General features: G+C 40.1%; 6 protein-coding genes across 7 annotated transcripts; 4 read left to right on the top strand and 2 right to left on the bottom strand.

Annotated features, from left to right (window-relative positions):
- Positions 1-45,537: 45,537 nt before the first annotated feature.
- On the top strand, positions 45,538-47,660 carry LOC110926043 (homeobox-leucine zipper protein HAT5). Its single transcript, XM_022169804.2, has 3 exons — positions 45,538-46,035; positions 46,117-46,451; positions 46,914-47,660. Exons 1-3 carry the CDS (start codon positions 45,936-45,938, stop codon positions 47,319-47,321), a joined length of 843 nt encoding a protein of 280 aa, XP_022025496.1. The 5' UTR covers positions 45,538-45,935; the 3' UTR covers positions 47,322-47,660.
- A 4,162-nt stretch (positions 47,661-51,822) lies between these two features.
- Positions 51,823-56,035, bottom strand: LOC110923431. Its single transcript, XM_022167523.2, has 2 exons — positions 55,419-56,035; positions 51,823-52,420 (listed from the first exon to the last, which is right to left on the bottom strand). The coding sequence occupies exons 1-2, from the start codon at positions 55,997-55,999 to the stop codon at positions 52,000-52,002; spliced, it is 1,002 nt and encodes a 333-aa protein (XP_022023215.1). The 5' UTR covers positions 56,000-56,035; the 3' UTR covers positions 51,823-51,999.
- Positions 56,036-67,738: 11,703 nt separating this feature from the next.
- LOC110923964 (uncharacterized mitochondrial protein AtMg00810-like) lies at positions 67,739-68,653 on the bottom strand. Its single transcript, XM_022168015.1, has one exon. It carries the CDS (start codon positions 68,651-68,653, stop codon positions 67,739-67,741), a length of 915 nt encoding a protein of 304 aa, XP_022023707.1.
- A 7,228-nt stretch (positions 68,654-75,881) lies between these two features.
- Positions 75,882-97,111, top strand: LOC110923394. Its single transcript, XM_035986834.1, has 4 exons — positions 75,882-76,384; positions 76,460-76,814; positions 77,772-77,859; positions 95,773-97,111. Exon 4 carries the CDS (start codon positions 95,773-95,775, stop codon positions 96,913-96,915), a length of 1,143 nt encoding a protein of 380 aa, XP_035842727.1. The 5' UTR covers positions 75,882-76,384; positions 76,460-76,814; positions 77,772-77,859; the 3' UTR covers positions 96,916-97,111.
- A 35,830-nt stretch (positions 97,112-132,941) lies between these two features.
- On the top strand, positions 132,942-134,876 carry LOC110926162 (uncharacterized protein At1g27050). The gene is made up of 2 exons (XM_022169916.2): positions 132,942-133,344; positions 134,459-134,876. Exons 1-2 carry the CDS (start codon positions 132,997-132,999, stop codon positions 134,717-134,719), a joined length of 609 nt encoding a protein of 202 aa, XP_022025608.1. The 5' UTR covers positions 132,942-132,996; the 3' UTR covers positions 134,720-134,876.
- Positions 134,877-135,956: 1,080 nt separating this feature from the next.
- LOC110926161 (ultraviolet-B receptor UVR8) lies at positions 135,957-139,636 on the top strand. 2 transcript variants are annotated; one of them, XM_022169915.2, is made up of 9 exons: positions 135,957-136,110; positions 136,569-136,805; positions 137,186-137,338; positions 137,429-137,587; positions 137,742-137,909; positions 137,982-138,113; positions 138,283-138,360; positions 138,433-138,531; positions 138,947-139,636. In XM_022169915.2, the coding sequence occupies exons 2-9, from the start codon at positions 136,619-136,621 to the stop codon at positions 139,129-139,131; spliced, it is 1,161 nt and encodes a 386-aa protein (XP_022025607.1). In that variant the 5' UTR covers positions 135,957-136,110; positions 136,569-136,618; the 3' UTR covers positions 139,132-139,636. The 2 variants fall into 2 exon arrangements, with proteins under 2 accessions (XP_022025607.1, XP_035842725.1); XM_035986832.1 differs by having other exon boundaries at positions 135,967-136,110; positions 136,501-136,805.
- The last annotated feature ends 4,543 nt before the right edge of the window (positions 139,637-144,179 follow it).

Below are 144,179 nucleotides of genomic sequence, written 5' to 3'. Positions count from 1 at the left end.
TCTTGATAAAAGCTGGGCACAAGTTAATGGTTCGATTTTGTGATGGATCAGGTTTTGTAATTGTGACTAAATGGTTCCAATTGTAGTTGTAAATTCTGAATAATTATGAAAGGTTTACATTTATTTACAATGTGTTTATTTATAATGTGTGCCATTCTTGATATATACTAGATTCATGCACATGTGTTATCGTCACAGTATGACAACTTGTTAAGTTAATTATAATAGACACCGGGTGTTTGGACACTTAGGGAATTGCAAATCCTAATTGCATACATACTTACGTTTAACGTACAATAGGTCACACATAACGGACCTAACATTCATTCAACGCGTAAAGTCACGTTAACATTACCGAGCAAATCTAAGGTGAGTTCACTACTTTTGAGCATGTGTCCCGGTGGTTGGGACAGTCAGTGGGTATCCCGGGGAGGGATAAGTCTTTTGGGTAAAACTGAGATGTTGGATAATAATCTCACTCTATCACTCTTAAGTCCCATCTTTTGTTACCGAAGAGGTAGCAGGGTATTAGTTGGTAGCGCTACTTAGGTTTGGCACCCTCACCCCGTACCGGAGAGGACGGGTGTGAACTAATGACCCAGTCATGCCCAGTGCTTTGATAGGAGCACTGGGGAACGGGAAAAACATACATCAGGAGCAGTCTTGTTCAGTATCAAGATATTATCAACATTACTTTCAGATTTGTTAACAAACTGAATTAAACACTTGGTAATTAACGTTTTCATAAAACTGTGAACTCGCCAGCTTTGTCTGATACACTTGTTGCATGCTCGCAGGTCGTTAGATTTCTTGGATTTGGGACTTGCTGTTTGGAGTAGCTGGAGTGGTCATGAGTCGTGCTGATTTGATACACATGATGGGTTTATTGATTATACACATTTGCTTTGGAACAATTAGACTATTATTTACTTATTGCTTCCGCTGAACTTGTTGGGTTTTATTAAACTTATTGTTGGTACCTTTCATTAATAATTGGAAATTTCATTTTTAAACTTGTTATGAGTTCAACATGATTAGTGGCTCGTTATTGGTTTGTCACACGCCTAACGGGGTTTCCATGGGTGGTATTTTGGGGGTGTGACAGTTTGGTATCAGAGCCACTGGTTATAATGAACTTGGTTTTAAAACGTTTCCATAAAACCAGACTATAACCGAACAGATCCGAAATCGACCATGACACTCAGCTCCGGACTACAAGGTTTGTTTCTCGTTTACTATTGCATAGTATATCTAGTGTACACTTATGTATGACATTACACGTGAATGCACACTTGGCACTGCAGTATGAGTCTTTATGTTACCAACCCCTGTTTTGTGATCTGTTAGTATGACACTACCCTTCGACTATTGTGACTCTTAATCCTGTAATACTTTTCGTTTGCTAGTTGGATGTGGGGAACCTTTTAGCGCAAGTTAAGAGGCACTGAGATAAGCATGCAAATTGCCTTATTTTTATGGGTGCACACATAATAATAATGTGGGGTACATGCGAGTCCTAGTGAGATCTAATGAGTGTGAAAGGGATTCCGCTTTGTTGTCTGATGTGCTTTGTAATCTGTAGAAGTTGTTGTGAGTTTGACTCCTACCTTATCTCGAATCTTGACCTTTTCCCCTTCTCTTATATAGAATCATGAGCGGACGAGGTCATGGACGTGGTCACATTGCAATGACTCAAGCTGAGCTGACAAACTTGATTAACACTCGTGTGGCGGAGGCTTTGGCAGCCTATCAAGCTGGTACGATATGTGCCAATTACCCTTTACCCTTGTGTCATGTACATAACTATTACCCGTGTGTTGCATTTTCTTTCGTTCTTAGGTCAGCATGCTAATCCGAATCAGAACAATCCACCTGCTTGTACGTTCAAGACGTTCATGGATTGTAAGCCACAGACCTTCAGTGGGACTAAAGGGGCTGTAGGACTCCTGCGTTGGTTTGAGAAGGCAGAATCGGTGTTTGCGATGTGTAACTGTCCTACTAGGGACAGAGTGAAGTATGCTACAGGCACACTCGAGGATGGTGCCCTGACATGGTGGAATGCCCATGTTTAGATGTTGGGCATTGAGGTGGCAAATGACACTTCTTGGGACGATTTTAAGGAATTGATGAGGGAGGAGTATTGCCCTCGTGATGAGATTCAGAAACTGGAGAATGAGTACTACGATTTGCAGATGGAAGGATCCGAGATCGAGGCTTACACGAAACAATCTCATGAACTAGCAATTTTGTGCCCTAACCTGTCTCGACATCCACTTCGACGAATTGAGTTGTATCTCAAGGGCCTAGCATCAGCTGTAAAGGGTTATGTCACTGCCGCAAACCTTAACAACCTGCCTCAGATCATCCGTTTGGCACATAAGATTACTGACCAAGAGGTCGAGCGTGGTTCATTGTCGCCCCGTAAATCTGCTACTACCACTGCTGCTACAGCTACCGCACCTGCTAGTGATAACAAGCGTAAATGGAACGATGCTGATAAAGCGACCAGTGCAAGTCAATCTCAGAAAAGGCCTGACAACAATAATAACCGCAATTTCAGTCAGTCGTCCTCAGTTAATCAAAGCCAGGGCAACAGTTCGGGTCAGGGTTCTTATGCAGGAAAGCTACCAAAGTGCAATAAGTGCAACTATCACCATCGGGGACCGTGTACCCGAGTATGTCACAGGTGCAACAAAGTGGGGCATATGGCCAGGGATTGTAGGGTTTCACTTCCGAATCAGCAGCAGCAGCACACCCCGCAACAGCAACAGTCACAGCAGCAGGAAAAGCAACAACCCCAGCAAAACCGTGGAAATCGTAAGGGATGTTTTCAGTGCGGAGCCGAGGGTCACATCAGGCGAGACTGCCCTCAACTAAATCAGAATGCTGGTGGCAACAACAATAGGAACAATAACAACAGAAACAACAACAATGGGAATAACGGAGGGAATGGCGCTCACGGTAGGGCGTTCACTATTGGGGCAGGCGATGCAAGGAACGATGGTAACGTCGTGACCGGTACGTTCTCTGTTAATGGTATTATTGCTTATGTGTTATTCGACTCTGGTGCCAATTGGAGTTATGTGTCTTTGGGGTTTAGTCGTCAGTTAGGGTTGACTCCCACACCTCTTGTAAATAAGCATGTAGTAGAATTAGCTGATGGTAAATCGATAGAAGCTTCTAATGTTCTGTTTGGCTGTAAACTTGATCTCATGGGTCAATTGTTCGACATTGACCTACTCCCCGTTACCCTTGGAAGTTTTGGTGTGGTCGTTGGCATGGATTGGTTGTCTAAGCACCAAGCGGAAATTCTCTGTAAGGAGAAAATTGTGCGTATCCCTCTCCCCAGTGGGAAATCTTTATCGGTCCACGGTCATCGTACTAGTGCCATGGTCGGCATCATCTCAGCCATGAAAGCCCAGAAGTGTTTACGTAAGGGATACCCTGCTATTTTAGCTCTTGTTACTGATTCGCAATCTGACGAGAGAAGGATCGAGGACCTTCCAGTTGTTCGTGAGTTTCCTGGTGTATTTCCTGAAGAACTCCCTGGTTTACCTCCGCATCATCAGGTGGAATTTCAGATTGATCTCACGCTAGGAGCAGCTCCGATTGCTCGTGCTCCTTTCGTCTTTCGCCAGGAGAGTTGCAGGAGTTGTCAAACCAACTCCAAGAGCTGTTGGATAGAGGTTTTATCCGACCCAGCTCTTCACCTTGGGGAGCCCCAGTACTGTTTATGAAGAAGAAGGATGGGTCCTTTCGGATGTGTATAGATTATCGTGAACTCAACAAGGTAACAGGTAAGAACCGTTATCCTTTACCACGTATCGACGATCTGTTTGACCAGTTGCAAGGTTCAAGTTTTTATTCCAAGATCGACTTAAGGTCGGGCTATCATCAGGTACGAGTCCGAGAGGAGGATATTCCCAGAACGGATTTTCGAACGCGGTATGGCCATTATGAGTTTTTGGTTATGCCATTTAGGATGACTAACGCACCAGCGGTCTTCATGGACCTTATGAATCGTGTGTGTAAGCCGTATCTTGACGACTTTGTTATCGTGTTTATTGACGACATCTTGATCTACTCCAAGAGCAAGGAGGACCACGAGCGACACTTACGTCTAATCTTGGAGCTCCTGAGGAAGGAGCAACTCTACGCGAAACTTTCTTAGTGTGACTTCTGGATTCGAGAGTTACACTTCCTTGGCCACATTGTGAATGAATCGGGGATACACGTGGATCCTGCTAAGATTGATGCTATAAGAAATTGGGCAGCACCGAAGACTCCTTCAGAGGTGCGACAATTTATTGGTCTCGCTGGGTATTATCGAAGATTCATCAAGGATTTCTCGAAGATCGCTCAACCTCTTACCTCGTCGACACAGAAAGGTGTGGTGTATTCTTGGGGAACAAAGCAGGAGGATGCTTTCCAACTTTTGAAACAGAAACTCTGCAGAGCGTCGATTTTATCTCTTCCTGAGGGAACAGAAGATTTTGTGCTATATTGTGATGCTTCCATTCAGGGTCTCGGTTGCGTGTTGATGCAACGGGAGAAGGTGATAGCCTACGCCTCGCGACAATTGAAGGTTCACGAGAGGAATTATACGACACACGACTTAGAGTTGGGAGCCGTGGTGTTTGCACTCAAAATCTGGAGGCATTACCTGTACGGTACTAAATGCACTATTTATACCAACCACAGGAGCCTTCAGCATATTTACGACCAGAAGGATTTGAATATGCGACAGCGTCGCTGGGTAGAACTCTTAAACGACTATGATTGTGCAATCAAGTACCATCCGGGTAAGGCTAACGTTGTAGCTCATGCCCTTAGCCGAAAGGAATCGAAACCAAAGCGTGTGCGATCCTTACAGCTTACCATTCATTCAAACCTTCCTGATTAGATTCGTTTGCTCATATTGAAGCATTGAAGGAAGAGAACATTGAAGCTGAGTATTTACGAGGCATGGAGAAACGACTAGAGAATAGATCTGACGACATTTATTATTTTATGGAAAGGGTATGGATCCCTTTGTTTGGTAACCTTAGAGATCTTGTGATGGACGAAGCGCATAAGTCTTGATACTCTGTGCATTCGGGTTCAGATAAGATGTATCAGGACCTCAAAGTCATGTATTGGTGGCCGAAGATGAAAGCTCACATCGCGACGTATGTTAGTAATGCTTGACGTGTTCAAAAGTCAAGGTGGACTATCAGAAACCGTCTGGATTACTTCAGCAACCAGAAATACCCATGTGGAAATGGGAGCAGATAGCAATGGATTTTGTTTCAGGCTTGCCGAGAACTCAAAACGGGAACGATACCATCTGGGTGATCGTTGATCATCTCACAAAGTCAGCGCATTTTCTAGCGATCAAGGAAACAGATAAGTTCTCACAGCTTGCAGCGGTTTATCTTAAGGAAGTGGTTTCTAGGCACGGGGTGCCGACTTCTATCATCTCAGATCGAGATCCGCGTTTCATTTCTGATTTATGGCAGTCGATGCATAAAACGTTCACGTCTAGATATGAGTACTGCGTATCACCCACAGACGGATGGTCAGAGTGAGCGAACCATCCAGACACTTGAAGACATGTTGCATGCATATGTGATTGATTTTGGTAAGGGCTGGGAGAAACATTTGCCGTTGATCGAGTTCTCCTACAACAACAGTTGCCACACTAGCATCCACGCAGCTCCGTTTGAAGCGTTGTACGGTCAGAAATGTCGTTCCCCTCTCTGTTGGGCTGAGGTGGGTGACAGCCAAGTCACAGGCCTAGAACTTGTCCTTGAAACTTCTGAAAAGATTGCACAGTAATTCAAAAAGTCACAGGTCGAAGACTGGTCAAGATCAGATGATGTCATGCGGTATGGTGAACAGTAATTCAAAAAGTGAACGGTCGTGCACTTTATTGGCACGACCGTGCGATCGCAAAAAGTTATAAAAAACAGGCAGAAACATTTTGTTCGGAATTCTGGGTTTTTGGGAGCTCATCAGGCAATTTCACAGGCTCCGGAGGCTTTGCTTTTGACCCGGATTCAAGCCACATTGTGCCGATTAGCTCCATTTCTATCCGGATTCTCATTCTTATGCTTGTTTATGGTTTGAATTCTTAAGTCTTTCCATAATTTTGTTATGTTTCAAGCATTGAGATTGATTATTATGTATTAATGTAAGCCTTTGGGCAAAAACACTATATCCCTTGCTTCATTATAACCATTAGTATGTTGATTATGTTTGTAATGACACTTTGAAGCATTTTCTATGTTAATCTTTGATGATTAGTTTGCAACCTTGTTTATTGATGTTGATTTCTTGATTATAAGTAATTATGTTGGATGATTAGCATTTGGTTAGTTGAGATAGTTGAAAGATGAAGCTTAATTAATCATATGCTAGTAGACTTTGAACATGCGTAACTTGTTTACTTGTTTAAAATGTGTGCACCATGATACTAGAAATGGTTAGTGGTTTAATAAAATGTAATAATTGTTATTCAAGAAAGCTTTCCTACGCGTAAGGGCCTTAACGGGTTAAATGGTGTCCTTATGAATTCTTGTCATGAATTGTTAGCTTAGTTAGTAGTTTAGGCCAAAATTGCTATCTTGGTGAATTTATGTGCAAGATTTGAAAAATGAACTCGGTTGTTATTTAATCTAGTTTATGCTTGTCTCGGTGGTTGCATTGTGTTTTTCGGTGTCACTTTCCTTGATTATGTGAGGTTAGAAAACTCCTAACGGATGACTAACTTATTTTTAAGAGATTTTCATAGACATTTATCAATTGCACGTTAAAGAACAATCTTAGGTGGTTAAAGTGTGTTTATCGTTTTAGCTTTCCGGATGATTGTCATGTTAGGATTCCCGAATGGGATACAAATTCTCTTGAAAAGGAAGAATTGACCAAATTTTTCTAGTGACAAAACCGACATAGTTGACATGCTTTGGTTGTGTATAAAGCAAGGCTATATACTTATTTTCTTATTTGGAGTCTAATATGTTGTTTTACATCTTTGTTTATGCTTACTTTAGTTTTTAGAAAATGACACAAATTATCTTCCTACCGGTAATTTAATGATAAAGGTCTAGTATTATTTCTCCGCCCACTTCCTTGGATCGATACTTGGTTCGTACCGATGCTTTACTACATATATGACGGGGTACACTTGCCCTTTCGTGTGTGTTTTAATGTTGAAGTATAAATCACTTTTATAAATTTAAAACCGAATCGTGTGTTAGATTCATTGCAAAAACATGTATATACGCGCACACGTCAAGTTTTTGGCGCCGTTGCCGGGGAAGTGGCGAGCTTTAGGAACGACCCGAGTCATTATTTTATCGGTGTACATACTTGTTAATATTTGTGAATATTTTCGTGATTATTTATTTGTTGATTTATTTGTTAATATTTCTTGTTTTAATTTAATTTATTCGTTTTCAAGATTATTTTATACACTTGTGAATTTTTATTCCATTTATTTGTTCGAATTCGGACTATTTATTCATTTATTCTTTGAATCTTCGGATCCGAAAAATGGTTTTTGCACTAGCCGATTCGATTATTTTAGTTATTTTAATTTTTACAAAATTTTGGGCCCATTTTCGAATTTTTTTAAAATTTCTAGCCCATGTTTACAAATATTCTGTTTCTTTTCAGCAAAAAAAACAGCATTATTATATTAATAAAATATTCATTGTGTCATTTTTCGTTTGCAGGTTGATGTTTTCAACCCCCGCTCCAGAAGTTGTTGAGCCGTCAGACGAGCCTGAGCGTTATCTGAGGAGACGTCTTCGCGAAAGATCTCGTGCGGTTAGCCTGCTTCTCGCAGCTGATGAAACGGAACCGGTGGTACCCGCTGAGGCCGAGGGCCCAGCCGACGAAGGACACATCATCATGGCAGACGACGAGCGACCTTTGAATGAATCAAATCAGCCCGGAATTGAAGGCCTGCAGCCGAGTATTATTAGACTATAGATGCACCTACTTTTGAAATTAAATCTAGTATTATTAATATGGTGCAGAATTCGGTGCAGTTTGACGGACGTGAGCACGAGGATCCCGGACGACATGTCGCTTCTTTTCTCGAGGTTTGTTCGACATTCAAGATTCGAGATGTTTCGGAGGATGCTATTCGGTTGAGGTTGTTTCCTTTCTCATTGCGGGACAAAGCCAGAGCTTGGCTTATGTCACTTCCAGCTGGGTCCATCAGGACCTGGAATGAGCTGGTGGAGCTGTTCATGCAGAAATACTTCCCGCCTGAGAAAACAACCAAGTTGAGAAACAGGATTGCGACCTTTCGCCAAGAGGAGGGAGAGTCGTTGCACGCGGCTTGGGAGAGATTTAAAGACTTGTTAGTTGATGTTCCACATCATGGCTTCTCCAAAAGACAGCTGGTCTTGACGTTTTACCAAGGGCTTAGTTACGACACGCAAGAGCGATTAGATATGAATGCAGGAGGCGATCTAGGAACAAAGACGCCAAACGAAGCATGTGATATTATAGAAAAAGCTACGTTGAAGTCTGGCTCGCGTCAAGCAGGAGATAGAGGCCGGACATCATCATCATCATCTTGCCCAGGAGTGCATGCTGTGGACGACTACACAGCCATTACTGCACAAATCTCAGCTCTTTCAGCGAAATTCGACAAGTCCCAGATAGCTGCTCAAGCTAGTTCAGGGTGTGACCAGTGCGGAGTGTCACACGAGCCTGGTGCATGCTTTCAAGGAGTTGTATATGAGGGCCAAGAAGAAGTAGATTTCATGAGTAATCAAGTGAGGCTGCAGAACAATCCCTACAGCAACACATACAACCCCGGATGGAGAAATCACCCAAATTTTGGGTGGCGAGCGAATACGGGAAATCAAAACCCGTTAGGATTTGCCCAGCACGCTCCAGCGCCGCAGCAGGCTCAGTGTCAGCAATTCCAGCCTTATAATCAACCTTACCAGCCACGTCCATATTCGTACCAAAATCAGGGTGCCGGGAGTAGCTCCCAGCAGCAAGCCCCTCAATCAGGTTCTAAGCTGGAGGAAATGATGGCTCAGCTTCTTTCTAGCTCCACGAGTGCAAATCAGTTGGCTGAAAAACTGTACCAACAAAGCGAATATCGTTTTTTAGCTTATGAGGGAGAAATGAGGAGTCAGAAAGCCTCGATTCAAAATATCAAGAATCAGGTTGGTCAGTTGGCAAAAATGATGTCGGAGAGACCCCCAGGTGGTCTTCCGAGCAATACAGAGCCAAATCCGCGCGGGCATGTAAATACGGTTATGACCAGGAATGGCAAGATTACAGGACCTAACATATCGGACCCACCACCGATCACTGAAAAGGTCTCGACTGACACACCGGACGAGGTGCAAGATAGGCTGCGCCCAGCAAGTACAGCACAAGTCCAGGAGCCAGTCAAAGATTACACTCCTCCAGTACCATATCCGGGCCGGCTGCAGAAACAGAAGAACGAAGAACAATACGGTAAGTTCCTTGAAATGTTTAAGCAACTGCATATAAACATACCGTTTGTTGAAGCCTTGGCCCAGATGACGAAATATGCAAAGTTCTTGAAGGACATCCTCTCGAATAAGCAGAAGCTCGAGGATATGTCCTGTGTTGTGATGAACGAAAGCTGCTCTGCCATTCTTCAAAATCGACTACCCACAAAAATGGGAGATCCTGGCAGTTTCACGCTTCCTTGTTTGATTGGAAATATGTCTGTTAGCCATGCATTGGCTGACTTGGGAGCGAGTATCAACCTTATGCCCTATAAGGTTTTTACAAAGTTGGATCTAGGTGAGTCGTCGCCTACACGTATGAGCATTCGACTAGCAGATCGTTCTGTCAAGTATCCACGTGGATTTGTTGAAAATATGCTTGTTAAGATTGACAAGTTTGTGTTTCCAGTGGATTTTGTTATCCTGGATATGGATGAGGACTCTAGGGTGCCTTTGATTCTCGGACGTCCGTTCTTGAATACTGCTCGGACCATTGTAGATGTAGCTGCAGGGCAGATTACACTCCGAGTGAATGATGAGCATGTGACCTTTGACATTAAGAGGTCACTGCAGCACCCGCAGAGTCATGATGATGCGCTTTACTATATCGACATTGTTGACACGTATGTGAGCACACATTTCCAGGGCACGATTGAGGAGATTGATTCGAACACACATCTGTTGTGTGGGGACCTAGATGGCATTACGCGGGAGGGCCACGATTTCGAGCAGCCAGTCTATCAGATTGGTGATGATGGTTCCCAGAGTTCGGATCAGTTTACAGAGATCGATCGTGAGAATGAAGAAAAGTCGAAACCATCGGTTGAAGATCCACCGTCTTTGGAGCTTAAGGAGCTTCCGCCCCATTTGGAGTACGCATTTCTAGACGAGGAGCGCCGTTTGCCGGTTGTTATCTCATCATCCTTGACGGACGAGGAAAGGAGCAGACTGCTTAGTGTTTTGCGACTTCATAAGAAAGCATTAGCGTGGAAGATTATGGATATCAAAGGCATCAATCCTTCTTTTTGTACTCACAAGATTTTGATGGAAGACGAGTACAAGCCATGTGCACAGCCTCAGAGGCGGTTGAATCCAAACATGCAGGATGTGGTAAAGAAGGAGGTGATTAAGTTGTTGGATGCCGGATTGATTTATCCTATATCTGACTCTGTGTGGGTGAGTCCAGTGCAGGTAGTACCCAAGAAATGTGGTATTACAGTAGTCCCGAATGACAGGAATGAGCTGATTCCTACCCGTACCGTCACTAGGTGGCGAGTTTGCATTGACTACCACAAACTCAATGATGCTACTCGCAAGGATCACTTCCCGCTTCCTTTCATCGACCAGATGTTTGAACGTCTGTTGGGGAAGTCGTATTACTGTTTCTTGGACGGGTTTTCGGGGTACTTTCAAATTCCCATCGCTCCTGAGGATCAGGAGAAGACTACCTTTACTTGCCCTTTTGGCACGTTCGCCTACAGGCGTATGCCTTTTGGGTTATGCAATGCACCGGCGACCTTCCAGAGATGCATGGTTGTGATTTTTCATGATATGATCGAGGATTCTATGGAGGTTTTCATGGATGACTTTTCAGTGTTTGGAGATTCCTTAGATCAGTGTCTTGAAAATTTGAAGAGAATGTTGAAGAGGTGCGAGGAGACGAATCTTCTCCTAAACTGGGAGAAGTGCCACTTCATGGTACGAGAAGGTATAGTTTTGGGACACAAGATTTCGTGTGCTGGTATGGAGGTCGATCCAGCCAAAGTTGATATTATATCACGACTTCCACCGCCCACCTCTGTGAGAGCGATACGGAGCTTTCTTGGTCATGCGGGGTTCTATAAGCGATTCATCAAGGATTTTTCAAAGATTGCTCGGCCCATGACCTGTCTGTTGGAGAAAGACTGTAACACCCCGAAAACGGGTTTGGTAGTTAACCCACGTTAATACTAAAAGACGGGTAAAGTACCGTTAGTGGTAAAAGTAACCCGGTGAATATTAGGATTTTAAATAAATAAACTTAATATTAAATAAAAGTAGTATAAAAGCTTTTTATGAAATGAAATTTATAAGAGGCCGAGTAACGGGATTTAAAATAAACTTAGTCATAGATTCCCCGGACCCACTAATTTAACTAGGAATGTTTAACCTAGTTAATAAGTGGGGAATATTGTTAGAAATAAGTAGGTTGTGCCCTACTTAATTAACTAACCAAACATGAGGGGCCAAAATGGGATAACTTGAAAATGGTTTTTATTAAACTAAATAAAATAACACAACACACACACACAAGAGTGTGTGGTGCGTGTTCTGGTTCGACCAGGAAGGGGCTCCAAGGAGCAAGAACCCTAACTCAACCAAATCCATCAAATTGAAGGTCAAATCTAGCCCGAATCGGATGCATGAACACATATTAATGATCACCTAGTCGTGGGGATCACAAGGTATGTTGAATTGTATGATTTAGTGATACCTTGAGATTATGATGAACAATCATAATCGAAATTCTGAGATCAATGTTGAATCTATGAGTGTTATTATGATGAAATCTTCGTTTAGAAACAAACCCTAGTTGAAAAACTTGATGAATTGGTGTCAACACTAGGGATTTGATAATTACCCCATTATGTGCTAAGTGGGTTTCATGACAATATGATGAACACTCGGATTAGAGTGTTAAATTGATGGATATTGATTGTTATGATATAAGCTCTTGATGTAATTCATGAACACTAGATATAGATGTTTGATTTTGATGTAAATCTTGGTGAAAATAACTAGTTATGAACTAGTTAGTAAATAAGAAAAATTATGCACATTAGGTGTTTGTTAAAATGCCTAAATGAGAACTAAAGTGTTGAAATTTAGAGTGAAAACGCGTATTTGAATGAGATGGCAATTACGCGTGATGTGAAGTGATAAGGGTTCTAAATACTATGTTGATTTAGACTTAATGTTGTAAACCATGTGATTGAAAGTAGTTAACTTTAGATGAGTTAAGTTAACTAATCATGAAGTCGAATAGTAGCTTCGGCATAGAAATTAAGTGAGGTGGAATAGTCGTGATTTTTATGACTAATTTAACCGCCTTGTAAATGATTGAAAATAGTTTGACGCCTAACGAGCTATTTGGAGGCTTGGGAAAGGAAGCGGGTCAAACGAATCAAGAATAGTGGAAAAGCATAATTCGGATGCAAGGTAAGTATAGCTTACACTAGTCTTAAATTGTGGAATATTTTGTCATCATATAAAATTACGAATGAGATATCTAAACAATTGAAATATGATGTTCCATCGTGTAGTCGAATGGAACAAGACAATCAAAGATGAAAGAAACCGTAATAATGGTTAAAAAGAAGTAAATCGATAATTCGGTCATATTATGTCGAAAGTAATAAACGGTTTATATGTTAAAATGACCGTACGGTGTTAAACGGAACGAGTCATGTAGAGGAGATGATAATAAATATCATCTTGCAAAGATAAATGGTCAATTCGGCCAAACGGGTCAAAAGGTGTAGATAACACCTTTTGATTATATAGACTAATGATTCTTTGTCAAGTTATATGCTTACAGGAATAAATGTCCAATGGATATTCGCATCGTTCTTAATTAGCGAATATAAAGCAAGGTATTAAAACTGGGTTAATAAGTTGATCCGGGCCAGGTATGTATAATAGATCAACTCCTCATTTAGAACTTGGAGATCTTTGTGAATTAGGCAAAGTAAAATGGGATATTCGGTTACCTTAAAAGGTAAACTGAAGGATTTAAATTATAGACAGAGTGTTTTGAAAACAAGATTTGCTTAAAAATGAGATTTTGGGTGTGCTTGGCTTAAGCAAGCCCTTCGTCGTAAAAGAAGTGTTAAAAGTGACCAAAATGCCCTTGTAAGTAAAATTAAGCAAACAACCCTTAGAAGTCGCTTGAAAACGAGTTTTATAATCAAGTCAATACTTAGAATAAGTATAGAAACTGAAAGAGGTATTTTATTAGTCATATGGCACTAATTGAGTTTTTGCCGTAAAATAAATATTCGAAAGGTAAAATTTGGTTTTTATAGATTACCACATTAAACCCACCATAAATACAGTTGTGGTGGGAGATTATAGGATAAGAAATGTGGTGATGGAATGTTAGAAGCAATCGAATGCAATTTTAGGCTCGAAAGTGCTTAATTACCCTTAACGGGTCAAAATAGAAGTATTAGTGAAACGGGTTAAGAATGTGTAATAACCCGTGATTTGAACCTTGTGCAATAGGAAATAATCATGGTAATTTGTTTACAAAAGAAACAAGGGCCACAAACAAGTATGTTAAATGAAATCACGAACGGGTCAAAATTTGGTAAAAAAGGTAATAAGCCGGAGATTTAAAAGTCTTAAATTTTGTTATTCCAGATGTTGGATTTTAACTCCATTTGATGGGGGATTAAATTACAAACACGTAGAAAGAAACGGTAGGTCAAACGGAAAGGCGGATTGAAAGATACGAAAGTTTTCGTGTCAATAAGTGGAAAATTGGAGAAGCTGAATGCAGGGGCCACCATAAATTACGGTGTCCACCGTAATTTACGGTGGAGTTGAAAAATGCTACAGTGGATCTCTTCTGATTTACGGTGGAAGGATAAAGTTTCAGGGGCTACCGTAAATTACGGTACCCACCGTAATTTACGGTGGGCCCTGTATAAAAATGTATTTTTTTAGCAAGTTTCGCTTCCCGAACTCGTTTAGACACATTTTAATCTCCATATGACTAAAGCATTTCATGTTTATGAAATGTAGGTACATTTTGGATGCCGAAAGACGATCAAGCTCAACGAAGAACCGAACACGATATAGATACACGCTTCCGCACTTTGCCACGTTGTAAATTTTAAACAACGAATTCAATCACGTGATGTAGAATAACTTATAATTTGTAAAAGTTTTAGTAAACCCGTATTTATGTAGTATGTGTAGTCTTAACTACACATCTATTGATATTACATATAAAATCGTTAATTAGTAACTAGGGTGTTACAAAGACGCTCCGTTTATCTTTGGGGATGATTGCTTGAGGGCTTTTGACTTTCTCAAGCAAAAGTTAATTGAGGCCCCTATTTTAGTCGCACCTGACTGGAGTCTACCGTTCGAAATTATGTGCGACGCGAGCGATTTCGCTATAGGGGCCGTGTTAGGACAAAATAAATAAAAGCACTTTCACCCGATCTATTATGCGAGAAAGACTCTTCACGACGCTCAGGAGCATTATACAACGACAGAAAAAGAGCTCTTGGCCGTCGTATTCGCATTTGACAAATTTAGATCGTACTTGGTGCTTTCGAAAACCATTGCGTATACTGATCACGCAGCCATCAGATATCTTTTCAGCAAGCAGTACGTTAAACCGCATCTCATTAGATGGATACTATTGCTGCAAGAATTTGATATCGAAATTCAAGACAAAAAGGGTGCATTGAATGTAGCGGCTAACCATCTATCTCGGTTAGAGCATGGAGACATCAAGGACACGCGTTGGGATTCCATAAATGACAATTTCCCACACGAGTCGTTGATGAGTGTTGAGATATGCGATGAGTCGCCATGGTTCGCCGACTTTGCGAACTACCTTGCTTGCGGGATTCTGATTAAAGGGTTGACTCACCAGCAAGAGAGGAAATTCTTTTGGGACGTCAAGCACTACATTTGGGATGACCCTTACTTGTTTCGGGTTGGTGCTGATCAGGTGATTAGGAGGTATGTTTCAGGAAAAGAGGCGACCGACATTCTGCGCCACTGCCACGAGGGACCTACCGGAGGCCACCATGGAGCCAATTTCACTGCCAAGAAGGTGTTAGATTCCGGGTTTTATTGGCCGACTATATTTCGTGATGCGCAGAGTTGGGTTAGAGCGTGCGATGCCTGCCAGAGGGCAGTAAACATATCCGCACGTGATGAAATGCCTCAGAACTGGATTCAAGTTTGTGAAGTCTTCGACATTTGGGGGATAGACTTCATGGGACCATTTCCCCCCTCACGAGGAAATAAGTACATCCTGGTCGCGGTTGATTATGTATCAAAGTGGGCGGAGGCACAGGCCTTACCCACCAATGATGCCAGGGTGGTCGTGAGATTTTTGAAAAGCTTGTTTGCCCGGTTTGGCGCACCGAAGGCGCTTATCAATGACAGAGGGACGCATTTCTGCAATACTCAGTTCGAGAGAGCTTTGTCCCGTTACGGTGTCCATCACCGTCTATCCACGCCCTATCATCCACAGACAAGCGGGCAGGCGGAAGTCACGAACCGGGGGCTGAAGAGAATCCTTGAGCGGTCAGTAGGTGCAAACCGCAAGGATTGGTCGGATAAGCTGGATGAAGCGTTGTGGGCTTTCCATACGGCTTACAAGACCCCTATCGGGACTACTCCCTTTAGGCTCGTGTACGGAAAAGCATGCCATTTGCCGGTGGAATTGGAGCATAAGGCGATGTGGGCTCTAAAAACCGCAAATCTGGATTTAAAAACCGGAGGTGAAGCCCGGTTTCTTCAGATTCATGAATTGGAAGAGCTACGACAACAAGCCTATGAGAACTCCGTGTTGTACAAAGAGCGCACAAAGAGATTGCACGACAAACGCTTGAAGGACCACAAAGAAATTCCAAGCGGGCGATCTTGTTCTTCTTTACAACTCGAGCTTGCGTCTATTTCCCGGGAAGTTACATTCACGGTAAAAGAAGTATTTCCTTATGGAACTGTTGCAATAGAGAACGTGGACGACGTTATTTTCAAGGTGAATGGGCACCGTTTGAAGCTATACGTGGCCGGGCCGATCGAGTCGGCGGTGGAGGTTGTTGAGCTCCACACCCCACATACAGCTTAAGTGTGGGGAGGAGAGAGTCTACGCTACTGACTCGAAGACTAAAAATGTAGCAAGAGCGTCTTTGGCGCTTTAGGGGTATAATCGTCATTTTTTATGTTTTTGTAGTTTTAGCGTAATTTAAGTGCGTTTTGTAGTTTGCGTTAGTTTGTACAGTTTTTATACGTGCCGAGCGAAGGTTCTGTGTTGGGATAATGTTAGAACAGCTTGCGGATGGTAAAAATGGCGAAAAACGGCCGAAACAGGTGCTGAAAATGCATTCTGCAGAAAATCCTGATCTGCAGATATGGCACGGTCGTGCCATGGGTTGCATGACCGTGCGTTTGCGGCTAGGCCGACACCTCGAGTAGCACCCCCGGTGCAGTTCCGAGATCAGCGTGCAGGGTTTGAACGTTTTCGGTGACGCACGACCGTGCGAGCTGTCGCACGCCCGTGCGAAAGGCAGGGGCAGTTTTGTCATTTGTACAATATAAAAAACCCCCATCTGCTGCCATTTCTCACAAGTCGCGAAAACCCTAACCTGCTGCAGCCGTTCCAGAGCGATTTTGCCTCAAATCGCATGGTTTCACACATCTCTTCGCACGGTATGTTCTTTTCCTTCGATTTTCGGTTTTATCCATGTTCTAGGTTAGATCTGTTCGATTTCTTCAAGGATTCTTAGGGTTCTCTTCATAAACAAATCGAAACCCTAACCCTTGCATGAATCATATGTCTTGTGAACAACCGGTTGATTCTCTGCCCCCTGTTTGCATAAAAACTTGTTGATTTTGGAAAAATCTGGCTGTTTTAAAACAGGGGTTGAAAAACTGCAGAAAACGGGTCGCACGGACGTTCCTCGGGTGGAAGGGGCGTGCAGTTCCGGCTGTTCACGATGGATTGTTGTGGTCTCGGTGTTGCACGGTGGTGCCGTTGGTCCCACGCCGTGCAGATGCGACTATTGCCGACCACCCTTGCTGCATCTCGGGCACGCACGACCGTGCGGTTGGTCGCACGCCCGTGCCAAATGCCTAGTTCAACGGGACAGAATCTTCATAACAGTGTGTTCGGCTGCTCCGAATGAAATTTTTCCTGTTTCTCCTGTTCTTACTGTTATTTCTCGTTGCAGATGGATCATCCCTTCTTACAATTCAATGAAGACAACGAGCGGGAAAGCCTTTGTATCCCAAAACGTAACGAATTGTGGAATAGGCGGGGCCAGTTTGGCATCCCGAGAAGACTAGACTGGGATGTTATGCGTGATTTAAATCAGCGTGAACGACTCGAGAACATGCTTACTATCCCGCTTTCGCGCTTAGTATCTATCAACCGCCCGATCTATCGTGAGCTCACGATAGAATTCTTTGCCACCTATTCCTACAACAAGCCCAAAGCGTATTAAAGGCCAAACTTCCGATACAAAGAAAGAATAACTTTCAGATTGGGTGGACGCTGGCATAGTTGGTCGGTGGGTAGATTGGGTCGGAGACTCGGAATCTACACAAATGAAGGCATGGATTCAGAGTTTTTCACAGATGAGTTCACCTTCCCGAGTGATGAAGCGCGGGCCGCGTTTTGGGCCCAAAATGCAGTTGGTGACCCATACGATCCTAGAGTGTCGAAAGCTTCGAGGCTACGAGACCCTCTACATCGAGTGATGCATCATATATTCAGCCATACCGTCTGCGGGCGCATGGACAGAGGCAACTGTCCAACACCAGATCTGATATTTCTTTATGCGCTGGTTAAGGGGGTACACATCAACCTAGCTGCGAGGATGGCGGAGTTTACCTTTGTTTACCCAACATAATCACCCACTTAGCCAAATTTAGCCTTTTTATGTTTTAAACCTTTTAGTGTTGAAACTCGGTCAAAATAATCGTTTAACTAGCGCTTGCTATAGTTTATTGTTCTTTGTACAAATCCATTAGTAAAAATAATAATAATAATAATAAAAACAGAAAATAAAACACCCTAAAATAGGGTGATGTCGACAAAATTCGAGCAATTTTGAATGCTAAAACGATGAAACTTCGTTGATAAGCTCGATTTCGCAAAAGTCGCCCTTTTAAGGCGTTAGTATGTATAGTAGTATTATTTTACGCTAGTTAAACGCTATAACCGAGTTTTAACCATTTCGTCACTTTAAATATCCCTTTCCATACCCTTCACCTTAGCCTAAGGTTACAACCCCGTAAAGTCCTCTTGATTTGCACTTTTTCGCATGTTAGTTGGTGGAGACGAGATCTTATGACAAGCTTATGATATTACACATTTCATTGACATGGCATTGAGTGTTTGCACATACACATTTTATGTATGTTTCACAAATAAAACCGAGTGTGTGTAAACATTGTGAGTTGTGTGAAAATTAGCATGCTAAGTCAAGCGGAGCGAAATCACTTAATGTTGCGTTTCGAAAAACCGGCTAACCGTATGTTTGTTTAATTAGTAGGTATTTTGTAAATACTTGTTCCCGTTAGGATCTATCTTTTATTGCACTTTAGTTTTAGCTTGCTTGAGGACAAGCAAGGTTCAAGTGTGGGGAGGTTTGATATTCACCAAATTATACATACTTTATTCCCCCATTCTACCCCCATTTTATGCGTTTTCGGTCGTAAAACCGTCAATCGGATACTTAATCAGGTATACTTTTGTTTACAGGCCTAAAACAGCATGCTGAACAAGAAGATGATGAAAACGAGGACTTTCCGGACGAAACGACAAAGCTGCGAACATTCTGTGAAGATTCTGACCTGGGCGTTTGGCATGGCCGTGCAATGGATGGCACGACCGTGCGGTTCCGGCAACAAAACTCATCCCGACAGTGCACGCCAGTGCAATCCGGGGTGCAACAAGATCTCGGAGATGCACGATCATGCGATTGGAAGAACGACCGTGCGGATCCGATGTTCAAGCCAAGACCGCAACTGCACCACCAGTGCAGTTGGTCGTGCAACCCTAGCCCGGACATGCACGCTCGTGCGGCCTGTGGAACGGTCATGCGAGATCGAAGACTGGTCAAGATCAGATGATGTTATGCGGTATGGTGAACAGTAATTCAAAAAGTGAACGGTCGTGCACTTTATTGGCACGACCGTGCGATCGTAAAAAGTTATAAAAAAACAGGCAGAAACATTCTGTTCGGAATTCTGGGTTTTTGGGAGCTCATCAGGCGATTTCACAGGCTCCGGAGGCTTTGCTTTTGACCCGGATTCAAGCTACATTGTGCCGATTAGCTCCATTTCTATCCAGATTCTCATTCTTATGCTTGTTTATGGTTTGAATTCTTAATTCTTTCCATAATTTTGTTATGTTTCAAGCATTGAGATTGATTATTATGTATTAATGTAAGCCTTTGGGCAAAAACACTATATCCCTTGCTTCATTATAACCATTAGTATGTTGATTATGTTTGTAATGACACTTTGAAGCATTTTCTATGTTAATCTTTGATGATTAGTTTGCAACCTTGTTTATTGATGTTGATTTCTTGATTATAAGTAATTATGTTGAATGATTAGCATTTGGTTAGTTGAGATAGTTGAAAGACAAAGCTTAATTAATCATATGCTAGTAGACTTTGAACATGCTTAACTTGTTTAACTTGTTTAAAATGTGTGCACCATGATACTAGAAATGGTTAGTGGTTTAATAAAATGTAATTATTGTTAATCAAGAAAGCTTTCCTACGCGTAAGGGCCTTAATGGGTTAAATGGTGTCGTTATGAATTCTTGTCATGAATTGTTAGCTTAGTTAGTAGTTTAGGCCAAAATTGCTATCTTGGTGAATTTATGTGCAAGATTTGTAAAATGAACTCGGTTGTGATTTAATCTAGTTTATGCTTGTCTCGGTGGTTGCATTGTGTTTATCGGTGTCACTTTCCTTGATTATGTGAGGTTAGTAGAAAACTCCTAACGGATGACTAACTTATTTTTAAGAGATTTTCATAGACATTTATCAATTGCATGATAAAGAACAATCTTAGGTGGTTAAAGTGTGTTTATCGTTTTAGCTTTCCGAATGATTGTCATGTTAGGATTCCCGAAAGGGATACTAATTGTCTTGAAAAGGAAGAATTGACCAAATGTTTCTAGTGACAAAACCGACATAGTTGACATGCTTTGGTTGTGTATAAAGCAAGGCTATATACTTATTTTCTTATTTGGAGTCTAATATGTTGTTTTACATCTTTGTTTATGCTTACTTTAGTTTTTAGAAAATCACACAAATTATCTTCCTACCGGTAATTTAATGATAAAGGTCTAGTATTATTTCTCCGCCCATTTCCTTGGATTGATACTTGATTCTTACCGATGCTTTACTACATATATGACGGGGTACACTTGCCCTTTCGTGTGTGTTTTAATGTTGAAGTATAAATCACTTTTATAAATTTAAAACCGAATCGTGTGTTAGATTCATTGCAAAAAAATGTATATACGCGCACACGTCATGTTATGTTGAAGGTCTCACCCTGGAAGGGTGTGGTGCGTTTTCAAAAACGCGGCAAGCTTAACCCTCGTTATGTTGGGCCATTTAAAATTCTAAAGCGAATTGGTAAAGTGGCCTACAAGTTGGAGTTACCTGCTGAGTTAGGTAACGTCCATGATGTGTTCCATGTGTCGCAATTAAAGAAGTGTCTGTCTGATGAAACACTGATTGTGCCGTTTCAAGAGCTCAACATTGACGACAAGTTACAGCTTGTCGAAGAACCTATCGAGATCATGGACCGGGAGGTCAAGGTGCGTAAACATAGTCGTATCCCGATTGTGAGAGTTCGTTGGAACTCAAGACGTGGACCAGAGTTCACGTGGGAGCGTGAGGATCAGATGAAGATCAAATATCCCCAACTTTTTCCTGATGACCAATCTAATTCTGGTAACACTGGCGAATTTTGGGACGAAATTCCTCTTCAAGTTGGGGATGATGTGGCACCTGGGGAAAACCTGCAACAATCTTGATTTCACACTTCGCTCCTCTGTGCTTATTTGTCAAATTTCAGGACGAAATTTCTTTCAAGTTGGGGATGATGTGACAACCCGAACTTCCAAGGTTAGTCTTGTAATTCCGATCCTCATTATTCTTCATTCATAAGTGTGACTGTGTCAACCGTTGTTATATTAGGCGCTATTATAATCATGTTAAACCAAACACGCATTACAACCCCGTTGTGCTAAATGTTTTATATTTGGGCCACGTATGTGTTAGACTTTATGTATTGGGTCAGCCCAAACAATTGAAGCCCGAAGCAAACATAACTAAATTATAGGTCCAAACCCGCCCCCGCCCTTTGATCATGTTAATTGGCTGCTTTGCCAATAAGTTTCGGCAGCCCATTTACTTGGGCTTAAGCCCATTATCTCGGCCAAAGGTGAACCACCTAATTTAATGCAATAAAGAACTTGGTGCGGTTTGATATTAAGGGCCGATGATCATTACATGTAATAGGGGTTGTATGGTGAGATTTGTGATTACATGTATCGCTTAGCTCTTGGATTAGGGGTTTACTGTTGACGAGTAAATGTTGAGTGTTATCGTAATGATGAATACGGGAACCCTTATGTTGCGATTCTCTGGTCGAAACCATATGTTAATATATCAAGAACCTCATGAAGTTGTTGTTTATGACTACTGATTACGTGATATGTGTTAGGTGATGATTAATAAGTGTGTGACAAATGATGAACAATACGTTATGATAAACAAAACTCTTGGAATATGCATGGCAATTTGATAACTAATGTATAAAAATTCATGGGATGATAAATCGGATTAAAACACTTTGGTGGGTAGTTGTTGTTAAATTGGGCTGAACACAAGTGGGTCGCACACCTCATGTTAATGTCCGTTTGGACCGAGATTTAACACATGTGGTTCAGGCTTTTAGTAATAAGTCCTGAACATTTTAATGAGCATTACATGGTCTAGACTTCTTGATAAAAGTTGGGCACAAGTTAATGGTTCGATTTTGTGATGGATCAGGTTTTGTAATTGTGACTAAATGGTTCCAATTGTAGTTGTAAATTCTGAATAATTATGAAAGTTTTACATTTATTTACGATGTGTTTATTTACAATGTGTGCCATTCTTGATATATACTAGATTCATGCACATGTGTTATCGTCACAGTATGACAACTTGTTAAGTTAATTACAATAGACACTAGGTGTTTGGACACTTAGGGAATTGCAAATCCTAATTGCATACATACTTACGTTTAACGTGCATTAGGTCACACATAACGGACCTAACATTCATTCAACGCGTAAAGTCACGTTAACATTACCGAGCAAATCTAAGGTGATTTCACTACTCTTGAGCATGCGTCCCGGTGGTTGGGACAATCAGTTGGTATCACGAGGAGGGATAAGTCTTTTGGGTAAAACTGGGATGTTGGATAATAATCTCACTCTGTCACTCTTAAGCACCATCTTTTGTTACCGGAGAGGTAGCGGGGTATTAGTTGGTAGTGCTACATAGGTTTGGCACCCTCACCCCGTACCGGAGAGGACAGGTGTGAACTAATGACCCAGTCATGCCCAGTGCTTTGATAGGAGCACTAGGGAACGGGCAAAACATACATCAGGAGCCGTCTTGTTCAGTATCGAGATATTATCAACATTACTTTCGGATTTGTTAACAAACTGGATTAAACACTTGGTAATTAACGTTTTCGTAAAACTGTGAACTCGCCAGCTTTGTCTGATACACTTGTTGCATGCTCGCAGGTCGTTAGATTTCTTGGATTTGGGACTTGCTGTTTGGAGTAGCTGGAGTGGTCATGGGTCGTGCTGATTTGATACACATAATAGGTTTATTGATTATACACATTTGCTTTGGAACAGTTATACTATTATTTACTTATTGCTTCCGCTGAACTTGTTGGGTTTTATTAAACTTATTGTTGATACCTTTCATTAATAATTGGAAATTTCATTTTTAAACTTGTTATGAGTTCAACATGATTAGTGGCTCGTTATTGGTTTGTCACACGCCTAGCGGGGTTTCCATGGGTGGTATTTTGGGGTGTGACACTATCATCTCTTCATGTTTCGTTGATTCACTCATTCATGTCTTTACGGTCTATATAAAGCGCGTTAACTGCCTGGAAGGGGGTTGGAAGGGTGGTTTGGGTAAAGTTCTTGTCTCGTTCAGTGTATAGATCCTACGAGGACTTGATTCAAGCTTATTAGGACTTCCTTTGAGACAGATAGCATCAAATCGGGGGAAATAAGAATGGCTTGAATCCCTTATAAATAAACTATTATTAAAACTTTAAATCGGCCTTGCGGGACTGTATCCCTGCTGACTTAGACCAGTATGGCCGAGGGTAGTGTTGCCTTCCAAAGAGGGACATGCCACATTTTGCATTAATAACTTACTTAATTATCTTTCAATAATCCGGCCTTGCGGGACTGTATCCCTGCTGACTCAGACCAATATGGTTGAGCGTAGCGTTGCCTCCAAAAGAGGGACATGCCACTATAACTAAGATAATCTCTTAAAAAACCCAAAGTGCGGAAATCATCAAAGGATACATAAATGACGAGTCGGAACCAAGTGATTCTATCTTGTATATTTGTTCTTTTATTTATTTGTTTAGTTTCTTTTATTTACTTATTACAAATCTTTACTCAAAAATTTGGTTAGATTAGACGTAGACGATATTTCGGTATTAAAATCTCTTGTGTCCTTGGATGACCTCGGTATCTTACCATCACTATACTACGCCAACGATGGGTGCACTTGCCCTAGCGTGTTGTAGAGAGTGATAGTAATTATATCGTGTTTTATAAATTTAAAACTTGATAATAGAGTAAAAGTGGTACTTAAAATTTAGTAAAATTCGTACACACTCGCAAACACGTCAACCACGTTTCATTACCACTTTCTTCGATGGTCCCAACAGAGCTTCGGGATAGGGGGTATTAACCTCCACACCCTTTTCCTTAGCTTTTGTGACGGGGACGGTCACAATGGGAGTGTTTTTGTCATTTTTAGAAACATTTTTATTTTGAACCGGTTGACCGTCATCAACCTCCTCATCACTAACATCTTCCACCACCCCTTCAACAAATTGAGGTGGTGGTGACTCGACACCAGTATCAATGACCCGATCACTACGTAAAGAAATTTTATTAATTGGTACCTCACATGTGTTCCTCTAGTTGGACCCTTGATGTTTAGGGTTCATGGTGGTGTCACTTGGAAGTCTTCCTCCACTTCCTCGCATTTGGGCCATTTCTTCCGCAAGTTGACTCACTTGCTTTTCCAACACCTTATGTGACTTGTCTCGTACCTCAAACTCTTTCTTCATCTCCGTCTTGATCTATTGGTTTGAATCTTTAATGGCATTCATGATTGTGTCAAGCTTGGAATTTAACGGGTCATCACCACCCGTTTGAGAGTTTGAGTTACCACCCCTATTACCGCCTTGGTTGTAGCCTCGTTGGTAATTATTTTCACGGTTTTGATACCCTTTACAACTTACTTGGTTATAACTCCTCTGGTAACCCCTACTAGCCATACCCACCAGTTGACCCAAATGAACGTTATCAGAGATAGGGCTAGGTATGTTTATTGTTGTTGTATAGTATTTCTAGTTATTTTCTGTTCTTTTACTTTTAGTTTTCTTTTATTTGTTTCATTTTTGCATTTTGTTTACTAGTTAAATGAAATTTGTGGGTGTGTTCCCTATATAACCCTCACCAGACCTAATCGTCCTCCCGAGCTATCGGGAGGTTTAAAGGGCTTGCGTGCATATGCTAAATGTCGCCGTGATTCCTACGAAAGTGAGTTAGGACTTTTGTTGTTGTAAAATATTTTTCCACAAAAATTAAAGTGAATTAACAAATGACTTGATAAATGCTTTATAAAAAGGGTTAAAATGAATTAGCTAACGGGTGTTGATTTTTGTGAGAATCTTGCTTCTACACAAGTGTTGAGACTTGTAGATAATTTCACGTTCGTTGAGGATGACCATTTGCATTAAGGATCGAGGAGCACACGAGTAACGAGTGAAAAGCTAGGTGCATGTGTGTCTTTTTAGCTTTGATTTTTAGTTAGTTTAATAAGTGGATTGTATTGTGTACATTATTGGCCGGGGTGAAATTTGGGAGGTTGGTCGTGTCACATCCCTTGTGCATTTTTAAAAGTTCTCATTCCTACGCATTAAGGATAATGTTGACCTCAAGTGTGGGGATGGGGAGAATGTCACACCACAATCGGTGGCGGAAATGTAACACCCCGTGTTTTCGAATGTCAAAGTCAAAGTCAAAGTCCAAGTCAACTTTGACTTCTTTGACTATTAATGTTTCTTTTGCTTCTGTATTATGTGGAGTAAGTGTTGTCTAAATGAAATGATCGAATGTTTAACCAAAGCGACTGATTTACGACTGTGAATAGTAGGAAGTAACAATGCGATAAAGTTAACTAATCAGTAAACAAACCGATCTAACTATCATCGAACTCGAAACTCGAATTACGCGAATTTTGGTATGGTTATACGTGTGTGTGTGTGCCTTATGTGTTACCTGTGCGTGCTTACTTTATGATTTGTGTGGTGATCAATCGAAACTCGAATCGAAACTCGAAAAGCAATCAAACTCAATCGAAACCGACATCGAAACGCGAATTACAGATGATTGTATGTTAGATATAGTAGTGGGACTGAAAGTAATTTGACTAATATCGTATTCGTATCATTGTCCATCGAAATCGAAATATCGAAAACCGTCGCGAAACACTCGAAAAGGGTTGCTGACCGAACAGGAAGCACCCTGATCGAACAGGCCAGCCGATCGAACAGGTTGTTCGATCGAGCAGGCCATTCGATCGGAGGTCCTGGCCGATCGGTTGACACCTTCCTCTTTTGGAGCCTATAAATAGCCCTGTCATTGTCACTCTTTCTACTTTTGGAAAGCTCTGCCCGAACCAGCCCTTGTTCTTCACCTTTTCTCAGATTTCTCTCAACTCCGGTAAGTTTTCACTCTAATTCTTGTACGTTTTTTATCATTACACGATTCTACACCTTTCTATCTTTCAAAACTTGAATTCTAACCGTGAAATCACCAAGATCTAAGTGTTCTTGGATGATGTCATCATGGTGTTCTTGAAGAACATCAAACTTTGGCCTCATTCAACCATGAATAGCTTATATCTAACCGATTTCCACATAAACAAACTAAGATTTGCAAGAATCTTAACATTTTCGGGTTAAACATCAAACTACCGTTCTGAACAATTCACCGGCCGGACTTGGGTGATTCATGTCCGAACCGGTAAAGCAAGTAAGAACCCACGTTCCATGGTTTAACTCTCTATCAAAATACCTTGAAATCATATCAAAACAATCAAAACAGCCAAGTGGTAGACGAAAGGCCGACAAGGTCAGAATTGCTGGCCAAACGGCTAGGCTGTACGAACGAACAGCCCAGCCGATCGGACATACCAGCCGATCGACCGGGCCAACCGATCGGCTAGCACATGGTCCCACACTTTCAAACTTCATGAAGTATGCTATTGACGAGGTGATGTTCGATCGAATATGCTACTCGATTGGTAAACATTACTCTTCGGATCATGAGATACTATGCTTCAACACTTAATCGATTTTACAACTCGTTCGTAGTATGGAGTACCACCCGATCGAGCATGCTGTTCGATCGAGTGACATCCTGTTGAGGATCACTTCTGAAGTTCCTAACCGATCGGTTAAGCCGGCCGATCGAAAAGACCGTTCGATCGATCGACCTGAAAGGTAAGAACACTTCAGTGTTCTCAAATGCTACAACAAAAACTTCAAAAGTTCAAACCATCATACACAAACACATCCTTCTCAGAGGAAGAAACAATCCACTAGAATGGTCCAGCCGATCGATCCTACCGGCCGATCGAACAGGACTGTTCAAACGGACTTTCAAACCGAACGAACAGCCCGTTCGATCGAACCGCAAACGAACAGCCCGTTCGATCGAACCTGCTATTCGATCGACCAGGCTGTTCGATCCGCGCTACTTATCGTTATGTTGTCGAACTATTCAGGCTAACCCTACTCTCAGTGCTCCCTTCAATCCATAATCAATCACTGTGAGTATACTCGAATCCCTTTTTGCTTTAGCACTTTTGGGTGTTACATACGTTACTTATCAAAATCACAATCGAACACACTATTCAAACTATTTGAACGCTAACCGATTGCATGTATTGCGTGACTAAATGAATGCTTGTTGTTATGTTTACACGTGGAATGCTGTCTACCTGCCTTAACAACATAGTACTATAGTTTGGACTCAGCACCCGTTCTCACGGGGGTTGTTAAGGACAATTACTTGCATGGATTACGGTGGTAATCATGTATTGCGAACTGTCTCGGACAGTCAACCCGCAGTCGTTGGTATCGATAGATCCATGTCGATAATTAACATGCATCATTTCCCCCTGTGTACGTGCTGGTTATGCGTAAACTATTCGAACTCTATATGCTATTTTTAAACTTGTATGCTCACCTTTACATTTTATGTATTGACTTTATTTTAACGTATGTGACAGATGCTTAATATATTTGCTTGTTAGGGAAGTGAAGCTAGAATAAAGCTTTAGAGGCCCCCAACAAATAGTTGTCTGTCAGGAACAAGCAACTAGGGCATAGTTGTCTGTAGATCTTGTCAGGCTAGGTCTTAGAAGCATTGAACAATAATTATTTGTGTTAAATCTGAGTTGTCGGAACAGAATTTCTTGTTTGGATGTTATCTGTAATAATGTATTTGTTTATTCAGGATACGGTATGGGACGTATCTATAACTGGATTTTATGAATAGTTGTTGTGGAAACTTCTGAACAATCTATTTCGCTTAGTGCCATGCCCCGATGATTCCGCCATCGGTTGGGGTGTGACAGGAAACGTCAGAGTGAGACGTAAACGAGATTTCAAGAGACTTCATATCACTAAATGTGTCAAGTATTTAATAAACAATATTTCATTTCATTGCTAACATCAAGTACATTGTTCGAAACAGAATTACAAGAAGTTTGAAACAAAACAAATTAGAACAAGTATCGAATGACTAAACTAATAAACACGAATTAAAGTTTGGTACGTTTCTAGGCATCTCACTAGATTTTGTTCATCATCGTCATCAAATTCCTGCAACACCTATTAAAGTATAGTTCAATACAAAAAGTATTGGTGAGTATAAAAGTTTGAGTACTAGCATATGTATAAAAGTTTGAACAAATCCACATGGCAAAATTGTTATCAAGAATTAACGTATAACTGGCATGCAACTATAAATGTCAACCCAAAGTTTACCGCTAGCGTAATCTTATCGTAGCAATGAAGAGACCGTTCTGTGTTTAACTTAAAATGACCTCAAGAATACGGGCGGTGCGTTACTCCTACAGCGCTATACATGTTAAGGGAGGCTTGTACGAAGTTAATGACAAGTATAAAGCATAAGAATAGTCCAGCATATACGAACTCAAGCATAACGTATTAAGCATGTATGTTAGATTGTTTGTTTCTGATTGAGCATAAAATATGTGATTTCGTGTGTTTAATAGTATAAAATGTATTGCACCCAAAAGTGTGAAAAGGTAAAAAGGGGTCATGTATACTCACGCTTTTGCAAAGCTTTCCGATTATCCGCGAATTGATAAGTTGTTGAGAATGGGGAAACGAAGGTGTATGGTCATTCGGAGTTTATGGAGTGGTTGGATTCGGATTTAGAATTCAAGTACAAAAGTATGTATACACGAAAATATATCTCGTCCAAGTACTCGTTTTGACACTAGGTTTTTATGTGATTTCATGGGTCCTAACTTGCCCATTAGAATCGTAAACGAGAAACTTAGAACAAAGATAAAATAACCTAAGTTCGTAACACCTAACCACAAACCGGTTAGCATCATGAATTCAGATATATATATTATAGTGTAGTATATCTTATAATAAGTCTATCATGAATGTCACAGATTACATGTAAGTCAAGCATGTAGGTATGAACACCTCATTGTATGATTCACCAAAGCACTAAGTTTACCAACTTAGTTGGTAAACCCGGTTGGTCATGAATGAAAGTAAAGTACAACTATCTTATTAACATACTAAGTAGCCAAATAAGAACAACCCGGGCATGTCATACCCAACAAGGCAAATATTGGAGGCGAGGCGGGGTTAACTTACTTTAGGACTAGAAAACTACTTAGTGAATATGAATAAAAACACAAGTGAGGTGGTGAAACAAGTTAGGATAGCCAAGGTTCACACCTTTACCAAGACACAAGTCTTGCCATATGAACTATGGTAAACTTAGATGGTTTCAACACTTGTGTGTTGTCTAAACCCTTTCAAAACAGAAGTGTAGAGGGTGCTTGCACCTCTAGACTCATAAGAATCAACTATACACAAGCTCTCAAACTATGGACTTGATTAGAGGCAAGGTAGGTACAAGATTGTAACATGTTCAGAAAGATTAAATAAATGTTTTTCCAAAACAGAAAGTTTGGACCTCAAAATGGTGATGTTCCATCTTAGTTTACCTTGCTAAATTAGTGGAAATGCTCCTAGAGGTGTTCCAAGCTTTGTAGTGGAAGAAAGAATGAAGAAAAGATGAAAAAAGGTGAGTGTGACTCACTTTTAGCACTTAGATAATTATGCCAAGAGATTGGAATTTATGGATGATTTGGGAGTGTCTTGGGAGTGATTAAGTGTTTAGAAAGTGAAAATGAGGTGTAGGAGGCTCATATTTATAATAGGATTGATTAGGTTAGAGTTAAATGAGTTAGAAGGTGATTGGAGGTGAAAAAGGTGACCAAAATGGACCAACCTGTGAGCTGGCAACGTGCTGTTGCAGATTGATCCCTCCGGAGCGTCGCGGGGGAAGACCAGGATCCTCCCGCGTGTCGCCTGGGGGTCCTGTCAGCAAATTTCCATTTTTGGCCCCTGAACTTTGTAATTAGGTTATTTTATGCCATAAATTTGCATTTTAACCCGTTTTTAGGTATTCAAAGTGTAATAAAGTATAGTATGAGTGTATGCAAGTATAGTTTGAGTGTTGTGAATGTATGTATGAGTATTAGTACGTGTTACAAGTGTCGGTTTGCAAGTAAACATGTATTTAAATGGTTGACGTAAGTATGACATGTATGTATAAAATAAGAATTTCATTATGATCGAGATCTCGAATTACAAAGTTGGAAATGATATATGAACATGACCTAACAATAATGACTTAGACCTAACAATAATCTCGCACCTCTCAGCTATTGAGAATTAGTAGAATACTTAATTTATTTAATTACCGAATATTACTTCTAAGGTATATTGCGCAATTAACCCTAAATATTAAAGATTTATTATGTGATATATACACTCACCAAAATCTAAAACCTAGCACGACTCTATTATGTGATAAAGACTGTCACCAAGATTCATGTGAAGCAATAAACAGTTTTCAAACAACTTTAAGCATGCATATACATCTAATCAATAATCAAATCGACTACAATTCATAAACAATCCATAAATATTAATTATCCCTTACAAAAATCAAAACTTTAGCAAATCATTCATCCAAGTCTAGGTAGTTAAAAGAATTTAGCTAAGAACCATAGCCACTAAAAAGAAACAAGTCTGAAATAATAAACAATCTATAGTATCAAGTTTGAAAAAACACAAAGTTATTAAAAACCGAACACTAATAAATTGCAAATCTGGACGTAAATCTAGATCGCGGCTTGAACCCTTGAACCAATTTTGTTCTTTTTTATCTTGAAAGCACCTTTTTTCTCTGTCTTCTTTCTGTTCGTCGAAGATCACTCCCAAAAGAATAATAACCTTGCGTCCAGAATGATATATGTAATGTTATTCCTTTGCGTCCAAGTATGTCTTTAAAAGCCACCTCCGACTTGAATTTTATATTTGCCCCTCATATATATACAATCTCCTCCACTCCTATAATATATGAAATTCCTTTTTTATTCCCTTCAAATCTCTTCAAAGGAAAATAATGGCCGCAACCTTATCTTTTTTCTAATTCGTCCTCCATAACAATAATAATAGTGAAGATTCTTTTTTTTTTCTTTGTAGTCGTCTTTGATAATAATAATAATAATAATAATAATAATAATAATAATAATAATAATAATAATAATAATAATAATAATAATAATAATAATAATAATAATAATAATATGGCAGCTTCTAACTTATAAAATACAGATAGTGGCCTCGGCCCACTCATAGAAAAATAACGGCAATTTTACTTCGGTAACTAGCGGTCTACTCTACTCAACTGGCTGGTTATCTCCTTTTTACTCATTTTCGCTCCATTTGCACCAGGACCTGCCAAAAGACAATATAATATAATATAATACTAAAACTAATAAAAACAAATAAAACTTATACAAAAAAATATACAATTTACACGGGACAAATATGTGTATTTTACCCCACATCAGGGATGAAAATGTAGGTATGTAAAAGTAGTTCGTTTGACTAAGGTGATTTGAGGCATCAATCGTAAGTATGAGTAAAACGTGAATGTGTGTGTATAGGCAAAGTGAGTTTGACTAAGCTTGAATAACTCGATGGATGGAGTGTTTTAAGAAGAGTATGACATAAGAAGAAAAGTTTTAGTGTAAAATAGAATGTATTTTGATGCAATGTGCGACCCGCACCGTAGATTGTAAGAAAAGTTTTTTTTATCGGTTTCAAATCGTATTAGTAAAATTACACGTTTGTAGAAAAATGTTTATCGATGAGTAACTAGGATGGTAAATATTTACGGTTTCAAAAGGTTTTTGCGGTATTGGGCCGACTAGTTAAAGTTTGTGTGTAATAAAGGATGAAAGGTAGTTTTAAAGGAAAGACATATTTTGACTGAACAGAGCTAGCGTGAATGTTTGTTAAAAATGGATAGGACATTTAGGCCGACTAACTACAACAAGGTTTGGGGGAAGCGTTAAGGAAATAATTGGGAATAATTGTGGCATGAGAGTGAATAAACGATTCGGTAGATGTATCCGAGGGGCAAGAATGGTATGGTTATCAGATAAAAAGCGGATATGAAGCGTTCGAGAGATGCTAGTGATAGTTGTAGCAGTTACGGCTAACGATTTTGAAGATGGGCCGATTGGTCATGAATGAGAGTAAGAATACAACTAATCTACTAAGATACTAAGTAGCCAAACAAGAATAACCCGGACGTGTCATACCCAACATGACAAATGTTGGAGACGAGGCTGGGTTAACTTACTTTGGGTCTAGGAAACTACTTAGTTGAACATGAACAAAACACCAAGTGAAGTGGTGGAAAAAATTTGGAAAGCCAAGACTTCCATGGTTCACACCTTTACAAAAACATAAGTCTCACCATATTAAAGATGATGAGCTTAGATGGTTTCATCACTTGTAGGTCATCTAATTAATTTACCTTTTAGTTTAAATCAAATCTCCAATGAACCTTTTACGTTTAATCTTATATTCAAACAAAAGTCTAATACTAATCATATCTTTTCATAGATATAATATCCTACTTATCCTATTTATCTAGGTTATTTAGAGTTTTACATAACATAACAACAATCGTTTTTGTTTTGTTTATTTTCAAATTTCAAGTGGCAACACGTTTTTATTTGTTTAGGAATTTCATTCATATGATATCATCTAAATATTTGTTTAGGAATTTCATTCATATGATATCATCTAAAGTCTAAAGAAAAGGTTTATAGCCATTAAAAAATAAGAATTAACAGGTTTATAACTTGGTGAACGTTGTATTAAAGTTACAACTCTTATAAAGTTACATTTGTTAAAGTATGTACCTATTATAATCGTCCATTGTATGGTCTCAGCTACATGCCACGGTTGACATATTAAAAGCTATACGATATTATTAGTGGCGGACACAGAAATTATTTGTTGTAGGTGTGGATGAGGTGTTCAATCATATATTCAAAGGGTTCGGTCGGGTTTTTTTTTCCTTAAAATATACACTAATTTTTTTTTTTAAAAAGATGAGTCCGCCCGAAATATAAATATTGACAACTTGCATCTACTTGTTTAAAATATCTATACACTAGTTAAATCATGTCACTTCATGATTTTAATATATAAAGTACCCAGTATTTGCTAAATAATTGTACAAACTATAGTTACGTTGATGAGAGAGCTAAGAAAATAAATAAAATATCACTTACTTTATTTTTTAATGTGTCTCTTTCTAGGGTGTTAATAATATTATATTGGTACCTTAACGAATAGAAAGGATGCCCACTGAAACTGAATTCCCTCCTAATCGGGAGTCTTATTACTACATAATTTATAAAAGGGTAAATTACACTTTTCGTCTTTTATGTTTGTATTGAATTGCAATAGATAGCCTTTAACATCAATAATTACAGTCATAATCCTATATTTGGAAAACTCGTTACATGTTTCGTCCTTTGACTGTAACCTGATTAAAATTTTCAGTTAAGTATAGCATGTGCAAGGCACATGAGCGTAAGTTAGTAATTTTACTACTTCTCTTTTCAACCAATCCCTACCACCACCAAATCCAGCCACCACCACCACCAAATCTGACTACCACTATTGTATTTGAAATTACACTACGATTAACCCTAATTCCCAAATCAGCATGAACACAACAACCCTAGATTACAAATCAAACGAATTATCAGAGATTAAGCCTCTGATCATATAAATTGATATAGGGCTTTAGATCTCGCTGCAACAAAACATTGAAACAAGAATTAAGGGTACAATTGCGAAGAAGGAGAAGTGCAATGAGATTGGCCGGAGTTTGTGGTTTCCGGTGACAATTTCGACGAATCTTGGATCGAGCACAGGAGTACAATAGATCAAATTGGAAGTGTGAGGAAGTTTGTAAAAGGCTCGACAATGATTTTGTGTGTTCTATTTATACAGTTCGATGAAGAACAGTTTGAAGTAGAAGTCAACACCATACGACAACCACCACCCCATAGAATTTACTGGTGGCTTGATCGCCGGTTCTTGAAACCTCTCAGCCGCCAAGACGGTCGTTGGGAGGATGGATCCTTACTGTTGTTCTATAACCACTGCCATCTTCTAGATCCAACACCGCCAGGGTTTGAACACAACCTCGGTATGTGGTGGTAGTAGTTTTATGCAACCATCATTCGACCGATTCAGATTGCAACAGAGACAATGTTGGTGGTGCAGCGATGGAGGTGTTGTAGGGACTGCAGCGGTGGCGGTGGTGTAGGGACTGCAACGATGGTTGTTGTAGGGGCAGGTGGTTGTGGTGACAGGTGGTTGGTTTGGTGGACGGTAGTGGTGGGGCTTGGTGGACGAATTTGGTGGTGGGGGTTACTTCTAGGATACAGTTGTGGTGGTGGGACTTGGATAGTAGTTGAACCCTAATTTTGGAAGATGGTGAAAGAGTAGGGGTGCAAACGAGCCAAGCTACTCGGGCTCGGCTCGAAAAAAAAGCTCGAACGAGCTGAGCTTAAACGAGCTCGAGCTCGATTCTAAAAACAAGCTCGTTTAGTAAACGAGCCCGAGCTTCTCTTATCGAGCTCGAGCTGGCTCGCGAGCCTAAACGAGCTTTCTGTATATATATTTTTTATTAATATATTAAATATATATTTATATATTAATAATTACCATTTGTATAAATATAAAAACATAACTAAATTATATGTATAATAATAATTATAATTAATATAAATTAATTAATAAATACTAAACGAGCCGAGCCCGAGCCGAGCTCGAGCTTGAAAAATTACCTTCGAGCCGAGCTCGAGCTTTAAAAATAAAGCTCGAATCGAGCCGAGCTCGAATCGAGCTTTCATATGTTAAACGAGCTCGAGCTCGAGCCTGGTCGAGCTCAGACTCAGCTCGGCTCGTTTGCACCCCTATGAAAGAGAGGTTTATAAAGTGGGATGAATCAAGGGTAAAAGGACATATATGTCCTCACATGGAAATCGTGTGATGTAATTTAACGTTTAATTTTAACCTGGTTAGTGTTAAAGGACGAAACGTGTAATGGGTTTTCCAAATAAAAGATTGTGACTATAATTATTGAAGTTAAAGACTATCCATTGCAATTCGGTACAAACATAAACAGGGCCGGCTTTGAGCCCGGCAAACCCGTGCCGACGCCCGAGGTCCAAAATTTTCAAAGGGCCCGAAAAGTCTTTATAAGCTTTTATATATTTATGAAATTATATATTTATTATATTTATCCGTTTATTATGCATAAAAGTATTGGTGGTGTATTGATAAAAACCATCTCAAAATGATGTAAAGGTCTCAAGTTCAAGTCTTTGTTCCATCACTAAGTTTTTATTTTTGTAATTCATTTACTTTTAACCATAATTTTGGGCCCAATACTTTTCGTCGCCCGAGGCCTAATTTTTTTCAAGAGTTTTCGGAGACGGCTCTGAACATAAAGGACGAAAAGTGTAATTTACCTTTTATAAAAATTAGAGAAAGAAAAACCACAAGCCCATCACGTAACCTTCCATGTACCACTCTGCCAATCGAAACTGACCAGCCCAACCCATATCCATGATCCTACTGCTCTTACGAATAATTGGGCCTTTTAAAAATTCCATTGGTCAAGGTTGGGCTATCTGTGTCACCCAAGTGTGGAAAAATACCCTTCCAAATTTGAGCCCATATTTCAATTTCCAATTTTAGAAATTGAATTTCTGGTGACCCAAGATATAAATAGTATATGGCAAACGGTTTGTCTTTGTATGCAGGGGCACCGCTTAAGAGGGGCCGCCGAGGGGGGGGGACTTTTCGCTCAGTAGTGTTATATATGTAGTTTTCGTATAGAAGTTTTTGGGTATATACGTTTCGACCCCTCGATTCTACAGAAATTTTTGGGTATATACATTTTCGACCCCCCCCCCCTCCCCCGGTCTTCATTGTCAAACTTCGCCACTATTTGCATGAAGCTGTTATAGCGTTGTTTCCTTGTTTCTTTGATCATTTTATAGACTTTAACTTAATAAGTATTTGCTATTATGTTAAAATAGAGTAACGTGACCAAAATGTCTTCTTGCAGCCATATTTCCATAATCAAAATATATTTCATAATAAAAGCAATCCATAAATGTAAATTTAACTTTAATTCATATCTTATCAAAATGATTTATGTTAGGATAAGATGATGAGAATGTGAATATGGCTTTAAGCCTAAGATTCATTTCAAGTTCCTAAGTTGGAGTTTCGGAAAGAGATTAGAAAAAAAAAAGATTAGGGGATATCTTTTACAGAAGGAATTTTACGGACGGTAATATTAGTGGATTAAGAATCGTACGGATTTTTTATTTTCAACATGAATATTTACAAAAAATCATATATTTTTTTATTTACCGTCATAACCGCATCAACATTTAAATCTTTTGCTTTAAACTATATAATACATATGATATGATGATCATATAACCACATGTCACACTCTCTTTTACTTTCTCATTTTTTTTAAGACATTAAATCACTATGTATAAACGTATTATATGATTCTTAAAATTATTTACTTAATAGATGGCCATCCTCGTAATGGCTTAAGTTATATACTTTGTTTATTTTTCATATAAAAAAAGATAATAAAAGCTATATTATACAATTTATTTAGTAATGACCAAACGTTTGATGAGACGGTTCCAATACCTCTTGAATGAGTTCAATCATAGTCTCTTTGATATATTTTTTATGACTTCTTATTTTTAGAAAACTTTGTAACTGATCCTAATCCATTAATTTATAATTCATTATTTCCATTTTCCAATACCGCTTGAATGAGTTCAATAGTCATTCAATAGTCGTTTAACTCTACAAAAGTATTTTGATGAAATCGTGACCATTTTATTTTGGTTGTTGTCTCTATGATTCGAATATCCTTGATTATCTTTCAAAATTAATCCTTTATTATATTTTATCACAATCAATTAATTCGAAGATCTTCCATTATCATCCATATCTGTGATTCTTCCACTCTCGAATATTATTTTTTATTCATAGTACTAGTTATTATATATTGTTGAGTTTTTTCAACTCTTTACTCATATATCGTCTATCTCTGATCTCAAATCTACATATATTTTCACAATAACCCTATTTCATTTCAAATCCATTAATTACATATTTGAAGAACGCAAAACTTTAACATTAGATATGGATGCATATGTATAACCTTGTTTTATTGGTTATATAAATGTGTAAATAAACTATATGGGTTAACTTTGTACAATAGTAAACAAGTTTCGAGAGTGTTCTAATTAGGTCACTCATAATTTTTTTTGTTCCAATTAGGTCATTCATGTTTCATTTGATGTTTCAATCCTAGATATTTTACCTAAATAGAAGGTCATCCATCCTACATGGCATTTATTTAGGTTTTTTATTTAAAAAAAATTGTTGACATGGCACATTAATGGCAAATGGATTAGAAAAAAATGCCGAATAGGTTTAATTTTTTTTTTAAATTGTAGAAAAGTTAAAAAAATGCGAAAAAAAATTAAAAAATGTGATTTTTTTTTTCAAAATATCTAAAAAAGTTATAAATGAAGATAAACAACTAAGGATATAATTTCAACGATTTGTAATATTTGATCCTTTTGGGTTTTGATTTTGTTTTGATTTATTATATTTCTTTTTTTTATTCCATGTCATCATGTTTTTTTTTTTAAAAGTTAAATAAGTGTCAAGTAGGACTATGATCTGCTATTCAGGTAAAATCTCTAGCATTAGAACACCAAAATAAAGTAGAATGATCTAATTGGAACAATAAATTTTATCAGTGACCTAATTGGAACACTCCTAAAACTTCATTACTATTCTGTGACATATTCCCTTTAGATATATGTGAAAGTTTTACATAGGTGTAAACAAATTATTTACATACATGTAAATGTACCATATACCTATTTACGTAACTGAAACTACTACTATGAAAAAACGATTACACATATGTAGAAACAACAATATGGAAATTATGAAACAAGAAACCAAAAATGGAAGAAGTGTATAATCGAATGCAATATTATGAACTTGAAAATCAGATGAAGTCATGGAACCGATTGTAACACTCGTCTTCGAAGTAATTATGAAGCTGATTGCAATGTGTGTTCGAGTGAGATTGCTAATGATTATAAATTTTTATTTTATTTTCATCGTATCCAAATGACCCGGGTTCAAGCAAACACCTCTAGTGCATCATCTAACCCATCTACGGGTATATGGACACCAAGACTAACTAAAGGAACAAATTTACCTGTAAATTGGCTGAAAACAAAGGAGGAAATATTATACGGGTATGGTCCCAAAAAGTCGCGCAGACCAATCAGGTCGCGTACGAGACCATACTCCTAATACATCAATCTAACAAACCTACAGACCCCGCGCCGACTAAATAGGTAAAATCTAAGTCGCGCGCGAGGCCTAAGCAAGGTAAAGGGTCAGATCCTACACTTAGCGTCCTGGATGAAAACCCTCACTCCCTAGACCTTGCGCCGGCTGTATCGATACGCTTCCAACAGGTTGTATCATATCGTGCTCCACGGTCAACAATCGTGCAGGAGACAAGAAGGTACACAAGGACGCCTACATGGCACCAGTCAGGGGGCGGCGACACCTGCCCCATGATCTCCACTCACCTGCTGATGTCAGGGAGACAACCAGGACGACAACCTGGACACGTGGATCCACTCAAGGTGCGCCAGCTCCGGTGACCTTCTAGAAACACTAACGGTCATCATAGAAGAGACAAAAAGGATATTCCTTATTGTCAACACCAGTCCCAAGGCCCATAAGCTCATCTCCTTCTACACTACTCCGGCTATAAATAGGGACCTTCATGTACATGTTTATTAATTCTGTTCTCTGTTCTCTCACCATTAACACACACGTATTTCCTCAAAACAAATACTTATTCTCATGCCGAAGAGTGGTTAAGAGGGAAACCCCCATATTCCCCTCTTAACGAGCTTAACGGGGTGTTGATTGTTTTGCAGAAAGATCAAGGCTTTAGCTCAGGAAGGATTAAGAAGATTAACCTCCATGGTCGAAACATAAACCAAACTAATAAACCTACAATTAGTTCCGTGTTTCTTCACTAAAAAAAATAATAAACAATGTACATTTTTTTTTGTATGATATGATACGAGTATATATTTTTTTTTACAATATGATTTGAGAACTTGTATACATGTGGGTCTGCGTGTTCATTCTCTTTTTTTTTTTTTTTTTTTTTTTTTTTTTTGTGTGTGTTTTTTTTTTTTTTTTTTTTTGACAATTTGTACTTATCAATTGTTGATCTTGTATTTTCAATTTCACTCTCACTCTTGGGCTTCATTTGGATAACGGAACTCATTAGAATCCGAGTTGGAAAATAGTTCAGTAAAAAATGTGTTTATTTGGTAGGAGGTAGAACTGAAATTGGAAAACTTTCTTCCGAATTCCATAACCTCCATTTTCCTCCTATAAAAGAATACCAAAATACCTTCTTATACCATCAAAACCGAGGCCAAAAGATTATTATAAGAGTCTGAACCATTTAACAACCAAACGCAACCATAAACATTATAAACCGTTGATACTAAAACATAAATCGCAGCCGAAAGCGATCATGATGATTGAGAAACCTTAATTTGAAGTATGAAATCTACATTGAATTTCAGTCAAAGTTCTCAATGGAATAAGTTAATACCTTTTATAAATTTATCAACCACACACGTTACCATTTTTCAATTGAATTAGTTCACTTCATGTACTTTAAATTAGAATTCTTGTCAAACATTCAGATTCCAAATAAAATATTGTGTTAACCAAACCTTTTATTTCTAGTATACAAATATTGTAGTCAACAAAATTTATATAGAAGTTAATTTTATCGGTATGTCTTTTTGTATATATCCCGATATTTCTAAATTTAATATTCTGTTTGAGTACTTATTTTAGTAAAAGCAAAAAAGCAGGTGAGGCTATAGAAAAGGAAAATGCATCCAATTTGGTCACCTTGCAAGGATAACGTTAGCACTTCGAGAAATATATTTTAATTTTATATTTATAATGAATATTTTTTATTTCCATTTGGTGATCATAAACAGTATTCACATAGACGACACGACATTGAATAAAAGTAGCTTTGAAAGAGGGATACGACACTGTAGCTGTATTTGAAATTTTAGGTTTAAAATATGGTTGTAAGTTATGTACATATCATTATATGGATCTTATATTAGTTGTAATAAAAGAGATGTTGATGTTAAAACTATATAAATATAAACCATTAGTTTAATAGCATGATATCTAATAGGTAAAACCGTAAAAGTCTTGATTATATATCTTTTTTTTTTTGAACTGCAAATTTGGATCACTGACGGATCAGTGTAGTATTATCGTGCCACCAGCGGAACCACCCGATCATATCCATCTCCACTAGGCATAATGCCTATACACCAATTCAGGAGGAAACTCAATAAATATGGGAAAACCCACCCCTTGTGGGAATCGAACTCAGGACCTATTGATCCCAAAGCTTTATCCCACCCCCAAGATGTCACTAAGCTATAAAGTCATGGGCTTGACTATATATCTATAGGTTTTTCCGGCGTGTTTTTTCAATTAACCCTATATATTGAGTCATATAAAGCTTGTATGTCTTATTTCCCGTCGCAAGGATCTTTACCATTAAAAATGACTTTCGAAAAGATAATGTCGTCCGAGAGTGAAAAGTGTTGGAGCTTTGTCAAAAGGCACTTGCCTTGAGGAATGTTGTCTCACGAGTTGTAACGTCTTAACTGAAAAAAACCGAAAGGGAAAATATATCGATCATCAGAACAACTTTCACTGAATTTTTGATGTTGGTTATTACAATCACACATGTAATGTTCCAAATGGACCTTATGCTTTCACATTTTTGTAACTCTATTTGATGCAACTTCGTGATGCCACGTGACGCCATTTGATTGACCTAGAACACACACTCATCGTCATCTTTTGCGAATGACAATAAATGGATCTATATATGAAAGTGATCGATGCCAAATTAATCTTCATCTTGAAGACTTATTTACTTTAGAACCTAATCTTTTGACACTTTAACTTATCTAACTCTATAAGTTAGTATCTTCATCGTATAAGTCATTTAACGTGTTTCTTCCATTTTTTTAGTTTTATAAAAAACGCTTTTGATCCTTATCCACAATCATTATGATTGTAAAAAGTTAAGTCCCATATTTTAAATGATTGTACGCCTTTGTTGGATAATTATCATATTTAATTGGTCGAACATAATTAATTATCTTGATCTTCATATCAGGTTAAGTTAGGATGTGAATCGTGTTGGGTTGACGGGTTAAAATGTGTAACCCGTATCTAAACACGAGCCACAGAAATTTGAGTCAACCCGAATACGACTTGTTTAACTCATATTTTCAAACGAGTCAAACATGCATGTTGACAAGTTATAAGTACCTAAGAGGGTTGTTGGGTTGTAAATCAGTTTGCGTTAACGTGTTTAATGAGTGAGTATAAGTGTGACAAGTATATAATACGATATTACGATTTGGTTAAACTAGCATTATCAAACCATGTGTAGTCATAAAACCCTTTTGGGGGCGTTATGCGATAAGTGGCACGCCACTTCATAGAGAGGTTTTATGGGACGTTATATCACTAAATGGTGTAGTCATAAAGCCCCTACCTCATCGTTACTCAATTATTAATTTTCATTTTTTATAATTAATTTCTGACTTTATAAAGTTAAAAACCATTTCAATAAAATAAAATAAAAACTCAGATTATATTTTTTTCGATTCGCTCCTTTTGTGCCAACGTCATCTTCAACGCTTTTCCGGTTAGGTGGTTGTGCGGTTTCGAGTAGAATTCAAAGTCATGAGCCCATTGTCTATCCCCGTATAATCTCGGTCACTTCCCGGTTCTCTTCCATACGTTTAGTCCCTAGTTCGTGTATGTCTTGAAGGCGTCGGTTTATCTCCGAAAATGCATTAGTCATTTCGGATCCCATCGACAATGACTCGGGCCTTTTCGATCTTGCACCGCTTCTTCTTCCGGCGCGTCGTGGTAGTTCTTCCGCCGGCTCTTCCTCCGGAATATCATTGTTTACGTCGGGTTTCGAGCGTTGGAGGTTGGCGTTTCGGGTTCACCCGACTCATTGGTTTTCGATCTCTTTGACGGCCTTCTATTTGTCGACCGACCGGAAGGAGTTCCTACTGTAGGGACGTCGGCCCATTTGGGGCTATTCCGAAGAATTTGCCAACACTTCAAGTACGGGAAATTACGTATCCGGAACGACCTCGGGCTCGCGTAGTTGTGAGCTGAATGCTTGTGCCAATCCGAATGCTTGAGACGACCTCATTCGGCCCATGTTTTGATTCGGGTTCCAACCGTATAGATTTGGGTCCTATGAGAGTGGTTGGTTCAATAGGTTCATGAACCCGGATTGATGTTGATTAAAATCGATAAAACCAGATCCGTATGGGGTGGGTCGAGTGGGAACCGAAGAAATGGGACGGCTAGGATTGCTAGTTTGGTTCGTGTCCGCACTCGAACGCAGAGGAATAAAAGCACGGTTGAAGGGATGCATTGTATAAAAATTTTAGATTTTTATAAAAAAAAGGTAGAGATAAGAGGGTTTAAGAGTGTGTTTAGTGTGATAAATTTAAAAAAATAGGAGAGATGGGGAATATTTATAGATATTAAAAATGAATTAATTTTTTTTTTATTTTTGATCGTTGCCAAAGGTCGATTTTTCAAAATCAAACAAACATCACGCCGCTATTGTCATCGCGGCTTCACCCTTTTTCACCCCATGGCGCCGCCCGCAGCGGTGTTCCGCAGCACTATGGGGCGCTATGCTGGAATCTCCCGTAATATGCCGCCCCATTACACAATACCTCATGACTAACAATATAAAAGATTTTTCTTAAAACAAAATGGAAATAATTTAGAGTAAGTATATTAAATTAGAAATCCGAAGAATTTTTCTGAAAGTACGGAAAATTTTGGAAATAGATTGGCAATTGCAGGTTTATCTTCAATAGCGGCGCAGCTTGTTGCTCGCCTACCTGCCATTAGTTTGTAATTGTATTTAACTTGTTCCTAGTGTTTATTTAATAAAAAAAAAGTATAAAAGCTTTATTTTTTAAAATACTTAAACTGGTAACAGTTCAACCCAAATTGAACATGTTTTTAAAACAAGTTAACCTGAATCCGACTTGTTTTTCAAACAGGTCGAGTTAGTCGACCGAAAGCTTATTTTTTTTCCGCCCCTAGTTAGGGTGTTGGACGGTGGTATGAAGCCAAATGAGCCAGTTGGAGCCGGAGGTTTGGGGGGCAGCGCGCTGGCTGGCTCTGCGAAACTAACATGGCTTAAAATAGAAAACAAAATCGAATAATAGGTGGTGACTCATCCTCTTTCTCGAAAATGACTGATTTGACCTCTATGTTTTTATATTCCTCCTACTATGCTCATCCTATTTTATATTGATTTTTTTAATTTAAAATTTTAGACAAGATTTGTATTTCACAAAACTATTTTAATTGTTGATTTGATATCTAAGTCTAAACCTCGATAGAAAATGAACTTACACCCTTATTAATAAGAGTGTAAATTAGGAGCAGCTCGTAACCTATTAAAAATTGAGACGAGTTTAAACGTTAATTGAAGAAGCTTGTTTGATAAAGAAGTCTAAACCGAAGCTTTAAAGTTTATATATTGAGTTTTATTAGGCTATGAGTCTAAACAAGATTATTATGTATTTAAATTTGTAATTATTTTATAAAATAAATATATAGTACTTAACAAATATTATTATGTATATAGGTAAATAAACAAGTGAGACCAACATCAAGCTTAAGATTGAGATTGAGAATGAGATGGAGCTTGATTATGAGCCTGGCATACGACAACTTGATTCGGCTCATTTATATCCCTATTTGTGAAGTAAAATGTATTATATAGTTTGAGGCAATAATTATTAACTTGAACTTTTTAGAAATTCTTATCAATTTTTTATAGCGAACAAGTGTTACATTTTTCAGAAAGGTTGGTCACTATCCTCACTTTCTCTCGTGTATAACTTTTTTTTTCTTTACTCATATTTACGTATCCTTTATAAAGATTCAAAATATTGGAAATTCAGAAACTAAAAATGAACCCATTAAAAGAGATATTATTTTTTTATGCTTTTCAAAGAAAATGTTTTTTTTTTTGTGAATTGTGACTTTCGGTTTCAATTTTTTATTCTCTTAATTTTAGGACCACACAAGTCAATCTTTAAGCTTATAAATATTTTCTTGCCCATACCTTCGATTTATTCATTTAATTCCCTTTACTACACAACTTCATATCATTCCTTCAAAATAAAAAGAACAAATAAAACAGATTAAAAATCTACATTGCGTACTAATATACTAATATGGTTATTTCAAGTTTTTTTTTTAAATGAAGAGATCAGATCTCATTTAATATTGCAAATTAATACATCAAAATAGACGGCAAACGAAGAATAAGTTATATCATTATCCTTTTTGAATGACCAAAAAAACGTATATAATTATCGCTGTTATCCTCTTTGAATGACCAAAAAAAAAGTACATAATTATCATCAATTTATCATGTTCACCCGTAACATTGAAACTCGCTACCCCGTCAACCCGTTATAATTGTCACTCAGTAATTCAAGCTTGTTTCATATAAAATTAAATTAAATATACAAAAATAACTTTAACACTGTCGATTTAAGGTGAACATCTGAACTGAGTCGTGAACCGAATCAATCAATGGGATGTAATCGGTTTGTATACTATTTCATTGAAATCCGTTAAAATTGAACCGAACTGAACAAAACCCAGTTTCAAAACAAACTAAGGGGTTGTTTGGTTCGATCAGAGCAGGTCTGACTGGACCTCTTACCCGGTCATATTTGTGTTGAAGTCTGACTGAGTCAGACTCATTTTGTCTATTTTTGCTCCATTCAGATGTGAACCAAACAGGCTGAGGTCTAACCGAATCAGATCCTCACCTCTTAATTGACCCAGTCAGATGCAAACAAACAACCCCTAATTCGTCTCTCCTCAAAAACTAGTTTAAACCGAACCAATTTAGGCAAAAGCTTAAGTTGACCAAAATCGAACCAGTTTGGACCAAAACCGGGTTTATATACCATACAATATACATGTTTATTAATTTGATCATCAACAAATGTCAAATAATCTCCCGGTGTAAAAAAACCTCTTTTCCTGGCCCATTCCTTGATGTTCTTATAAACCCCATCAAGCCCTTCTCCTCCCCCACACAATATTCTCTCTCTCCATCTCTCTCTCTCTCTCTCACACACACACACTCACACACAGAGACTCAAACACTCTTTTCCTCTCACACTAAAACAAACATTTTTACATGTTTTTCATAACCCAAATCAGCTTGTGATTCATGGGTGTGATCTCTCTCCACCATCACATGCTTGTAATTCTAATCACTTGCTTTTTTAGACACAAGCCCCATCTCCCACTCATCCTCTAACTTTGACCCATTTTATAAAAAAGTCAAACTAGAAATTTCAAAAAAAAAAAAAAAAACATAAACCAATGGAGGGTGGAATCATGTTTGAAACTTTGCTCCAAAACCAACGACTTAACTTTTCTTCTGATGAGTTTAACTCCCCATGGGTTCCCAACTCATTTCAAGGTAAATATAATTCTATATAATTAATAATATTTAGTTGAAAAAAAGTATATGTTACTAATATGTTCTTTTTATATGTGACAGGAGACAAAACAAATACAAAAGAGTACAACTCTGATGAGGACTATGAAAACTGTTTTAGGCAGCCGGAGAAGAAAAGAAGGTTGACCGTTGACCAAGTTAAGTGTCTTGAAAAGAGTTTTAAAGAGGAAAATAAGCTTGAGCCAGAGAGGAAAAATAAGCTAGCTAAAGAGCTTGATTTGCAGCCTAGACAAGTTGCAATTTGGTTTCAGAATCGTCGAGCACGGTGCAAGACGAAACAACTTGAAAAAGATTATGAGATTTTAAACACAAGTTATGATAAACTTAAATTGGAATATGATTGCCTCCAGAAACACAATGACAAGTTGAAACAAGAGGTATGGATTATGATGGTAGTAGTATATGCATTTATACGTTTATACTTTATAGTTATAGTGTTAGGATCATATACAAACAGTTTGTTCGGTGCGAATCCTATGAAGAAAAAAAAAACATGCGGTGACATTTTTGTAAACAGTGTAATTACAGTGCTAAAATAGAAGTAGAGTAATTATTATTACGCTACAAAACTGCATCATAATGATAGTTACTCTACTTTTAAATTGAGTGATAATCACTCTAGTGTTTTTTTTTTAATTTAAAATATATATTACTTTTATTAACATTCAAACTTGCCAAGTTACATCAAAACAAAAGGTAGACGGGCAACAAGCTGCGCCGTCACCCCTTTCTGAATTGCAAACCCTGATCTAGTGTTTTACACCAAAATCTATTTGTACTAGATTTCACCCAAATTATGTGTTTATATGTTTCTTAATCATTTTTTTTGTCACTTATAGGTACAAATGCTCAAAGAAAAATTACAACAAAAGGAGAAAGGGGAAAAAGATTTAATCCCAAATGAATTTCCCTCAAGAGAATTGGATTCAAATGTTCAAGAAAGAAATCCAATTCAAACTTGGAGTAATGAACCAAAAATGGTGATATGCAAGCAAGAATATGCGAATTCGGTTTCAACGAAAAGCGACATAATCGATTCGTATAGCCCCGATGGGAACCATTCTTCATTTCTAGAGCCGTGTGATTCGTCGAATGTATTTGAAAACCAATCTGATTTTTCGCAAGACGAGGAAGATAATCTGACTATTCTTAGGTGTCCGAAGATCGAATACGAGTCGTATATTGACCCTAATGAGGGTTCTTTAGGATACCCAATTAACGATCAACCCTTTTGGCTTTGGCCTTAAACGTGTCTATTTTGATGGGTGTTTGATCAAGATTCTAAGTTGAGGGGTGTTTAGGGTAACCCTTTTGGTTTTAGCCTCAAAATTTCCATTTAGTAAAAGGCTTATGATCAAGATTCTATGTTGAGTGTTCATTGGAGCAAAGGGTACCCTATTAAAAACCTTTAGGTTGTTTCCTTAAAATAATGCATGTGATCAAAATCCCATTAAATTTCTAGGCATTGATCAATATTTATGTAGGAACCTTCTCTTGTACTTAGAGATAGATGCCAATAATATTGTCCTTTTTTAATATTTAACCATACATATTATATAAGATGTTTTCCTTGTGTTGTGATTTTATTTTCGTTTGTTTTGAATGCTAAATTATATGTCTACAAACGTCTAAAAATAAGTCTAGTAATAAAAATGAAGCACATATCGTTAAACCTGTGTACAATCACTCTTTTCTTGTTTTTTTTATTACATTTATTGGTTTTTTTTAAGTCCTCACACCTAAAAGAGTTGTTTGGTGTTGTCTTTTGTGTCGGCATATCTTAGTTCTTGTTTGAACCGAAAAAATGTAACAAACCAAATTAGCCAATTTAGTTATATAATGTTTTCCAGTCATGATTATAAAAATATTATAGTGGCATTAGCCTTTATATGTAATGAATTTGAATACACCTTTTTATATCAAATCGAATATTCTTGCACTATGGTCATCTTATCTACTATAATATTTGAAGTTTATACATATACATAGAACGTTTCATTTTCAGTATCAAAAAAGAGATCATTTAAATTTGTTTATATTGTTATTATAAAGGTTTTGACTTGAAATGTAATTATCATATAAATTAAACAAAGTAAATTACTTTACATGTATACTTAACACTAAGAATTTATGCATGGATCACCCATTGAACTCATCGGTTCCATTTGAAATTCTTATAATATTATTTACAAAACTATTCCACAAGATATAAAAAATATGCTTCATAAGTTTATTACTGTTAAAATTATTATAATATGTATTTACAATTTATTCCAACTTTATCATGACATTAAAAAATTATATAAAAAACAACGGTTGGAAAATAGACTATTATATATTTTGTCTATTTATTTAATGGTATATGACAACATAGTTTTGAAATCTAGCGCAAAAAAAAAGGCTGTGAAGAAAATGAGGGCTCCTTCCCTTTGAAAGGTCAAGTTCTATGAATGCTTCACTTGAATATATATTATTTTTCTAACAAAGAAAATGACATTTTGCCTACTAACCCTGTTCATTGTGTTGACGTTTTTGTTTTCAGTGAGTATTTAAATTAGTTTTTGAAATGTTTATTGAAAAAAAATCTTGGCCGATGATCTAGTTTTCTTTTTTAAATCAGATTATATTTTTATTTCCTGCAAAAATTAAAATGGTTTTGGTTTAGGAATAAAAAGATGCTAAAACTTATGGTGAAGGTGTATTTTTTATATTTTGTTATATCGTTGCTACAACTATGGTTTAACTGTCGGACGATGAGCCTATAAACAATGTTAAAGGGTTCTCCCGGTTACTTAAAGAAGAGAATCGTTGGTTTGACTAATAAACTACATGAGAAAATCGACCTTTGGTCTTTTCGGAAATCATTTAATAAATGTAACAATTTCAATCACTTAATTTTCAGAAAACTTCTAATGAGGCCCGACACCAAAGGCGCAAGTCCTCACACTTGAAGAGGTTGCCCAAGACGGGGGACGATAATATCTTCCCTTAGTAACGTGTATTGCATGAGTTAGTGAGTGAGTAATACATAACTATCATGTAATGTTGTGTAATACTTATCAATCTATTATAGTTGTGTAATACATAACTATCATGTAATGTTGGCTATGATAATTATGTAAAACCCTACAAATGCACTATATGTTCTGACTTGGGTTGGGTCATCAACATCGTTTATGTTCGCAGACGTAGATGATTTTTTGCCATTAAATTTATCCGGGTCTTCGAGCTTTTGTTGCTCTTTAAAAAACATTTGTTAGACTATCTCCAATGCTAAGGCCGTCCTTAGGCGCCCTTAACTGGCTAGTCAGTTGTCACATCATATCCTTACAAATCCTTAAAATCCTTACGCATTCAAACATCCTTATATATCCTTATATTTTCCATATCACTACCTATTTTTTCTTTAAATTTTATAACTTAGTAATAAATTTTATTACTTAATAAATTATCAAAATGCATTTTAATGATTAAATAATTAATATAAGTAAATAACTAACATTAACTATATCTTAAAGAGAAAGGTCGGTGAGACCTTTCTCTTTAAACCTTCACCTTTTAATACATATACATACTAACCCTCAATCTTTAACAACTTTTCTTTTTTAACCTTCAATATATGACAACCTTCATATATTGTGATAATACTGAAGCCAAATAATAATCATTAATATTCTCATAATGATTTATATGAAGCGTAATAATAATCATTTACATTCTCATAATCTTTTGTTTAGAAAAATAAAACAAACGTTAATCAAAATACTTTACAACCATTACGAAACTAGAGCAATTCTTACATTTTTGTCATAACAGTTCTTACATATCTTTTTATTTATTTATAACCAAGTTATTGTTACTAATGCAATATGTATAACAAAGTAAAAAACGTGTCACATCACGTGTGAGCATCACACGTTAATGTCATCATCGTATCCCATATAACGAAGTTACTGACGTGACGTTGCCGCCGCAACGCGCGGCACCGGCTAAAATCTAGTTTAAACGAAAAGCAAAGTAGATTTTAAAAAATATAAAACATATAAATTACACACACATGCAATGGATTTTTTATGTTGTTTTTTAGTTTGGATTATTTAAAATTTAAATCAAACCTTGAGGGTTAATATGTAGTTTACTTAAAAAAGGGTAAATATAAAACTTTTAATAATAAAACAAAAAAACTCTCTCTTCTTTTTTCACCACAATAACCTTCTCCATTGAACCTTCATGAGGCTTTCCAAATCAATCTAAGCCTGAACTAAAAATTACGGTTGAGAAATAAAAATAAAAAGCAAAAGGAAATGGCTTAAAAACCCAGACATATCAAGCTCTTGTAGTTGGATTTTTCTTTCGAATCTGTACAAAATCGGATATGCACCATTGAGCCTAAAAACTTGGATTTATTCCACGTCACTCAGGCGGGATTACGGATTTCCCGTTGGAGACATTCTTACTTTGTCGTAAAAAAAAGCATATTCTTTGTACATTTTTACGTGTCATAATGATATTGGTACACTATATTTATTGTTGTTTTTATTGGGACTCGAACTCGTAGTTAGATGATGAAAAATGGGTAAGTGCAGCAACTTTTACAGAAAGTTGGCACCGTACACGTGTCAATCAAGATAGCCACATCCTACAATCAATCTCTCTTTCGTGTTCCGAGTGACAAGCATATCATACAACGTACACCACACCACATCTGTAACAATCCTCTGACCCACCACAACAGCCGTTGATTAGATCGCATCATCCACGTGGCATCTCATTACAGCTCTTACTTTCTGGACTTGTCAAGTTTTTGGGTTAGATAGGACCCACCTACTACTGTTGATGGGACCATTGATATATATTTTACTTCCCCTTAAAGTTTACAAACACGTGTCTTGCGGGACCTAACTCCCACACCCATTGGTCGGGCCGGGTTCCGTATATTCTATTGGTTCGGTTGAGTGTTTATGAACCCTTTTTATCTTGGCCGATCGAATTTGAAAGGTAACGAGTTGAATCGGGTTCAGCGGTTGGAATGAAAACAGACATAAGATCGGTTCATCTAATCTAGTTCCTTAGGCGCTCCCTAGTCGGAATTAAGAGTACTCGAAAAGTACTTGGTCTAGGCGGAGGGTACTCGGGGAGTACTTGGCTTAGACGAAGTACTCGGGCCTCAACAGAATAACTGGGGTATCTAGACGAATAGGCACGCAAGAAGGAGGTGGAGCGACGCTGCTAGGAGGTCGAACGGTGATGAAGTGTCGAAGTTAAAAAGAATGACTTTACTTAAATTTTATATGATGGAAACTGGTTTATTAAAGTTGGTCCACGGTTCGACTAGTGAAACGGTAGAATGGCCGATTCAATGAAATATCTATTTTTACGGCGCATGATATTTTGATATTGTTAATTCATATGTAAACACTAGGTGATGAATTAACCATGTCATCCATGTGTTATTAACAATGACACTTTCCGCTTTCAATTTCTTAGCACCAAACAATACCTCAAAACTTCAGGATATAAAACACATATAAAGAAAAATTTCGTCATGTCTAGAAGAGTTGGTAGGAGGCAGCGTTTCGGTGGGGTGGTGGCGGTGAGTTTGGGTGTAGGGGTGACGGAGAACCTAATCCGGATGAATAGGGAGGCTTGACCTTAACAGTCGAGGCCATATGCGTAGTTTGTTAAAAGAGATATTCAAAGGTCAAATATAACATTGACCCATATTTTTTGTCTAGCTTCTTGCTAGCCTTGGTTTTTAATTAATCTCCTTGCCGTTAAAAAAATACATTACATTGATCATCCGTGTAATTTCATCGATGAATTGTACAATATACACGATGGTTTACCACCATCCAACTAATAAAAAAAAAAAAATTAAACTAGCGTCAAGTTTATTTAGTTGTAATAAATCAGTACATTTCGGAATCAACCTGAAGACGAAGAGCTAAAACGTTGTTTCAGAGCACGAAGCACGCTCCACATGCACCCTGATGCAATAAACATCACAATACAAGCAACGATAGCATACTTGAGCCCGATGTTGACCAACATGTTGACCAAAAGCCCGGCTAACACGACCCCAAAGAAATTCGCAGATACACCAGACCAAAAAGGGATATCTAGGATTGAAGCTATAAAGGCTCCAGTCCATGCACCGGTTCCTGGGAATGGTATTGCTACAAACAGCATTAGACCGAGCCATTGGAACTCTTCAACTGGACCCGCTTTTCGCTTTGCTTTCTCGAACAATAGGTCTAGGAACTGAGCCGCTGGCTTGTTGGTTCCAGCCAGAAATGTTGCTAGTGGTTTCAAGTAGAGTATGATCAAAGGCACGGGTACCATGTTCCTGCCAAAAAAAATTTTAGATCTTTTTATTATTTTTATTGTCCTTTTGATTATAAGTTTTTAATCATACAGATAATTTATGAAATAATTGTAAAGAAGTTGTGCTTTTGATCAGCAGACCATGCTACCTTATGCAATACCAATAATAATAAAGTATAAATACTATAAGTCTATAACTTAATATTCTTTTGCTGGAATTGCAGCCATGCACACATATATGCAACTATGAGGATGTTGCAGCATCAATAAGAACGGTTATAGGTGAATCCGTATATTTTATATTGGCAATTCAGTTAGTGTTAAAATCTTTGGAGGGGTTCAGTTAGGAATATTTTCGAAAGGACAAAAACAAATGTGTAGCTTTTGGGTTGAGTCTTAGGCAAAATAGAAAAGAGAAACACATGTTTGGTTGGCACCAATTTGGTTGGTACAAAGACTCAACGGTCCTGTGGTAAGATTCAAGGTAGCGATGGTTAGGGGGGTTCGCGTTGCTTGGTTCCATATGATGCAGTGGTACGGGTTAGTCGCACCTATTGAAGTTTGTGGTTGCCAAAAGGGCGATGATTCAAAAGGGTCATGACTAGGACTGGCAAACGGGTCGGGTCAGAACGGGTTAGGGTCGGAACGGGTTAGGGTCGAAATGGGTCAAATTAAAAAAGGGTTGTTTTGGGTCGGGTCAGAATGGGCACGGGTTGGAACGGATTCGGGTCCAAACGGGTTCGGGTCAGATCGGGTCCCGTTCGGAATGGGTTTTGGGTCAAAATAGGTTGGGTTTATTTTTTCGCATTTCTAAAAACATGATTTCATAATAAATATACCTTATGTTCAAGTCGGTACAGAAACCGAAACTGGCCAAAACGATTAAAAAATGAAAAAGTCGATGCCGAACCAAAACGAAACCGAAAAAACTAAACAAAAAAACCGAAACTAAAACCGACCAAAACAAAACAAAAAAAAAACTGAAACCAAACCGAACTAACCAAAACAAAACAAAACAACAAACTTGAAAAAACCGATACCGAACCGAAAAAAGCAACCAAATCGAAACTAAAAATCCGAAACCGAACCGAAACAAAAAACTGAAAAGTTCGAATCCGACAAAAATGAAACCGAAAAAACAATCAAAACGAAACAGAATACCGAAACCGAAAAAAACAAACCGAACCATATAACAGTATGTCAACAACTCAACATTAGTGCACAGAGACAAACCAACCAAAATCACTACTGATAATGAACATTGAACAACCATAAACAGAAATATCCAAAAAAAAATCGTTTCAAAGAAGTAGAATTTGTTTTCGTAATGTGTATACATAAATCAAATTAAGATAATCAAATGGATGCATAGTCTGGTAACAGAATTCAGAATCAACAACAACGACAAAAACGGAACCGACCAAAACGAAACAAAAAAACTGAAACAGAACCTAAACCGACCAAAACGAAACAAAAACCTGAAAAAATCAAAGAAAAAAGCAACCAAAACGAAACAAAAAACCCGAAACTGAACCGAAACAAAACAAAAAAAGTGAAAAAAATCAAACGAAAAAAACAACAAAAACGAAACAAAAAACCGAAAACTGAACTAAACCGAAACGAAACAACCAAAACGAAACAAAAAAACTGAGAAGATCGAAACCGGTCCGGAAAAACCGATCAAAACGAAACAAAAAACCGAATCGAAACCGGCCAAAACGAAACAAAAAACCAAAAAAAATCGAAACCAAACCGAAAAAAGCGACCAAAACGAAACAAAAAACTCAACCGAAACCGAAAATAATCGACCCAAACAAAACAAAAAAAAAACGAACTGAAACCCGTCTCGTGCTAAAATCCGTCCCGACTCGAAACTCGTCCCGTGCGAAAACTCATGTCAGCCCGAAACCCGTCCCATGCGGAAACCCGTGCCGACCCGAAATCCGATCCGAACCAACTACGTTCCGATCTGAAACCCGTTCCGGCCGCCTGAAACTCAATCCAAACCGAACCCGTTCCGATCCGAAACTTGTCCCGTTTCTTTAAGACACCAACCCACATTGATCCATTTCTTTGAAGTTGTCGACCCGTTTTGACCCGAAAATATATGAGATGGAATTTTAATTGACCCATTTTGACCCATTGAGTGAAAATATCTTACCCAAACCAACCCATATAATCTAAAAAGCAACCCGAAGTGACCCACTTGGAAGGCTTTGGGTCAAGATTGCCCCGCCCCCCTCTACTCATGACCTTTTAGTTGGCGGTTGTCAACGAACCATTGTGATACAAAGCTGATCCAAGAGTTAGCAAACTCATCATATTTGGACCACCTAGACATTATACAGGTGGGCCCGAAAGGGGCCCAACTTATAACGCGCATAACTTCAGCTACAATTAGAGGTGCATGCCCATTAATGCATTAATTTACACAAACATACCAAAATTTTGTTTCTCTTATACCGTATTACTACTTAAATTTCGTTCAAGTCAGGACCAATTTTCGTTGAATTTTATAATCGGTTTAGCCATCATATTGTGACAAACAAACAACAAAAAACAGAAAATTATTATCAATGAATAAAACAATATAAAGAATATTTTTTTTTGAACGGCCAATTTAAAGAATATTGCTATATTAAGTGAAATGAACAACTCACAAAAGTATATTCCTTGAAATCGATATACGAATCAATTCCAAATGTTACAGAGTGATGATGAACGATGATGATAATTAGAAGAACTTGCAAGTTATCAAGATTTGGTTAAATAACAATGATGCGAATTAAAGAACAAACGATGACAAAGATTTAAGTAAACAAATAATGTAACAAATTTTAATGTGTTCTAAGTTTCATAACAACTCACAAGCAAGATTAATAACCAAACCGATTTCAACAAGAAACATTATAAAAATAACCCAAAAAATTAACCACAGACCAAACATGTGAACATTCATAACAAGATATAAAGAATCATGAACAATTTAAATAAAAATAATATTGAGAAAGTGGACTAACCCAAGAACAGCCAAAGCAGTGAGAACAACAGGGTTGAGTTTAAACCAATACCCAACAGGAATAGCTCCACGAAGCTCAATCACAGGCAGTGTGGCTAAAGCAAACACCACAGCCTCGCCGGGCCAACCCGACCCACTTAAGAAATTAGCCACTTTTAGCCCAAAGCTTGAAGCTTTAATGGACTGCACAACAGCAGCCTGTGCTTGTTGGGCCTTTGCATCCCCACAACCAAATGCAAATAAAGCTAAATAAACAGATGCCCACAAAAACACCAAAAATAGTGATTTCACTGGTGAGTGTTGTTCAACTAATAAAGTTTCATTCTTTTTAAGATTTTCAAGATTCCCATTTGATGATAATAATAATGATGATGATGATGATGATGATGATGATGATGAAGATTTTGGGGGAAAATGGAGATGAAATGAGGTTTTGTTTGTAAATTTTGGGTTTGAAATGAAATGGGCTGAAGTGTTTTGAAAGAATGAAAGTGTGATTTGGTTGTTTGAGGGTGTGGAATGAGGTTTTATGTTGTTAAGGGTTTTCAAGATTGTTGATGGGTTTAGGAGATAGGAAGCCATTGATGATGTACAAGACTGAAGTTGTTCGACAGAAACAAGGGTTTTTATATAGTTGAAAAGGTTTGGTTGTTAATGTTCGGTACAAGGAAACGTCAAAAGTTTAAAATACAATCAATTAATAAAATAATAAAAATAAGTTGGCTTTAATTTTTTTTTTTTTTTTTTTGTTACTAAGACTAGAGGGTTGTTTGGTAGTCTCTGAACGGTTATTAAGAGGCTACCTCTTAATGGAACCATTAAGAATTTTACCAATGAGAAGGTAGAAGAATGTGACATGTGATGATTTACCATTCAGAGGTTACCTCTTAACCATTCAGACTTGAGGTTACCTCTTATTCATTCAGAGTTTTTAAACCATTAAGAGGTAGCATCTGAATGGTCATTAATAGGCTACCAAACAACCCCTAGGTGTTGTAGGTTAACTAGCAAAGTCCTTAACATGTCACTTTAGCAGTTAACTAAGGGAACACCACGCTGGGGGTTAATGAGGCTTGTTAATGGGTCTGTTAATAGGGATAGTTAGTGGGTTAACATTGGTGGTGGGGCCCATGGATGTTCCAACCAATCTTTCGTTATTTTTAAAGTTATTGGGTATTTAGTGTTTAGTTAATCCACACTACATTGTTAACGAGTATTTAAGTAAGGCCCCCCTTATTCCCACACCCCCTAGATCTTATTTTCACATCCCTAGTGTATACGGGCCGTATACAAAATATACGGCCCGTATAGAATGTTTTTGATTAGGAAAATGCGCAGAGAATGTTTTTTTTTGTTTTATTATATACGGCCCGTATATAGTTATACGAGCCGTATACAAGTGTATACGATTTATAAAAAGTATACGGCTCAATGGATTTATTTATGAGGTTTTTGATGTTTAGCAAATGTATACGGGCCGTATAATTGTATACGGGCCGTATAGATTGATGTTTTTCAATTATCACGTTTTTTCCCGTAAAAGCACCATCATTCTAGGGTTTCTAAACTCTTCATCACCTTTAAACAACGTTGATCGGAACACGCCGCTTAAATCGGAGCACAAGTAGAGTAACGTTACCGATCAGTCCGTTGATCAAGTAACTAGCAGAAGAACCCGACACAAACAAGTTCTCCACAGTTTGTTATTCAGATCTTTGTTCGGTCATCTTTCCAAACTACAACACACGATAACTTTAAACTTTATAGTGTGTGATTTGACCAGGAAATGATTGGAGGTGATTGCTACTTTTAATAAGCTGTCATAGTTGTCAAATTCGATTTCAACAAATCTTTTCCTTTTCCTTCAATTTGTAGAACATTCTCCGTAACATGAAGACGTGTCGGGTTCTTCTACTAGTGGTATTTTAATGAAGTATTGAAGATTGAATGTGCAAACCCAACCGTTTTTTACTACGGAAACGGTGGCTATGCGAAATACAAACCGCAACCGATTTTTACTACGGAAATGGTGGCTATGCGAAATACAAACCGCAATCTTTTGTGACTATGGGAAACACAAGTTTTCTTTTTGAGCTTGATGGATGTCCGTTATCTCAGTTGAGGCGGGCATTGTTTAAATCTGAATATAAGTAGATGTTACGTGTAACTTCATTAAACCAAGAACAAAGCCTATTTCGAAACACATATGTTCGTATCAGCGTTGTTTATCACCCTGTGTGAGCATTGGAAACCCGACAAACAGTCTTGACAACTGTGACAGCTTATCTATCTGTGTGTGTCACATGCATCCTGTTATAGCATTCGATATGATTAGTTTTACAGATTTTTTTCTAATTAGCGTTGTTAACTACCAAAAGAATGCATACACAAATAATTCTAGTGGACGAAGCAAATAGACCGTTGTTATTGTGTCTATCTCGGTTGTTCAGTACTTTCATGATAATAAAACAAGCAGACATTGATATTGCCAAGATTGAAGGAAAGAATCTGGCCATAAGCGTTGTGGATTCTCAGCGTTATTCGAATGTAAGTGGATCGGGTTCTGCTAGTTATTCGGAATGTTTCGAATCATCACAGAAGACGTGTCGGGTTCAACTCTCCTATATCAACATACTCTTCTCCAGACGCTTAGTTGTTTCGAATGACAACTTGAGGGGTCTAGTTAACTTTCAGATTCAGATTCAATTCAGGAAGCAGATGATTGGAGCGCAGGAATCAATGCAAAACCCTCACCCTCAAAATCAACCAGAAACCAAAGGAAAAAGGGCAGATAATGGCTGATGGTTCTTCGTTGAGGAAACCAAACGTAGACGGAAATGATAGGTCTGGTAACCGGAAGAGAAAAAACCCTAGTGCATATTCAATCTTCATTGCTGCATTAAAATTACAACACACGATAAAATGCTTAGAACTCACCTAATAACAAATAATCAGTTCAAACTTTCAACAATCGACATCTGGTCCTTGTTTTTCCACGTCAATATGTCACTTTGTGTGTTGACGAAGCTGACAAACACATTGGTATTTTCTCAAAATGTGCAAACTTGAAGAATCTCACATTAAAGGAGTTTGCAACAACGGGATCAGATGGTTTGAGTATCTTTCATCCTCGTTTGGCTAATCTCACACAATGATGAACAGATGATGTCAGATAATACTTCATTTGTCGAGAAACCATACTGTCAAGAAACTAACATCTTTTAATACTTCATTGCGTATGTGCTTGTGCTGTAGAAACCGGTGATGAATTTGTGTATCTAAATCAGGTTCTCTGCCTTAGATCGGTCATTCCTTGTGATACATGAACGTTGTATTCTTGTATTTCAGAAGAGTTTGTATTGAACCAAGAATACTTATACTCTTCTAGCAGAACCCGACACGTCTTCTATCATGTGACGGACACAGGTGCAAGAGAATGGCGAGTTATTTTCAGTTATTTCTGTTGATCCACAAATTCCATTGTTTAAATCAGAATCAGGTTCTCAAAACAAGGATCGTTCTAATAGATTAAAGAGAATAAACCATTTTTTACCATTTTTTACCCATAGTATACGGGCCGTATAACAATATACGACCCGTATACATCGTTCGTATACATGGTATACGATCGGTAAAAAAATTTTTTACCGAGAGTATACGGCCGTATAAACCGTATACGGCCCGTATACATATGGTAAAAACCTTTGTAATCTTTATATAGTGTGTGATTTGACCGTTTGTATTAAGTTATCTCTGTTGAATTTGATTTCAACAAATCTTTTCCTTTTCCTTCAATTTCTAGAACATTCTCCGTAACATGAAGAGAAATCAATTGTATTTTTTTAGTTGCTTCTCTTGTTAAGTTTCTGAACCAACCGAAATCCACAAATTCCAACAGTTACTTCGTTTTTACCGTCCGGTTTCCAAACTCTTTCACTCAAAGTTAATATTCACTGTGGTGGATGCAAGCATAAAGTTAGAAAAATACTCAAGAAGATTGAAGAGTACACAACTGAAGGTTCAGTGCACGAAAAGTTTCTTACGAACGATATGTATCAGGAAGCTCAGTATCAACAACTTGTGAGTGGGAATATGGCTATGAAGAATAGTATGGATAGACAATCACCGGTACGGATTTTGGTGTTTTGGTAGGTTGAAAGAGGTGAATGGTCCTTGTTTTTCCATGTATCAACAATCACCGGACGTGTCAGGTTCTTCTGCTTGTGTATGTGCTTGTGCTGTAGAAACCGGTGATGAACTTGTGCTGTAGAAACCGATGATGAACTTGTGTTGTAGAAACCGGTGATGAACTTGTGCTGTAGAAACCGGTGATGAACTTGTGTTGTAGAAACCGGTGATGAACTTGTGCTGTAGAAACCGGTGATAAACTTGTGTTGTAGAAACCGATGATGAACTTGTGCTGTAGAAACCAGTGATGAACTTGTGCTGTAGAAACCGGTGATGAACTTGTGTTGTAGAAACCGGTGATGAACTTGTGCTGTAGAAACCGGTGATGAACTTGTGCTGTAGAAACCGGTGATGAACTTGTGCTGTAGAAACCGGTGATGAACTTGTGCTGTAGAAACCGGTGATGAACTTGTGTTGTAGAAACCGGTGATGAACTTGTGTTGTAGAAACCGATGATGAACTTGTGTTGCTTCATTAAAATTACAACACACGATAAAATGCTTGTAAAATTGCATCAACTCTCCTATATCAACATACTCTTCTCCAGACGCTTAGTTGTTATGAATGACAACTTGTGTTGTAGACGGAGATGATAGGCCTGGTAACCGGAAGAGAAAAAACGGCAGTGATTCGGAATGTTTTGAATCATCACAGAAGACGTGTCGGGTTCTTCTGCTAGTGATTCGGAACTTAAATCCACAATCAACGTATACAGATGCAAGAGAATGGCGAGTTATTTTCAGTTATTTCTGTTGATCCACAAATTCCATTGTTTAAATTAGAATCAGGTTCTCAAGACAAGGATCGTTCTAATGGATTAAAGAGAATAAACAATTTTTTTTACCATTTTTACCCATAGTATACGGGCCGTATAACAATATACGACCCGTATACAATCATCGTATACATAGTATACGATCGGTAAAAACATTTTTTACCATTCGTATACGGCCGTATAAACAGTATACGACCCGTATACACATGGTAAAAAATGGTAATAAGTTGTGGTTCAGCCAAAATGACATCTAGCATTACTAACGATTCAAGTAAGTATCTAACAAATATTTCACTCCAGTAGCTGAAACCAGACGTAGACGGAGATGATAGGCCTGGTAACCGGAAGAGAAAAAACAGCAGTGATTCGGAATGTTTCGAATCATCACAGAAGACGTGTCGGGTTCTTCTGCTAGTGATTTGGAATGTTTTGAATCATCACAGAAGACGTGTCGGGTTCTTCTGCTAGTAGTATGAGTCTGAGTCCATTATGGTTCGTGAATGTTTCGAATCATCACAGAAGACGTGTCGGGTTCTTCTGCTAGTAGTATGAGTCTGAGTCCATGGCGAGTTATCTAAAATTTTGAAAATTCAGGTTTACCTTGTTAGTTTCTCAAAACACTAATAAACATCTGCTTCCTGAATCTGAATCAGAATGTTAACTCTTTCACTCATAAACATCTGCTTCCTGAATCTGAATCAGAATGTTAACTCTTTCACTCATCAACATCGAGAGTTGTATCGGAATCAGGCGTTGGAAGGATTGTAGTAGTAGGACATTGGTACCACTGTGAAAGTTGCATCAGGAAGCTCAACTTTAACGGACCGGTTATTCGACCGAGTAATCAATTGTATTTTTTTAGTTGATTCTCTTGTTAAGTTTTTCTGATCCAACCGAAATCCACAAATCCAAGTCAAGGATCGTTCTAATAGATTAATGAGAATAAACCCTCGTTTCTTCATCTTCATCTTCATCTTCAAGAACAATGATCAACAGATGATGTTGGGAATTAAACGCATGTACGTGACAATGATCTACACAAACTCTTCTACATCTTTTAACCAATTGTCCATCACTTAAGACCTTGAAAGATTTGTTGAAATCGAAGAAAAGAGTAACTAGCAGAAGACGTGTAGGGTTCTTCCAACAAACAGTGTATGTGCTTGTGCTGTAGAAACCGGTGATGAATTTGTGTATCTAAATCAGGTTCCCTGCCTTAGATCGGTCATTCCTTGTGATACATGAACGTTGTATTCTTGTCTTTCAGAAGAGTTGGTATTGAACCAATTCAAGTCAAGGATCGTTCTAATAGATTAATGAGAATAAACCCTCGTTTCTTCATCTACATCTTCATCTTCAAGAACAATGATGAACAGATGATGTTGGGAATTAAACGCATGTACGTGACAAAACAAGGATCGTTCTAACAGATTAAAGAGAATAAAGCAAGGACAGATAATACTTCATTTGTCGAGAAACCATATTGTCAAGAAACTAACATCTTTTACTCATAAACCCTTGAATCCCAACGCTTCTCTAAAAGAGCCTGTATTAGAAACCATCCTATGTCTTTTACCAACCGAAGAGGCAGCAATGACAGATAATACTTCATTTGTCGAGAAACCATATTGTCAAGAAACTAACATCTTTTAATACTTCATTTGTAACCGTAAGGATGATGCAAATTTGTACGTAAAGATCTCTACACAACTCTTCTACATCTTTTAACCAATTGTCCATCACTTAAGACCTTGAAAGATTTGTTGAAATCGAAGAAAAGAGTAACTAGCAGAAGACGTGTAGGGTTCTTCCAACAAACTGTGTATGTGCTTGTGCTGTAGAAACCGGTGATGAATTTGTGTATCTAAATCAGGTTTCCTGCCTTAGATCGGTCATTACTTGTGATACATGAACGTTGTATTCTTGTCTTCCAGAAGAGTTGGAAACAAACCAACAAAATCCTTATACTCTTCTAGCAGAACCCGACACGTCTTCTATGATGATTCGGAACATTCACAAACCACAATGGACTCAGACTAATACTACTCACCCTCCCCTGAGGAAAAGTTTTCCCGACGACTCAAGACAAAGCAGTTGGTTTGGGTTCATATCAGCGTTGTTTATCACCCTGTGTAAGCATTGGAAGCCCGACCACTAGCAGAATCATTGCATTACATCCCCGTTGAAAACAAGTGGTTAAAATGCTTCTCCTTACAACTCTCATCAAATGCCTCACCCTTCCTTTTTATTACAGTCACACGACACGTTTTTTTGTTTTTCAATCTTTGTTACTTGTTAAAGTTTTATTTTTTTCTACTTTTAGAAAGATTTGACCACCTAACGACTGTAAAATGTCTAGTGTGATTGACACCTTAAATCCATTAAATACTTTGGGTAAAATCTAATTTTCTTTTCATACGGGCCGTATATAGTTATACGGCCCGTATACATTGTTCGTATCCATTGTATACGACCAGCCAAATTCTTTACACATGTTGTATACGGGCCGTATACAGTTATACGGCCCGTATGGAATGAAAAAAAACTGACGTGTTAGTTTTATTTTATTATATACGGGTCGTATAACTGTATACGGCCCGTATACACCATGTGTAAATAAGGATTTACCATGTGTTAATATTAGGACCCTTAATTAATGGTCAAGTTCTTATGTGACAGTGGGTTTAGTTAACACACAACACATAGTCTAAGACTACACTATGTGGAGGGGTGCCCTTTGGCGCCTGGACTCTTACTTTGTGCCACTCTCATTAGTCCAACTCACACACATATTAGAAGATGTTATTAGCGCTTGTTATTGCACTCATATGGGTGTCGTTGGCGCCTCCGAAGCGGTGTTTGGGGTATTAAAGAGCTGATGTGGTTGGGATGCCAAACCACACTATTCAGCCTAATAGCTAATGAACACCTAATATAGTTACAAGACATTTATGTAACCATAAAAAATCTTTTAACTGATATGTATATAAACTTGTTTTAATACAAATGTATTTATGATTATATATGTACCTTGTTTGAAATTGTTTTCTTATCACACACGACTCTATGTGTATTTCCAATCTAAAACTTTTGGCTGTTAATGATTTTCCAAATAAATACTTCCTTTTACAAAATATATTAAAGAGTGAATTGCAAATTTTGTCCTTTATTTTTATACCTAATTGCAGGCGGTGTCCTTTATCTTTAAAATTGACGAGTTTTGTACTTTACGTTTCAGATTGTTGCACGGTTTGTCCTTTAGCCCTAACTGAGTTTGTTTTTAACGTTAAATAAGATCATGTGCAAGTCACATGAGGGTACTTTTGTAATTTTAAGCATTTAATTAAAAATATATTAATTAAAATATATATAAACCCAAATTCCCTATGGTTTCTTTTAGGATTCAAAGTTCATCTCTAAATTCACATCTGGTACATCATAAATCAATCATCATCCCTGTAAATTTTCATGTCCCTCATCCTCCATTTCATCTTTAAAACTATTTAAAAACCTGCAAAACCTTAAGTCAATTTACAACTGTTCTATCTGTTCCTCATAGCTTCATGTGGGGTCTCTTTAGAATCCCCAATTTCAACCTCCAAACGTCTTCTCTCTGTACCATCGCAGAACAGATTTCTAGAGAGAGAAATGGTGGAAAGAGAGAGAGAGTGGAAGAGTGATGTTTAGTCTAATCCATTCCGATCCAGATCCGGATCTCTGGCTGTGGGTGTGGTGTTTGTAGTGTAGGGTTTAGACACAAGTAACGGTCATCCCCTTCACTTCCACCTACAATGGCAGAACCTGCACTTCTACCAGTCGACAAATACACACACTCCGACATCGTCAATGAAGCCGAGTGTAACGCTACGACGACAACAAGTAACGGGGTGAATCGATATGCAAGGGCGCTCGGGTAATCGAGTTGCGATTCTTGCTACCAAGGATTCCGATGGGCAGATCCGGCTCAATCTGTGTTCTACAAAAGAACAAGTAATCCCAGATGCATGTGTTTTGTCTTTTCCTATGTTTAACAAGTGAGAACCAGAAATCAAGTGTTTGAAAATGATTTGTTCTTTTGAAGGTGTTCAAGGGTTTCAAGAGGTTGTAGCGGTGGCCGGATTTGTTGTTTTCATTATGGTTGTGGCCAGATCTTGGAAACCATCTCTCTCCTTTATGACAGATTGATATTATGCAATTTTAGAGAGAGATGAGAAAGAAAAATGGTAGGAGAGAGAGTGAAATTTTGATTTTTAATTGTAAAAAAACAAATTAAATTAGGTAGATTGACAAAATTACCCTCATGTGCAAGGCATGTGAGCAGATTTAACGAAAAAAATTAACTGGGTTAGGCCTAAAGGATATAACGTGCAGGACTTTAAAACATAAAGTACAAAACTCGTCAATTTTAAAGATAAAGGACACCGCCTGCAATCAGGTATAAAGATAAAGGACAAAATCTGCAATTCACTCTATATTAAAATAGAAGGTTAAGAAAACACGAAGTAACTTTGGAAAGGAATCGGTTGACCACATTTTTACAACTTATTATTTTGCATTGGTTTTCTGGCATCGGGTCAGCTCGTGGTGTAAGGAGCTAAGCATTTTTACCTTTTCTTTCAGAGACTTTCTTGAATTAGCACGAGTCACCTCGAGGTGTAAGGAGCTAAGCATTTTTGCCTTTCCTTTCAGGGACCTTCTTGAATTGGCATCCTCCTTGAGGATCTCGGATCAAGCGAAGGAGGCTATTCAGGGAATCATTGTTGTTGGGTGCTTGTCGCAACCCCCGACCCCTGCCTCGGGAGGCGGGCGGCCGCGACCTACTCAGAGATAGTGGTACCGGTGTTTATCATAATTGGCAGCGGAAATTTCATCAGGACCATAGTTAGGAAATATTTTATCAGAGTAAAACACCACATTTTCATAATATTAAACATATGGGAAATTCCCAAGTTTTAATTACAAACATGTTTATAGGAATAAACCCTATTTTATTGAATAAAAACATCCTCTTTATTTTTGGTAACTTTTATAGCCACTTTTCCAAACCTTCAGTGTTGTTCAGCTGGCTTCTATTTGGCTTTCACATTTTGTTACCTGAAATGCGTTTAAAAACATTTTGTCAGTGGGAAATACTAGTGAGTGAATCTCAATTTAATCAAGACAGGTTTTATCAGTTTATAGTTATTGAGTGCGATCTCGCAATTACATTTGTTTATTTTTCTACTTTAATTACCACTCACGGTACTGTCAACCCGACTTGTGGTCATGTTACTACTCACAGTGTAGTAACAAATTTTGTATACAAAACCCCAACATACCGACGATAATTGTAGAATTACAAATACTCAATCACTGTCAATTATAATGTAAAAACAATTAAGGTTTTGTAAAAACAGTTTGTAAAAAGGTTTACAAAAAAAAGGAGATTACTCACATTGCAACTTTAGGGTTTTCCTTTTAATTTTCCTGGCTATTATCTATTAATTAAACAATGCACACACGTTAGTATAATAACCCAATATTTACATTAATTATACCATCCCCGAGACAGAACTCCAACGACTACGTCGGGTAGAGCCTCGACAGCCGTTACGGAGCGCTAGATCAATCGGGCAGTGTATCTAATACGTAACCGGGGGCTATGATACTTATAACGAGGCAAAGCTTTGCTAATTTGAGGGGTATTATGCCCGAGTATAATAATTGCTATGTAGAATTGAGAGAGAAAGTCGAGTGTTGAACGAATTCAAAATGAGAGCCGATGGCCTCTATTTATAGTTCTGTTCGTCCACCTTGTCGTGCCCCGCGTAAGCCGAAGGCAAAGCCTTCGCGGCCCGTGACGTAGGGTGTGTAGGGTTTAGCTTGGTCTGGTCACAAGTGTAGAGCTGACACGATGCTGCCACGTGGCAGCTCAGGGTGTCGCCTTGATCTAGAGCTGTCGCGCCCCGCGTAACCCGACGACAAGGTCTTCGCGGCCCGCGAGCGCCCTAATTTCTTGTTTTTATTTTATTTTTGCAAAATTAAAGGTATTTAGGGCCATTTTACGTATACGGGGTATATTTTAAGGCATATAGGGGTGTTCTAAATATTTTAGGGGTGTCGGAAATATTTTGGGAGGGTTGTGATTGTGCTGGATGTTATGGAGGGCCTGGAACGACTTCAAATTCTCAAACAAACCGATTAGAATAGAGTCAATATGCAACGAGGTGAAGGCTTTGAGTTACTTGAGGGTTTCTATTAGATCGAAACACAAAGATGTTTCGTGGGAAACGTGGTGTAAATTTGTGTCTATGTAATTGTTTGTTGTAGTTTGGCAACCCGTTTTGGGCTGGCGTCACATTTCTAATGAAGTTTACTGTTAAAAAAACACACGAAGTAAAAGCTCATAAAAACCAATCAGTAAAAGATATAAAGTTGTTTTATTTAATGAACATTCAATATGTTGCTATAAAAAAAATTTCTTGATGGTATCAATGACTTTGGAAATAGAAATACTTAAACATATATTTCTAAATAAAATTTACAAGAATGTTGTAGTTTTCACTTTATACTATAATACAAAACTTGTTTCAACGTGACAATGCAACACAACAAATTATCCAAGTAGATATCCTTTTCTAAACTTTGTCTTGTTTTAAGACATCTTTATTTATTATTATACTTATCTTTAAATTCAGTGGGTGAGTATTAAATAAATAGAGTTGATCATAACTTATGGACAAAAAGGGCATACACTAACAAGGTAGAGGGGGATAAATCAATGCCATCTTTGATTACTATATTAGATTTGTTGACTATGTCTATTTTCTTAGATTCTATATTCTGTTTGAGGGTTCGGGGACCTAACAACATCTTTGATGCACATCCTTGAAAATGTAGTGATGTGGCATTGAGTTAGACAAAAACATAAAAAAAATTTATATCAGAGACAAAAAGCCTTTTGTAAGGACCTCTACGAACCAAATATGAAAGAGAGGAAGAAGATAAAAATGGAAGGAGGTTCGTGAGGAGGAGTTTTGATAGGAGAAATCCACTATGGAAGTTCGTGAGGTCGGATGCATTGCTAATGATCTAAAGATTTGGTGTTTGCTTTCTGTGTTATAATATCTTCTAAAACCAGACTAAAAACAAACTAACTATTATTTTTGAAAATGTATGGTTTTCGATGATCTCATTCCTCTCAATGTGTTGACTTATATACATGAGTTTCCTATTCTAAGTATGGAAAAAGATAATCATACAATCAATGTGATACAAAAATTCTTCAATCAATCTGTGATTACAATCTTCAATCAAACCGAAATCTTGGGATTCTTCCGAAAATACCATGAGGTAGTTATGCAGTGATTTATGCCTTGCTAATATACCCCCGCAGTCGAAACGTGGAGTGGCTGAACGTTAAGACTGGCTCGAAAATCTTTGAAAAGAATCCGTGGGAGACCCTTTGTAAAAATATCGGCTACTTGATACCTGGATGGCACGTGAAGAACCCGAACTTGACCGCGTGCAACTTTTTCCCGTACGAAATGGATGTCCATTTCGATGTGTTTCGTGCGTTGGTGTTGAACCGGATTCTCCGAGAGATAAATTGCACTAACGTTGTCACAATAGACTAGAGTTGCATGTGTTGGCGGTTTGTGTAATTCTAACAATAAGTTTCGAAGCCAACACACTTCGGAGACCACATTTGCAACTCCGCGGTACTCGGCCTCGGCGCTTGAACGGGACAAAATTGGTTGGCGCTTCGACGACCATGAAACTAAGTTGTCACCCATGTAAACACAGTATCCGGATGTGGAGCGGCGAGTATCGGGACAACCGCCCCAATCTGCGTCTGTGTAGGAAATAGGTGACGAGGACTTTGTTGGTGAAATGGTTAGCCCAACATGTATTGTTACTTTGATGTAGCACAAAATCCTCTTGAGAGCATGCATGTGAGACGTGCGTGGTGCTTGCATGTTCATGCATACTTGTTGGACCGCGTAGGTGATGTCGGGTCGGGTGAACGTAAGGTATTGAAGCGCTCCCACAAGTTGCCGGTATTCGGTGCCATCGACAAGTAGATCTCCATCCGAAGCGCTTAGCTTTTGCTTGGTATCCACAGGTGTGATTGTTGGATTGTACGTTTGCATTTTGGCCCTTTTTAGTATGTCCTGTGCATAAGTTTCTTGTGATAAGAAAAGAGAAGTCCCATTTTTGTTTACTGCAATTCCGAGAAAGTAGCTTAAAGGACCTAAGTCCTTCATGGCAAACTCTTTTGACAACGATGTCATGAAGTGAGCCCGAATACGATCTGTTGAAGTGACCAAAATTATATCATCGACGTACAATAAAAGGTAGGCGATGTCGCGACCCCTTTTATATAGATGAAAAGAGAGTGATCCGAGCAACTGTGGTAAAAAGCCATACGAGATACATGAACGGTAAAACGTTGGTACCATGCTCGCGTGGCTTGTTTGAGGCCGTATAACGATTTCTTTAGTAAGCAAACGTGACCCGGAATTCTTTTGTCCCGAAATCCTAATGGTTGGTGCATGTATACCATTTCTTGTAAATGACCTTGTAGAAAAGCGTTTTTCACATCGAGTTGGTGAATCGGACATTTGTTTGAGACTGCTAATGTTAAAACAGTTCGGATTGTTGCCGGTTTGACAACCGGGCTGAATGTTTCACCGCAATCGATACCTACTTGTTGTGAGCGTCCATCACAAACGAGTCTTGTTTTATATCGTTCCAAGTGTCCATTGGAGTTCTTTTTATGACGGAAGATCCACATGCTACGTACAATATTCATGTTGGGATGCCGGGGAACCAAAACCCAAGTCTTATTTTTAATAAGGGCACGGTATTCGTCGTGCATGGCCTCATTCCAATCCTTGTTATTAAGGGCATCAATAGGGTTTCGGGGAAGAGGTGAAATGGTTGTTGAACAATTAAGATTGAATATTTGTTTTGGTTTGGAAATACCAGACATACTTCGGGTGTGTATAGTACGTGTAGGTTGTGTATGTTGATCGGTGGTAGAAATATTTTGGGAAGTGGAGGTCACGGCTGGTGGGATGTCATCCGTTGAAGGAGAAGCATGAGGAGAGGGTTCGGGATGCGGAGAAGGGTGGTGAGATTCTGAAGTTTTTTGATTTGGTTGAGGAGAAGATGGTGGAGTTGAGTGAGGAGTCGATGGAGAGGAAGAGTGAGATGGTTGGGCTGGAGGAAATTGGGCCGTAGGTGAAGGAGATTGGTGAGGAGACGTTTGGGCCGAAGGTTGTGTTTGAGTCTGTTGAGGTTGGGCTGGGTTGGGAACCCAAAATGAGGGGTGTGGATCTGTTGAAAGAAAGTGGTAGGTTTGTGGAGTGGGTTTGTGGGTTTTGGAGAAAGGGAAGGAATTCTCATCGAATATGACATGACGGGATATAGAGATTGTACGGGTTGAGGGATTGTAACATTTGTATCCATGATGATTTGTTGGATAACCTAGAAAGATGCAAGGAGCGGAGCGTTGTTGTAACTTGTGAATGGTTGTTGATGGGAAAAGAGGAAAGCAAAGGCATCCGAAAACTCGTAGGTGGGAGTATGTGGGTGTGCGATGAAATAGAATAGAGGTGGGTGTTTTGTTTTGTAGAAGTTTAGAAGGAGTGATATTGTGAAGATATGTAGCATGTTGTAGGGCATGATGCGAGAGGTTGTTAGGAGTGGAGGAGTGTACTAGAAGAGTTCGCATAAGGTTATTAACAGATCGAATTTTTCTTTCCGTTTTTCCATTTTGAGAGGACGTGTGGGGACAAGAGAAACGAAAAGTAATGCCATGATTATTGCAAAAATGGTGAAAATTATTGTTGTCATATTCTTTTCCATTATCGCATTGTATAGATTTAACGGTGTAATTAAATTGGGTTTTGACAAAGATGTAGAATTGTCGAAAAATTTCAAATACTTGTTGTCACACCCCCAAAATACCACCTAGGGAGTGTCCCTGCTGGGCGTGTGACAAACCAATAACGAGCCACCAATCATATTGAACTCATGATAAGTTTGTAAATAAATACCAATTATTAAAGAATTATACCAATAATAAGTTTAGTAAATCCCAGTAAGTTCAGCGGAAGCAAAATAGAAAACTAAAGTCAAACAGTATCAATAAGCCAAGTTATAATATCAAGAACATCTCATGAATCTCTTCAGTCGACCCATGACCACTCCAGCTTCCTCAGACAGCAAGTTCCTCAATCCAGAATACCTAACGACCTGCGAGCATGCAACAAGTGTATCAGACAAAGCTGGCGAGTTCACAGTTTTAATAAAACGTTAGTTACCAAGTAGTTAATCCAGTCTGTTTAACAAATACGAAAGCAATGTTGATAATATCTCGATACTGAACAAGACGGCTCCTGATGTATGTTTTGCCCGTTCCCCAGTGCTCCTATCAAAGCACTGGGCCCGACTGGGTCATTAGTTCACACCCGCCCTCTCTCAGGAACAGGGTGTGGGTGCCAAACCTAAGTAGCGCTACCAACTAATACCCCGCTACTACCCACGATAGCAAAAGATGGGACTTAAGAGATAGAGAGTGAGAATATTATCCAACATCCCAGTTTTACCCAAAAGATTTATCCCTCCCCGGGATACCCACTGACTGTCCCAACCACCGGGACACATGCTCAAAGTAGTGAACTCACCTTTGATTGCTCGGTAGATTATGTTACTTGTTTAACAGTTGATTAAATACGTCCTATCATGGTTTACCAGTAACAATCAGTTTAGTATTCACGTCTAAACACGTATTTCGTCACAAGTTGCACACATGAAATATATACACTTAACGTCATGCAACAAGCAATAAGTGATCATGTAACACATTTAACCATAGCATACATCGCAACTTGTTACATGTACTAACATTTAGTTCTCACCATCCACCTATCACCCGGCCTAGTTAATACAACCCACTAAACATAACAATTACAATAATAACATAACATGTGAACCTGCTTAATACCTGATGTGTGTAAAAAGCAACATATAAATTACATCAAATGAGGCATAAAACAAACCCTTTTTAAGTACTAATGTTGGAAAAAGAGTGTTTTTGTCTTCCTTTTGTATTTTCAGGATGAAATGAGCTCAAATACACAAAAGAAGCAAAAAGACAGCTAATTCTAGCATAAATACAAGAAAAGGAACAAAAGTAGATTGCCCGAACCCTCAACGGCATCCTCCCAAGCAAAGAAGAGAAAACAGAAGACTGAACACGCCCCGTGCTCAGCCAGCACGGGGCCGTGCCCAAGAAGCAGCAGAAAAGACAAACCTATAGAAGCTTCTATTGCCCACCACGGGGCCGTGTCCAGTGAGCACGGGGGCGTGGCGAAAGTACAGCAGGCGCATTAATTGTAATTGCGAATTACAATTAATGAAGAGAGAGTGTCAGACGGGCACGGGGGCGTGTCCAGCGGACACGGGGCCGTGCCCAGCCTTCTGTTCAGCCTATAAATAGGAGTGCTTGGTTTCATTCCAACTCATCCCTTGGCACACCACCTCTCTCACACTTCATCCACCACCCACCACCACCATAACACCATCATCCACCACCATCATCCATTGTCCATCGTAGAGTGTGTGAGTCGTCTCGGGATCCAAGATTGATAGTAAGAGTTCTTGACAATCAAGGCCATGTTTGCCTAAGTCTCTTACATCACTTGGTGAAGACAAGTGTTTAGTATAATACTTTTTATTTTTAATCTTTTGCAATTTTTATTCGGTTTTGTATTAATGACTTTAATAACTAGTTACTTATGTTGAAGGTGATCTTTCCTTATCGTTTGTCCGTGGTGTCTTGGCATTATTTTACTGTCTATATAAAATAAAAGATTTTCACCATTCATATCTCCACGGTCTATATGGAGGTGTGTTGGCTACCTGGTCGGGGGTTAAGGGAACGGTTTGGTAAGGGTCTTGCCCTTGTTCAGCGTTTAGAGGTCCTACAAGGGACCTGGGTCAAATTTAGTAGGATCTCCTTCAATGCCCATAGGTATTGGATGGCGGGGATCCAAACTCTTTGACCCCCTCATAAGTTAACTACTATTAATACTATAACCCGGCTATTTAGGACTGTATCCCTGCTGACTCAGACTACTTAGCCGAGGGTAACGTCACCGCCAAAAGCGGGGCCTACCATAATTTGCATTAATAACTTAATTCATTATCTTCCAATAATCCAACCCTTTAGGATTGTATCCTTGCTGACTCAAACTACTGGATTGAGGGTAACGTCGCCTTCAAAAGAGGGGCCTACTACAATAACTAAGATAATCTCTTAAACAAGTGCAAAAGTGCGAAAATAATCAAAGGTTATACTAATACACGAGTCGGATCCAAGTGATTCATCTTGTCTATCTGTTTTTATTTTATTTTTCAGCATTTAGTTAGTTTTTATTTTTCTAGTTTAAAACCTTTTTCTAACTTTTTGATTTGATTAGACGTTGAGGATAAACCGGTACTAAAAGCTCTTGTGTCCTTGGACGACCTCGGTATCTTACCAACACTATACTACGTCCACGATGGGTGCACTTGCCCATATGTGTGTCTAGTGTTAGTAAATATCGTGTTTTATAAATTTAAAACTTGGCTAAAAAGTGTAAAAGGGCTTAAAATATACATAAAAAATATATAACACCTCGCACACATCAAGTTTTTGGCGCCGTTGCCGGGGACACAAGGATTTTAAGAAAGCTTAAAATCAACAGCCTAATCAGTTTTTCAAAACCTTTTCAAAACGCGCGCATATTTTTCTGCATTTTAGATTAGTTTGCATTCACAGTAGCCTGAACACGGGGCCGTGCTCACTGAACACGCCCCCGTGCTGCATATTTTTAGTTAGATACCCAGATACAGAGTCTGAACACGGAGTCGTGCTCACTGAACACGCCCCCGTGTCCAACGTGACCAGTAACTTTAATTAAAACGCCCAGATACAGACCCTGAACACGGGGCCGTGTTCACCCAACACGGGGCCGTGTCCAGCTTCTGTTTCCGTCTTTGTTTTTGTTTTCTGGTCCCGAGACTCAGTTGTGGTCTGCTGAGTGATTCTTATGGATCAATACTCAGGAGGTTACAACTACACCTATGATGAGGATGATTATAGGGGTAATTATTGCACTAATTGTCGTAACACACGCTCGGTTCAATATAGTAACTCATATCAACCATCCAATTCATACAACCATTATGAGGAGCCCAGGTACGAGCCATCAACTTCATACACATCCTATGAAGACCAAAGGTATGAACCTCCTCCCTCATACTCATATTTTGATGAACCAAGGTATGAGCCTTCATACTCATACTTTGAAGACTCAAGATATGAGCCACCACCTTCATACTCTTATTATGAGGAACCATGGCGTGAACAACCCACCTCATATGAGTACTATGAAGAACAAAGTTTCGACCCTTATCCATCATATACTCACAATGAAGAACAATGGTGTGAACCATCTACTTCATATGAGTACTATGAGGAACCAAGGATCGAACAACCGGATTCAAGCTTTGAGGATCCAAATTCTTTTTCTCTCACCGAAGTAACCAATAGGATATTAGAACACATTAAAACTATCGAACGTTACATGAAAGAATCTCGCGCAAGGGAAGAGGAGTCCCGCGCAAGAGAAGAATTAAATTGTAATAATAACGTAGAGATAGTTGAAAATGTAAAAATGGAAGAACAAGAAAGTGAAAAACCGACACATGAGTTAAACAACGAAAAAGGTGAGTCCGATAATGTTAAATTACAAGAAGAGTCTAATTTTGAAGAAATTAATCTCTTGTCACCTACTTTCGAAAATCATTGTTTAGTAACCCCTCATGCCAAGTTTTTAAAAGAGTTAAACACTAGTGCTAAAATCAAAGAAATAGTAAGTGTTAAGTTAACTAATGATCAAACCTCGCTAATAAAAGAAGATCCTTTTGAAATTAACATTACACCGGTTCCATGTTTCTTTCAAAATTCATTTATTAGTAATATCACCATTGATAAAGATCTTTGTGTTAACATAATGCCTAACTACATTTTTGAAAAATTAAGTATTAGTGACTTTACTCCATTTCAAATACCCATTTTTCTATCCGATCGAAAAGTGATAAAATCAATCGGTGTAGTTGAAGATGTTTTGGTTCAAACAAATCAAATGGTAATCCCAACCGACTTTGTCATCCTCGATGACGCTCCTTTAGTCTTGGGAAAACCTTTTGCACAAACTCATAAAGCTTTGAAAAACCGGAAATTCAACAATCTACCTCTTCAGTTAGGGGCATTCAAAAGGAGCATAGATCTTGAGCGTTCAATGAAATATCCTTTTGGTAATAATGACCCCCTAATTGAAGATGAAGCTGAACCACCCGATACAACTAAAGAAGAAGACCACTTTGTTGAAGAAGAAATCGCCATAGAACAAACCTTTAAGGTTCTTGATCTAGATGAGCCACAAAATAAGGTGTCATCTAAAGACCCACCCATTGAGCTCAAAGAACTTCCTAAAGGTTTGGAATATGCTTTTCTAGACAAAGATGGTAGTTTACCTGTAATTATTTCTTCTAAATTAAGTAACATAGAAAAAAAGAAATTAGTTAATCTTCTTAAAAAACACAAAAACGCGATCGCTTGGAAGCTTGTGGATATTAAAGGAATAAGTCATTCCATGTGCACGCACAAAATTTTAATGAATGATGACTACAAAACAGTAATTCAACCACAATGAAGAGTGAATCCCAATGTGTGACAACCGGTAATTAAGGGCTTTTAATTACGCAATTAACAAGTGTTTAAGGTGATAATAAATAGTGTTTAAGGCACGTATTAACTTAATTAGGCCCTTGTTATGCCTAGGAACGCTTATCGGACGTCACAGTGCGCGTATGAGGATTTTTGAGAAATCTGCTGGATATTAAGCGATAACAAACTGACACCGTACAAACTACTGACAACGCCGACAAATACGAAGTTTATACGTATAATTTAAACTTATGGATTTCGTTTTGCGAAATAATCACGCTTCTAAACATCATAATACGCAAACGTGAACGAAAAACGCTACTGTAGGAATGCACCGACAACGAAACGGAAACATCGGACACGCGTATTACCTACAAACCGAAGTTTTGTGATATATTTAGCTTCGTTTTCAAATTTTATTATCCGTAGTTGAAAACGGACCGCAAAATGGACACGAAACGACGAACGACGCGTTTTACGCAACTTAACGCACCAACAACTTACGCGATTAATATTGACTACCGACATCCTTTTTACGAAGTTTTTGACGTAATCTTAGTGTTTCGACTCAAAAATAATGTTATACGACCTTTTACGACGACCGGGACTCGAAAACGGGTCTCATAGACACGATTGGGCCGCTTGAAAACAAAGGATACGCGCTAATGGGCTTTTGGGCCCAACCCACTACATAAAACCCTAAGTATAAGAGCTCCCCTTATCCTCCTGATCTTCATTTTCACCCTATCCCTAAAACCACGCACACAACTACAACATTTTTCCTCTGCTCCCCTCTCGTGACCGAGCACCGGCGACCGGAGAGCTCCGACCGGCCACTGGTTATCTCCGGCGAACCACCACGACTCCCCTCTCACACCACTCTCATACGCACACCATCCTGTAACTCAGAGAAAGAGAGGCGCTGTACACGGCGGCGACGCGACGTCAAGATCAGAAGAGACGGAGTGAGAGAAAGAAGAGAGAGGGAGAGAGACGTCAGAGGGGGAAAGAGAATGACGACATCGACGGCAGACGGGCAGCTGCGGCGGCGGTGGTGGATCTCGACGGCAGCTGGTCGTGATGACACGGCTGCGCCGCTACTCACGGTGGAGGTGGCGATGGATTTCGACACCCCCCCTAAATCGAGTTCCCTGAATGTGATTCCGGCTTCTGATCATTCCGATTTGGTAACGATGGTGGCTGTACTGGTTGACGACAGCCGCACTTCGTGACTTCTCAGGTAAGCGCCTAAAAAAAAACGCACCTTCTCATTCTTTTGGATCAGTTCAGTTCTCAGTCAAATGTGATGTTTCAGGTGGGGTGTGGTTGTTCCGGTTTGAATTTTAGCTTCGGTTCAAGTCAGATTTGATTTGGTTTAACTCGGGTTGACTAGGTCAAACCGAGTCAACTCATTGTTCGGGTTAGCGACAGTGGAGCCGGAAAACGGCAGTGATGTCGGCTGGATTGGTGGTGGATATCCTCGGATTGGGTTTCGATTCACATTCGGTGTAAGTTTGGTTCAACTCGGTTAACAAAGTCAAACCAGTCAACACGTCAGGTTGACTGGTCAACGCTGGTCAACAGGAGTCAAGGGCAGTCAACAACAGTCAACGGATTGGTTTCGGGTCAACAGCGGTCAAACAGGTCAAGCGAGGTCAACTCAGGACCCGGTAACGACTTAAACATAGCGAGATTTATTGATTTCGTTGTTTTTTTTAGTCTACGCGAACCGAGCTTGAACCGCCGTACTCTAGTTTATTTATTTTAGTGTTCGTTATATTTTGCGAAAGATATATATAAATGTGATTGGTTTATTGTTGAGTTTTGACAAAATACGACGACTCTTATTGCCGGGCTTTTCGAAAAACAGAGGAAACTCTGCCCGATTTTTGTTAAAAACCCGTAATACAAAGCTTATTTATATGTATAAACGACACTTTATAACTCATAAATAGCTTTTATAACCTTTCGAAAAAAAAAGGATTACAAGTCAACGAAAAGACATTGAAACTCTAACACTTCTATAAAATAAATATAATTAGTTATATTTATTTCGAACGTCGAAAATTATATTTTATATAATAAATATAATGTCTTATATTTATTCCTAACGTCAACGACTCGGAAATCGTATTTCAAAAGGCTAGTATTCGGAAAATATATAACATAAATATAATTATTTATATTTATTTCGAGTGTCGAGACTTCGAATACTCTTATAAGACTATTCGTTTCAAACATCTAACCGAACACGACACGTATCGCACAATTATAACAACTTACTAACCGAGTTCGTTGATAACAAGTGTATATATTATATATACTTACACCTTACGAAAACTACGACTAGTCGTATTACTATTTCATATACGCCTTCTATTCGCGACTACTAGCACGACTTCGTAAGTATTTATATTTATATATATAAATATATATCCTACATCTTTCGAAAAACTAAGTCGTTTATTATCCCGACTATAAACGGGATCAAATAAACATAGATTGGTTATTCTAAGTCACAACACCACCTTTATAGAATCGTTTAGTTAACGATTCGGTAGAGCTCGGACACGTAGTTTAGCTATGTCAATTTAGTTAGAAACTTATAATTATTCCTTTATTATTAGGAATGCTTTAGTTGCACGCTAGCGAGTTCACATTCGTGGGATGACACTACGGAATCACACTAAGCTAGCTTTGCACAGGAATATCTAGGTGAGTTCATAACCCCCACTTTTTACGGTTTTACATTTTTATAAATGTTTTCGGGGGTGGAAAGACATGCAAGTTTTTGCAAAAGAAAACACTATTTCGATGAACGAAAACACATCTTTATAAACCATGTTGCAAATGAATTTCAACGAACTCGAAAGGTTTACGAAAGGTTTACACTAAACATACCGGTTTTACATGACAAACACGTATTTTTGCAAACGTGCATGATTTTCATGACTAGTGACGGGAATGTCCTAGTTACTACAACGGGACTGGGTTGGTCTGCGTAAGAACAACGAGACAACCCAATGGGTTTATGTCCCCCTTTTTCTTTTGAAATACATATTAACTAGGGTATGATTAAGCTATGGAATGAACTCTTGGATCACGTGCGAATAGGCGCTAACTTAGGCACCATTAATCCTTTTAAGGACCACGGAACAGGGGGTAGATCTATCGGGTACGGGCGAGCCCCACTCACGGTCCTTGTGCGGCCACTTAGAGTGCTTTTGTGTCCCTGTCGAAGTGAATCGACACTTAAATCGTCTACCGGGTTGAGTGCTTCCTATGTCGGCACACATATTAATGTCTTAGCTACACATTAATGATCAACATGTTCATAGACGCATCACATACCTACTTATAAACTGAACTTTCAAATGTTTTTAAGATTCATTTGATGTAAACTCACAAATACATGGATTTACAAACTTTGGTAATGTTTTTCAAATTATACCTAAGTAAGAGGACGCGCTGATCCTGCTTACAAAGGTTCGTTTGGGCTCGGCCCACTCTCTCTCGTGCAATGCACAAAGACTATTGTGGGCTAGACTCACAGTTTTTCATATATCATGCCAAGAAAATAATTTTACTATATTTTCTCAACAACTTTAAAACCGGTTATCAAAAAGATTTATTTTAAATCTTTTCAAAACAAACTATGAACTTGCTCAACTTTATGTTGACTTTTTCGCAAGTTCTTTCTCAGGTGGAAATTTTCAAAATACGGAACGGTTGGAATAGGAGAACCCACGGGATTTCGAGTGCTTAGCGGGCGTTCATTTTCTAGAAGTCTTAGCTTAATTGCTTCCGCTGTGCAATGAAGATACCGGTCCAGTCACGCCAGCTCTGATATTTCGGGGTGTGACACAATGTACAAGAAGTGGTTAAAAATGAAGTCATCAAGCTACTTGACGCCGGACTAATCTACCCTATCTCCGATAGTCCGTGGGTAAGTCCCGTCCAAGTAGTCCCAAAGAAAGGAGGTATGACGGTAATAACTAATGAGAAAAATGAATTAATACCAACAAGAACCGTCACAGGATGGAGAGTTTGTATAGACTGTAGACGATTAAATGAAGCAACAAGGAAAGACCACTTTCCTTTACCCTTCTGAAGGGGTATGGTCCCAGATCTCGCGTCAGCATCGACCGCGAGTGACCATTACCCTTATCAAAACCCCCACTAGCTAACAACCCACTTGTGCCCATGCGGTAACGCATCAACACAAGGGTTGAATCCAATCTATCTAGTAGCAAAGGAGGACTTACATGGAACAGGAGAACGGTAGAGTGATGCGACATAGCATCACATCTGGTGTACGAAAACGGAAGTATTCACAGCGACGCGGCATCGCACCGCGTCCAGTGAACACTTCTATCAATACAGGAAAGCCTTACCTTAGGCATAGAAGAAGATGAACGTAGTGGTACGGCTGACACCGCACCATACGGGCATTTTCGTCACGACAAGGGATGCAGGCAAGACGACGATGCGGCTAGCACCGCATCTCGCGTATTCCTTGATCACAAGTAGGAGACGCGGTAACTTCAGATGTTACCGCACGTAGCGATGCGGCTTGCACCGCATCCTATGTACTCAAGCAAGTGGTACTGACACCACAGTGCAAGTGGCACCAATGACAATTACCTGTCAGAGCTACGTAAGCAATGGACTGACGTGGCGTAACCTCCATAACCGACGAGCCTGACACACCTGAAAAGGGGCAGCACGTCGTCAGTCCATCCATCATCATCCTCCTCCACTCCTCGGCTATAAATACCAACCCCAAACCAGGTTTGAGGTATCTTCTCACAACTCTCTCACTACTACTACTATCTTACTTTGCTTCCCAAGCAAACTACTGATTCTCACGCCGGAGAGTGGTAACAAGGAGCACCCCCCACCCCATCCTCCTTGTTACGAGTCACGGCTTGTTTCCTTGTGCAGGAGATCAACCACCGGTGATCCAGCCAGCGATCCTCGAGAGGAAGGGATTAACCCTTCTTGACGAGACCAGTGAGTTAACCCTGCCCGGTTAACCATTGTTTCATCATTGGCGCCCACCGCTACTCTTAGCATTTTCTAATCCATCCCTTTTTCCTCTCTCACGATCATGACTGATCACCAAAACAATACTGCGGATAACCAAAATCCTCCAATCCCAAACCCGGTAGGGGTCAATGCCTCGACCTCCCAACCCGGACACATTGGCACGTCCACACAAAGGAGCCCCTCCTTTATGTTCGGACATGACTTATCACAGTTCCCATCTGTGATCCCACCAGGCACGACCATTCATGCCTGGTACGAGCAGCAGGCAGCTACGCTGACTGCAGCATACAACCGCGCTTGTACTGAAGCGAATATACGAGCTGGGCTTCCCCCAGCACCGCACACCCCTGTTGAGCGTATTTTACAATACGACGGCAGGATCCATTCACGCCCGGCTTCAAGAAGCCGGCGTGAAGAAAGGGGATCGTCTTACTGTTCGGTCCACACCCTCAACGAGGATGATTCCTCATACGGGTCCCACACCAGAGGACCGGTACATACCCGCCTTGGCCCCCATGGCGAGGACAGGAGGCGATCAACCTCCAGACGCGGCCCCGGCATTCAGAGCCGATTGGGCCCACAACCATACACCGAAGGGTACGGTCATACCGACCCTGACGACCATAGCTACCGCGGTGATTCACATGACACCAGTAGCAGACCGGGAGGACGCAACTATGTTCCTCCCAGTCACCCCCGCAACACATACCTTAGGGCGGCAAAGCGCCCCGCAAACGAACCATACAGGCCAAAGGCAGCGGCCGAAAATTCCAAGTTCGGCACGCGGATTGCCAACGCCCAGGTCACCACGACAAAGTTCCCATTCAACGTTGGGAAATACAATGGTTCGACCGACCCGGACGACCACATGAACGTCTTCATAGGCGCGGGCATCAACGGCCAGTGGGACGAACCCACTTGGTGCAATTTTTTCCCCCAGACCCTCACGGGCCTGGCCAGGGCATGGTTCGATTCTTTGCCAGTGGGATCACTGGATTCATTCGAGGACTTGCGTACCAAGTTCCTCGCACATTTTTGCCAGCAGCGACGCCACGAACGAGATTCGTGTGACGTCATGAACATCTGGCGAAGGAACGACGAATCGCTCGAAGCATTCGTCGTCCGTTATAATAAAGAGTGCCTGGAGATAGGTAACGTGGCAGACCAGATGGCACGAAACCACTTCATCCGGGCCGTCAAAGACAGAGAGATGATCATGACCATCTCTGGCAAGGAGGGCTTGCCCAAAAAATGGGAAGATGTCATGACTGCGGTCAAGAAATACGCCCAGACACAGCGGTCACTCGAACCGCATGTGGCAAAGGCAAAACCCCAAGCCGAAACATCCCAACAAGGGTCCAAGCGTAACAATAAACGCAACCGGGACGTTGGAAATCGCGATATTTCCAAACCATACTTCCCGCAAACCAACACGTTCGACCCAAAGAACTACAACCCCGCCCGAGACAATCGGGCGTCCAAGAAAGAATCTCGGGACCGCAACTGGACCGAGATCACCATGTCGCCAAGTGAGGTCCTCCTTGCGGACCCACAGTTCTTGCGACCGGCCCAACCAATGAAGTCCAAGAAAAATCAGGACCTCACACTCTACTGTGAGTACCACAAGGACTCGGGCCACACCACCAACAGCTGCATCAGTCTCCGACTGGAGATTGAGCGCGCCTTAAAGGAGGGGAAACTGCAACATCTTTTGCCAGGTGGGCAAAAACCCACCAAGCGCATTACCCCTCACGGCGAAGGTACCTCCTCCGGGAAGCGAACCATGCATGTGGCTTCCACCCACATGATCCACGGAGGCAAGGGTAGGCCGCGGAAAGCGGCAAGAAGGCCGGAATGTGACTGGAAGGACGAGCAAGTCGTCTTTCCAAAAGTCCGAGGCGGACCGCGCGATAGGCGCGCCGTCGTCATTTCAGGCCAACTGGCACACTACTGCACCGAGCGTCTATTCATCGACCCGGGCAGTACATCTGATATAATCTACGAACAATGCTTCAACCAGTTCGACCAGGAGGACAAAGATCGGTTGCAAGCAGTAGATTACCCGTTAACCGGGTTCGCAGGGGAAACGGTCTTTCCCCTAGGCCAGATTACTTTTCCTGTGCGTCTTTCCAGCGGAAACCGCACACGGACAGAGGAGGTAAACTTCATGGTTTTACCTCACACCTCCAGATATGACGTACTCCTCGGGAGAGAATCCCAAGGAGATTTCAATATGATTACGTCGGTCCCCCACTCTGCGGTTGGTTTCCCAACCGAATCGGGGGTCGCGATAATCTATGCCCGCAGGGACGTCATGATGTCGGACGAAGTACGTCCGACCAAGGTCGCAAGGCCCACCCCCAATGACCAACCAGAAAAATGGGTTCTCAACGCGAGATACCCAGAACAAAAGGTCACATTGGGTCACGCCTTATCCCCGACCACCAAAGCGCAATTGAAGCAGCTCCTCTTTAGGAACCAAGACATCTTCGCGTGGACACCCGCGGACATGACCGGGGTCCCACGTGATATTGCGCAACATCACTTGAATACCATGCCAGGTATCAAGCCAGTGATCCAAGGCCAACGCCACCTTGGGTCAGCTAAAAATCAGGCGATGCAAGAGCAGATCGAAGAACTGCTCTCCGCAGGCATCCTGCGGGAAGTTAAATACCAGACTTGGTTGTCCAACCCAGTCATGGTAGAAAAACCATCCGGGGGCTGGCGCATGTGCGTCGATTACAAAGACCTTAACAAAGCCTGCCCCAAGGATTGTTACGCGCTTCCAGAAATCGACGAAAAGGTCGACAACCTCGCACCATTCAGGTGGAAGTGTTTCCTCGATTGCTACAAAGGATACCATCAAGTACAAATGGCAATCGAGGATGAAGACAAAACGGCATTCCGGACTCCCACCGGAAATTACTGCTATACAAAAATGCCGTTTGGGTTGCGCAACGCGGGCTCAACCTACCAAAAGTTGATGAACGACACTTTCCGCGGCCAAATAAGCAAAAGTGTCGAAATCTACATGGACGACCTGGTCGTCATGAGCATGGAAGAAGATACCATGCTCACAGATATCGAAAGAACATTCCAAACTCTGCGAAGCGTTAACATAAAGCTCAATCCAGGAAAATGCTCGTTTGGAATGGAAGAAGGCAAATTCCTTGGGTTCATCGTGACTAAAGATGGATTCAAGGTAAACCCGGAGAAGGTCCAGGCGATCGAGCGCATGCCATCGCCTTCATCGATGAAGGATATGCAACGGCTAGCCGGCAGGCTAGCGGCACTAAACAGATTCTTAGCCAACCACGCAGCTAAGTCTTATCCGTTCATCAAGACCCTGCGGAGCTGTTCAAAGAAAGAACAATTCCAGTGGACCGCAGAGGCTGAACAGGCCTTCCGGGAAATGAAGGAGTGTTTGATACAACTCCCAACTTTAACCGCACCACGCAAGGATGAGCCACTCATACTATACCTATCCGCCGCGGACAACGCGGTGGGTGCGGTACTAATTGTGGAGCGAAAGGGGGTTCAAACACCCATCTACTACATCAGCAAGATGCTCAACGACCCAGAGACGAGGTACTCAATAATGGAGAAATTGGTGCTAGCATTAGTGCACGCTTCAAGACGGTTGCGACGCTACTTCGTAAACCACGTCATCACAGTGCTAACCAATTACAGGATCGGCCCGATCCTCTCCAAACCCGACATCTCTGGGCGATTAGCGAAATGGGCCATCGAGCTGGGCGCGCACACGATACATTATAAACCGCGCCCCGCAATTAAAGGCCAGATCTTAGCTGATTTCGCCGCCGAAGTACCGGTGAATCGCATCCAAGAATGCGAAGAAGCACAAACTCCTGCACCACCGCCACCCTCTTCAGAAACGTGGGCACTCTTCACAGATGGTGCCTCCAACGATGAAGGAGCGGGTGCAGGTCTGCGACTCGTCAGCCCCGACGGCCAAGAACTCACATATGCAATCCGCCTCGAATTCAAAAGCACAAACAACGAGGCAGAATATGAGGCTCTGTTAGCGGGGCTACGTTTAGCAGTCAAAATCGGCGTGCAACATCTGGAAGCCCACGTCGACTCTTTGTTAGTTGCAGGCCAAGTACGCGGCGACTATGCCGCAAAGGAGGATATCATGATCCTCTACCTCGAGCAAGTACTGCAATTAAAATCCAAATTCGCTTCATTCAATATTCGCCATATTAATCGAAGCGAAAACAAGTCCGCAGATGCACTATCAAAACTTGCATCTACCAGCTTCCAACACTTGGCAAAGGAGATACGCATCGAAATCCTGCAAAATCCTTCGGTACCCCTGCGCCAAGTCAACGTCATTCAATACGGTTCAACATCATGGATGACACCTATTATCGCATATCTACAATCCGGTGTGACTCCCGAAAGCAAATCAGAAGCACGCAAACTACAATACAAAGCGTGCCATTATCAGATGGGAGACGGTATCTTATACCGCAAGTCATACCTCGGGCCACTACTACGATGCGTCAACCCCCAGGACGCCACATACCTCATTCGAGAGATACACGAGGGCATATGTGGCATACACGCTGGACCACGCATGGTAGTGGCCAAAATCATGAATGCCGGGTATTACTGGCCCGGCATGCACCTGGACGCCGTCAAAGAGTTGCGCAAGTGCATCGACTGTCAACGTCATGCCCCAAAAACCTTGCGGCCAAAAAACAACTTAGTCCCCGTTACAACCGCATGGCCTTTTCAGAAATGGGCAATTGACGTTGTGGGACCTTTCCCTGACGCTCCAGGTGCGGTTAAATTTATCATAGTGGCGGTTGATTACTTCACCAAATGGGTAGAAGCAAAACCACTCGCCTCAACCACTGCTATGATAACAAGGAAATTCATTTGGGAACACATCATCTGCCGTTTCGGATTACCAATGTGCATTGTCACCGATAACGGCACCAACTTCGCTGCCGACGAATTTCAAAAATGGCTAGAGGAACTACACATTGAGCACATATTCTCCTCAGTCGCACACCCGCAAGGGAACGGCCAAGTCGAGAGTATCAATAAAAGCCTAGTCGAAGGGATCAAGGCACGGTTGGGAACGGCCAGGCGTGGCTGGGTCGACGAACTCCCAAGTATCTTATGGGCTCACCGCACAAGCCCAAAAACAAGCAATGGGGAAACACCCTTCAGCCTAGTCTACGGTTCAGAAGCGGTGATCCCCGCAGAAGTCGGTCTCCCCTCTCCTAGAATGTTGGCTATTGAAAAACTAGACAACAACATGGAACGCAGGATCGATTTGGACCTCTTGGAAGAACGGCGCGAAAACGCTGCCATCAACGAGGCCAAATATAAATCCAAACTTGAAAAGTACTACAACGCGCGCGTCCGCGTTTGTACTTTCAACCCAGGAGACTACGTCCTACGCGACAATGAGGCATCTAATGCCGAGCGCCCAGGCAAACTCGCCCCCAAGTGGGAAGGACCCTACCTCATCAAAGAGGTCTTAGGGAAAGGCGCGTACAGATTGCAAACACTAGAAGGCGAACCTATCGCACGCACATGGAATGCACAACAGCTTCGACGCTGTTATATGTAAGCCATGTTCTTACATTTCTCTATGTAACCTATCGGGCCGCAGGCCATTTGCAAATAAATAAATAAGCAATTTTCTACATTATTGTTTGTTATTACTATTACAAATGCGTGTTCCACTTTGCGGTATCCCAAAAACAGATTGGCAAAATCTTCATTCGTGATACCCATACAAAGTGGTAACCACACACAAATATTGTAATAGGCCAGCAAAAGGCAAACAGACTTGCATGTTTTATCCGGCCGGATACACAAGTTTTTGTTAAACACTTAACACAATTCCTGAGCCCAAAAAGGCAAACAATGGAATTGACGCGGACTCATACGACAAAGGTATGGAGTACACTCGACCCCATTCACAAATGGGTAGAGTTCCGGTAATATAAGTTTTTACAAAGCTTAAGCAATTCTAAAACCCTCACACGGTAGATAACAGAATTGATGCATACCCATACAACAAAAGTATGGAGTATACTTGACCCCGTTCATAAATGGGTAAAGATTACGCATACACACGTTCAGACATGTAAGAATTAAAAACACTTGTACAAACTGAACAAAGAAACTTTATATTCAAAAAATTCAAGTATCCACATGATGCTTACGGAATTTACATAAAGTTCCTATTCTATACAAGAGGAATACAAAAAGGAGGCACACTCGCCAACCTGAACCCTATTTTGTACCGCTGGTACCCGCGTCTCCTCCGGCACCACCAGCGGGTTCTTCCTCTTCCACATCAGGGTAAAGCATCCGCAAGCGGTCAACATAGTCCGCAACCTCCAAACACTCGTCCAGCTCCCCTACACAGGCAAGGGGCGTGTCATAAAAGGAGGCTACGGCCGCTTTCAGACGACCCTCGGTATCCACATCACGGAACCCGGATGCCTGATCAGTATAACCGCCTGCGGATAATACATTGATATGCCCAATGCAGCGGTTATAACCAGCCTTGAAGCCAGCATCGCGCGCGCGCTCCTTAACCAGGTCCAAACCAGATGAGGTCTCAGGGGCATTCATGATAGCCTCGACAATCTGCAATACAAGGATCATAAGTCTTAACATACTAATCCAAGCCAATGTAAAGGCAATGGATACTTACACGCGCGATGCCGTGAGTCCGCAACCACTCACGGTCAGCTTCCAGTTGGTTAAAAGAGGACACCAAGGCATCCTTGGCCTCAGAAGCAGCGTCGGTCCGCTTCTCCGCAGCAGACACGCGGGCAGTAAGGTCTGTAACTGCGACCTCCCGGGCCTGAACCTCAGCCTGTTACAAGAACAGCAAACAGTTCACTCGGTGAATATTTTCAAAACAATAAAGACGAAAACAACAACGTTAAAGAAACGTACCTGCAGGCTTTCAACAACTTTGCCTAAACGAATGCGCTCCGCATTCGCCTCTTCAAGAGCCTTAGAAGCACGGCTCTCCTTCTCTGCGGCCTCTTCATGGGCCTTTGAGGCACGAGCCCCGACTTCTTTGGCCTCTTCAAGGGCCTTCAAGGCGTCGGCCTTCGCCTGCAGCGCTTTAAAAGAAATGGCCTCCGCCGCAGCTTTCTCGCTGCCCAAGGCAACATTTGCCGCCTTGACATTCGCCAACTCCTGCCGAGTATGAAACAGAACGTTATTCTGCTTAGACCAAGATTCATTCCATTTCTTGCGCTCGTTGGACAACTTTTCGTTCCAACTCTTGTGCTCATCAGCAAGGAGTTTAGCAAGGGTACGCACCTGTTTCAGCTCGGCCGTGGCAGCCCACTCAGAAGTCTGCTTCTGCTTCTCAAAAGCAGCTTTGTCCTTCTCCAGCTGCTCCGCACCCGCACGGGCAGCCTGGACCAGCTTTTCTGCTTCCGCCCGCATACGAGTGGCCTCCTCCTCGCGGCGGCCCAACACCTTATAATCTTCCAAAATGGCATTAGCCACAATGGAAGTCCCTACCAACATTGTTGAGAGCTGGTTTATACGCAACTCTCGAGTTGCGGCACGGGCGCGCTCAATTTCAAAGGGGGTCCCCAGACCACCCAAAATATCCTTACAGGCCGCAGGATCATTCGAAATATCATCCCCCTGCATAACAGTCCAGGGGGGTCGGTGATACATAGTACTGCGACCTTGGGAGTATGTGCGGTAATAATACTCCAACTCAGACTCCCCAGGCTGAATTGGAGGCCCATCATAACCCGCACCACCGGCACCAGCACCGGTAACCTTCGCCCCAGCAGCAGAGCTCTGCGGCTCAGTATCAGTCTTCTGCGCCTCCGCATCAGACTTTCCTTTTCCAGCATCAGAAAACCGCAGATCCAAATTATCCCCATCAGGGGGACTAATAAGATTGTTGGATGAATCCACGGTATCAAAAATCTGGGTGGCCACATTCTCTGCGGTACCCTTTGTCCGCACAGTCGACTCCGACACCACCTTGGCAGGGGGTGTCGACGGCACCTCCGTTGCACCCGCACCCGTGGCACGCGGAGGGGACTCCGGAGCATCGAAGATAGAAAAATCTTCATCTTGAGGCTCTGCAAAAAAGTCAAATAGCTATCAAAACTAGTTACACAACAGTTAAGACTAGATAGCCTACACTTACCAACGACAACCGCAGGTTTTTTCTGCGTCGGAGCAGACCTTTTGGTTACTAGTCTCCGACGTTTGGTTTCAACACCACCAGCAGCTTTCTGCTCTGGCCTCCTCTTCTCACCAATCACAGGGGGACCCGCAGCTGTCCCTCCCGCAACCGCCTCTTCTGCCTGCTTCTTTGCAGCACCAGAACGTGACTCCGCGGCTATACCCAAACCCTCAAGGGTATCAGATACTATCACATAATCCTTGTGTCGACGAAAAGAGGAATGAGAGATACCTGCTGCCTGCGGCACCAGATGAGGCACAGTAGTGACCTCCTTTATCTTCTTTTGGCGAAAGCGCACGCCCTTCACAGTTTGCCTCTTTGGCACACCTTTCGCTTCGGGGTCCCCCAAGGCCCCAAGATCACCTGCATGGAATCAATACGTCAATAAACCAACATTATCAACACAAGTGACAAAGCTTGGATATTATACCTTTGCCTGACGGCAACTCAACTGCCAGTGCAGCCTCAGTAGGCACCCGGAAGTTACTACGGATGATAGTATTGTGATCCTCTTCACCATCCGCACAAACCACGGTCTCAACCGTACCCAGGAAATCCGGGGCAAACATCCTCCATGCAGGAGCATTTTCTGATAGCAAACACAAATATCAGTAACGCACACAAAAATAAGGAACGTAAACAGATAAAAAGTACGTACCACCGCTCTTCTCCCGCACCACGGGTTTCGAGTTCTTGCTCCTCCTCAACATCATACGCAACAGCCATAGTTGCGTATTGGTCAGCTTCACGGTCTCTATGGTCTGCAACTGAGGAAACCATTCCACTGACTTCGAGCTAGGGACCGCAATGGTCTCCGCGATGATCGTCTCGGTCACATTCCGAAACGTCATATCTGCAACAATGGCAGCAACTTTGATGTAGAAGAATTTCTTCTTCCACATCGTCATCCCCTTGGGGGGAGTCATCAGCTTGGGGGTACCGTCTCGTTGACGGAAAGAAAAGAACCCCATGGACACTGTCATCTGATAGAACCGTCGGAAATCTCCGACGGTAGGCTCTATACCAAGAGCACGGAAGGTGAACTCAAAGTTTCGAATCCGAATCATACCAAACGGACTCACTTGAGAAATGTGGACCTTGTACCACTCCAAGACATCCACGACAAACACCGTCAACGGTAACCGGAGATTACAGTCACCAAAAAAGTCGGCCCACATGGTCACATAACCGGCCGGAGCGTCGGCACCAGTATCACCCTCCGATGGATATTGAGCCCCATATTCAGGGGGCATTTGGACAGTAAGCATAAGATTGTCAAAAGACTTCTTGGTCCACCTTAACGCCGGTAAACCAACACCGGCAGCCCCCTCGTCTTCTTCCTCAGCCACTATCGGCTGTTCAGGGTTTTCACCCTCCACATTGTGTGGATTCGATGGTTCAGCCATCAAAAATATTCAAGAAACAAAAGATGGTGAACGGAAACACCAGCAACCTCACCGGAATTTCAGAAAAAATAGTCGGAGAAGACAGATAACAGTTTCTCTCTCAAACGGCAAATTTTTTGAAATTTTCGAACAAGTGAGGGGAAACCACGAACGGTTTCCCCTTATATACCCATCGCAATTAATGCGGAGGGAGAAAACAAATGATCACGTTCAAAAAGAGCGAATCATAAGACACCACGTGTCGAGCGCCGTTTCCGCTGACGGTTATCACGCGCGCGTGGCCGCCCACGCGCCTGACACAAGAGACGTTTACACTCTTCGCTACAGTGCATTTAATGCCTCGGGCAGTGCAAACGTCCTTTCATTTCAGCACATGCCAGGAAGATCTCACCAACTTCCACCAACTCACACGTGCGTCCAGCCACGTATGCAACAAAAAGCGACTACATTATCCAATTATAAGCGGCATGCGGTTTCTCTGGTATACCGCACCATAACCCATACCGCATGTCGTTTTTTAACATACCCCTAAAAATAGGTAAAAACATCTCTACCCTATAAAGGGGTATAATACCTATCCGCACTACCCACGAGCACACGTGGAATATGCGGCCTTCCTACACACGCGCCCGTTCAGGTGTGTCAGATGCTCAGAACCAGCGCTGGCCGTTGGACTGAACCGCATCTCAGACACAGGGGAACTGCATTGCCTTCATTCTCTTCAAGCTTCAAATCCCTCCTGCCCGGTTCACAACCGCAGAGGGTACATGAACACCTTCTTTAACAAAAGGAAGGAAGGGTATGCACGCGAACGCACATCAGCAACCCCGTCTCCTGAACCTTCAAGAGCTACATCCGACCCACACCCACTTCGAGCAAATGTGGTAATACAAAACCACAGACACTCACGAGGAGCTACGGACATAACCATAGCTTCCGCAGAGTGGTTGCTACGGAAGAGCCAAGCTCACTCCACATCACCGAACAATGCTACTGCATGGCAAACTCGGTATTGGAGCGGGAAGGTAAGTGGCTCCAAAACGAACGCAGAACAGCGCTCTAAATAAACTCTCGTCGAACAACAAGCGTCCGAACAGCGGTAACAAGTCTGCTTATGACTTTGTTAACCCGATTATGGGCCGCATAGAATAAACAATGGTGGGCATACACTTGCCTATGACCATGTTTATTTACCCATAGTATGAATATACATTGTTCGACCAAACATGGCCAACAACGACGCAACGAGGTAACCGCAAAGAACGTGCGGTTACTAGAGAGCTATGACGATAAACACGAAAACCCCACAAAAAAGGGATTGTCGTCTCATAACTCGATGCTGAACATAGAGCTTGAGCAAAGCACTTGCAAGCATCAACAACTTTTTGATCCCAGTCTCAAAGATTGGTCCAAAAGTTTCTTTTCTTCTTCATGCACCAATTCAACAATTGGTATGAAGAAAAGCCCACCTTTAAAGGATGGGAAACCTCCACATACCTTCGAACCACCATCTCAGAGGTTGGTTCGAAATTTGTGCAGCATTACTAACAAGGTCTCCAAGAGACCTTCGGCACAACAACAGGTGGCAGACCACCTGGTGACATAAATCGGCTGAGAATCTCGCATCAGACGAGATTCCTTCACCGATACGGAAGAGGCGTCAGATGACCCTTCCGGACCTCCAGCTTCATTTACATACAGAAAAGACCACACATGGTCTAGGATCTTCTCCAGACTCCAAACTACCTTCCAAACACCATAGTCCAGTACTCCTCCCACATACACCTTGTATGTGGCAGCAACACTAGACTGGGGGGACTTGAAGGGGTATGGTCCCAGATCTCGCGTCAGCATCGACCGCGAGTGACCATTACCCTTATCAAAACCCCCACTAGCTAACAACCCACTTGTGCCCATGCGGTAACGCATCAACACAAGGGTTGAATCCAATCTATCTAGTAGCAAAGGAGGACTTACATGGAACAGGAGAACGGTAGAGTGATGCGACATAGCATCACATCTGGTGTACGAAAACGGAAGTATTCACAGCGACGCGGCATCGCACCGCGTCCAGTGAACACTTCTATCAATACAGGAAAGCCTTACCTTAGGCATAGAAGAAGATGAACGTAGTGGTACGGCTGACACCGCACCATACGGGCATTTTCGTCACGACAAGGGATGCAGGCAAGACGACGATGCGGCTAGCACCGCATCTCGCGTATTCCTTGATCACAAGTAGGAGACGCGGTAACTTCAGATGTTACCGCACGTAGCGATGCGGCTTGCACCGCATCCTATGTACTCAAGCAAGTGGTACTGACACCACAGTGCAAGTGGCACCAATGACAATTACCTGTCAGAGCTACGTAAGCAATGGACTGACGTGGCGTAACCTCCATAACCGACGAGCCTGACACACCTGAAAAGGGGCAGCACGTCGTCAGTCCATCCATCATCATCCTCCTCCACTCCTCGGCTATAAATACCAACCCCAAACCAGGTTTGAGGTATCTTCTCACAACTCTCTCACTACTACTACTATCTTACTTTGCTTCCCAAGCAAACTACTGATTCTCACGCCGGAGAGTGGTAACAAGGAGCACCCCCCACCCCATCCTCCTTGTTACGAGTCACGGCTTGTTTCCTTGTGCAGGAGATCAACCACCGGTGATCCAGCCAGCGATCCTCGAGAGGAAGGGATTAACCCTTCTTGACGAGACCAGTGAGTTAACCCTGCCCGGTTAACCATTGTTTCATCACCTTCATTGATCAAATGTTAGAACGACTATCCGGTTATAAATTTTATTGTTTCTTAGATGGTTTTTCAGGTTACTTTCAAATACCGATAGCACCAGAAGACCAAGAGAAAACAACTTTCACGTGCCCCTACGGAACTTTCACATATCGACGCATGCCATTCGGTCTATGTAATGCACCTGCAACATTCCAACGTTGTATGGTAGCCATTTTCCATGATATGATAGAAAAGACAATGGAAGTCTTCATGGACGACTTTTCTATCTTTGGAGACTCATATGACTAATGTCTCGATAATCTTGAACGAATGCTATCCCGATGTGAGGAAACTAACCTCGCCCTTAACTGGGAAAAATGCCATTTCATGGTAACAGAGGGAATAGTACTCGGTCACAAAATCTCAAGCGAAGGAATGGAAGTCGATCGAGCAAAAATAGAAACTATTTCTCGATTACCTCCACCATCCTCCGTAAGAGCAATCAGAAGTTTCTTAGGGCATGCCGGATTTTATAGAAGATTTATCAAGGACTTTTCAAAAATTTCAAGACCTCTAACAAAATTACTTGAAAAAGATGCACCTTTCATCTTTGACAAGGAATGCAATCAAGCATTTCTAACCCTCAAGGAAATGCTAGTCAATGCACCTATCATGATAGCGCCCGATTGGAAATTTCCTTTCGAAATCATGTGCGATGCAAGTGACTTTGCCGTTGGAGCAGTCTTGGGACAAAGAAAAGAAAAGCACTTCCACCCAATTTATTATGCTAGTAAAACGCTTAATGATGCACAAGAAAATTATACAACTATAGAAAAAGAATTACTAGCAGTGGTGTTTGCTTTTGATAAATTCCGTTCTTACCTTGTTCTTTCTCAAACTGTAGTCTATACAGACCATGCAGCTATCAGGTACCTCTTCAAGAAACAAGACGCAAAACCCCGTTTGATCAAATGGATTCTACTCCTCCGAGAATTCGACATCGAAATCAAGGACAAAAGAGGAGCAGAAAACACTTCTGCAGATCATCTCTCACGCCTAGAAGACCCAGCTTTGGAAGCGAGCAGGGACGAGCAAATCAACAAAAAATTTCCCACAGAGTCCTTGGAGATGATGGAGAGTAGACAAGAACCATGGTATGCCGACTACGCTAATTATCTAGCTAGCGGTATAGTCACCAAAGGATGGCCGCATCACCAAAGAAAGAAATTCTTTGCTGATGTAAAGCATTACTTTTGGGAAGACCCTTATCTTTTCAAAATGTGTGCCGACCAGCTCATCCGAAGGTGTGTCCATGGTAATGAAGCACGAAGAATTCTCCGTCACTGTCATGAAGGTCCATACGGAGGACATCATGGTGCCGCGAGTACCGCACGAAAGGTATTTGATTCAGGATTTTATTGGCCAACCATTTACAAGGATGCACAAAACCTTGTAAAGACATGTGATGCTTGCCAAAGATCAGGTAATATTTCTTCCAAAAACGAAATGCCTCAAAATGGCATTCTCGTTTGTGAAATCTTTGATGTGTGGGGACTCGATTTCATGGGACCTTTCCCACCATCAAAAGGAAACAAATATATACTTGTGGCAGTCGATTATTTGTCTAAATGGGCGGAGGCCGAAACTCTTCCAACAAATGATGGAAGAGTAGTGGTAAAATTTCTGAAAAAATTATTTTCTCGTTTCGGAACACCAAAAGCTTTGATAAGTGATAGAGGTACTCATTTTTGCAATCATCAACTCGAAAAAATATTAACAAGGTATGGGGTCTATCACCGGGTCTTAACAGCGTATCACCCTCAAACAAATGGGCAAGCCGAAGTGACTAATCGAGGTTTAAAACGAATACTTGAAAAAACCGTAGGACTAAATAAAAAGGATTGGGCTGACAAATTAGACGATACTTTATGGGCCTTTCGAACTGCTTATAAAACCACTATAGGCATAACCCCATATAAGCTCATCTATGGAAAAAGTTGCCACTTGCCAGTAGAAATAGCTCACAGAGCCTACTGGGCAATAAAAAATGTAAACTTAGACTTAGAAACTGCAGGTAAAAATCGATTTTGTCAAATGAATGAATTAGACGAATTAAGGAACTATGCATATTCTAACTCCGAAATTTATAAAGAAAGAATGAAAAATTTGCATGATAAATATATTAAGTCTAATGAATTTCGGGTAGGAGATCAAGTTCTATTGTTTAATTCACGACTTCGATTATTTCCTGGAAAACTAAAATCTAGGTGGTCAGGACCTTTTTCCGTCACCCATGTTTTTCCTCACGGTGCAGTAGAAATTAAAGCTCGAAATGGGATACCATTTAAAGTCAATGGCCAACGGCTAAAACTCTACCGAGGATCCATTGAGGATGAGGAAGAGGAAATCTCGCTTCAAACGGTTAACGAATAAAATCAACATCATACCCGACATGTTACGAACAGGCAAGTGTACGTCAAAAACCGGTAAGTCTTCTAACCATTTTCGGAAAAAAGGGGCATGCACACGAGCACAAAAAAAAACATTTTGCTTGGCACGAGGCCGTGTCCGCTGGAGACGGGGCCGTGTCGAGGCAACTGTCGGGATAAAACCCTCTTTTCATAACAGTTACCTCATTCCACACGCCCCGTTTTGCCGGAAACGCTCTGGTTCCAGGCGATTTTCCGCAGATTTTCGACGTCACTCCCACGTTTAACAACATCAAGGTATGATTCTATCCTCTTTAGTAGTTAGATTAGTTACTTGCATGTAGTTAGAACATCAAAAATTGGGGAAAAATCTAGGGTTCTTCATGTTCATCCGGATCGAACTTCAAATTTTTGATGCAATCTGTTAGTAGTAGTTTAGATTAGTGTAGTAGGAAGTAAATAAACATGTATTGTTGATAGATTCGTCCGATTTCCTACTAAAACCTCAAACCCTTGTTTTTGAACCGAAAAAGATGAAATTGGAAGGGTAAACGGTTTGTTTTGGGAAAAACGACACTTAGGGTTTCATTTTCGGGGGAAACCGCAACTACTTGGCTAAAAATTTTCAGGTTTTCGAAACCGGGACGAAAAATGAAGTTTTTGGGTTACAGACGCCTGGACACGGGGCCGTGCCCGCTGAACACGGGGCCGTGTCCAGCCCACTGTTTGCAGTTTCTTTAAAAATTTCTTTGTTTCGTACTAACTTTTGGTGTATTCTTTCAGATGTCAAAGTTCACAAGGTTCAATGCAAGCGAACTCGATGCTAGGGCGAGATATGAAATACTTAAGACAAGACCCGAGGAATACCCTAGGCGAGCATGTACGGACCTGTTAACCATGGTGAACCAGCTAGACCGATTCAACAACATCGTGACAGGACCACTAGCAGTTGCATTGAACACTCGGCTTCGGTCGGTGCATCAATGCACCATGGAGTTTTACAGTACTTTCGCTTTCACTTCGAGGTGTGACCCGTTTGACAATGAAGGGGTCGCATTTCGGTGTGGCGGGACAAAGTACTCGATCTCCATGGCACAGTTTGGAGCTATAATAGGACTGTACGGTGAAGAGGAATCGGGAAATGAGGAAAACACCGGGGGATTACGAGACTTGGATGAAAATGAACGTCAAGCCGCATGGGCCCAAATCGGTGAAGGAATCTACAACCCTAGCAGCACCAAGAGTACCAAACTGAGGGACCCGCTATACCGCTACATTCACAGGCTCCTCACCTACTCGCTAAACCAGCGTCACAACAGTAGTGGCGTTGTAGGGTTGAAAGATTTGGTTGTCCTTCACTGCATCCACAACCGGAAGCCTCTCGATGTTCCATATCTCCTGTTACGAAACATGCATCTCAATCGCCTTGCTCGCGCTCCAACACCTATCTTCTTTGGGGGATGGGTGTACCGTCTTTTCAAGCATTTCACGAACATTCCAAGGTCCTTTGAAAGAAGTCCATGGTCGGGACGAGTTGACTACCACATTTGCCGAGCCATGAACTTACTTTATGAGGCGGAAGACGGAACGGTGAGTTTCCAAAGAGCACAAGGCTATGCATGGAACCCACAGGAGGCCCTAGTTCTTCATGCACCACCTCCTCAATACCAGTACCAACCCCATGGCGATCCGGGTCAATCCTCCTCACAAGGAGGCGGTTTTCCTAACTTTCAAAGCTTACATGATCTTTTGCAGGAAAACCTTATGTGTACCAGGAACACCTACAATCTCGCCAAAAACACATACCACCGGGTCGGAGCTATTGAGCGCAACATCAACGATATACTAGATGATATCGGTAGCATCCGGGAGTATATGGCGGGACATGGGGGTGGAGGTGATGATAGCGATGAAGACATGGAGTAGGAGGTTTGAAGGAACAAGGAGCGGGTTGATGATGAGCCCACAGGTTTAAGTACCCTTTTCTATCGAACAATTTATGGCCTGCGTGCCAAATGTTGAACAATTTACTTTCCTTGACTACTTTTTATTTCCGTTTTATTTTTCTGTTACTTTATGCTTGGAGACAATTAACTATGGTAATGTAGGATGTTTATGTTGCTTGGTGTGGTATTGAGTGATGAAACAGGTACAAACCAAGGGTTGGAGTGCTAAACCTTATGTAACACCCCGTGTTTTCCCAAAAGTCAAAGTCAAGAGTTGACTGTTATTGGAATTAAAGATCAATAAAGATTAATTTCATTTTAGTTTCATTTTGATTTTCATATTATTTGGAGTAAGTGTTGTATAATCAAACTAATCGGCCGATAATCGAACTGTGAATCAACGACCGACTGTGAATGATAGGAAGTAACAATGCAATAAAGCTAGTCAATCAATAATCAAGCTAATCAAATCAATCATCGAACTCAAGTGTGGATAATTTTAATGCTTTTATACGTGTGTGTGTGCCTTACGTGTTACTTGTGCATGCTTACTTTATGTTAAAGTGTGTGGTGAATCAATCAAAATCAATCAAGAATCGAAGGATAATCAAACTCAATCGAAACCGACTTTGAAAAGAGGTTGTAAGGATGCTTGTATGTTAGATATAGTAGTTGGGACTGAAAGTAATTTGAATAGAAACTCTATCCTACTCTACTCCTCAATCTATCGAAATCGAAATATCAAAAATCGTCGCGAAACACTCAAAACCAGGCAAGCCGATCGAACAGGGCAACCTGATCGAACAGGCTAGCCGATCGAACAGGCTGTTCGATCGGGCAGCCGCTCGATCAGGGATGCTGTTCGATCAGCCAACCCTTTCCACTTTTGGAAGCCTATAAATAGGGCTGTCCTTGTCAAGCTTTCCACTTTTGGAAAAGCTCTGACCGACCAGCCTTCTATTCTCGCCATTTCTCAGATTTCTCTCAAACCTGTAAGTATTTTACTCCAATCTTTGTACGTTTTTGATCCTTAATCGATTCTCCATCTTTCTATCTTTCAAAATCTGAATTCCAACCGTGAAATCACCAAGATCTAGGTGTTCTTGGGTGATGTCATCATGGTGTTCTTCAAGAACACTAAGTTTGGCATCATTCCACCATGAATAACTTAGATCTAACCGATTTCCACATGAACAACCTAAAATCTACCAAAGATCTTAACATTTCACGGTGGAAAAGGATTGAAAGACGGGTTTCCATCTATCTTTCAACTCTTTTACACTCAAACCGGCGAAAACGAAGCTTGAACCGACCTATAAATCATTCTAAACAAACACATGGTTCAAGATTCGGACTTCACCACGAGATTACCGATTACGAGTTAAACGTTAAACTTAGGTCCTTGAACGCTCCCTGACCGAGCTTGGGTGATTCCAGCCGACTCAGTGAGTAAAGTAAAGGCTGAGGTTTTTATGTTTCAACTTGTGGTCCAACTATCTCTAAAATATCAATAAAATAACGGGAAATAACCAAGTGCTAGGTGACGGACTAACCAGGTCAGAAGCTGGCCGAACGGTTAGGCTATTCGAACGAACAGCCCAACCGAACGACTACGCCAGCCGATCGACTAGGCTAATCGATCGACTAGCATCTGGGCCCACAAACTCATGAGGTGTAGTATTGACAGGGTTCTGTTCGATCGATCGAGCCACTCGATTGTAAACATTACTCATCGAATCATGAGATACTACACTTCAACGCTGAACCTTTTCGAAACATTGGAATGTCACCCGATCGAGCATGCCACCCGATCGAGTGACAACTTACCAAGTGTGCAATGCTAACCGATCGGTTGGACCAACCGATCGAACGGACTGTTCGATCGGCCAACTTGAAAGGTAATGCTGCAAAAACTTCAAAAATACAAACCATCATACACAAACACATCCTTCACATCAAAGGAAGGAACAATCCACTTGAAAGAACCAGCCGATCGAGCCAGCCGGCCGATCGAACGGGACGTTCGAACGGACTTTAACCCAATCGAACAGCCCACTCGATCGAACAGCCGTCCGATCGAATGGTCTATCCGATCCAGTTCCACTGCTCACTTTTTCCGCATTACTCATGGTATTGTTATCGAACTATTCAGGCTAACCTATTCTCAGTGCTCCTCTCAATCCACAACCAACCACTGTGAGTATACTCGATCCCTTTTTGCTTTCAGCACTTTTGGGTGTTACATACGTAATCTATCAAATTCACAAACGACACAACTATTTGAACGCTAACCTACTTGCATGTATTACTTGACTAAATGATTGCTGTTTATTATGTTTACACGTGGAGTGCTATCTGCCTGCTTTAGCAACGTAGTACTATAGTTTGGACTCAGCACCCGTTCACACAGGGGTTGCTAAGGACAATTACTTGCATGGATTACAGTGGTAATCATGTATTGCGAACTGTCTCGGACAGTCAACTCGAAGTCGTTGGTATCGATGGTCCCATGTTGATAATTTACATGCATCGTTTGCCCTTGTGTACGTGCGTGGTTATGCGTAAACTTTTCGAACTTTATATGCTATATCAAACTTGTGTACTCACCTTTACATTATATGTATTGACTTTTATTTTAACGTATGTGACAGGTGTTTAAGCTACTAGCGTGCTAGGGAAGCGAGGCAATAATAAGCTTCTAGGAGCCTGTGACCTTAGGACAGTGTCCACATACCTGCTCCAGGGCCATAATTCTCTGTAGATCTTGTACTGGCACCTGTAGTCAGTAAGATCTACAGTTAGCCGTCTAGAAGTCTTAAAACAATATTTAATTCGGTCTGTAATAATTAAGAATTTGAGTTGTCGGAACAGTTCCCATATTGTTTAGTTGATTTCTATGATAACTTGTTATTATTTGGGACACGGTATGGGACGTGTTATATAACTGAATTGTATGATAGTTGTTGTGGAAACTTCTGAACAATCTGTTTCGCTCAGTGCCGCACCCCGATGATTCCGCCATCGGTTGGGGTGTGACAGATTGGTATCAGAGCCATAACTATAGGGAATTAGGTTAGACACGATCTAGTCCGGATCGCTGTCTTAGAGACCTAGACTATAGCTAGGAACCAAGAGACCAAGTTTATGTGCTTATTTTATGTTGTTTCCTTCTATTCTATCATTACATCCGAACTCCGAGCCAAATTTCGTAATTTGGACGGGATTAGGAGTGAAACCCGCGAATTCCTGCCTAAATTACAAATTTTTGCCAATTATTTTGTGCGATTTTCTATCAACAAACGGGGGAGAATTATACCAAATCAGGGCTGAAACCCGTAATTTGATGAAAAACTTTCCTCTAAATTTTCTTAAAACAAGGAAGAAATTGCTGAGCTAGGGGTGAAACCCTAACCTTGGCAGCTATTCCGACTTTATTTTATCTCGCCAAGGCAATTGACGGACTCCAACGACCTGAACTCACGAGTATGGCCTAGAATGCGCATGCATAACGCCCACGAATCGAGGCAGAAACATGTTCCCTAGAGTCGAAAGTGACGACAAGTCAACTGTGAATAGTTAAGTTGCCATGGTTAGTCAAAGTCTAGTAGCCGCAGACAATCCATTTTCCGATTTTGAGTGTTGCTTCGTTGATTTTATATGATTTACCTGTTTACGTGTTTTAAGATTCGTTGATTGCTCCATTTGTTATCAATCTGCGTGACTTTTGTTGCTATCCTACCTCGATTCAAACCCCTGTTGATGTGATCTAAACGAAACCAGTGTGCTATGCTACGCTATACGACTAAGTTAGACGATACAATGTGATGCTATCCGATATGCAAAACGAACGACACTCGACTTGTGGTTATAGGTTTCTGTTTTCTGACAGCCTCTGTGATAAAAGTGCGTACGTGTTTAGAAAATTAAGTACTCTATTTGCTTAATTGCTTATGTGCTCTAAATTGCTTCTGTGCTTATGTGCCTCTATGATTATGTGCTTATGTGTTCATATGTGTTACGTGACGTGAGATGCGACGTGATTCTAAGCTTTAGTAAGATAAGACGAGTGAGATTCGAATTCGTTATGTTGAGCCCTATGGCGATGTCTATTGCAGACCATGTCGTCATCATCAAGAACTCGCCAAAACCTTTCCCGTCAGGAAAAGAGAGACCGACGTCTCGCCAAGCTCATCTCAAGGTCTGTAGCGAAAGCTGTCAGCGAGGTGTACGAAAACACCAGCAAGTCGTCAGAAGAATCCCGAACCCTCACTGAATCCAGCAAAGCTCCGTTCAGTTTCAAGCAATTTAAGGCGTGTGGACCGAAGGAGTTCACCGGTGAAGAGGGCCCTACAGGCTTATTTCACTGGTTTGACTCTGTGGAAGTTACCCTTCGTCAAAGCGGATGCCCGGATCATCTTCGAACTCTCAATGCTACCGGTGTCTTCCAGTCGCGGGCATTGGACTGGTGGACAGCCGAAAGGAATAAGCGCGGGAACGACGCTGCCTACGAGCTGACGTGGGAGGAACTGAAGGCTATCATGCTGGACGAGTTCTGTCCTCCCCACGAACGCCAAAAGTTGGAGGATGAGTTCTGGACCATCAAGCAGAAGGAGGGCGACAACGCTGGTCTCACCGCCCGTTTCAAACAACTGAGCATTATCTGTCCAGACCAGGTCAAGACTCCCGAGATGACCATCAAGAAATACATCCGTGCTCTTCCGGATTGTGTTGCAGATTTTGTGTTCGCCGCCAAACCCGCATCAATCGAGGAAACCTACCTACTCGCTGCCGAGATTAATGACAAGCGAGTTAAGGCTGGTGTCTGGGATAAGCCATCCAAGTCGTTGCATCAAGTTACTACCGCATCAACCGACAACCCTACTGCTCAAGCCTCCAAGTCCTCGAGAAGAAAAAGGAAGAACAAGAGTTGCGCCGCCGCAACCAATGCTGCTCCTCTTCAGTCAGTACCGCCACAACAGCAGCAACCACAGCGCACTGCGCCAGTGATCAATGCGCCGCCGGCTAAGCGTGCGTACACCGGCCCCCACCCACTCTGTGCTATATGTTCTTATCATCACCCGGTGGGTGTGGCCTGCCGTTTCTGTGCCCACTGCAACGTTCACGGGCATTTCACTGCGAATTGCCGCTATGGTCCTCGTCAAACGCAAGCTCAAGCCGCTGTTAACCAAGCCCTGCTACCTGCTCCTCAAGCTCCTCAAGCTCCTCAAGCTGCACAGGCCCCGGCAAACAATATTCGGACCTGCTTTGTATGTGGTGACCCTAACCACTTCGCAAACCGGTGCCCGAACAGAGTGGTGAAACAAGAAGCTCAACAACCCCAGCAACAACAACAGCAGCCTCAACAACAAGCCGCTCACGCCAGAACTTTCAACATCAACGCACGCCAGGCTCAAGCTGACAACAACGTGGTCAATGGTACGTTCCTTGTGAATGGTATATATGCATCATGTTTGTTTGATACTGGAGCCGATAACTGCTTTGTGTCATTTGAACTTGAGAAGCTTCTTAGACGTAAGCGCTCTTATCTTTCGTCACCCTTCGAAGTGGAAGTCGCTACCGGAAGAACCATTGCTGTCAACTCTGTGCTCCGTGATTGTACTCTCGAGCTCAACAATCATATATTCCCGATTAATCTCATTCCAATGCAGCTCGGAAGTTTCGATGTCATAGTAGGCATGGACTTTCTTCGTGAAAACCATGCTGAAGTTGTGTGTTCCGATAAGATGATTCGTTTTGTGCTAGCTAGTGGTGATATTCTATGTGTTTATGGTGAAACTACTGCAAAAGACCTCAAGCTCATGTCATGTCTTCAAGCTCGCAAATATCTCCGCAAGGAATATCGAGCCTTCTTGGCCAACATTGTTGTAGCAGAGACGGACAAGAAAAGGAAAGTTGAAGTCAAGGATGTTCCTGTTGTCCGAGAATTTCCTCAGGTATTCCCTGATGATCTTCCTGGATTACCTCCAAGTCGTGATATCGACTTTCGAATCGACCTTATTCCAGGAGCCAACCCAGTGGCCAAAGCTCCGTATCGACTCGCTCCATCTGAGATGCGAGAACTCTCAAACCAACTCCAAGAGTTACTTGAAAAAGGCTTCATTCGCCCGAGCACTTCTCCATGGGGCGCACCAGTCCTTTTCGTCAAAAAGAAGGACGGGTCGTTCCGAATGTGCATCGATTACCGGGAATTGAACAAGCTGACCATCAAGAACCGATACCCCTTACCAAGAATCGATGATCTGTTTGACCAATTACAAGGTGCTCAGTGTTTCTCCAAGATTGATCTACGTTCAGGCTACCATCAGTTACGGATTCAAGAGGAAGACATACCCAAAACCGCTTTTCGAACCCGGTACGGCCACTACGAATTTGTTGTCATGCCTTTTGGTTTGACCAACGCACCCGCGGTCTTTATGGATCTGATGAATCGCGTGTGTAAACCGTTCTTAGACCGTTTCGTCATTGTATTTATCGACGATGTCCTGATCTATTCCAGATCGAGGGCCGAACATGCGCAGCATTTGCGATTGGTTCTCGAGTTGCTTCAGGGAAACCAACTCTACGCCAAGTTCTCCAAGTGTGAGTTCTGGTTGGAGGAGGTTCAATTTCTGGGTCACATTGTGAATAGTCGGGGTATACACGTTGATCCTGCAAAGATTGAGGCAGTCAAGGGATGGGTTACGCCAAAGAATCCGTCAGAAGTTCGCTCTTTTCTCGGATTAGCTGGTTACTACCGGCGATTCATCGAAGGGTTCTCAAAGATTGCTGTACCGCTTACCTCCCTTACTCATAAAGACAAGCCTTTTGTGTGGGGGACCGCGCAGGAGACTGCCTTCCAAACCCTCAAACACATGCTGTGCCATGCACCAGTTCTTACACTGCCGGACGGAAGCGATGACTTCGTTGTCTATTGTGATGCTTCAAACCTTGGACTTGGCTGTGTTCTCATGCAACGAGACAAGGTTATAGCTTACGCATCTCGACAGCTCAAAATCCACGAGAAGAACTACACAACCCATGACCTTGAGCTAGGCGCAGTTGTCTTTGCCTTAAAGATTTGGCGACACTACCTGTATGGTACAAGGTGTACGATCTTCACCGATCACAAGAGCCTACAACATATCTTTAACCAGAGAGAACTCAATATGCGTCAACGCCGATGGGTAGAACTTCTCAACGATTACGACTGTGAGATCCGTTATCACCCAGGCAAGGCGAATGTAGTTGCAGACGCCCTCAGCAGAAAGAATTACGTGATAGGTGTTCGAAACATCCAGGCTCAGTATAACCTCGAAGCTCTCATCCGCGAAGCACAACACGCTTGCTTTAACGAGCGTACGTTGAAGAAAGAACGAATCTATCACGATGGAACTCAGCTCGTGAGCAAAGCCAACGGGATATTCTATTATCTGGACCGAATCTGGGTTCCGAGGAGGACAGATTTGCGAAAGATCATCATGAACGAAGCCCACAAATCCCGATATTCCATTCATCCCGGTGCGGACAAAATGTACCAGGACCTTCGCTACAAGTACTGGTGGCCTGGGATGAAAAGGGATATTGCTCTATATGTTGGTAGCTGTTTAACTTGTGCAAGAGTCAAGGCTGAACACCAAAGACCTTCAGGCTTACTCGAACAACCGCCGATACCCGTATGGAAGTGGGAAAGCATAGCTATGGATTTCATAACTAAGCTTCCGACCACGCCATCAGGTCACGACAGTATTTGGGTTATAGTCGACCGTCTAACCAAATCAGCCCACTTTCTGCCAATACGAGAAGACTATAAGGTGGCCAAGTTAGCCCAAATCTACACCGACGAGATCATTAAGAATCATGGTACGCCTCGAGACATCATTTCTGATCGCGATGCTCGGTTTACATCGAGATTGTGGGAAACTTTTCAAGCAGCTCTTGGTACGACGCTGAATTTGAGTACCGCATTCCACCCGCAAACCGACGGGCAGACTGAAAGAACGATTCGTACTATTGAAGACATGCTCCGTGCGTGTGTTATCGATTTTGGTGGTAGTTGGAGCAAACACCTACCGTTGGTCGAATTTTCGTACAATGATAGCTATCACTCCAGCATCGAAATGGCACCTTTCGAAGCCTTGTATGGTAGGAGATGTCGCTCGCCTATTGTATGGCACGAGGTCGGTCATTCACAATTGACTGGGCCCGAGATTCTGCAAGAAACGACTGACAAGATCCACCAGATAAGGGAGAACTTGGTGAAGGCCCGGGACAGACAAAAGATGTACGCCGATAAACGACGCAAGCCCCGCGAATTTGCAGTTGGCGACTACGTACTCCTAAAGGTATCACCTTGGAAGGGAGTAGTCCGATTCGGCAAAAGAGGGAAACTTGCGCCTCGATTTGTTGGACCTTTTAAAATTCTGGAAAGGATCGGTAAAGTTGCCTACAAACTCGAATTACCGGAAGAACTCAGCAATGTCCACCCGACTTTCCATATTTCAAACCTTCGAAAATGCGTAGCCGACCACGACGCAATAATACCACTCGACGATCTTCAGGTCAATGAGACGCTACACTTCGTGGAAAAGCCTGTCGAAATCATGGACCGACAGACCAAGCAACTCAGACGCTCTCGCATTCCTATTGTAAAAGTACGATGGGAAGGCAAACGAGGCGCGGAGTTCACTTGGGAACTCGAAAGTGACATGAAGGCCAAGTACCCGCAGTTGTTCAGATAGATCTGAAGCATCAAATTGGTAAAATTACACGGCGATGTACGGTTCTCGGCCTAATTTCGGGACGAAATTCCCTAAAGGAGGGGAGACTGTAACACCCCGTGTTTTCCCAAAAGTCAAAGTCAAGAGTTGACTGTTATTGGAATTAAAGATCAATAAAGATTAATTTCATTTTAGTTTCATTTTGATTTTCATATTATTTGGAGTAAGTGTTGTATAATCAAACTAATCGGCCGATAATCGAACTGTGAATCAACGACCGACTGTGAATGATAGGAAGTAACAATGCAATAAAGCTAGTCAATCAATAATCAAGCTAATCAAATCAATCATCGAACTCAAGTGTGGATAATTTTAATGCTTTTATACGTGTGTGTGTGCCTTACGTGTTACTTGTGCATGCTTACTTTATGTTAAAGTGTGTGGTGAATCAATCAAAATCAATCAAGAATCGAAGGATAATCAAACTCAATCGAAACCGACTTTGAAAAGAGGTTGTAAGGATGCTTGTATGTTAGATATAGTAGTTGGGACTGAAAGTAATTTGAATAGAAACTCTATCCTACTCTACTCCTCAATCTATCGAAATCGAAATATCAAAAATCGTCGCGAAACACTCAAAACCAGGCAAGCCGATCGAACAGGGCAACCTGATCGAACAGGCTAGCCGATCGAACAGGCTGTTCGATCGGGCAGCCGCTCGATCAGGGATGCTGTTCGATCAGCCAACCCTTTCCACTTTTGGAAGCCTATAAATAGGGTTGTCCTTGTCAAGCTTTCCACTTTTGGAAAAGCTCTGACCGACCAGCCTTCTATTCTCGCCATTTCTCAGATTTCTCTCAAACCTGTAAGTATTTTACTCCAATCTTTGTACGTTTTTGATCCTTAATCGATTCTCCATCTTTCTATCTTTCAAAATCTGAATTCCAACCGTGAAATCACCAAGATCTAGGTGTTCTTGGGTGATGTCATCATGGTGTTCTTCAAGAACACTAAGTTTGGCATCATTCCACCATGAATAACTTAGATCTAACCGATTTCCACATGAACAACCTAAAATCTACCAAAGATCTTAACATTTCACGGTGGAAAAGGATTGAAAGACGGGTTTCCATCTATCTTTCAACTCTTTTACACTCAAACCGGCGAAAACGAAGCTTGAACCGACCTATAAATCATTCTAAACAAACACATGGTTCAAGATTCGGACTTCACCACGAGATTACCGATTACGAGTTAAACGTTAAACTTAGGTCCTTGAACGCTCCCTGACCGAGCTTGGGTGATTCCAGCCGAGTCAGTGAGTAAAGTAAAGGCTGAGGTTTTTATGTTTCAACTTGTGGTCCAACTATCTCTAAAATATCAATAAAATAACGGGAAATAACCAAGTGCTAGGTGACGGACTAACCAGGTCAGAAGCTGGCCGAACGGTTAGGCTATTCGAACGAACAGCCCAACCGAACGACTACGCCAGCCGATCGACTAGGCTAATCGATCGACTAGCATCTGGGCCCACAAACTCATGAGGTGTAGTATTGACAGGGTTCTGTTCGATCGATCGAGCCACTCGATTGTAAACATTACTCATCGAATCATGAGATACTACACTTCAACGCTGAACCTTTTCGAAACATTGGAATGTCACCCGATCGAGCATGCCACCCGATCGAGTGACAACTTACCAAGTGTGCAATGCTAACCGATCGGTTGGACCAACCGATCGAACGGACTGTTCGATCGGCCAACTTGAAAGGTAATGCTGCAAAAACTTCAAAAATACAAACCATCATACACAAACACATCCTTCACATCAAAGGAAGGAACAATCCACTTGAAAGAACCAGCCGATCGAGCCAGCCGGCCGATCGAACGGGACGTTCGAACGGACTTTAACCCAATCGAACAGCCCACTCGATCGAACAGCCGTCCGATCGAATGGTCTATCCGATCCAGTTCCACTGCTCACTTTTTCCGCATTACTCATGGTATTGTTATCGAACTATTCAGGCTAACCTATTCTCAGTGCTCCTCTCAATCCACAACCAACCACTGTGAGTATACTCGATCCCTTTTTGCTTTCAGCACTTTTGGGTGTTACATACGTAATCTATCAAATTCACAAACGACACAACTATTTGAACGCTAACCTACTTGCATGTATTACTTGACTAAATGATTGCTGTTTATTATGTTTACACGTGGAGTGCTATCTGCCTGCTTTAGCAACGTAGTACTATAGTTTGGACTCAGCACCCGTTCACACGGGGGTTGCTAAGGACAATTACTTGCATGGATTACAGTGGTAATCATGTATTGCGAACTGTCTCGGACAGTCAACTCGAAGTCGTTGGTATCGATGGTCCCATGTTGATAATTTACATGCATCGTTTGCCCTTGTGTACGTGCGTGGTTATGCGTAAACTTTTCGAACTTTATATGCTATATCAAACTTGTGTACTCACCTTTACATTATATGTATTGACTTTTATTTTAACGTATGTGACAGGTGTTTAAGCTACTAGCGTGCTAGGGAAGCGAGGCAATAATAAGCTTCTAGGAGCCTGTGACCTTAGGACAGTGTCCACATACCTGCTCCAGGGCCATAATTCTCTGTAGATCTTGTACTGGCACCTGTAGTCAGTAAGATCTACAGTTAGCCGTCTAGAAGTCTTAAAACAATATTTAATTCGGTCTGTAATAATTAAGAATTTGAGTTGTCGGAACAGTTCCCATATTGTTTAGTTGATTTCTATGATAACTTGTTATTATTTGGGACACGGTATGGGACGTGTTATATAACTGAATTGTATGATAGTTGTTGTGGAAACTTCTGAACAATCTGTTTCGCTCAGTGCCGCACCCCGATGATTCCGCCATCGGTTGGGGTGTGACACCTTAGCACTTACAGGCCCAAAATGGAGAAACCGGGAGAAGAAACCTGTTTTTCAGGCTTACAGACTGTCCACACGGGGACATGTCCAGCCGACACGCCCCTGTGTTCACCTCCCAGACCTGCTGTTTGGTTACTGACCTGCAAATATTTGCCAGACACGGGGCCGTGTCTAACCAACACGCCCCCATGTTCACCTTCTGTAAGTTTTCGATACTGGCAGTTCACCACGGGGTCGTGTCCAGCGGACACGGGGCCGTGTCCGCACTGCCAGTAACATAAATCTTTGCTTTTTAACACCACATTACACATCCAGTCAACCTAAAAATTTATTTTTGGGACACATTGAGGACAATGTCTAATTTAAGTGTGGGGGGGAAGCTAACACCTTGAAATTTTGCAAGTTCTAACAACAAGCCTTACACAAAACTCTATTGAAACCGCTAAACACCCCAAATTTTTTCAAAATTTTTCATTTTTTTTACTTGTCTAAAGTTTAAGTTAGGAATCCTAAGATTAATAAGGTTATATTTTTACAAATTTTACAACCGAGAGCGTCGTGATAACAAGAACCAACATAAGAAAATTATGAAATGGCATAACAAGTCTAGTTAAAAATTTGATTATATATACTTGATCACATTAAAAACCCATTCCCACAAAAGTGAGTTTTGAGCCTTTATTGAGCATACAAATTTACATCCTTAGACTAAATGCTCATTTTTCGTTTCTTGTGTGAATAGCCGCTTGGTTCTTACAACTCTAGAACTTGCCACGACGATTCATTCCCGGTCCTTACCAACTTAAACCCAAGTAAGTAAATGATGGAGGCATTAGGACTAACCATTTTTCTTTCCACACTATTATTTTTCATTTTTTTCTACCACCTACCCAAAATCCCCCTAGTTAACCCCTTTGAGCCTAAACCTTTCGTTTCTTTACCCTAAACCCTTTTCACCCACCAAAAACCCTTTTTAATTTTCACCCTTTATTTTAGTAACAAGCTCGGTTTTTCGCAAGCTCGTTCTTTTGTGTGATCAAAAAAAAAATTGATGAAGTTAAAAACAAACAAAGCTATGAGAACAAAAGCTTGTTTGGAGAAATACTTCAAAAATAAAAAAAAATCACTAAGAACAAAGTGTTTTACGAAAAACCGACGCTTTTACGCTTTTCGCCCTTTTACTAACCACTAACCCAACCACCCACCTTTAGCCCAAACCTAACCCTTCGCCCAAAAAGTCCTCTTGATATTTACAAAGGTATAAAGTTAAAAAGGAGGAGGATTGATTGCTTGGCAAAAAGTCCTCTTTATCCAACATCCCAGTTTTACCCAAAAGATTTATCCCTCCCCGGGATACCCATTGACTGTCCCAACCACCGGGACACATGCTCAAAGTAGTGAACTCACCTTTGATTGCTCGGTAGATTATGTTACTTGTTTAACAGTTGATTAAATACGTCCTATCATGGTTTACCAGTAACAATCAGTTTAGTATTCACGTCTAAACACGTATTTCGTCACAAGTTGCACACATGAAATATATACACTTAACGTCATGCAACAAGCAATAAGTGATCATGTAACACATTTAACCATAGCATACATCGCAACTTGTTACATGTACTAACATTTAGTTCTCACCATCCACCTATCACCCGGCCTAGTTAATACAACCCACTAAACATAACAATTACAATAATAACATAATATGTGAACCTGCTTAATACCTGATGTGTGTAAAATGCAACATATAAATTACATCAAATGAGGCATAAAACAAACCCTTTTTAAGTACTAATGTTGGAAAAAGAGTGTTTTTGTCTTCCTTTTGTATTTTCAGGATGAAATGAGCTCAAATACACAAAAGAAGCAAAAAGAAAGCTAATTCTAGCATAAATACAAGAAAAGGAACAAAAGTAGATTGCCCGAACCCTCAACGGCATCCTCCCAAGCAAAGAAGAGAAAACAGAAGACTGAACACGCCCCGTGCTCAGCCAGCACGGGGCCGTGCCCAAGAAGCAGCAGAAAAGACAAACCTGTAGAAGCTTCTATTGCCCGCCACGGGGCCGTGTCCAGTGAGCACGGGGGCGTGACGAAAGTACAGCAGGCGCATTAATTGTAATTGCGAATTACAATTAATGAAGAGAGAGAGTATCAGACGGGCACGGGGGCGTGTCCAGCGGACACGGGGCCGTGCCCAGCCTTCTGTTCAGCCTATAAATAGGAGTGCTTGGTTTCATTCCAACTCATCCCTTGGCACACCACCTCTCTCACACTTCATCCACCACCCACCACCACCATAACACCATCATCCACCACCATCATCCATTGTCCATCGTAGAGTGTGTGAGTCGTCTCGGAATCCAAGATTGATAGTAAGAGTTCTTGACAATCAAGGCCATGTTTGCCTAAGTCTCTTACATCACTTGGTGAAGACAAGTGTTTAGTATAATACTTTTTATTTTTAATCTTTTGCACTTTTTATTCGGTTTTGTATTAATGACTTTAATAACTAGTTACTTATGTTGAAGGTGATCTTTCCTTATCGTTTGTCCGTGGTGTCTTGGCATTATTTTACTCTCTATATAAAATAAAAGATTTTCACCATTCATATCTCCACGGTCTATATGGAGGTATGTTGGCTACCTGGTCGGGGGTTAAGGGAACGGTTTGGTAAGGGTCTTGCCCTTGTTCAGCCTTTAGAGGTCCTGCAAGGGACCTGGGTCAAATTTAGTAGGATCTCCTTCAATGCCCATAGGTATTGGATGGCGGGGATCCAAACTCTTTGACCCCCTCATAAGTTAACTACTATTAATACTATAACCCGGCTATTTAGGACTGTATCCCTGCTGACTCAGACTACTTAACCGAGGGTAACGTCACCGCCAAAAGCGGGGCCTACCATAATTTGCATTAATAACTTAATTCATTATCTTCCAATAATCCAACCCTTTAGGATTGTATCCTTGCTGACTCAAACTACTGGGTTGAGGGTAACGTCGTCTTCAAAAGAGGGGCCTACTACAATAACTAAGATAATCTCTTAAACAAGTGCAAAAGTGCGAAAATAATCAAAGGTTATACTAATACACGAGTCGGATCCAAGTGATTCATCTTGTCTATCTGTTTTTATTTTATTTTTATTTTTCAGCATTTAGTTAGTTTTTATTTTTCTAGTTTAAAACATTTTTCTAACTTTTTGATTTGATTAGACGTTGAGGATAAACCGGTACTAAAAGCTCTTGTGTCCTTGGACGACCTCGGTATCTTACCAACACTATACTACGTCCACGATGGGTGCACTTGCCCATATGTGTGTCTAGTGTTAGTATATATCGTGTTTTATAAATTTAAAACTTGGCTAAAAAGTGTAAAAGGGCTTAAAATATACATCAAAAATATATAACACCTCGCACACATCAATACCCTTCCATAACAAGACCAATATTGCAGCCCACTATTCAATTTTTACACCATGCGACCAAAAAGAATATGTAAGGCCCAAGTAATGTTTGCATGTTACCAATTACTTCATGTATAGATTCACAACTATCAAATTATTATTAGTGGATGTGTGTGTGGTCTAGCAAATCATCGGCCCTACCTAAACCTATGCACATGACAACACAGTTAACAACTAATCACATGGCACACATACCAATTCCTAACATATGCAACCTGATGATGGCCGATAATTATAGATCATCCAAAAGATCACACTGGACCGATTCCTTCAGTGGGCTGACACTTATTGGGCCGCTAACTTATATGTTGACTAATGGATCTATCAAAAGCACATGATGGCCTGTCAAAGTATTAACTTCACCATCAAGTCTTGGGCTTGTCAATTATCCATGTGATACATTCTGGTAACACCGATTTCTCAATTTCCAATGGCCGACAACAATACACCCTGATTTTCGTGCATTGTTATTCAGTCATCAAACATGCAAGGTTTAATTACACAACTTGCTAATCTAGTTCACCTAAACAAGGTATACAGACACTTAACATCACAAGTCGATCATGGTTAAACACATAAAGAACAATCGAATAACAATTAACATGGTATAGATTTACTAACCAAGATTTTGATTAATGGGATGATATCTCACGAGAGGGGGGGGGGGGTATCTACTGAGTTCGTGCGATCAGAGAATCAATGGTGAGGGGTAGGGTTTACTGCCGACCGCAAGTTTGAGAGAGGAAGTAGGGTTTGTTTTGATTGAGTTCATGCGGTATAGGTGATTTAGTTACGTGCAATGCATATATCTATATTCTTCTAGTCCCCTTAACCGACCTCTATTACCCAACCGGCCCAAACAGAGAATGCCGAGTCCAAACAGTATTTAACAAGTAAACCAGGCCCAAACCATATCCGGCCCATTCCATGTGCTATTCATAAAAGAAGCTGGGCTCCGGCCCAGGTGTGATTTATGAGGCCCACTACATCATCTCACTCTAACATTTAACGAGACACGCGTGCAATAAGACTCACTTGACGGTTTCACGAATAATAACTTGCACACATAACCCTTAATGAAACACACGTACAATCTACTAAGTCTTGCATGATCGTGATATGAAAGCAATTAAAAGTAAGGACACACGCCAACGATTGTGGAATTTAAGCAATGCTAACCTTGCAAGTTCGGGTTGTCACACTTGTGATTTGTGCCCAAGTGGAAAAGTCCACAGAAAGTTGGTTTTATCATCAAGAAATAGTAGATAATATTTATGTCCACTGGAAGAAGGGATTGGAGAAGTCCATAAATCTGTGTGCAATATGTCAAATGGCAAGTATGTAAAATTGCAAGATTCATTAAAAGGTAATTTAATATGTTTTCCCATAACACAGGAAGAACAAACATTGGATGATGGTTTATTAGAAATATAAGTCAAACTGGAACGTAAAAATTTAAAGATAGATGCCCCGGGGTGGCCGAGGCGTTGGTGCCAAATGTCTTGAGAAATGGTTGGCAAGGCAAGTGGACTCTTTATTCGGTGAAGAGAGTTTAAAGTAAGCGGGTACAAGTCTCCGGTGCTATCACATCGGAGGATAGGTGTCCGTGTCCGGTAATCCTTCACAACAAAACCGTAAGGATCAAATTCAACCGTAACATTATTATCACGAGTTAATTTGCGAACATAAATCAAGTTGGTTATAATATTAGGAACATGAAGAACTTTATTTAGTTTTAGGGGTGGGTAAGGTGGAGATAATGTTTGATGCCCCATATCAAGGATTGGTAGTTTCGAACCATCCCCGACAATTACGTTTTTAAGATTGCCATTATTGAAATAAGATGATAAGTTACCTGAGTTGTTGGTTATGTGTGAGGATGCACCAGTGTCAAAAAGTCCTTGTGGCTCGGATTGATGGAGAGACATTGCGTGAAGCGCTTGTTCGATGTCGGTCGGGGCATAGGAGAGCTCAGATGTTGCATAAGCATGGTTCTGTTGAGGAGGTGGGCCAAGGATGCCCTGGCCGGTCTGCGGGCCTGTTGTGTTTTGATGGGTTGGGCGGGTACGGGATGATGGATATGGACTGGACGGGTAGGGGCAGGGTGGATAGGCCCAAGAAGTTTGACTTTGGTGTTGTGAATTTGGCCACTGGTTGTTTTGAGAAGAGGTGTAGGTTGGTGTCTAAGTTTGGTTTGAACAACCTGGGGTTGAGTATCCACGACCATATGAAGAAGGGTTAGTGCCACGCCCTCTGCCACCATAACTCATGTATATAAGTCAACACATTGAGAGGAATGAGATCATCGAAAACCATACATTCTCATGGTATCAGAGCCTTTCTCTCTGAGCACCATTCCCCTCTAAATCACCTTCTTTCTTAGCCCTCATACTCTCATCATTCCTCTCAATGTCGATTCCTTCAATGGAAAACAAAGCTCACCCTGCTTTGATGATCACAAATATCCGAAACTTTGTCCCTTTTACCCTTGAAATGGAGAGCAGTCAATACAACTCCTGGGCCGAGTTGTCTAAAATACATTGCAAGGCCTTCTTGGTCTTCGATCACATCGACGCTTCTGCTGTCCCTCCCACCGTTTCTGCACCACAAGCTCCTCCCTCTGACAAAGAAACCGCGCCCACCACCACAACCAAAATCGTAACCCAGGAGGATGTAAATTTCTGGCATCGGTTAGATGCTATTGTCATTCAATGGATCTATAGTACCATTTCAAATGACTTGCTTCATACTATTCTCAAAGCAAACGCCACCGCAATCGAAGCATGGTCATCGCTCGAAGACATTTTCCAGGATAATTATAACAACCCTAACGTAAACCGACACCCTCATAATTTTTTTCCGACACCCTATTATATTAAAATGTCCCAATATATCTTTAATTACACCCTGATGGAGAGTGTGAAACCCGTTCCTTAAAGTGTATTTTATTATGTGTTTTAATGCGTTTTACGTGATTATACGTCTCGAATGTGTTAACTACGAGTTCTTGTGGTTTACAGGTTAATTGGCGTAATTCGTTAAAGTTGGAGAGCTTAGTGATGAAGCGGAACAACCGGGAATGATAATCAAGTGAAATACATTAACCGAAGTCGTTTGGGTCGAAGAGATAGCTATAATATGCAAGAAACACAAAGAAATAAAGTCTAAAGGCTTATGAGTAATTAAGTGAAAGTTGAAATCAAGCTTTTAGTGGAGTCACAACAAATAAATGTAGCCTACGGTCACATGTGTAACCTACGGCCAAGAAATAAAGAAAAGAATCAGAAAGAAACAGAATGTTTCCTTCGTAGCTTATGGTTTATTTGCGTAAGCTACGGTTGAACATAAAGCAGCCGAGACATGCTGACTTGATGGGACAATTTTAGGAAGGCAGTCAACAAGCACGAGACATTGGAGGCATCGATAGTGGGGAGATAATTATTGTTTTCTTTTTACAAACTCAATACATCTTCAACATCATTCACATCCTATCATCATCAATCTCATGCAGATAAGGAAGGCAGCCTACTCACGTGAAAAGAAAGGACATGTGGGCTTGAGTGGAGGATTTATTATTTTTCAAGATCATCATAGTGGGCTGCACATGTGAGAAGAATTGGGTGCAGCCTTATTTCACGCAGACCAAGGCCCAAAAGTAGTTATCATTTTATGTAGACTTTGGGGATTTGTTTTTGGTTTGGGCCATATTCATAGAGGAGACTTGTGGATTATTTGATTGGCCCACATTCACGTAAAGAAGAGAAAAAAAACATCATATATCATTAACATCATTGACGGCAGGATACACGCCGACAGGAGGGATGCAATCAACCATGGTTCAAACCTACAACGATCATCCCACCAACATGAGTGGCTAGTTGTTTTATGGTTTCCTCCGGATGGAGGGTTTTTGTAAGTTAACAGAATTTATGTGTTTGGTGACAATCGTTTGACTCAGTGATCTAAGCATTCGATGCTTTTCACTTATGATTTAGTTAATTAATTGTAATCGATTGCATTTGCTTAACCTTATTCTTTGATCATTCAGTTCCCGAGAGTTCTAGTAATTGGGATATATTTGTTATGGGATTAGGGTTGGTAATTGTGATTGGTAACCACTAGATAACCTCCCGTTATGTATTGACCGGAGTACTTAGTCTTTGGTTATCACAATTAGTTGATTAGGTTAGTCCACTTATGTCTATGTAAGTGTTCGATTAAACATATAATTGAAGTTAACTGCAATTCCAAAATTCGGAGGAACCATTGTTCTCTCCCATTGTTTACAACTTTTTATTTTTGTAATTCGCTAGTTAATCAAACAATCAAACTATCAAATGAGTTTTACTTTTCAGCAGTAGTTAATTAATACTTAGCATAATAACACTTTCCACAATCCTCCTCTGGTTCGATATCCGACTTACTCTAGCTACTAGTTTCTTTCGGTTTTTGCATGTCCATAACGACAGACATCAAAATGGCGCCGTTGCCGGGGAGGCGTGCGCAAAGTGTTTAGTGTTAAGTTTTAATTTAAAAAAATAAAAATAAAAATAAAAAATAAAAATAAAAAATAAAAAATAAAAAATAATAAAAATCCAAAAATAGTGTCAGTTTTGTTTTGTTTTGTTTTGTTCAGATTTATGCGTGGTGCTTGTGTTTTTGTGTTTGTGCAGGATGACAGATCTTACAATATTATGCACCTCTCTTAGATGCATTTTGTGTAGGGAACCACTTCACCCGTGTATCGGTTGCCACGAGGCCCGATTTAGACGGGAAAGAGCGAAATTGGCAGAACCACCGATGCCTTGCTATGATAATCCTTCCCCTCCACCATATTTTTATGATTATGATACAACGGTGGAGGATGGTTATTACTCTGATGGATGGGATCGGGACGAGGATACTTATTATGAGCCAAGGACGGATGGACGATGTTTCTGTTGCGGTCGTTATCATACTTCTTATGATGAGGATGTGTGCGCGGTGTATTTAGAAAATCCAGAGTATTGGAATAAAAAAATGATGGATGCATACATCTCAACACCGTATCAGGGATACCGACAGTATCATCCCGAGGAATATCCTGAGCCCGAGGGTGTCTATACTTATCAGACCGAGGAGGAGAAAAAGCTTGCTACCTTGGAAGCGAGTTTGTCCAAACTCGAGCAGTATTTATTAGCACCCAACCTTTCTGATGAAGATCGAATCAGCTGCCTAGTTTCCAAGTGTCAGAAGTTAAAAATGAAGATAGAAATAGAAGAGCGTCTCTCACCATTACCTGATGATATTAGAGATTATTCTCACATGGAGGAGGAGGTTGTGGAGGATAATACCACACCAATGAATCCTTTATCTGATGAAGAGTCACTAGTGGATCAGATGGTGTGTGAGGATGAGAAGGCGGAGCAGTCTGATGAGATGAATGTGTGTACCGAACCTCTCCCCATATCAATCATTCAAATTAATAAGTGTGGGGAAGAGGGTTCGAGGAAGAAGAAGAGAAGGGTGAAGCTACATAACATCGGTGTATATCTTGTGAAGTGGATTAGGGAAACCCACAGGTGCAGTCTGAACATGCCAATTATACTGACAAACCTATGGAGATGGCATGTAAATTTCCGGGCATTCGATGGAAATGTTTTGGGTAAGTGTGCACTGAGACCACCATAGCGCATATCAGGTACGGTCTGGCTGAAGACCTTTAAACTTAGCGCTCTCGGGAGGCAGCCCGAGGATGTAGAGTATTGTATTGTATTGTATTTTGGTTTGGTTTCGTTTTGGTGTTGGTTCTGTTTTGGCAGGTCACTACGTTTAATTCTTGCGGATGCAATGAGTCAAGTGTGGGGATGTTTGGCAACATCCCCGATGAGATATCAGAGAATCCAAGAGATGTTTACGGCCCTGTCTGATCATCGCAGCCGCCCCGCTACAGACACTTGCTGATTGAATTATCAGGTTCATGTGTCTCTCTATCCTTTCTTTTATTTTTATTTGTACAATTGGTGGTGTGAATTTTTGTGTTGGGAGTGGTTTTATGTGTCGAGTCGTCTAGTTATTAGCCGTTCATGGTTTGTAGGTGGTATCTCTCGAGTCTAGAGTATAAATTGCACCATACATTGGGGACAATGTATCCCAAGTGTGGGGATGCGGTAACTCGAGAGAGAGTTGGTAGGATTGTTGATCTTAAATGCTTGAAGGGTTGAAATTGTGCTAAAAATTGAAAATTTTTGAAAATTTTTGTTTCTCAAGTATGCTTGAACTACATGAAAATCAACATTTTCAATTGCTAAAGGGTTCCTACTGATATTAAACTAACTTAGATCCCTAGTCATGGTTGTACCTTTATGTTTCATGAGAGTATATCTGACAGTTGTTTTAGAGAAGAATTAAAAAGAGATGCCTAACTATAGGTAACATGCTTTAGGAATTACACATGCTACGTGTCGGAAACCCATATTCCTTCTAGTCGGTGAGATATTTGAGCCTACTAGTTGTTGGATGAAGTTGCAATAATTGTTCATTTGCTGAGAGTAGGCCATATGTTGCTTTGCGTTAGAACTTGTGTGGTTTAATACGTGCCGAGACTGTGCTTTAGCGTTTTCACATAAATGATAAAGGCATTAGGATTCCTTCGTTGTGTTATTTGTTGATTGTTGATTCCACCCACCTTAGTTAACCATGTTGAGCCTTAAACCCTTCGTTTGTTACACCTTGTTTGACCCGTTTGATTACCAACCATGAATGACAATTGTGTGTTAAATGTTTGTTGAAAAAAAAAAGAAAAAAAAGAGAAAAGAATAAAAAAGAAAAAAATCATTGTTAGATTCGTGTTAAATAATTGGGTCGAAAAATAACCCAAAGTTAGTAGTTTCTGTGAATAAGTTGTCATGGTTTGGTATGTTCATTTGTGCTCGCCAAATAAACCTAAAAAGCTAAAAAAAAAAAAAATCTTTCCCTACCTTTACCCTTAACCCAAAACCCAAAAGTCCTTTTGAAATGTGCTTCGTTAATTGATACAGTGGAGGTGTGATTGCTATACAAGCTTATGATTGCAAAGTAGCATATTTGGTTTTGAGTGAAATATACACTAGCACATTACACGCTAGTCTTGATAAAACCGAGAGGAGTGATCATTGTGAGGGGCGTGTGGCATGTGTGTAGTATTATAAGCATGTTAGTTTTAGTAAGGCAAGTCTTGAATTATTTTAAATGCCTATCATTTATCTGTCAGATTGTCAACCTCGATTGTGTCAGTCTATGGGACGGGTATGACTTGGGACCTTAAATTGTTAATTCGGTAAGGGATTTAATGGTGATTTGTTAATAAGGTGACTAATGTTTGTAATGGTTGCTTGAGGACAATCAATGTTAAGTGTGGGGATGTGATGGAGAGTGTGAAACCCGTTCCTTAAAGTGTATTTTATTATGTGTTTTAATGCGTTTTACGTGATTATACGTCTCGAATGTGTTAACTACGAGTTCTTGTGGTTTACAGGTTAATTGGCGTAATTCGTTAAAGTTGGAGAGCTTAGTGATGAAGCGGAACAACCGGGAATGATAATCAAGTGAAATACATTAACCGAAGTCGTTTGGGTCGAAGAGATAGCTATAATATGCAAGAAACACAAAGAAATAAAGTCTAAAGGCTTATGAGTAATTAAGTGAAAGTTGAAATCAAGCTTTTAGTGGAGTCACAACAAATAAATGTAGCCTACGGTCACATGTGTAACCTACGGCCAAGAAATAAAGAAAAGAATCAGAAAGAAACAGAATGTTTCCTTCGTAGCTTATGGTTTATTTGCGTAAGCTACGGTTGAACATAAAGCAGCCGAGACATGCTGACTTGATGGGACAATTTTAGGAAGGCAGTCAACAAGCACGAGACATTGGAGGCATCGATAGTGGGGAGATAATTATTGTTTTCTTTTTACAAACTCAATACATCTTCAACATCATTCACATCCTATCATCATCAATCTCATGCAGATAAGGAAGGCAGCCTACTCACGTGAAAAGAAAGGACATGTGGGCTTGAGTGGAGGATTTATTATTTTTCAAGATCATCATAGTGGGCTGCACATGTGAGAAGAATTGGGTGCAGCCTTATTTCACGCAGACCAAGGCCCAAAAGTAGTTATCATTTTACGTAGACTTTGGGGATTTGTTTTTGGTTTGGGCCATATTCATAGAGGAGACTTGTGGATTATTTGATTGGCCCACATTCACGTAAAGAAGAGAAAAAAACATCATATATCATTAACATCATTGACGGCAGGATACACGCCGACAGGAGGGATGCAATCAACCATGGTTCAAACCTACAACGATCATCCCACCAACATGAGTGGCTAGTTGTTTTATGGTTTCCTCCGGATGGAGGGTTTTTGTAAGTTAACAGAATTTATGTGTTTGGTGACAATCGTTTGACTCAGTGATCTAAGCATTCGATGCTTTTCACTTATGATTTAGTTAATTAATTGTAATCGATTGCATTTGCTTAACCTTATTCTTTGATCATTCAGTTCCCGAGAGTTCTAGTAATTGGGATATATTTGTTATGGGATTAGGGTTGGTAATTGTGATTGGTAACCACTAGATAACCTCCCGTTATGTATTGACCGGAGTACTTAGTCTTTGGTTATCACAATTAGTTGATTAGGTTAGTCAACTTATGTCTATGTAAGTGTTCGATTAAACATATAATTGAAGTTAACTGCAATTCCAAAATTCGGAGGAACCATTGTTCTCTCCCATTGTTTACAACTTTTTATTTTTGTAATTCCTAGTTAATCAAACAATCAAACTATCAATTGAGTTTTACTTTTCAGCAGTAGTTAATTAATACTTAGCATAATAACACTTTCCACAATCCTCCTCTGGTTCGATATCCGACTTACTCTAGCTACTAGTTTATTTCGGTTTTTGCATGTCCATAACGACAGACATCAAAATGGCGCCGTTGCCGGGGAGGCGTGCGCAAAGTGTTTAGTGTTAAGTTTTAGTTTAAAAAAATAAAAATAAAAATAAAAAATAAAAAATAATAAAAATCCAAAAATAGTGTCAGTTTTGTTTTGTTTTGTTTTGTTCAGATTTATGCGTGGTGCTTGTGTTTTTGTGTTTGTGCAGGATGACAGATCTTACAATATTATGCACCTCTCTTAGATGCATTTTGTGTAGGGAACCACTTCACCCGTGTATCGGTTGCCACGAGGCCCGATTTAGACGGGAAAGAGCGAAATTGGCAGAACCACCGATGCCTTGCTATGATAATCCTTCCCCTCCACCATATTTTTATGATTATGATACAACGGTGGAGGATGGTTATTACTCTGATGGATGGGATCGGGACGAGGATACTTATTATGAGCCAAGGACGGATGGACGATGTTTCTGTTGCGGTCGTTATCATACTTCTTATGATGAGGATGTGTGCGCGGTGTATTTGGAAAATCCAGAGTATTGGAATAAAAAAATGATGGATGCATACATCTCAACACCGTATCAGGGATACCGACAGTATCATCCCGAGGAATATCCTGAGCCCGAGGGTGTCTATACTTATCAGACCGAGGAGGAGAAAAAGCTTGCTACCTTGGAAGCGAGTTTGTCCAAACTCGAGCAGTATTTATTAGCACCCAACCTTTCTGATGAAGATCGAATCAGCTGCCTAGTTTCCAAGTGTCAGAAGTTAAAAATGAAGATAGAAATAGAAGAGCGTCTCTCACCATTACCTGATGATATTAGAGATTATTCTCACATGGAGGAGGAGGTTGTGGAGGATAATACCACACCAATGAATCCTTTATCTGATGAAGAGTCACTAGTGGATCAGATGGTGTGTGAGGATGAGAAGGCGGAGCAGTCTGATGAGATGAATGTGTGTACCGAACCTCTCCCCATATCAATCATTCAAATTAATAAGTGTGGGGAAGAGGGTTCGAGGAAGAAGAAGAGAAGGGTGAAGCTACATAACATCGGTGTATATCTTGTGAAGTGGATTAGGGAAACCCACAGGTGCAGTCTGAACATGCCAATTATACTGACAAACCTATGGAGATGGCATGTAAATTTCCGGGCATTCGATGGAAATGTTTTGGGTAAGTGTGCACTGAGACCACCATAGCGCATATCAGGTACGGTCTGGCTGAATACCTTTAAACTTAGCGCTCTCGGGAGGCAGCCCGAGGATGTAGAGTATTGTATTGTATTGTATTTTGGTTTGGTTTCGTTTTGGTGTTGGTTCTGTTTTGGCAGGTCACTACGTTTAATTCTTGCGGATGCAATGAGTCAAGTGTGGGGATGTTTGGCAACATCCCCGATGAGATATCAGAGAATCCAAGAGATGTTTACGGCCCTGTCTGATCATAGCAGCCGCCCCGCTACAGACACTTGCTGATTGAATTATCAGGTTCATGTGTCTCTCTATCCTTTCTTTTATTTTTATTTGTACAATTGGTGGTGTGAATTTTTGTGTTGGGAGTGGTTTTATGTGTCGAGTCGTCTAGTTATTAGCCGTTCATGGTTTGTAGGTGGTATCTCTCGAGTCTAGAGTATAAATTGCACCATACATTGGGGACAATGTATCCCAAGTGTGGGGATGCGGTAACTCGAGAGAGAGTTGGTAGGATTGTTGATCTTAAATGCTTGAAGGGTTGAAATTGTGCTAAAAATTGAAAATTTTTGAAAATTTTTGTTTCTCAAGTATGCTTGAACTACATGAAAATCAACATTTTCAATTGCTAAAGGGTTCCTACTGATATTAAACTAACTTAGATCCCTAGTCATGGTTGTACCTTTATGTTTCATGAGAGTATATCTGACAGTTGTTTTAGAGAAGAATTAAAAAGAGATGCCTAACTATAGGTAACATGCTTTAGGAATTACACATGCTACGTGTCGGAAACCCATATTCCTTCTAGTCGGTGAGATATTTGAGCCTACTAGTTGTTGGATGAAGTTGCAATAATTGTTCATTTGCTGAGAGTAGGCCATATGTTGCTTTGCGTTAGAACTTGTGTGGTTTGATACATGCCGAGACTGTGCTTTAGCGTTTTCACATAAATGATAAAGGCATTAGGATTCCTTCGTTGTGTTATTTGTTGATTGTTGATTCCACCCACCTTAGTTAACCATGTTGAGCCTTAAACCCTTCGTTTGTTACACCTTGTTTGACCCGTTTGATTACCAACCATGAATGACAATTGTGTGTTAAATGTTTGTTGAAAAAAAAAGAAAAAAAAGAGAAAAGAATAAAAAAGAAAAAAATCATTGTTAGATTCGTGTTAAATAATTGGGTCGAAAAATAACCCAAAGTTAGTAGTTTCTGTGAATAAGTTGTCATGGTTTGGTATGTTCATTTGTGCTCGCCAAATAAACCTAAAAAGCTAAAAAAAAAAAAAAAAAAAATCTTTCCCTACCTTTACCCTTAACCCAAAACCCAAAAGTCCTTTTGAAATGTGCTTCGTTAATTGATACAGTGGAGGTGTGATTGCTATACAAGCTTATGATTGCAAAGTAGCATATTTGGTTTTGAGTGAAATATACACTAGCACATCACACGCTAGTCTTGATAAAACCGAGAGGAGTGATCATTGTGAGGGGCGTGTGGCATGTGTGTAGTATTATAAGCATGTTAGTTTTAGTAAGGCAAGTCTTGAATTATTTTAAATGCCTATCATTTATCTGTCAGATTGTCAACCTCGATTGTGTCAGTCTATGGGACGGGTATGACTTGGGACCTTAAATTGTTAATTCGGTAAGGGATTTAATGGTGATTTGTTAATAAGGTGACTAATGTTTGTAATGGTTGCTTGAGGACAATCAATGTTAAGTGTGGGGATGTGATGGAGAGTGTGAAACCCGTTCCTTAAAGTGTATTTTATTATGTGTTTTAATGCGTTTTACGTGATTATACGTCTCGAATGTGTTAACTACGAGTTCTTGTGGTTTACAGGTTAATTGGCGTAATTCGTTAAAGTTGGAGAGCTTAGTGATGAAGCGGAACAACCGGGAATGATAATCAAGTGAAATACATTAACCGAAGTCGTTTGGGTCGAAGAGATAGCTATAATATGCAAGAAACACAAAGAAATAAAGTCTAAAGGCTTATGAGTAATTAAGTGAAAGTTGAAATCAAGCTTTTAGTGGAGTCACAACAAATAAATGTAGCCTACGGTCACATGTGTAACCTACGGCCAAGAAATAAAGAAAAGAATCAGAAAGAAACAGAATGTTTCCTTCGTAGCTTATGGTTTATTTGCGTAAGCTACGGTTGAACATAAAGCAGCCGAGACATGCTGACTTGATGGGACAATTTTAGGAAGGCAGTCAACAAGCACGAGACATTGGAGGCATCGATAGTGGGGAGATAATTATTGTTTTCTTTTTACAAACTCAATACATCTTCAACATCATTCACATCCTATCATCATCAATCTCATGCAGATAAGGAAGGCAGCCTACTCACGTGAAAAGAAAGGACATGTGGGCTTGAGTGGAGGATTTATTATTTTTCAAGATCATCATAGTGGGCTGCACATGTGAGAAGAATTGGGTGCAGCCTTATTTCACGCAGACCAAGGCCCAAAAGTAGTTATCATTTTACGTAGACTTTGGGGATTTGTTTTTGGTTTGGGCCATATTCATAGAGGAGACTTGTGGATTATTTGATTGGCCCACATTCACGTAAAGAAGAGAAAAAAAACATCATATATCATTAACATCATTGACGGCAGGATACACGCCGACAGGAGGGATGCAATCAACCATGGTTCAAACCTACAACGATCATCCCACCAACATGAGTGGCTAGTTGTTTTATGGTTTCCTCCGGATGGAGGGTTTTTGTAAGTTAACAGAATTTATGTGTTTGGTGACAATCGTTTGACTCAGTGATCTAAGCATTCGATGCTTTTCACTTATGATTTAGTTAATTAATTGTAATCGATTGCATTTGCTTAACCTTATTCTTTGATCATTCAGTTCCCGAGAGTTCTAGTAATTGGGATATATTTGTTATGGGATTAGGGTTGGTAATTGTGATTGGTAACCACTACATAACCTCCCGTTATGTATTGACCGGAGTACTTAGTCTTTGGTTATCACAATTAGTTGATTAGGTTAGTCCACTTATGTCTATGTAAGTGTTCGATTAAACATATAATTGAAGTTAACTGCAATTCCAAAATTCGGAGGAACCATTGTTCTCTCCCATTGTTTACAACTTTTTATTTTTGTAATTCCTAGTTAATCAAACAATCAAACTATCAATTGAGTTTTACTTTTCAGCAGTAGTTAATTAATACTTAGCATAATAACACTTTCCACAATCCTCCTCTGGTTCGATATCCGACTTACTCTAGCTACTAGTTTATTTCGGTTTTTGCATGTCCATAACGACAGACATCAAAATGGCGCCGTTGCCGGGGAGGCGTGCGCAAAGTGTTTAGTGTTAAGTTTTAGTTTAAAAAAAATAAAAATAAAAATAAAAAATAAAAAATAATAAAAATCCAAAAATAGTGTCAGTTTTGTTTTGTTTTGTTTTGTTCAGATTTATGCGTGGTGCTTGTGTTTTTGTGTTTGTGCAGGATGACAGATCTTACAATATTATGCACCTCTCTTAGATGCATTTTGTGTAGGGAACCACTTCACCCGTGTATCGGTTGCCACGAGGCCCGATTTAGACGGGAAAGAGCGAAATTGGCAGAACCACCGATGCCTTGCTATGATAATCCTTCCCCTCCACCATATTTTTATGATTATGATACAACGGTGGAGGATGGTTATTACTCTGATGGATGGGATCGGGACGAGGATACTTATTATGAGCCAAGGACGGATGGACGATGTTTCTGTTGCGGTCGTTATCATACTTCTTATGATGAGGATGTGTGCGCGGTGTATTTGGAAAATCCAGAGTATTGGAATAAAAAAATGATGGATGCATACATCTCAACACCGTATCAGGGATACCGACAGTATCATCCCGAGGAATATCCTGAGCCCGAGGGTGTCTATACTTATCAGACCGAGGAGGAGAAAAAGCTTGCTACCTTGGAAGCGAGTTTGTCCAAACTCGAGCAGTATTTATTAGCACCCAACCTTTCTGATGAAGATCGAATCAGCTGCCTAGTTTCCAAGTGTCAGAAGTTAAAAATGAAGATAGAAATAGAAGAGCGTCTCTCACCATTACCTGATGATATTAGAGATTATTCTCACATGGAGGAGGAGGTTGTGGAGGATAATACCACACCAATGAATCCTTTATCTGATGAAGAGTCACTAGTGGATCAGATGGTGTGTGAGGATGAGAAGGCGGAGCAGTCTGATGAGATGAATGTGTGTACCGAACCTCTCCCCATATCAATCATTCAAATTAATAAGTGTGGGGAAGAGGGTTCGAGGAAGAAGAAGAGAAGGGTGAAGCTACATAACATCGGTGTATATCTTGTGAAGTGGATTAGGGAAACCCACAGGTGCAGTCTGAACATGCCAATTATACTGACAAACCTATGGAGATGGCATGTAAATTTCCGGGCATTCGATGGAAATGTTTTGGGTAAGTGTGCACTGAGACCACCATAGCGCATATCAGGTACGGTCTGGCTGAATACCTTTAAACTTAGCGCTCTCGGGAGGCAGCCCGAGGATGTAGAGTATTGTATTGTATTGTATTTTGGTTTGGTTTCGTTTTGGTGTTGGTTCTGTTTTGGCAGGTCACTACGTTTAATTCTTGCGGATGCAATGAGTCAAGTGTGGGGATGTTTGGCAACATCCCCGATGAGATATCAGAGAATCCAAGAGATGTTTACGGCCCTGTCTGATCATAGCAGCCGCCCCGCTACAGACACTTGCTGATTGAATTATCAGGTTCATGTGTCTCTCTATCCTTTCTTTTATTTTTATTTGTACAATTGGTGGTGTGAATTTTTGTGTTGGGAGTGGTTTTATGTGTCGAGTCGTCTAGTTATTAGCCGTTCATGGTTTGTAGGTGGTATCTCTCGAGTCTAGAGTATAAATTGCACCATACATTGGGGACAATGTATCCCAAGTGTGGGGATGCGGTAACTCGAGAGAGAGTTGGTAGGATTGTTGATCTTAAATGCTTGAAGGGTTGAAATTGTGCTAAAAATTGAAAATTTTTGAAAATTTTTGTTTCTCAAGTATGCTTGAACTACATGAAAATCAACATTTTCAATTGCTAAAGGGTTCCTACTGATATTAAACTAACTTAGATCCCTAGTCATGGTTGTACCTTTATGTTTCATGAGAGTATATCTGACAGTTGTTTTAGAGAAGAATTAAAAAGAGATGCCTAACTATAGGTAACATGCTTTAGGAATTACACATGCTACGTGTCGGAAACCCATATTCCTTCTAGTCGGTGAGATATTTGAGCCTACTAGTTGTTGGATGAAGTTGCAATAATTGTTCATTTGCTGAGAGTAGGCCATATGTTGCTTTGCGTTAGAACTTGTGTGGTTTGATACGTGCCGAGACTGTGCTTTAGCGTTTTCACATAAATGATAAAGGCATTAGGATTCCTTCGTTGTGTTATTTGTTGATTGTTGATTCCACCCACCTTAGTTAACCATGTTGAGCCTTAAACCCTTCGTTTGTTACACCTTGTTTGACCCGTTTGATTACCAACCATGAATGACAATTGTGTGTTAAATGTTTGTCGAAAAAAAAGAAAAAAAAGAGAAAAGAATAAAAAAGAAAAAAATCATTGTTAGATTCGTGTTAAATAATTGGGTCGAAAAATAACCCAAAGTTAGTAGTTTCTGTGAATAAGTTGTCATGGTTTGGTATGTTCATTTGTGCTCGCCAAATAAACCTAAAAAGCTAAAAAAAAAAAAATCTTTCCCTACCTTTACCCTTAACCCAAAACCCAAAAGTCCTTTTGAAATGTGCTTCGTTAATTAATACAGTGGAGGTGTGATTGCTATACAAGCTTATGATTGCAAAGTAGCATATTTGGTTTTGAGTGAAATATACACTAGCACATTACACGCTAGTCTTGATAAAACCGAGAGGAGTGATCATTGTGAGGGGCGTGTGGCATGTGTGTAGTATTATAAGCATGTTAGTTTTAGTAAGGCAAGTCTTGAATTATTTTAAATGCCTATCATTTATCTGTCAGATTGTCAACCTCGATTGTGTCAGTCTATGGGACGGGTATGACTTGGGACCTTAAATTGTTAATTCGGTAAGGGATTTAATGGTGATTTGTTAATAAGGTGACTAATGTTTGTAATGGTTGCTTGAGGACAATCAATGTTAAGTGTGGGGATGTGATGGAGAGTGTGAAACCCTTTCCTTAAAGTGTATTTTATTATGTGTTTTAATGCGTTTTACGTGATTATACGTCTCGAATGTGTTAACTACGAGTTCTTGTGGTTTACAGGTTAATTGGCGTAATTCGTTAAAGTTGGAGAGCTTAGTGATGAAGCGGAACAACTGGGAATGATAATCAAGTGAAATACATTAACCGAAGTCGTTTGGGTCGAAGAGATAGCTATAATATGCAAGAAACACAAAGAAATAAAGTCTAAAGGCTTATGAGTAATTAAGTGAAAGTTGAAATCAAGCTTTTAGTGGAGTCACAACAAATAAATGTAGCCTACGGTCACATGTGTAACCTACGGCCAAGAAATAAAGAAAAGAATCAGAAAGAAACAGAATGTTTCCTTCGTAGCTTATGGTTTATTTGCGTAAGCTACGGTTGAACATAAAGCAGCCGAGACATGCTGACTTGATGGGACAATTTTAGGAAGGCAGTCAACAAGCACGAGACATTGGAGGCATCGATAGTGGGGAGATAATTATTGTTTTCTTTTTACAAACTCAATACATCTTCAACATCATTCACATCCTATCATCATCAATCTCATGCAGATAAGGAAGGCAGCCTACTCACGTGAAAAGAAAGGACATGTGGGCTTGAGTGGAGGATTTATTATTTTTCAAGATCATCATAGTGGGCTGCACATGTGAGAAGAATTGGGTGCAGCCTTATTTCACGCAGACCAAGGACCAAAAGTAGTTATCATTTTACGTAGACTTTGGGGATTTGTTTTTGGTTTGGGCCATATTCATAGAGGAGACTTGTGGATTATTTGATTGGCCCACATTCACGTAAAGAAGAGAAAAAAAAACATCATATATCATTAACATCATTGACGGCAGGATACACGCCGACAGGAGGGATGCAATCAACCATGGTTCAAACCTACAACGATCATCCCACCAACATGAGTGGCTAGTTGTTTTATGGTTTCCTCCGGATGGAGGGTTTTTGTAAGTTAACAGAATTTATGTGTTTGGTGACAATCGTTTGACTCAGTGATCTAAGCATTCGATGCTTTTCACTTATGATTTAGTTAATTAATTGTAATCGATTGCATTTGCTTAACCTTATTCTTTGATCATTCAGTTCCCGAGAGTTCTAGTAATTGGGATATATTTGTTATGGGATTAGGGTTGGTAATTGTGATTGGTAACCACTAGATAACCTCCCGTTATGTATTGACCGGAGTACTTAGTCTTTGGTTATCACAATTAGTTGATTAGGTTAGTCCACTTATGTCTATGTAAGTGTTCGATTAAACATATAATTGAAGTTAACTGCAATTCCAAAATTCGGAGGAACCATTGTTCTCTCCCATTGTTTACAACTTTTTATTTTTGTAATTCGCTAGTTAATCAAACAATCAAACTATCAATTGAGTTTTACTTTTCAGCAGTAGTTAATTAATACTTAGCATAATAACACTTTCCACAATCCTCCTCTGATTCGATATCCGACTTACTCTAGCTACTAGTTTATTTCGGTTTTTGCATGTCCATAACGACAGACATCACACCCCGTATGTGAAAACCGAGCCCAAAATAGATCATAACATTAAAAATAAATTAAAAATAAATTTATTCAAGTTGAGGCGGGCCGCGTAGGACCTCACCTCAACTTTACGCGGGCGGTATCAAAGCTGAAACTTAGTCTGGTGAATTTTTAAGTTAAGGCGGGCCACGTAAGGTCACACTTAACCTTTACGCGGGTCGCGACAGCTTGATGATCAGGCGAACCCCGGTGCAGCCACGTGTCGACATCGTGGCGAGTCTACAAGCTGACCCAGCTAAGCTACGCTGTTGACCAGCGTTGACGCGGGCCGCGTAAGCCAAGGCTTACCTTTACGCGGGCCGCGAGAAACCTCGATTACAGCCCTATATAAGAGGGCAACGGGTTTTCAGTCTGCTCGTTCGATTTTCTTTTCTCGAGCTTAATTTCTGAATAGTAGAAGTTATAGCCGGGCATTATACCCCCTAAATAGCGAGGTTCTGTTCCGTTGTAAGTATTATAACCCCTGGATACGTATTAGATACTCTGCCCGATTGATCTAGGGTTCCGTAACGGCTGTCGTGGTTCTGCCCGACGTAGTCGTTGGAATGCCGTCTCGGGGAGGGTATTACTAATGTTAAAATGGGTTATTATACTAACACACGTGCATTTGTGTAATTGATAGATTATTCCCAGGAAATCATTACTGAAAACCCTAAAACAGCAATGTGAGTAATCTCCTTTTTGTAAACAGTTTTTACAAAACCTTAAATATTTACAATGCAATTTAGCAGTGATTGAGTCTTTGTAATTCTTCAATTACTGCCGGTATTATGGGGTTTTGTATACATTACTTGATAACCTTCACAATTGGACAACGAGTTAGCCAATGTGTGATATGACCATAGCCACAGATACGGTCGAGTGGCAAGTACTGAATGAGTAATTGTGTAGATGTAAACATTGTAATCGCTCTCGATACTGTTTAAATTGAATTCATATTTCTTGATTAAACTGGGATTCACTCACCAGTATTTCCCACTGACAAAAATATTTTTAAAACGCGTTTCAGGTAACACAATGTGAAAGCCAATTAGAAGCCAGCTGGACAGCACTGAAGGCTTGGAAAAGTGGCTATAAAAGTTACCTAAATAAAATAAAGTGTTTATCTCAATAAAGTGGGATTTATCCCTGTAAATCAGTTTGTAATAAAAACTTGGGTTTTACCCATGTGTTTAATATTATAAAATGTGGTGGTTTACTCTGATAAATATTTCCTAACTACGGTCCTGATGAAAATTTCCGCTGCCAAATTAAATAATAACGCGATACCACCAAAACTGGCTCGCGGCCGCTGTTCCCGGGATTTAGGGATCGGGGGCTGTGACAATAATAAAAATGAACGTGCTTTCTACCTCGAACACAAGCTTGTTACTACAAGGTTAGAAAATTATCCGAACATGTCGGCTTATTGTCAAGCCATCAAAATGTTGTCTGACCAACAGTCAAATGTCGGCGCTCCGGTTACTAATTAAAGACTTGTTCTACAATTAATCGGTGGACTCACAAACGCCTATGACGGTATTGCCATGATTATCCAACAAATCAAACCTTTACCCGGTTTCTACGAAGTTCGTTCTCGTCTATGCATGGAAGAATCCCGAAAAGCAAATCAAGCTACTCATGAAGCTGCCTCATCGAACACAGCCTTGAATGTTCAGCATCAACGTGGTCCCAGTGACAACCGAAATCTTGGGATTCTTCCGAAAATACCATGAGGTAGTTATGCAGTGATTTATGCCTTGCTAATAATTTTAATCATGAACACCCACATTAGTTTAAGTGTTGTTACTGGAACATGTGTGGTCACAATGAACAACAGTCACCCCTTGGGGTGGGGTGTTTTTTTTTTTTACTGGACGCGACATGAAAATTTTAGGTTTAAAACATTGTTGTCAATGCAAATTATAATCTTTTACCTAAAATATTCATGCCAACATAAATAGATATTTGTGACTCAAATGCTCGTAACACGAATCGACTTATGAACAGGTCTTAGCAATGTTTGGCATGGAGCTTTTAGGAGATTCTAGCTTTAAGCTTTTAAGAAAAAACTTCTACTCAATAAAAAACCTTGTTTGGTTGAAGGAGATTTAAGCTTTTAGGTTAGGAGCTTGAAGCTTTTGGTTGAACGTTCCTAGTAGCGTTTAGAAAGAGCTACAAGCTTTTATAGAGAAAAAAATGACTAACATTTTGGTCAATTTATACATTTTATTCAAAGCTCCAGCTACTCTACCAACCACCAAATATATCTAAAATGCTACATCTACTAGCTACCAGCTTTCAGTCACCAGCTACTTTTGCCAAACATACCCTAAAGCCGTCGAGTCATTAGACCACCCGTAGTGGGGCTTTATTTAAAAAAAAATTGAAAAAAACGCCCCCTCCCCCACTACACTAGGCGTTTTGGGGCGTTACTTTTTGAAAATTTGCATACAAGCGTTTTAATTATAACGCTTAAGAGATAAAGGGTGGCCAATGAGGAGTGGTCAACTGTTTGACTAACCAATGAGCACTATCTTTGTTTTTTTTTTTAATGATTAGAAGGGGCATGACACGTGTCGGATAATGCCCCATGGTGCGGACATTATTTTTCTTAACCACTACACATGGTCTTACACATTAGCTATGAAGATAAAAAAGCTTTTGATTAGATGTTCCTTTACAACTAACTATGTCAGAGAACCATGATTTCATAATGGTAGTAGAACGTTTTGAATATCACAAGCCATGAGATAAAGGAGTGCATACATGAAAGCTAACATATTACATTACATATATTACACATTGATGATACCTCGTATGCATGAAATCTAAAAGATAATGACTATTTTAAAGGAAAAAAAATAATAAACAGTTTCAAGTAAACTAAAAGATAATGACTATTTTAAAGGTAAAAAAATCATAAAACAGTTTCAAGTAAGCTAAAAGATAATGACTAATTTAAAGGAAAAAAACATAGTCATATTATCTTGAATCTCATGTGAAAAAAAAATACGATAAAAGTGTTTCCTAGTGTACTTAAGAACAAGATAGGTTGGTTGACCCAAAACTCCAACACGCACAACCACAAGATATGAGTCGAAAGAGAGAGAAACCCTATTTCTCCCGCCACGCGCCGTACAACTACCCCAAGCGCCGCCGCCCTCACCCCACCGACCCACCAATCCACGACGACTACTTCCCGGACCAACCATCACCCTCCCCCGGTCCCACCAACACCGCCGTCGTAATCACCGGCCTCTCTTCCGCCTGCTCCGTACTCGATCTCAAGTCCAGATTCGAGATCTACGGCCCGATTTCCCGCACGCGCATGGACTCTGACGGCGTTGCTTACGTCACTTTCCGGTCAAGAGAGTCAGCTGAATCCGCTATCTCGGCGTCTGTTGATCCTTCGTTTGGCATCACTCTCAATTCCACTAGAGTAATTCTCCATCTCATTTAATTGATAACATTTGTTACACTAGATTTTTGGGAAGTAAAAAGTGAATAAAGTAAATGAAACCGAGATAACTGACCCAAACTAATTTTTACTTAACGACAAATTTGGATCATTAACGGATCACTATAGTATCATCGTGCATTGTTCAGGTTGTTACTGTTGTTATTGTTATTATTATTATTTCTAAATCCTAGAATTAGTGTTTAGTTTCGTTTAGGGGCGGTAATCCTTGACAGTTGACATGCCTCGAGACCCGACCCAAACATGACATGAAAAAAAAAGTTTTAAGTCGATTAACACTAACAATTTTAAAACAGATCGTGTTCGGTTTACACATTTCAACTTGCCAATCTGAAAGGATTGACACCCCTAGTTTTAATTATCCCTCACTCTAAACCAATTTCATTATTTTGGCCTAAATGTTTGGTGTCCAAATATATTAATAGGTGATTAACAAACATTCTTAGGCCCAAATTCATGATTTTGGACGGTTTTTTTAAAAGCTCAATGTAAAATCCGAAAACCGACCCATAACCTAACCAAACGGCTTTGGAATGGTTTGAACTCCAAAACCAAACCCAAACCTAAACCGCATTGAATTTGTTTTAATGTTTGTTATTGGAATCATGGTCAAATTCATTAGTTTGGGCTAAAACTTTGATTTCCAAATATATTAATTAATATGTGATTAACTAAAATTGTAGGTACAAATTCATTATTTTGAACCCATTTTTTTTCAAGCTCAATTTAAAAACCAAAAACGACCATTAACCCAACTGAATCCATATGGAAAACCGAAAATACCAACCTTTCGGCTTTGGTTTGGTTTGAGTTCAAAACCGACCCAAACCAACACATGCAGTAGTGGCGAAGCTTGAGATTTCCGACCGGACCAAAAAAATTCTATAGAACTGGGGAAGGGGGGGGGGGGGTCAAAAACGTGTATATCTAAAATTTTCTATACGAAAACTACATACTCTCCACTACCGAGCGAAAAGTTTGGGGGGGTGGGTTCTCCCCCTCCCGCCCCCACTATGCTACGCCCATGCATGCAGACTCCCGGGGCAAGTGATGTAAGAATTTGGCAATGTTGTAGGTACAAGTGATGTGGGCGAGTGATTCGGTGCCACAATGGAGGGAAGGGGTTAAGAAAGCTTCTTCTTCGTCGTCATCGAAGCTGTTGAGACCGGAGTTGCCCTTGAGCAGACATGGAAGAGGGAGTAAGATTGGGTCAGCAATTGTGAACTCTAGAGATGAAAAGAATGATGGTAATGAAACTGTCAAGACTAGTGGAAGAAGAGATTTGAATGTGGCATCTAGAGGTAGGGAAATGGTTGCTTATGATGATATTTTGTAATTTGAAACATGATTATTTGATGCTAAGATGATTCATGCACATCAATTATTGTATAATGCATGTGGACCTTGATTAGTTCTTTGATTTTAGTTAGGGATATGTTTTGTTTGGTTTGGTTTTATGTAAAAGTTGTGGTTATTGGAAATGTTTTAACTGATTGGTTTGGTTGGGTTTAAGGGTTTTTTTTTTCATAACAAAAGTTGGTAAGCTTTGGTACACTTTTGTGTTTTGATGTGAGAAATTTACACATAAAAGAAATTAAGAATAATGAGATGCTAAAAAAACTAAAATCGCAAGGTTTGGTACCTGAAGACATCGGCACACAAACACAACTCTCTCTCATAGGTGACCACTACCGAATTACCCTACCCAAAACACCGGCGGCTGTGTACCCGACCGGTGAGTGCTACCTGATTTCACCAACGCGACTGCATCCCGTTTTCACCAACGCGACTGCATCCCGTCCACCCATATTCTGTTTTTATGTCTAACCCTTGTAAATATTTAAACATGCTCTGTTAGTGAGAGCTTGTAAGTTCTCTATTAAAGGGTAATGCATTATGATTAATACTTGGAGAAAGGGAAAAAACACATTTTTGATAAGTATAAATAAAATAACTATTATCACTGTAGATGCATAACCGAGTCCGGACCTCCTTCAAGAGGCCGGACCATAACAAAAGGAACGCACATCCTAAAATGCGTCCCACCGAATGACGTCATCAAAGTCAACTAGTATAAATACCTCCTCCAAGTACACAACAAGTATGATTTTCTGAACCTTCATCCTTACTCTCTCGCTCTCTCTACCTTCTCTCTCTAAGTAAATACTTATCCTCATGCCGGAGGGTGGTCGCAGAGTGGCCCTCCCACCTCTGCGACGAGCCTGACAATTTGTTAAGTTGTGCAGGTTCAGATTTTCCAAGCTATTCAAGGTCTGATCGTGGTGATTCAGTGTCCGGCCACTTTTTGGATCTTCGATCACTATACAGGATTACAAAAAGGCATCATGGGGATAACTGGTTTCATTTTGTATCATTGAATGGTTAAGTCATTAAACTATTTTGATTCAAAAATCTGACTACATTTTGAATTTGGATGAAAATGACAACAAAATTGAAAACATAGAGATCAGATTCAAAAGGTTTGAGTTTTGAACTAAAATGATAAAAGTGACCAAACTTCAGAGACCATTTTGGCAGTTTACTCTATCTAGTCTTTGCAAATAAACATTTCGAAACAAAGATAGTCAAAGGAGACTAGAAAAAGTCAAAATTGAGACTATTGTTCATCATCATGTGTCCTGTTCCTCTACATTCTGCAGCAGTAAACACTTGCATTGACGCAGAGTCTGGCAAAACAAACTGCCGATTTTGAAATCACGCTTCAAGGTATCATATTCTCCATCTTTTAATCATCTCATACTGTCGTTCCTATTTCAATTGCAGCTTTTAGGGTTTAATTCCAACTTTAGCTCCTGTAAACATCTGTCACAATTTACGTTTTTTTGTTTTCTCATAAATAAAATTCCAAGAATATTATTGCTAGTTATAATTTCTTTTCTATTGTTTAATTGATTTGATACATGTTTCATGCTCAATATTGATTATACTTGTATTAGATGGAATATATTAGTTAGGTTTAATTATAATCTCTCTATCATAATTAGATGATATAATTATCCTATATGTATCCTATAGTTGATTAGTTAGGGTTTATTTCCACTACCTCATAGCTCCAAGAACCTGATATTAATCAAACTTTTTGCGAAATCTGCGTAGAATTTCACCGGAGAAGCACACACCAATTTGGGATAATCTGATTGTCAAACAATATTTATTTGCAACAGAAACTTTTTGCGGAGATTTGGCGAATTCGAGGTCTAGTTTAGATTTTATAATGGAAGCAAATGAAAGAGTGGAAGATGAAGAAGAAAAACAAGAATTATGGAGTTGGGGAGCAGGTACAGATGGACAGTTAGGAACCGGCAAGCTGCAAGATGAACACGTTCCGCAACTTCTCCCGGTTCTCCCTTCGTTATCGCTTCTTTCTTGTGGTGGAGCTCATGTCATCGCTCTCACTCACGGTATTGCATACACACCATAGTGGTCGCTATAGCGAATAGCGTAGCGTATAGGTCGAAGGTCGCTACAGGGTATGTAGCCATAAATAGCGGGATTTCAGTTTTTATATTTTTATATTTTTTATTTTTTTAAATATAAATAGTGATTAAACATAACTATAAAATAGCTGGATTTTAGGTTTTTGTTAAACATACATGTAAAATAGCGTATATTCTAGGGTATTTTGATATAATATACATATAAACTTTTATCTAGTGTATCGCTATTTATCGCTATTCGTTATGTAACATATAGCTACCTTGTCGCTATTTGTTGCTATTCGCCATTAACAACTATGACGCACACACACACTCTCTCACACTCACATATGGTTCATTTGCAGGCAAAAAGGTGTTGACTTGGGGAAGAGGCACATCTGGTCAACTTGGCCATGGAGATCTGGTCAACAGCTTAGAACCAAAATCAGTAGAAGTTTTAAATAATTTCAATATAACCCATGCATCAGCTGGATGGAACCACTCCGGTTTTGTTTCAGGTTTGTTCTCACTTGTCAAGAATTCAGTCCCATTTCTCGTTATACTAGATAATACTTTGTTTGAATTCAATTTTGTTTATTTGCTTGTAGAATGTGGGTACCTTTTTACTTGTGGAGATGGATCGTTTGGTCAGCTTGGGCATGGTGATTACGTGTCACAAAGTTATCCGGTAAAAGTGTCACATTTGGCGTCGAGGCATGTTTGCGAAATCGCGTGTGGGATGCGCCATTCACTAGCCTTGTTAAAAGGTGAAGTCACATAGAATATTTGAATGATCGTAATAGTTGTGAATATGTTTTTACTATAAAGAGATTATTCGTTTCGTTTCTTTTTGTATATTCTGTGTTATTAAGTTGAATTTACGATATTGTATTTAAAAATAGTAAGGCCACTTTGGTTCAGGTGAACATGGAGACCAAGTATATGGTTTTGGATCCGGGAAGCGTGGTCAACTCGGAATATCTAAAGAAAAAGTCAAATCTGTAAGTCTTCCACAGAGTGTTTCCGGACTGCAGGAAGTCGATGTTAGTAGTATCAGTGCAAATGGAGATCATAGTGCAGCATTATCTTGTGAGTAACCAGTTCTTTGTTACACACACACACAAAACTAAAATTTGACGTTTTTATTTGTTTTTTTATTAGCTGACGCGCATTTATACACTTGGGGAAGAGGTTTTGGTGGTACTCCAGATGTGTGTTGTCCCAATCGTGTGATTTCACGCTACTCATTTAAGCAGGCTGCCTTAGGGTGGAATCATGCGTTACTTTTAACAGGTACAATTGTGATTTTAAAAGTTTGTTTGACTTGTTAAAGTCAAATCAGCTCAAAAGGGCGGATTCTCTCAACTCAAGTCTTCATATTGGAGGTAGTCGTATGACAGCTTAACGATCTTTTTTTTTTTTTTTTTTTTTTTTTTTTTTTTTTTTTTTTTTTTGCGTACAGACGAAGGAGACATTCTTATGCTTGGGGGGAGCCATCATGGGGTTCTTAGCAATCCTCAGAAGGAAATCTCGGTCAACCGTATGTATCATCTTGACTCCGCTAATGATGTAGTGATTTCTTGAACTAAGTTGATTATATTTTGATTTGCAGAGGATTTAGATCAAGGCCAAGTAAAGGAAATCCCTGGACTGGATAGGATAAAAGTTGCGGGAATTGCATCAGGATCAGAACACTCGGTCATCACTACAGGCAAGCATTTTGGTTGGCACAATGGGCGGGCCTTGCGGGTTGGATAACGGAACAGACGGGTTAAGTAAAAACCAAGTACCTTTTGGTGTCGGTTGAAACGGGTCGGCCTGAAAACATGTCTTTCTTCATTTAAAAGATCATAAACAATTAACACAGTAAACATATTATGAAAACTACATTACTCCAATACTCATCGAAGTTCCATGAATGAAACAGATTATGAATTTATTTGCTTAAAAAATACACGTCGGGCGACTTTCAACTTATTGACCCATTCAGCTCATTATAAGCTACCCGAAATCCAGCGCAAATCCGGAGTCAAGTCACAAAAAGATGATATAGTAGAGCATTCCTAAGTGTACATAGTTATTTTTATTTTTCATTATTATTATTATTATTATCATTATTTTTGCAGAAAATGGAGTAATAATGACATGGGGATGGGGCGAACACGGTCAGCTTGGTTTAGGAGACACATGTGATCACACTTGTCCTCAGGTTGTAAACATGGCCCAAGATGCGGCACACGAATATACAACCTCAAGAGTCTACTGTGGAAGTGGTTTTACTTTTGTTGTTCGGGCTTGGAGGCCCAGATAGATAGGCTCACAAATGCATTCGGGTGAAGCTTGGAAGTGTCCAGTGATATCATTAGTAAATTATGGGCGGCTGAAAACAGCTGCAGACTTCTATTCTCTCTCGTTCTCTCGAGAAATAACAATGTACTTTACTGGATGCATTAGTTTTATAAATGTTAGTTTTGACCACAAGAATGTGGTAAAAGATGGGGGTGTGGATTGAATAAAGAAGGGAAGGGTAATGACATATGGCGGCGATAGGAAACGTGGTGTTGGTTGTTGATGGCGGTGAATGGCGGGACAAGGCTTGAGGTATACTGGCTGCAAATGGTAGATGTTTGGTATTCTAATCCTTAAACCAATTTACATCTTAAACTATTATGACTACCAATCATGATAGTGAATTCATTTACACTGTTTTAAGTATTGTACAAGTTTGTGACATTATATTTTAAGGCATATGTGTAGCTAATAGCATCAAATAGTTCTTAATAATCTTACATGAATGATAAATGTCTTGCTTCAAATGATGTGAGCATATGATTTTATCAGAATAATATGTCTATAAATGTAATTGTACTTCAAGAGGATACCAGAGATTATATGATCCGGCTAAGGAGATTTTGGCATTCTTAACGATTACGCTGCATCCTAACAAACTAGGGACCACCAATAACTAAGTTACAAGTTATATAAAATTGTGCAATAGAATCGGTTCAAAGGGGAACCGTGCGCCATACCACCACAACCCTCTAAGAAATCTAGAAATTTAGTGGGGTGCATAAGTAATCTTGGTAAGCCATTATTATATCATTGATAACAATGGGTTGGGGGTTACCCTTTTGTGACAAATCTCAGGCGTGAGAATAAGTAGTAGTGTTGAGCAAGTGAAACTACATTGTAATGATATAATAGTGGCTTACCAAGATTACTTATACACCCCACGAGATTTCTAGATTTTTTAAGAGGGTTATGGTGGTATAGCGCATGGTTCCCCTTGAACCGATCCTATTGCATAATTTTTATATATATCTTGTAACTTTGTTATTGGTGATCCCTAGTTTGTTAGGATGCGGCATAATCCTTAAGAATGCCAAAATCTCCTTAGCCGGATCATATAATCTAAACCGGATCATGATCCCTGTGAGCATCAATCTATCCTCAACCGAACCATATTGTGTTAAATGAGCAGCACCATTATATATGTCGATCAATTTGGAGGGTTACCCCTGTGGTAACTAGACAAGTTGTCAAAATTGGTACCAAAAAACGAAGTAATCAACACGAGAAACCCAACCAATGTTGTTTATTGCTCTAAACGTTTCAGCGATTACACAGTACGGAAGACCAGACAACACAATCTTACAAAACTCTCAACTCTCCACTAATAGGATTATATCAACAAGAAAATCACTCACAAGAACACCGAATCTCGATCTAAACCACTGATTCAAGATGAATTAGCGTTTAATCAAAATGAAACCCTAGGTATTTATAGAGAGAAACAAGAGGGACTATGTGTAAAAATAGGGGTTGGCTAAATACACCCTCCTTTCCAAAAATATTATTTTAAAAGTTGTCAAATTTCACCCTTTCAAAAAACCCTTTTTTTTAAAGCAGTCTAATTAAAAATCCTCTAAATTTGTTTACGTAAGTATATTCTTATAATATATGTTATTAATACTCAATTTTGTTTATGTATTATGATTTCACACATACTTGCACCACACATCGATTTTTAATATTTGTTGCATGTTATGATGAATAAAATAGACATTTTAATCCTTTTGGATAAACAACAAACACATGTAAATAAAATATTGTTTGTATAATTTACTTTAAAGAGATATTTAAATAAATCCATTAGCTGGCTTTTTTTTTTTGGTCTCTGTTTGAGAATGTACTTAAAACTAGGGTTGTAAACGAATCGAACGTTCAGCGAACAGTTCATGAACCGTTTAAAAAGGAAGTTCGTTTATGTTCGTTCGTTTAAATGAATGAACAAGATATTTTGTTCGACTAATTAAATGAACAAACACGAATAAAACAAACCAAAAAAAGGATTTATGAAAAAAAAAGTAATAATCATCTTCAATCCCAACTCCCAGTCAACTTTATTCATCGAAAACACTTTCTAAAACAAAATTGAAAAAGAAAATAATGCTTTTTTAGTTAGTAAAAACGTTATTTAAAAAAAAATTAATAACATCGAAAGCACTTCCTAAAACAAAAACTGAAAAAAAAAAAATAATAATGCCTTTCTTAATTAGAAAAACAATTATTTAAAAAATAGAAAATACAAGGGTTGATTGTATTTATTTATAAACTTTAGGGGAGGAGTGCAACCAGTAAAATTAAAAAAATTGGAAGTGCATTTAGTAACACCCGTAAAAATATCTGCACTAATTCACCTGCTGAAAGACCTTTGACCCCCTTTTATGTAGATGGCCGATTCTTTGTTATGCGATTCCTGAAGCCCAAATTAAACAGCAGCCCACCATGAAAACATCAGCAGCCCAATAAACAGCAGCAGCCCAAAGCAGCAGCCCAACACTTTCATTAAGAGTCCATGTATGTAGTGGTGCACAAAAAACCCGAACCCGGACCCGGACCCGGAAAAAAACCCGGAACCGGGTATTATAAAAACCGGGTTTTCTATACCCAAACCCGACCCTACCTATAGGTAGGGACCAGGTATTCATATCTGATCTAAAACCCGAACCCGAAACCGGGTTTTTTTATACCTGGTTCATACCCGAAACCCGGTTTTATAAATACTCGGAACCGGTTTTTATAAATATCCGGAACTGATTTCTATAAATACTCGGAACCGGTTTTTATAAATACCCGGTTTTTTTATCTATGTTTTCAAGCATTAAGACTTCTAGTTCTTATGATTTAACAAAATTATGTATGCACTTTGATGTAATCTTGTTTAATTATCAGGTTTCTAATGATGTTTGAAGTATTTAGTCATTATTCTCCTCTATTTGCTGGAAAGATCCATTGGTGTTTATCTAATACAAAAAAATAAAAAATTGATGGAACTTGGTTAAAACATAACATAGCAAATAAAATATTGTTGTTTATGTAATCCAAAAGGATTCAAATCAAGACTATTCATCCGATCTAGCACTATTGAATTTAAATTTAGAAATGTCATTAAAATTTCAATAGGCACCATCCACTAAAACATATACAGAAGAATTAATACCCGGTCGGGTTTTTTTAATACCCGGTGCGGGTTTTTTCCCAACCCGATGCATATCCGAACCCTACCCGATGAATACCTGAACCGGACCCGAACCCGGAAATAGGGTATTATAAAACCCGACCCGAACCCTACCCGAACCCGAGTATATAGGGTATACAATTTTGGTAGAAAACCCGGACCCGGACCCGACCCGGTTTTAAAAAAAAACCCGATTTTGTAAAACCCGATCCTACCCGAACCCGGTTTTTTTTTAAAAAAAACCCGATTTGTGCACCACTACATGTATGCATGAAAAATAAAACAAACACTTACATTTACATTAATAAAAAACAATTACAAAGATATTAAACTGAAAAATAAAGGTTATATTTTAACACAAGTGCACATATGATTCATATGTGTGTTTTCCTATGTTCGTCGGTAGAGTTTCAATCAAAACAGCAAAAAGAGAAGTCATACATTTACTTTTTAATTTTCATTTGATTTGATCCGGATATATCCGTCACATGTCAATTCACATATTAATAAGTTAGTTAATTCATATGTGAATCTTGGCCGACGTAGATTCAAATAAAAACTTAAACAAAATTATAAATTTACATTTTTATCGTCATCCGACTTGATCAGATTACACGTTTCCGATGTTAATTCACATAATACTAAAATAATTTAATTCATACGTGGATGTTGGTCGTGGAGATGGAAATGCAAAAAGCCACTCATGTGACTTTCATATTATTTGATCTGATTAGCATGGTCTTTGTGCAACAATAACACACACAAAACATTATTACATACGTTTTAACCATTCACACATGAATGAATCACTAACGGAACCATATGGGGGAAATATTTTTAGTAAACCAAGATACCTTGACCCTTCAATTATCACTCTAGATAAAAGAAAAGGTAACTGACCATAATCTATTTCTACCGTAGGGTGCGGTAGCTGACGACAACTCAATTGTCTTCGCTAAAGAGATAGCAAAAAGATGGTGTACGACTAGATGCCTTATTTTTATTTATTACATGGCCTTTTTAAAGTTTAGTTTGTCGTCCACTTTAAAACCTAAAAAATCTATTTTTTATTGAAAATGTTGTTTGGAACTAATTCATTATTTAATAAAACCTTTTGTTTCATGATTGTTTTATTTAATATTTTAATTACTTACGTTGTGTTTCCGAGTTTATTAATGGAAGAAAGGGAAAGAAAGTGAAAAAAACTTGTGTTCCCGAGTTTACCATTTACCCATCCCACTTAACCTATTATAAAACCCAGTGAGGGTATAAATGTATAATTATAAAATTATACATTTCTTTTCTTTTCCTATTGATGAGGATACGTCCCTAACCGGACCGAATCATTGCTACAAACAGATCGGACCGGGCCTTGCACCACGAGACGAACCGGACCCTACGATGGTCCGGTGTAACTAACTAGGCCCCACCTCCATAACCGTAATGACAGCGACTGGTCCGACCCTAACTAACTCGCCACGTCAGCACACCCAAAAGCTATAAATACCCCGCCAAAGCCTCCAGCAAGGGGTAATCGCTACTCTCTCTCTCCCTGACTTATTTCCTCCTCACAAATACTTATTCTCACGCCCGAGCTTGGTCACAGAGAGGCCCCCCTCCCTGTGACGAGGCTAACGGTGTGCTTGTCTCTTGTGATCTTGCATGTCTCTTGTCGGATCATCTGTACTCTGGCCAGTTCGTATCAACTGGTTTTTGAGTCTTCAGTGGCGCCATCCCCTCGAATTCACATAATTCATTTCGTTGTTCTCATTTTTTCGAAGTAATGGCAGAATTACCAGCAGTAATCTCCACCAGTCCTTTCCCATCTTACAATGATA

The sequence above is a fragment of the Helianthus annuus genome, chromosome 17 (genome assembly GCF_002127325.2).
Source record: "Helianthus annuus cultivar XRQ/B chromosome 17, HanXRQr2.0-SUNRISE, whole genome shotgun sequence".
Lineage (NCBI taxonomy): Eukaryota > Viridiplantae > Streptophyta > Magnoliopsida > Asterales > Asteraceae > Helianthus > Helianthus annuus.
The sequence above is the reverse complement of the archived record's forward strand: the minus strand, read 5'-3'. Positions and strand labels throughout refer to the sequence as shown.

Excerpts from the sequence above, each read along its gene's own strand:
- LOC110926162 (XM_022169916.2), top strand. The coding sequence starts at position 132,997 with ATGAGTCGAAAGAGAGAGAAACCCTATTTCTCCCGCCACGCGCCGTAC. Across the intron at positions 133,345-134,458 it reads TCACTCTCAATTCCACTAGA|GTACAAGTGATGTGGGCGAG; the intron begins GTAATTCTCCAT and ends GCAATGTTGTAG.
- LOC110923431 (XM_022167523.2), bottom strand. The coding sequence starts at position 55,999 with ATGGCTTCCTATCTCCTAAACCCATCAACAATCTTGAAAACCCTTAAC. Across the intron at positions 52,421-55,418 it reads ACTGCTTTGGCTGTTCTTGG|GAACATGGTACCCGTGCCTT; the intron begins GTTAGTCCACTT and ends TTTTTTTGGCAG.
- LOC110923964 (XM_022168015.1), bottom strand. The coding sequence starts at position 68,653 with ATGACATCGTTGTCAAAAGAGTTTGCCATGAAGGACTTAGGTCCTTTA.
- LOC110923394 (XM_035986834.1), top strand. The coding sequence starts at position 95,773 with ATGTCAAAGTTCACAAGGTTCAATGCAAGCGAACTCGATGCTAGGGCG.
- LOC110926161 (XM_022169915.2), top strand. The coding sequence starts at position 136,619 with ATGGAAGCAAATGAAAGAGTGGAAGATGAAGAAGAAAAACAAGAATTA. Across the intron at positions 136,806-137,185 it reads TGTCATCGCTCTCACTCACG|GCAAAAAGGTGTTGACTTGG; the intron begins GTATTGCATACA and ends GTTCATTTGCAG. Across the intron at positions 138,532-138,946 it reads ACACTCGGTCATCACTACAG|AAAATGGAGTAATAATGACA; the intron begins GCAAGCATTTTG and ends TTATTTTTGCAG.
- LOC110926043 (XM_022169804.2), top strand. The coding sequence starts at position 45,936 with ATGGAGGGTGGAATCATGTTTGAAACTTTGCTCCAAAACCAACGACTT. Across the intron at positions 46,036-46,116 it reads GGTTCCCAACTCATTTCAAG|GAGACAAAACAAATACAAAA; the intron begins GTAAATATAATT and ends TATATGTGACAG. Across the intron at positions 46,452-46,913 it reads ATGACAAGTTGAAACAAGAG|GTACAAATGCTCAAAGAAAA; the intron begins GTATGGATTATG and ends TGTCACTTATAG.